The sequence below is a fragment of the Notolabrus celidotus genome, chromosome 2 (genome assembly GCF_009762535.1).
Source record: "Notolabrus celidotus isolate fNotCel1 chromosome 2, fNotCel1.pri, whole genome shotgun sequence".
NCBI lineage: Eukaryota > Metazoa > Chordata > Actinopteri > Labriformes > Labridae > Notolabrus > Notolabrus celidotus.
In genome coordinates, this window is record NC_048273.1 from 24,999,277 (window position 1) to 25,110,020 (window position 110,744).

The 110,744-nt window shown below is 41.0% G+C and overlaps 6 protein-coding genes across 8 annotated transcripts; 3 read left to right on the forward strand and 3 right to left on the reverse strand.

The window, feature by feature from the left end:
- Positions 1-12,615: 12,615 nt before the first annotated feature.
- Positions 12,616-34,586, reverse strand: LOC117808131 (desmoplakin). Of its 2 annotated transcripts, none has more exons than XM_034677671.1 (24): positions 33,994-34,586; positions 31,338-31,428; positions 30,233-30,354; positions 29,690-29,840; positions 28,272-28,397; positions 27,586-27,645; positions 27,330-27,497; positions 26,902-27,006; positions 26,697-26,792; positions 25,726-25,851; positions 25,337-25,489; positions 24,737-24,891; positions 24,517-24,643; positions 24,237-24,423; positions 23,513-23,952; positions 23,233-23,411; positions 22,802-22,940; positions 22,332-22,525; positions 21,944-22,106; positions 21,747-21,830; positions 21,554-21,661; positions 21,289-21,387; positions 20,028-20,525; positions 12,616-17,384 (listed from the first exon to the last, which is right to left on the reverse strand). In XM_034677671.1, exons 1-24 carry the CDS (start codon positions 34,437-34,439, stop codon positions 13,170-13,172), a joined length of 8,232 nt encoding a protein of 2,743 aa, XP_034533562.1. In that variant the 5' UTR covers positions 34,440-34,586; the 3' UTR covers positions 12,616-13,169. The 2 variants fall into 2 exon arrangements, with proteins under 2 accessions (XP_034533562.1, XP_034533557.1); XM_034677666.1 differs by having other exon boundaries at positions 18,699-20,525.
- Positions 34,587-47,813: 13,227 nt separating this feature from the next.
- LOC117807627 (solute carrier family 22 member 23) lies at positions 47,814-74,287 on the forward strand. The gene is made up of 10 exons (XM_034676973.1): positions 47,814-49,249; positions 51,254-51,357; positions 53,312-53,466; positions 65,410-65,596; positions 65,865-65,992; positions 68,505-68,607; positions 68,811-69,037; positions 70,878-70,910; positions 71,104-71,227; positions 72,129-74,287. Exons 1-10 carry the CDS (start codon positions 48,821-48,823, stop codon positions 72,547-72,549), a joined length of 1,911 nt encoding a protein of 636 aa, XP_034532864.1. The 5' UTR covers positions 47,814-48,820; the 3' UTR covers positions 72,550-74,287.
- On the reverse strand, positions 73,984-76,851 carry psmg4 (proteasome (prosome, macropain) assembly chaperone 4). Its single transcript, XM_034676985.1, has 3 exons — positions 76,554-76,851; positions 75,161-75,236; positions 73,984-74,327 (listed from the first exon to the last, which is right to left on the reverse strand). Exons 1-3 carry the CDS (start codon positions 76,728-76,730, stop codon positions 74,206-74,208), a joined length of 375 nt encoding a protein of 124 aa, XP_034532876.1. The 5' UTR covers positions 76,731-76,851; the 3' UTR covers positions 73,984-74,205.
- Positions 76,852-77,995: 1,144 nt separating this feature from the next.
- bphl (biphenyl hydrolase like) lies at positions 77,996-81,598 on the reverse strand. Its single transcript, XM_034677011.1, is given in 8 exon segments — positions 77,996-78,313; positions 78,424-78,547; positions 78,907-79,038; positions 79,208-79,361; positions 79,814-79,980; positions 80,086-80,125; positions 80,127-80,190; positions 81,304-81,598. Coding segments are annotated over 8 exon segments (858 nt in total). The 5' UTR covers positions 81,390-81,598; the 3' UTR covers positions 77,996-78,222.
- A 5,011-nt stretch (positions 81,599-86,609) lies between these two features.
- On the forward strand, positions 86,610-94,994 carry LOC117807667 (dual specificity protein phosphatase 22-B-like). The gene is made up of 7 exons (XM_034677021.1): positions 86,610-86,723; positions 86,836-86,869; positions 88,809-88,891; positions 91,083-91,132; positions 91,759-91,833; positions 92,445-92,616; positions 94,240-94,994. Exons 1-7 carry the CDS (start codon positions 86,703-86,705, stop codon positions 94,381-94,383), a joined length of 579 nt encoding a protein of 192 aa, XP_034532912.1. The 5' UTR covers positions 86,610-86,702; the 3' UTR covers positions 94,384-94,994.
- A 2,073-nt stretch (positions 94,995-97,067) lies between these two features.
- LOC117825478 (interferon regulatory factor 4-like) lies at positions 97,068-107,744 on the forward strand. 2 transcript variants are annotated; one of them, XM_034701347.1, is made up of 9 exons: positions 97,068-97,167; positions 97,334-97,539; positions 98,166-98,352; positions 98,685-98,761; positions 99,697-99,835; positions 99,928-100,029; positions 103,146-103,520; positions 104,483-104,595; positions 106,197-107,744. In XM_034701347.1, exons 2-9 carry the CDS (start codon positions 97,342-97,344, stop codon positions 106,356-106,358), a joined length of 1,353 nt encoding a protein of 450 aa, XP_034557238.1. In that variant the 5' UTR covers positions 97,068-97,167; positions 97,334-97,341; the 3' UTR covers positions 106,359-107,744. The 2 variants fall into 2 exon arrangements, with proteins under 2 accessions (XP_034557238.1, XP_034557245.1); XM_034701354.1 differs by having other exon boundaries at positions 97,137-97,539.
- The last annotated feature ends 3,000 nt before the right edge of the window (positions 107,745-110,744 follow it).

Here is a 110,744-nt window from a genome sequence, read left to right on the forward strand (position 1 = left end):
TTTTGAATTTTCCCTCACCTGAAAAACTTTGTGGCACTGTAAAAAGTACGCAGGCTACAGATAACTTCCATGCAGAACAACTTAACTGTAAAATTTTCCACACAATACTAATTTAAGAATACAGAAAAAAATATTAAAAAGTTAAATAAGAATAAATAGATATGTATATAAAAAATATAAGTACAACTAGAATAAAAAATAGGACAATATAAATTTGTGAATGCAAAATTGTCTACCCCACCTGGCAGCGGCGGAGCTAGAGTTCAAAGGTGGCAGAGCATCCTCAAGGGACCCTTCTGATAGTCAAATTCACAACTGTAATACAGCTGATATATTTTCTCCCCTATTTATGAATAAAAATACACAAATTCTCACTTACTGATCCAAGACAGCCCATAAAAGTCAACAGGTTGCTTGTCGACCTAACCCAATCATAACCCTAACCCTATCCCTAACCCTAATCATAGTCCTAACCCTAATAACAACCCTAAACCTTAACACATCATAACCCTAATCATAACCCCAAACCTAATCACAACTCTAACCCTAATCATAACCCTAATCACAACCCTAACCCTAATCATAACCCTAACCCTAATCACAACCCTAACCCTAACCCTAACCCCAATCGTAACCCTAACCCTAGTAATAACCCCAACCCTAATTACAACCCTAACCCTTACCCTAATCATAACTCTAACCCTAACTTTAATCACAATCCTAACCTTAAACATAACCCTAACCTTAAACGCAACCCTAACCTTAATCACAACCCTAACCCTAATCAAAACCCTAACCCTAATCATAATCCTAACCTTAATCACAACCCTAACCCCAATCAAAACCCTAACCCTAATCAGACCCTTACCTTGATCACAACCCTAACCCTAACCATAAACCTAACCTTAAACATAACCCTAACCAATATCACAACCCTAACCCTAATCATAACCCTAATCATAACCCTAACCATAATCATAACCCTAACCCTAATCCCAACCCTAACCCTAATCATAACCCTAACCCTAATCACAATCCTAACCCTAATCAAAACCCTAACCCTAACCCTAACCTTAATTACAACCCTAACCCTAATCATAACCCTAACCCTAAACACAACCCAAACCCTAATTATAACTCTAACCCTAACCCTAACCCTAATCCTAACCCTAACCCTAACCCTAATCACAACCCTAACCCTAATCATAACCCTAATCCTAACCCTAACCCTAATCACAACCCTAACCCTAATCATAACCCTAACCCTAATCTTAACCCTAACCCTAACCCTAATCCTAACCCTAATCCTAACCCTAATCCTAAACCTAACCCTAATCTTAACCCTAACCCTAATCACAACCCTAACCCTAATCACAACCCTAACCCTAACCCTAACCCTAATCCTAACCCTAACCCTAATCTTAACCCTTACCCTAATCACAACCCTAACCCTAACCCTAACCCTAATCACAACCCTAACCCTAACCCTAACCCTAACCCTAATCCTAACCCTAACCCTAACCCTAATCACAACCCTAACCCTAATCATAACCCTAATCCTAACCCTAACCCTAATCACAACCCTAACCCTAATCATAACCCTAACCCTAATCTTAACCCTAAACCTAACCCTAATCATAACCCTAATCCTAACCCTAATCCTAACCCTAACCCTAATCCTAACCCTAACCCTAACCCTAATCACAACCCTAACCCTAATCATAACCCTAATCCTAACCCTAACCCTAACCCTAATCACAACCCTAACCCTAATCATAACCCTAACCCTAATCTTAACCCTAACCCTAACCCTAACCCTAATCCTAACCCTAATCCTAACCCTAATCCTAAACCTAACCCTAATAACAACCCTAAACCTTAACACATCATAACCCTAATCATAACCCCAAACCTAATCACAACTCTAACCCTAATCATAACCCTAATCACAACCCTAACCCTAATCATAACCCTAACCCTAATCACAACCCTAACCCTAACCCTAATCATAACTCTAACCCTAGTAATAACCCCAACCCTAATTACAACCCTAACCCTTACCCTAATCATAACTCTAACCCTAACTTTAATCACAATCCTAACCTTAAACATAACCCTAACCTTAATCGCAACCCTAACCTTAATCACAACCCTAACCCTAATCATAACTCTAACCCTAACCCTAACCATAAACCTAACCTTAAACATAACCCTAACCAATATCACAACCCTGACCCTAATCATAACCCTAATCATAACCCTAACCATAATCATAACCCTAACCCTAATCCCAACCCTAACCCTAATCATAACCCTAACCCTAATCACAATCCTAACCCTAATCAAAACCCTAACCCTAACCCTAACCTTAATTACAACCCTAACCCTAATCATAACCCTAACCCTAAACACAACCCAAACCCTAATTATAACTCTAACCCTAACCCTAACCCTAATCCTAACCCTAACCCTAACCCTAATCACAACCCTAACCCTAACCCTAACCCTAACCCTAATCCTAACCCTAACCCTAATCACAACCCTAACCCTAATCATAACCCTAACCCTAATCTTAACCCTAACCCTAACCCTAACCCTAACCCTAATCCTAACCCTAATCCTAACCCTAATCCTAACCCTAACCCTAACCCTAATCACAACCCTAACCCTAACCCTAATCCTAACCCTAACCAAAACCCTAATCTTAACCCTAACCCTGACCCTAATCACAACCCTAACCCTAACCCTAACCCTAACCCTAACCAGAACCCTAATCTTAACCCTTACCCTAATCCTAACCCTAATCATAACCCTAATCACAACCCTAACCCTAATCACAACCCTAACCCTAACCCTAACCCTAATCCTAACCCTAACCCTAATCTTAACCCTAACCCTAATCACAACCCTAACCCTAACCCTAACCCTAATCACAACCCTAACCCTAACCCTAACCCTAATCCTAACCCTAACCCTAACCCTAATCACAACCCTAACCCTAATCATAACCCTAATCCTAACCCTAACCCTAATCACAACCCTAACCCTAATCATAACCCTAACCCTAATCTTAACCCTAACCCTAACCCTAATCCTAACCCTAATCATAACCCTAACCCTAATCTTAACCCTAACCCTAACCCTAACCCTAATCACAACCCTAACCCTAATCATAACCCTAACCCTAATCTTAACCCTAACCCTAACCCTAACCCTAATCCTAACCCTAACCCTAACCCTAATCCTAACCCTAACCCTAATCTTAACCCTAATCACAACCCTAACCCTAACCCTAATCCTAACCCTAAACCTAATCACAACCCTAACCCTAATCCTAACCCTAACCCTAATCTTAACCCTAACCCTAATCCTAACCCTAACACTAACCCTAATCCTAACCACAACCCTAATCTTAACCCTAACCCTAACCCTAATCACAACCCTAACCCTAACCCTAACCCTAATCCTAACCCTAACCAGAACCCTAATCTTAACCCTAACCCTAATCCTAACCCTAACCCTAACCCTAATCACAACCCTAACCCTAATCATAACCCTAACCCTAATCTTAACCCTAATCATAACCCTAACCATAATCATAACCCTAACCCTAATCCCAACCCTAACCCTAATCATAACCCTAACCCTAATCACAATCCTAACCCTAATCAAAACCCTAACCCTAACCCTAACCTTAATTACAACCCTAACCCTAATCATAACCCTAACCCTAAACACAACCCAAACCCTAATTATAACTCTAACCCTAACCCTAACCCTAATCCTAACCCTAACCCTAACCCTAATCACAACCCTAACCCTAACCCTAACCCTAACCCTAATCCTAACCCTAACCCTAATCACAACCCTAACCCTAATCATAACCCTAACCCTAATCTTAACCCTAACCCTTACCCTAACCCTAACCCTAATCCTAACCCTAATCCTAACCCTAATCCTAACCCTAACCCTAACCCTAACCCTAATCACAACCCTAACCCTAACCCTAATCCTAACCCTAACCAAAACCCTAATCTTAACCCTTACCCTAATCCTAACCCTAATCATAACCCTAATCACAACCCTAACCCTAATCACAACCCTAACCCTAACCCTAACCCTAATCCTAACCCTAACCCTAATCTTAACCCTAACCCTAATCACAACCCTAACCCTAACCCTAACCCTAATCACAACCCTAACCCTAACCCTAACCCTAATCCTAACCCTAACCCTAACCCTAATCACAACCCTAACCCTAATCATAACCCTAATCCTAACCCTAACCCTAATCACAACCCTAACCCTAATCATAACCCTAACCCTAATCTTAACCCTAACCCTAACCCTAATCCTAACCCTAATCATAACCCTAACCCTAATCTTAACCCTAACCCTAACCCTAACCCTAATCACAACCCTAACCCTAATCATAACCCTAACCCTAATCTTAACCCTAACCCTAACCCTAACCCTAATCCTAACCCTAACCCTAACCCTAATCCTAACCCTAACCCTAATCTTAACCCTAATCACAACCCTAACCCTAACCCTAATCCTAACCCTAAACCTAATCACAACCCTAACCCTAATCCTAACCCTAACCCTAATCTTAACCCTAACCCTAATCCTAACCCTAACCCTAACCCTAATCCTAACCACAACCCTAATCTTAACCCTAACCCTAACCCTAATCACAACCCTAACCCTAACCCTAACCCTAATCCTAACCCTAACCAGAACCCTAATCTTAACCCTAACCCTAATCCTAACCCTAACCCTAACCCTAATCCTAACCCTAACCCTAACCCTAATCACAACCCTAACCCTAACCCTAACCCTAATCACAACCCTAACCCTAATCCTAACCCTAACCCTAATCCTAACCCTAACCCTAATCACAACCCTAACCCTAATCCTAACCCTAACCTTAACCCTAACCCTAATCCTAACCCTAACCCTAATCCTAACCCTAACCCTAACCCTAATCACAACCCTAACCCTAACCCTAATCCTAACCCTAACCAGAACCCTAATCTTAACCCTAACCCTAATCCTAACCCTAACCCTAACCCTAATCCTAACCCTAACCCTGACCCTAATCCTAACCCTAACCCTAACCCTAATCCTAACCCTAACCCTAACCCTAATCACAACCCTAACCCTAACCCTAATCCTAACCCTAACCAGAACCCTAATCTTAACCCTAACCCTAATCCTAACCCTAACCCTAACCCTAATCTTAACCCTAACCCTAATCACAACCCTAACCCTAACCCTAATCACAACCCTTACCCTAATCATAACCCTAACCCTAATCACAACCCTAACCCTAATCACAACCCTAACCCTAATCACAACCCTTACCCTAATCATAACCCTAACCCTAATCACAACCCTTACCCTAATCATAACCCTAACCCTAATCACAACCCTAATCAGAACCCTAACCCTAACCCTAATCACAACCCTAACCCTAATCATAACCCTAACCCTAATCACAACCCTAACCCTAACCCTAATCCTAACCCTAACCCTAATCTTAACCCTAACCCTAACCCTAACCCTAACCCTAACTCTAATCCTAACCCTAACCAGAACCCTAATCTTAACCCTAACCCTAACCCTAATCACAACCCTAACCCTAACCCTAATCCTAACCCTAACCAGAACCCTAATCTTAACCCTAACCCTAACCCTAATCACAACCCTAACCCTAACCCTAATCCTAACCCTAACCAGAACCCTAATCTTAACCCTAACCCTAACCCTAATCACAACCCTAACCCTAACCCTAATCCTAACCCTAACCCTAACCCTAATCCTAACCCTAACCCTAATCTTAACCCTAACCCTAACCCTAACCCTAATCCTAACCCTAACTCTAATCCTAACCCTAACCAGAACCCTAATCTTAACCCTAACCCTAATCACAACCCTAACCCTAACCCTAACCCTAACCAGAACCCTAATCTTAACCCTAACCCTAACCCTAATCACAACCCTAACCCTAACCCTAATCCTAACCCTAACCAGAACCCTAATCTTAACCCTAACCCTAACCCTAATCACAACCCTAACCCTAACCCTAATCATAACCCTAACCCTAATCCTAACCCTAATCCTAACCCTAACCCTAATCTTAACCCTAACCCTAATCACAACCCTAACCCTAACCCTAACCCTAATCCTAACCCTAACCCTAATCACAACCCTAACCCTAATCATAACCCTAACCCTAATCCTAACCCTAACCCTAATCCTAACCAGAACCCTAATCTTAACCCTAACCCTAACCCTAATCACAACCCTAACCCTAACCCTAACCCTAACCAGAACCCTTATCTTAACCCTAACCCTAATCACAACCCTAACCCTAACCCTAATCTTAACCCTAACCCTAATCACAACCCTAACCCTAATCCTAACCCTAACCAGAACCCTAATCTTAACCCTTACCCTAATCCTAACCCTAACCCTAACCCTAATCTTAACCCTAACCCTAATCACAACCCTAACCCTAACCCTAATCCTAACCCTAACCCTAATCACAACCCTTACCCTAATCATAACCCTAACCCTAATCACAACCCTAACCCTAATCACAACCCTAACCCTAATCACAACCCTAACCCTAATCACAACCCTAACCCTAATCACAACCCTAACCCTAATCATAACCCTAACCCTAATCACAACCCTAACCCTAATCACAACCCTAACCCTAATCACAACCCTAACCCTAATCATAACCCTAACCCTAATCACAACCCTAACCCTAATCATAACCCTAACCCTAATCACAACCCTAACCCTAACCCTTATCCTAACCCTAATCTTAACCCTAACCCTAACCCTAACCCTAACCCTAATCCTAACCCTAACCCTAATCCTAACCCTAACCAGAACCCTAATCTTAACCCTAACCCTAATCACAACCCTAACCCTAACCCTAATCCTAACCCTAACCAGAACCCTAATCTTAACCCTAACCCTAACCCTAATCACAACCCTAACCCTAACCCTAATCCTAACCCTAACCAGAACCCTAATCTTAACCCTAACCCTAATCCTAACCCTAATCTTAACCCTAACCCTAATCACAACCCTAACCCTAACCCTAACCCTAATCCTAACCCTAACCCTAATCACAACCCTAACCCTAATCATAACCCTAACCCTAATCTTAACCCTAACCCTAACCCTAACCCTAACCCTAATCCTAACCCTAACCCTAACCCTAACCCTAATCCTAACCAGAACCCTAATCTTAACCCTAACCCTAACCCTAATCACAACCCTAACCCTAATCCTAACCAGAACCCTAATCCTAACCCTAACCAGTACCCTAATCTTAACCCTAATCCTAACCCTAACCCTAATCCTAACCCTAACCCTAATCTTAACCCTAACCCTAACCCTAATCCTAACCCTAACCCTAACCCTAATCACAACCCTAACCCTAACCCTAATCCTAACTTTAACCAGAACCCTAATCTTAACCCTAACCCTAATCATAACCCTATCCCTAACCCTAATCTTAACCCTAACCGTAATCACAACCCTAACCCTAACCCTAATCCTAACCCTAACCCTAATCACAACCCTTACCCTAATCATAACCCTAACCCTAATCACAACCCTTACCCTAATCATAACCCTAACCCTAATCACAACCCTAATCATAACCCTAACCCTAATCACAACCCTAATCATAACCCTAACCCTAATCACAACCCTTACCCTAATCATAACCCTAACCCTAATCACAACCCTAACCCTAACCCTAATCACAACCCTAACCCTAATCACAACCCTAACCCTAACCCTAATCCTAACCCTAATCACAACCCTTACCCTAATCACAACCCTAACCCTAATCACAACCCTAACCCTAACCCTAATCCTAACCCTAACCCTAACCCTAATCACAACCCTAACCCTAATCATAACCCTAACCCTAATCATTACCCTAACCCTAATCACACCTCTAACCCTAATCACAACCCTAACCATAACCATAATCATAACCCTAACCCTAATCACAACCCTAACCCTAATCACAACCCTAACCCTAATCATAACCATAATCATAACCCTAATCATAACCCTAACCCTAATCACAACTCTAACCCTTATCATAACCCCAATCACAACCCTAATCATAACCCTAATCACAACCCTAACCCTAATCATAACCCTAAACCTAATCATAACCCTAACCCTAACCCACACCCTTATCATAACCTTACCCTAACTATACTCAATTAATTGTTAATATCTTTAAAAGGCTCCTGAAAACACATTGCAACCACAGTCAAAAACAAGTCAAAGTCAAAGTCTTCTTTATTGTCTAATAAACTGTAGTATGCACTAGACATACTGAGGATTAGATATAACGTTAGCAACAACAACAACTCCAACAGATAAACATAGGAAAGCTAGAAAAAGATAAGAAGTAAGCTAATAAAACTAATAAAATACAGTTTAAAACAGTGCAAAAACTTGCAATTTTAAAATCAAAGTGAGTGTGTGCGGTTCAGCCATGAAGATGACAGACCTCAGCGTTGATTTGGGGAGGGGCACAAACAATCTTCTCAGCTGTTTTCACGATGCGCTGGAGGGTCATTTGGCAGGCCCCGTATCACACAGTGATGCTGCTGGTGAGAATACTTTCGATGGTGCCTCTGTAGAAGGCGCGCATGATGGGGGCAGGGGCTCTTGCTTTCCTCAGCTTGCGGAGAAAGTAGAGGCGCTGATGTGCCTTCTTGGTCAGGGATGCGGTGTTGGTGGTCCAGGTGAGGTCTTCTGTGATGTGCACACCCAGGAACTTGGTGCTGCCCACCCTCTCCACAGCAGCACCGTTGATGGTCAGACGAGCGTGCTGGGTGAATGTTCTCCTGGAGTCCACAACAATCTCCTTCATCTTCTCCACTTTCAGAGAGAGATTGTTGTGTCGGCACCACAAGACCAGGCGGCTCACCTCAGTCCTTTAGTTTGTCTCATCCCCGTTGTTGATGAGACCTACCACGGTCGTGTCATCAGCAAACTTGGTAAAAAGGTTAGAGCTGTGCAGCGGTGTGCAGTAGTGGGTCAGTAAGGTGAAGAGGACGGGGCTCAGCACACATCCCTGGGGGGCCCCTGTGTTCACTGTGAGGGTGCTGGATCTGTTACTGCCGACTCGTACTGCCTGTGGTCTTCCAGTCAGGAAGTCCAACCGCCAGTTACACAGTGAGGTGCTCAGCCCCAACCGGTGCAGCTTGTGAACTAGCTGTTGGGGAATGATTGAGTTAAATGCTGAGCTGAAGGCTATGAACAACATTCTAACATGTCTTTTGTGTCCAGATGTATGAGAGCTGTGTGGAGGACAGTGGAAATTGCATCATCAGTCGAGCGGTTGGATTGATATGCGAACTGGAAAGGATCTAGGGAGGGGGGGGAGGACAGACTTGATGTGTTCCAAGACTAGCCGTTCAAAACACTTCACTAGGATGGGGGTGAGTGCAACTGGACGGTAGTCATTGGGACAGGAGGGCGACGACTTCTTCGGAACAGGGATGATGGTGGTGGCTTTGAAGCATGTGGGAACAGACTGACTCAGCGAGATGTTGAAGATATCCGTGAAGACATCTATGAGTCCTACCGCACAGTCCCTCAGCACACGACCAGATATGTTGTCAGGACCAGGAGCTTTTCGTTGATCCTGCTGAGTGATCTCATCACGCTGTCCGGGGACAGTGTCAGCACCTGGTCATTGGGAGGGGGCGAGGACTTCAGTGCAGGTGTGTTGTTTTGTGCCTCAAAGCGAGCGAAGAAGGAGTTCAGCTCATTCAGCAGAGAGGTGGTGCTGTCGCAGGTCCGTGGTGGGGGTTTGTAGTCTGTATCCCTCACTGCAGATTTTGTGTCTCTGCTGTCGCTGAAATGTAGGGCTATCTTCCTGGAGTACTGTTTCTTGGCCCCTCTGATGCCTCGGGACAGGTTGGCTCTAGCTGTCCTCAGGGGCTCCTTGTCTCCTGCTGTAAAGGCAGCATTCCAAGCTTTCAGGAGCCTATAGACCTCTCCTGTCAGCCACGGCTTCTGTATTTTGTAACATATGATTCAATAATTATCATGGCGAATGATATAGTTTATGGAACTTGGGCTACCTACAGTGGTAGGATGTAGAAAAAATGCGCAGTCAATTTGTAACCTCCAGGGCGATTATTATTGATTTGTTTGTAAACGTTTGAATTATTTAGCAGTGTACCTTTATGTGGGCATACGTTCAACATGGTTGTGGTTTCCATGCCTAAGCTTAAAGCATTTCATGGGCCCATCTTTAAACATAAGATAAATCATTTTGAATGGTCATGCCATATGTGTTTTCAGGTGTGTTAGTGTATATATGGATTTCTGAGGATCATTAACTGAACAACAACGGGAGGTTGCTTTAAATTGTTGATGTGTGTGTGTGTGTGTGTGTGTGTGTGTGTGTGTGTGTGTGTGTGTTTTTTTTAATTACAACATCGACTGTGGACAGGGACAGACATGGGCTGTTCTGGTCCTGTCAAAAAGTAGCTCAGTAGGGGGGCCCTGCTGAACGTGGGGCGGCCGCACCCTCTGCCCCCACGGTCGCTCCGCCTATGCCACCTGGTGTTTCTACACCTGAACTACTTTACGAATCCACATCAAAACCATGTAAACAATAACAAAGGGTAGACAATAAGTGTGAACAAAAGATTCATGGGGCATGCAGGGGACAGGCAGTGTGGGCAATCTACATATAAAACGGCTCCCAAATGAACGGTTCGCAACTGCGAATCAGTTCTCATCGTTCACTTAAAACCACATTAGTAAAAAGCGTTGTTAAATAAATGTTTTTATGCATTATGTGACATCAATGAAGACTAATTTAATTAGCACAGTTAAATAATCATTCATGTTCATCGACGAACTGGAAATATGAGCATAAGGATTTTGACAAAGCATACGTGAATATTCCAGGTGGCATGATCCAGGCATCAATCATCAAAAATACAAGGATATAAACTGCAAAAAGCATGAATTTAAAACAATATTTTCAATCAACTTAAATGATCACATTACCACTCTTACGCTCAGCTTTGTTTTGGGAATTATAACTTTACGTTCAAATAAGGATATAGTGGTGTATCAGTGTCCTGACTCATACAATACAATTATCATATCCCTAGTGATATCAATGCGTGATTTAGATTTATTTTATGGCTTTTTGCCTTTATTAGATAAAATAATATGTGCTCTAGTCAGATTTCCCATCCAGTTTGACTTATCATACTTTACCTTCTAGGTGCATCTTTTATTCATCACTTTATCATATACAGTGATGGATCATTATATGCCTGTTTTGCTGAATTGTTTTAAAGTGGGCTGTGTATCCGGTCATACCTGGATTTGCCCTACGATTCCCTTATTGTCTTTAACATTTAATTTGACAGTCCCTCCAGGATTTTGCGGGATTTTTGTGTGATTGTTGCGGCCCAAAAAGCCTGATTTTGAGACAGCTTTTTGAAAAAATTGCGGTGGAAGTTGCGAATTTTTTTTTTTGCTTTTTTCCTCCAATAACATCTCAGGGGCAAGTGAATACGCTAAATTACAGTTGTTTTAAGAAAACATTCTTGATGTGACCACTGACTGTATTTTGATTCTCTGGATTCACAGAAAAATGCCATGAAAGGACTGTATTGCACATTTACGACGGTCCCTGAATGCACCTCACAGCGACTGAGGCACAGACAGTTCACAGCACTCTGAAATGAATCTGCATCTTTGATGACTAGGAGTTGATCAAAACTTACTGAAGGTGTCTGATGTTTCACCAAACTGGATTAAATCAAGCTGTAGACGCGGAGCTTTTTATGGTAATGGCGGCAACATCAAACGTCAAATATTAAAGAGACGTCCCCCGGTTGTGTCTTTGTCACTAACGCACACCGGGGGTGAAAATCATCAATGAAGATGAGACAGATGCATTGAGGTGGGGAGAGCTGGTTCATAAAGCACACCTGCTGCAGGTAGAGACCAAGCGAACACTGTGCCACTCAATCTATAAATAACAACATTGTCATGGTCACTTGTCCTGCCTGCTGTCCTTCCTTTTCACCTGTTCTCTGTGCGTGTTTTGTTGTTGAAAAGTGCTGATCAAGTGAGGACTTACGTTTATGTTCCAAGGAAGTCAAATTGATGACAAAACCGATAACGCACAGGGGCTGAGATTAAGGTAATTGGTCAAATTTGCGGGAAAGTTGCGGTGATTGTATAAAATTGCAAGGCCGCGAAAAAATCGTGCTGATTGGTTGAATTTGCTTGATAGATGCGATCGCGAAATCGCAACTTCCTGGAGGGACTGATTTGAGTTGGACTGGACCAAACTGAAACTGTGTATTCTAAGCAGTGTCATGTTTCATTACTAGGGCTTTATAATTATAGTTTTACAAGTTATTTGAACCATTTCACACAAGTAAGGCCAACAATATGTTGTGGGCCCTTACACTATCTATCTCCAAACTGGAGAATATCTTTGATATCTCACATGTAGTCACCATAAGTGTCTCCATTCTCCATTAAACCATGAACAAGAACAGACATGAATCAATATGAGTAAAAGACTCTTTTATTTGGATATATTGGGAAACTGTTACAAAACCTGAAGCATTTATCAGCAAGAAACCATTGATTATGACAGATTCAGTAAAAAAATTATAACAATATTTGTAACCCCACTTTGCATTCCCCTCACTGACAAAGCAGGCATATAAGATGTTAAATGAAACAGTTTTAATACCAAAGCAAAGCTTAAACAGAAATAACATTCAAAGAAGGTAGGACATATGTTACTAGTGCATGCAATAATGTGGCATTTTATGCCTTTTAGAGGCACTAAGGTTTTTAAAAAGAACAACTTAATTTTTTATCCAAATACCTTAACAAAGACACCGTTGATACTTTGGTCCAATTCTACAAAAACAGTCTTGGCAGTGTTAATTGTGATCGTTGCAGCATAACATTTTGAAAAGCGTAGCAACACCAAAGCTTCAATCTAAAACTATGCAAAAAGGTTTAAATGATTATCTTTGAAGGGAATCATACTTGAACTGTTGTTAGTATACAACACACATTTTTCAATGTTGTTATCTGACAAATGATAATACTCATTTGGTAGAGGAGCTGATAGAGGTGAAGGTGTAGCGACTACTTGATGTTACAGGGGAGCCCAAGTCCAGACTGCCCCTGCGGGAGCCTCTTCGAGAGCCACTCCTCGAACCAGTCGTGGATCCAGGTGCAGAGGACATGTTGTAAGGACTGCTGATCCCACTGGAGGACATTGATGATGCGGGAAGCATTCTAACTCCAGTGCTTTCCTCGGACAGGCAGTTATCCAGAGCATCCTTGTATGAGATTTTAAGTTTGGTCTTGGGGCATGTCAGGTTCTTTGTGTGACTTTTGGGGTCTTGGAGTTTTTGGGCAGATCTCTCCTCCAGCCAGCCCATGCTCAAAGCATCTTGAATAGTTCTTCTACAGCCTTTTTCTGGGTCCTGAAACCCCCCTGTTATAAACTGGAACTCCAGGAACCTTTGCCCTGCCTCATATGGCAGCCACTTCTCCTTCATGGCCTCAGCAGCAGACATCTTCCTCTTGGTTTTTAAATCCTCAAAGCCCATGAAAGCTTTCTGGGCAGGCTTGAGCTTGGGGGCCATGTCCTCGTCTATTATGCCCAGACGTGAAGCCTCTTGGATGCCGAGCCTGCGGCCATTGGCGGGGTTGACGATACCTCCAGTGCATGCCTGGGCCTCCAGCAGTCTTTGGGCAGTGATGGTATCAACGAGACCACGATCTAAAGCCTCTGTGATGGAAATCTTCTCTAAAGTCTCTGTGTCAAAAATTGCACCTACAGGTTCCTGTTCACCTATTGTTACAATAGGGGAGCCCAGAGAGATAGATACACTGGATATATTTCTAACAGGATCGGAGGAAAGACTGCTTCCTGTTGAGCTTCGTTCTGAGAAAGAGTTTCGCTCCGTGGTAGAGCTTCGCTCTGTGTAAGTCGTAGTTTTTGTTGTGGTCATCTTGGCGAGGGTTGGTGACAAGGGTCTGGACCGGACTGATGATGATGTCATAGACGATGGACCTGAGGTTCCTGAAGCTTTCAAAGTTGATGATGTTGATGTTGATGTCAAAGACGACGCACTTGGGGCAGCCGAAGTTCTAGAAGAAGAAGACGATGAAAATGTCACCGAAGATGAAGCTGGAGAAGCTGAAGTTCTAGAGGAAGATGATGACGTAGATGTCACTGAAGATTTACCTGTGGCTGCTGATGATCTTGAAGTTGATGATGATCCCTGCTTGGTCTGGTTTGTTAAGATATCTGCAAACTGAGTAATGGTGATGGCTCGCGATTTGTACTTATCTAGATCTGACTGACTGATTAAGCCATTTTCAAGCATCTCAGTGATGTCATACTCTCTTCCTGTCTTCTTGTCAACAATCTTGAAGCTTATGGATCCATCCGGGGCAGTAATAGTGATCTCCTCCCACTCACACTCCTGCTCAGACAGCTCAATGAATGTGTCGTAGTCAATCAGCCCTTTGTCATATGCTTCACGTACTGTCATCTCTCTGTTTGTCTCTGGGTCAACAATGATCACTCTCCTTCTTCTCAGTGTGTTCTTCAGGGTCGACTCTAGTTTGGACTTGTCCGTGACGGGCAGAAGGATGAGGCCAGTTTTTTTGTCTGTGATACAGCGTTTCTTAAGCTCCATATAGGTAAGGTTATCCTCTGTGTTAGGGTCAAAGAAGCCCTTGGTTTCAGCTGTGGGATTACTGAGGATCCTGTTCATTTTCTCATCAAAGTAACCCTTCTTGTAGGCTACGTCCACGTCAATACGATGACTGTGTTCAGGGTCAATTATACCACCACTGGCAATCTGTGCCTCTAGCAGACGAATACCATGACCTTTCTCCACTAGGCCTCTCTCTATGGCCTGGAAGAGGGAGATAGTCTTATCTGTGCCAGGCAGTTTGTAACCAGTCACAGCCCTCTCTGCAGACAGCAGGTTGTCCTTATACTCTGGTCCAAACAGCCTTTTACTGTAGGCATCATCAACGCTCAGGTAATGGTTGTTCACTGGATCCACAATAAAGCCTGAGGCAGCTTGAGCTTCAAGCAGTTCCAGAGTGGTTCCAGGTCGCAACAGCCCTTCTTTCATGGCCTCATAGATGGGCAACACCTTCTCTTCCACCTCCTCGTAAATTCCTGCGATACAGGTAGAACCTCTTAGGTAGGGGCTCAGGCGCTTCTCAATGTCCTGGCTGGTCAATCTTCCCGTTCTCAGTTGATCCATATCAGAACGTTTCAGTAGATTTGCATCTACTAGATCCATGACGGACACCTGGTCCCGAAGCCCCTGGACAGTGACTGGCTTTTTAGGTTCAGGAAGAAGCAAAAGCCCTGTTCTTGGATCTACTTTGCATTTTTTCTTTAGAGATACATAGGAAGTTGCATCTTGGGTGTCTGGGTCCAGGTAACATTCCGGCTTTTTGTTTAGAGCACGGGAGAGGTCATCATCCAAGATGTTGCGCCCTATGGCTGTTTCTTTAGGGAGGAACACACTGAGGTTTGGATCTAGAATGCCACCAGCAGACTCCTGGGCCTGCAGCAGACGCAGCCCGGTCTTCTGATCAACTAATCCCTTCTTCATCGCTTCAAACACTGACAGAGGCTTGGCTGAGCCAGGATGCCTGTAGCCCACAGCTGCAGCCTCTGCTGCTAAGAGTCTATCTAGATCTGTTCTGTCCACCACCCCTCTGGCACATGCTTCATCTACTGTAAGCTTTTCATTGGTTGTTGGGTCAATGATGTGACCTGTGGCTGCCTGGGCATCTAGAAGCAAATCTGCAATATCAGCAGGCATAAGCTTCTGTTTCTTGGCCTCTGTAAAAGACATTTTCCCTGCTGGTCCAGCTGCCACACCAGCAATTGATCCAGTCCCCTTTAGGTACACCTTCTTATCCAAAGACACATCTGGGACAGATTTCTTCCCCTTTTCTAGATCTTTTAATGTTGGCTTGTCGAGCACACCACAATCAACCAGCTGCTTAGCTGTGACAGGTTTACGAACACCTTCAAAGACAAGTTTGGAGGTATCCATCTTCTCAGGGACAGGAAGAAGCAGAAGGCCAGTGTTCAGCTCTACCTTACATCTCCTCTTCATCGACATATAAGTCACACCCTCTTCACTTTCTGGGTCCAGGTAGAGCTCAGGTCTTTGGTTCAGAGCCCGGTAAATGTTGTCATCGATCAGGTTACGCTCAATGGCTATGTCTTTGGGAAGGAACACACTGAGTGCTGGATCTAAGATGCCCCCCGTGGACTCCTGAGCCTGTAGCAGGCGCAGAGTTGTGTTTTTGTCAATGAGTCCTGTCTTCATGGCCTCGTATGCTGAGAGGGGTTTGCTTGTGGTAGGACCACTGAATCCTACAGCTGCTGCTTCTGCTGCTAACAATCTCCCTCTGTCCTTTTCATCGACCACGCCTTGATCACACGCCTCTGCGACTGTGTACTTCTGATTGGTCCTAGGATCGATGATGTGACCCGTGGCAGCCTGAGCATCCAGAAGCAGGTCAACACTATCTGGTGGCAGAAGATTATCTTTCTTGGCTTCTGCGAAAGTCATCTTGAACAGGAGTCCATTTGCAGACCCTGAACCTTTCTGGCCTTCAACCACCACCCCAGCTATTGGGCCTGTGCCCTTCAGGTTTATCTTTTTGTCAGCAGACACCTCAGGGACGGTCTTATGTCCCTTTGCAAGCTGGCTAAATGTTGGTTTGTCCAAAACACCACAGTCGAGCAGCTGGTCTGCTGTGACCTTTTTGCGGACTCCATCAAAAATCACACTTGAGGCATCTAAGGCTGGGGTTTCTTTTGCTTTCCTCAGCTCAGCTTCCATGTTTTGTCTGAGAGCTGTCATGTCTCTCAGTTCTTTCTGGATGGCTGACAACTTACTTTTGTATGTATCCTCAAGTTCCCTGAGCTCTCTCATCAGCCTATCTATTTCACTTTTCAGTGAATTCTTGTCCCTCTCCAGACGGTCCTTATCTGCATCATACTGCTTGATCAGGTCCTGCTTGCTTTCATACTGGTCTTTCCAGTGAGTTACATCCTTCTTCAACCTGTCACTCTCCTCCTGCAGGCGTTGCTTATTGCGAAGCTCAGACTCGAGGGTGAGTTTAAGACGATTAAGTTCATCCTCCAGCCTTTTGAGGCGGTCTTTGTCCGTTTCAGACATTTGCAGTCTCCGCAACAGATCATCCCTCTCAGACACAATATCATTGTACTTGGATTGAATTGATTGCATCGTGGCTGTTATCTGCAGGGAAAGGGAGGGAGAAGAGTAGAGAGAGAGAGAGAGAGAGAGAGAGAGAGAGAGAGAGAGAGAGAGAGCACAGATAAAAAGTTAGTTTACACAAAATTAAGTTGAGAAATGCACTGTATGATAAGAAAGATACATTTCTGCACTGCTCACCATGGTGTACAATTGTTGGGTAAATGAAACGATAATCTAAATCCATTTTCAATAACTATCAGAAATGCTCATGTTATCATCAAGACTTCATCCTAGCTGGTATGCTTTAATCTTAAACTACATGAAAGAGGATTGCACACACACTTGTTCTTCTCCTTCTTACGGACAGCAAATTCTGAATTACAAAAATTTAAGCCTTTGCTTTATAAGGTGCAAAAGTAATGTTGTAGTGAAATATTTCTGCTCTTGATGTAGCTCCTGTCTTTTGTCTTACATTTGTACAGTAACAAAATAGACTACATGAAAAGTAATAGAGTGTAGAATTTCTGTCCAAGAATAAAAAAAAATCTTTGTGCGTTCCTCCAAAATATCCTTTGCTCAAACTACTTTTACCCCCAGAAATACATTATCGAGACAATGCCTTACAAGGTTGGGAAGTAAATAGGTAATGGCAATATAGTGGCTACTGCACATTTAAGTGTTTGTTGTTCTTTACATCAGACAGTTTCAGCCTCTGGATAAAGAATAGTATCCAGAGTACAAGAAAAATCATAAAATTGTCAGAAAGATATTGATTTTCATACTTCCCAATCCTGCAGACAAACCGTGTGGATGCTACATTATCTACAGTAACTACAACTACAAAATTATCCAAACAACTACTTTAATTATTCTTTTGTTGTGACTGAAAAAGTTATTTTTTACATTCTGTAAATATGCAAAGCAGCACAAATAACTGATGCGTATAGATGGGTGTAAATACTGATGGACAGATCTTAAACTGCCACAAATACTTGAATATTTGAGGTGATTTTATCAGTTGTTTTTTTGGATACATTCATGCTGTATTTACAAGTTTGCAAAATGTTTTCTACAAAACACAGGAAAGAACTAAATTAGACAAACAATAATCAAACAGTATTTGAATGACAGCACAGTTTGAACAGTGCAGGCAGGCAGACAGCAAGCAGAAAGGCCTTTGCATGCAAATCTATTTAAACACATATAGGTATGTGTTCAAATCAGAGTTACCAAGTGGTCCAGCATGCAAGCGTGTGTTTGTCTACAGACAGTGATAGCTACTTGATTGATCCACATTAGGACTCTGATTTGGAAAGATGAGACCATTCCAGGACTAAGAGCCAAACTTCCATGTACCTCGTTGGCCTGCTTTTGTATTTTCTCAGCCTCCAGCTTGATTTTCTCCCTCTCCGAGGAGAGCTCTGAGACAAGGTTGCGGTAATCTACGTTGCTGCGCTCACTGGTCTGAAGCTGCAGCTGAAGGGAAGTAATCTGGGAGGAGAGCTCTTCGGCGTGTCCCTGCTTGGATCTTGAGAGTTCTTCTTTTTCATGTCGAGCTGTCCTTAGCTCCTCCTCCAGCCTCAGCCTCTCTTTGGTCTGGCTCTCCGTCATCTCCTTCAGACGTTGGAGCTCAACAGAGCTCTCATTCAGCACCTTGTTCCTCTCCTCTATCGTTTTGTAAAGACTCTCATTCTTGAGGTTTGCCTCTTTGACTCTGGCCTGCTCCTGGAGGAGTTGTTGCTGCAGGGCCTTCAGCTCTGCACTAAGCTGTGTCATGCGCTCAGCAGAGATCTTGTTCTGTCTCAAGCTCTCCTCCAGGTCCCCCTGCAACCTAAGACGATCTCCTTCGGCTTTCCTCTCTGACATGCCGGCGCTTTCCTGGGTCTGACGTAGTGTGGTAATGGTGCGGTTGTACTCTGTTATTGTTGTGGTGGCCTTCTCCATCTCTGTTTCTAGCTGCTTTCTTCTGGCCAACTCCTCTTTGTTAGCCTCCCTCAGGTTCTCCACTTGGCTCTCAAGCCCATCCCTCACAGCCTGAAGCTCCTTCATGCGCCCCTGTAACCTGCTCATGTTCTGTTCTACTCTACTCTTCTCTCTGCTCTCCCTCTCTAACTCCAAACGCAACTTCTCAAGCTCGTCCTTGCACTCCCGAAGCTGGGTCATCGTCATTGACGCACTGCTTAGCTTTGACTGCATCTGGGACAAGGACTGTTCAAGAACACCCTGCCCCTCCTCAATAGTCTTCCTCCTGCGGGTCTCTTCCTCTAGACTGTGTGTGACATAAACTAACTCCTCACTCTTATCTTCCAGGCGTTTCATTACATCAGCCAGCTCACTCTCAAACTGGCCGCTGTCCTCGCCTCTCTGCCTGATCAGCCCCTCCACCTTACTCTCCAGCTCTCTCCTCCTGCGTCCTTCCTCGGTAATGACAGTACGCTGACTTGCGGCTTCTTCCTCTGCCCTCTTCCTTTGTTCTTCAACCTGGACCATGGACAACCTGAGCCTCATGAGCTCATCCTCCAGATCCATTCTCTCTGCAACAACCCGGTCGTACTGTAGCCGGAGCTCAGCCGAGTCCTCCTCCCTCCTGGATGACAGCCTCTGCACGTCTGTGCGGCTAACTTGGATTTGGGAGTCGAAGCTGAGTTTTAAGTTATTGATCTCCGAACTGCATTGGCTCCTTACCTTTGAAATCTCCTTCTGCAGCTCCTTCACCCTCGCTGCCTCATCAGCCAGCTGCCGCCGCAGCTGATCAATCTCCTGCTCCTTACTTGCAACACTCTTCTCTAACTCCACCTTGGACCAGCTAACCGTCTCCAGCTCTTTCTGCCTCCTCCTCAGTACAGATTCGTACTCCTCTTGCTGCTGGGTGTAGCGCTCCTCTGCCAGCCTCTTCTTCCTCTTTTCTTCCTCCAGCAGGTATGTGAGACGTGCCACCTGTTCATTGAGGTCTGCCAGCCTGCCCTGGGTACTGTCCAGGCTCTCCTTGGTGGCATTGACCTGAAGCGCTGTGCTTTGCTTCACCACCTCCATCGACAGCAGCTGGTCTTTAGAATTGGACAGCTCCAGCTGAATGCGAGAAACAGAGTCTTCCAAAGATTTGTTCTTGGCGTTTCGATCTTGGATGTCGTCTCTCAACTGGCGAAGCTCTTCTTCCAACAGGTCGATCCTGGTGTTACGAATCTGTAAGGAAGACAAAGCAAAGATCAATACAGAGGGGGACTTTCTCCGAAGGCATCTATATGTATTTTAGTGATGAATACATCACCACATTGCATGATTGGTACAAAAGTGTTCAGCTAATCGTACTAGATCAACGGATGCAACCACCCAGTGCCCTAAAGTCCCTACAAAAGTGTTCCAGTTAGTTGCCATTCAGGCCAGAGATAAAATCTGTTAACACAATTTGGACATAAAAGTAAACATTCTTATTGTGTTACAAATAGGTGATATAGCTATGTTTAATTTAACACATAGCTACCTTGTGACTGACATATGATTCATTTGATGACTTGTAAAATGTCTTGGTTATTATTTGATTGTCCTTCAACACACTCAGATGAGTGGACTGTTCATGTATTTGGTAAGAACATGGTTGAAGGCTTATTTCATAAGCCAAAAAATACCACAGTAAGCCTAAATTATAGATCCTATCAGGATCTGTAATCACTCTAATCTGGCTTTTAAAAAACAACATTAGAATGCAAAACTCAAGGATTCAAAACTGTAGTCCACAAACACAAGTGGTGCCAATGTGGTTATGCACACTTCTTATACACGTTCTATGAATTTAGCTCAGTTTAAAACAAATTTAGTCTGATAAAATTGGTGGTTCTTCCCTGCTGAGGAGTTCCTCTGCTAAATTGTGATAAAAGATATGAACAAACTAAGAATAAAACCTCAGGAGCAAATGCACAATGTCAAAGAACAAAAAAAACATCAGTACCTTGAGCTCCTCCATGTTTTTGAGCAGCTCTCCCAGGAATTTGTAGTAGTCACCAGACTGAGTCAGCAGCTCCATGTAACGAGTTTGGAGTTGTGTAGCCTGAGGGAAAAAAACAGTCAAGGGTTAATTCAGACATCCCGTCATTGATTTACAGAAATTAACTTACAATCCTGTCCTTTAAATTAAAGAATAACAATGTCAGACATTTGTAGACTAAATTGCTTCAGTGTCCTAATTTGTCACATTTTGAAATTTGCGTCTTTACCTCCAGATTCAGATCCATGGATGGAGACTTCAGCATTGTCCTCTTGATCGGGATGTTGAGCAGAGTCTCCAAACCAGAGGTGTAGGAGTTCAGGTCTGTTTCATAGTCCTGTAAAACAAATAACAAATCCATAAAAAGTAATGAATTACTTTCTTTAATTTGAAGTCTGCATCATCAAAGTAAGCCTCCTTACCTTAATAGAAATCACACAGGCGTCATTGTCCTTCAGCACACTGTCCACTGTCCCCCTCTTTGTTTTGATTTCTCCGTTCAGGGCCTAAAGAACACAACAACACAAGAGTTCAGGTGTCTGCTGACTGTGCACACAAGCACACAGACTCCAAACACTCGCAGCAAGTTAACTAAAGCAGTAAAGAGCTGTGATGAGACCTTTGTGTTGTTTATTTGGTCCTGCAGGGCCTGAATGCTTTCTATCTTCGTTGACTGTAGGATATCTTGTTTCCTTCTCGTGGCATCGATCCAGTCACTCAGGGAGGTGCTGGTTTGCTTGTAGTTCTGCAGCTGGGGCTGATACGTCTGCAAATCTTGGACTCTGAGAAAGTGGAAGAAATAGTTCATCATGTAGCATCTAGCTTCAGGATCTTTTTTTGTGGAGTCTCTGAAAAACTTTGGATGAATGTGAGACACAGAGAAAGAGATCTCGCTTTAACACCAAACTGTAATTAGATGAGGGCTGGTTTGAAGGAGTTGCTCTGGGTTTGATTCACCTTTCCTTGCATTTTGTTTTTACAGAATGTTCATAGAAAGAGAAACATACCTGGTGTCAATCTGTCCCAGGATTCGTCTCCAGCGGTCGGACAGCAGGTTCACCTGCTCCGTGTATTTGGAGAGCATCATGTCACACCTGTGGTAGGGTGCGCTCACCTGGCCATTCCAGTGGCTAGCCTTGGCCAGCTCTGACTCCATGGAGGCTAGAACATCTTTCTTCTGATCCAGGTCTAATTTCATTTTCTGTGAATCGGCAACACAAAGAAAGTACAGCTCCAATGTGACATCCAAGAAAACGCGATGGCATGAACTCAAAAGTTAAAACAGTCGGGTTCACTGTAACTTCCTCAGCTAACCAGGAATGAAGCAGAGGTGCAGGGAACCTTTACATTTTGCAGAATCATGTGATTCTTTTTACTATAACAATGCATGTAAACTACTCACTGAAAGTCCAGTCAGGCTGAGAAAAAAGCAGCATTTTGAACACGAAACATATTGCAAGAAAATGTTTCAAAATACCTTCAGAGCCAAAACATACTCCTCCACTTCACCAGGAGTTAGGGAGGTGGTCTCTTTCTCTGTCAGTCTTGCCTCATAAACTTTCACAATGTCTTCAGCTCGAGCCACACTCTCCAGCATGTCCCTAAGAGCCCGCAGCCTAACAGAGAGGAAGAAATGATTTAGAAGAAGAGAGAAACATTGCAGAAAAAGAAGACACAACCTTTAATTTGTAGATGTCACTTTATCTGAGCAGTTTCGTTTGTTTTGGTTGGTTTCAGATTCTTTATGACTTATTAACACAAGACTGACATGAAGATGGGGTTCCAGTCTGTTGCACTGTCATATTGGTGTACTTTAGTTTGCAGGTTTAAATAAAACTATGTCTGTTCTGTCTTGATGCTCTGTCTCAACTAAAAATAAACAGTCTGGGTATGTTTTTGGACACTAACCGCTGCAGATAAGCTGATGAGCTGCTCTCCAGACTCCCCAGTCTTTGGTTGATGATTCCAACCTCACTGCGGAGGAACTGGGCTTTATCTGAATCACACATGCCCTCTAGCTCCTTCATGATACGATCCCTTAGGCGTAAGAACTCTGCACGCATGGAGTCCACATCTCCCTGCACAATCTACAAGAAAACACACACATGCATACAGTTATTGCAGTTGATAAAAGAGGTTATGAATATTAAAGTTTTGCGTGTCTGTGTTTCTGAGTTCTTGTGTCTACCTCTAACTGAGAGATCTTGAGGCCACAGTCGTGCACCCCGTCATCTCCGAGGCAGATATGAATGTGCTGACCCAGAGTATCCTCAGCGCCATCCAGCCTCAGTCTGAGCGCGTGCAGCTCAGTTAAGCTGTGGGATGAGGACACCGCCGCCTTCTTCCTTGCTGACTCTGCCTTTGACAGTTTCAATGTTTCCTTCTTAATTTCTTGATCTCTCCTGCACGCCTCTTTCTTTGCTGCCTCCCTCCTCGCCGCCTCTGCTCTCTTCTCTTCCTGTCTTCTCAGCTCTGCTCTCCGTCTTTCTTCCTCCAGCCTCCTGGCCTCCTCCTCCAACCTCCTGGCCTCCGCTTCGGCAGCTGCTTGTTGCTGCTGTTGTAGTAAAATTAGCCCCTGTTGGTGCTGCAGCTCGGCCGCCTGTTGCACTTCTATCTCCCCCTGTACAACTGTGAGTAGACACAAGAGGTGTCATTACTGGGTAAAGAAAAAATGCTTTGTGTAAAAATGAAGAATCTGATTATTTGGCTCTGGAGGTGGAATCTCATATCAAACATGATGTGCTGAATTCCTGAAAACTTAAGCAATAGAAATTCTGTGTTTCAAAATGTTTTAAATTGTTTAAAGGACTTAAAAAAAAACAGATTTAATCCGGAACAAAGTTGTAGTCAGAAGTCAGATTGATCAAACCATAAACTGCAAGCGTTGTGACTGTATTTTCTGTAACACTGACTGTATGTAGGCAGCTGCACCACCAGCGTCTCATAGTGGTCCTGCGCTCCGCTGAACTGGCTCTCGATGGTCCTCTTGTCCTCGTCTGCAAACATCTGGGAGCCCACACAACTCACTTTGAACTCATCAAAGTGAGTCTCCAGATTCTTGATGATTTGGCGGTACTCCTCAGGACGCATCTTGGCCAGCTGAACACACACACACATTTCATGGTTGTGTCAAATAGTTTCTTACTTTCAAAAATTAATTTCGTTCATTTAAATATCAGTCTATATTCTTACCATGGAGATGGTAAGGGAATTGATGTGTTTGATATCTAGGACACAGTACTGCCAGGCGACCAGACTCTTGACGTTGATGTAGAGCTGGTTCCAGATCGACAGGATGGCTTCGTAGTACTGCTCGTTCCTGTAAATAAAACATTCAAATGTTATCTTAAAGCACAAAAAGAAAGGTTTCTTCTAGCGTCTTCTAATCTATGAACTGTTCAAAACATCTTACTTGTTGGCCAGACTGACGCTGATTGGATTTGGAGGTGGTACGATCAGGCACACGGAGGGAATGTCCATTTCCAGTCCTCCGGGGCCGGTGACGTTCCACTTACTGCGCTGACTGTTGTCCCTCAGGATCGCCTCATCGTTCTTGCAGATTATTTTCTATGAAGCCAGATGGAAATGAGTCAAAAAAAAAAAAAGTTAAAAAGTACCTGTAATAACAAGTTCAGACTTAAAGCAAAGCAAAACTTTGCTTCGTGGACTTGAAGGAGTTTGACAACAGGATCAATTTGTCTGCAGAGGTGGAACCCAGAATGATCTGATTTTGAATTGATTTATGTTGACTGTATACCCAAGTTAAACTTTATTTTGCAGGTTCATAAAAAGTGGTGGTGTAATTCTTCTATCTCCCAAAAAGCAAATCATGAAGACAAACTAAAGAAATATGAGGGTCTTAAATATTCAAGTCTTTGCATTGTCTTAAAATGTAATAGCACTTTTCAAATATTTACTTTGCTTTAGGTCCTAGCATATCTTGGGTTTCTGTCACGTAAGAGTCGGGGGTATGAGCATGCAATATGTGTGATAAGATCACTAGAAGTCTGACCTGGTCTTGTTTGAAATCACACAGCGCCTTCACCATGACCGGGCTGCTGCTCTTCTCTTCAGGGTTTCTGGGTTTCAGCCTCACGATGTTCTTTGACCTGTTGACCAGATGTTGAACCTGCCTCTTGTTTTCCATGATCTTCTCCTTCTCCCTCTGGTGTTGAATCAAACAAACAGTAATATTAGTCATTCCGATCAATAATCATTACACAAACCCCTGCTGTTCTGCTGCCTTTTGAAGATAATAGGGGCCAGTCGAACCAACCAAGCAATAATAAAGGCTGAAAATGAATGAACAGATATATGGAACTAACAATGCACAATATCCTTTGGACAACGTTTTTCTAATACGCATAGCTCATGGGTTACTGCTGTAAGAAGCTGGTGTACCTCCAGTCCACGGAGGAGCCCCAGCAGGTCCTCCAGAGATGTGTTCTTGTCACAGACGAAGTTCTTACGGACCGTCTCGTGCTCCTTCTGCAGGGCGCTGTACGTCTCATTGGCCTCTTTGAAGAACTATTTATAGAAATACAAATGTTACATGAGTTTGAAATATATATAAGAGACCAATGGCTGTTTGAGCTATTTGGTTTTCTTACTTTTCCTTGCATTTTTGGTTGAATAAGAAATAAATGAGTGTCTTTCAATGTAAGACAAAAAATATTACACTTCATTTTTAAAGGGCGATGTAACAGTAACAGTGTAGATTTGGACAATGGTCATTTAATTGATTAATTGAGAAGCTGTAAAACATCTAACCTAAGACATTTTGTGTAAGATTACGATTAAACCTGTTATTATTTGATGAGGAGAAGAATTTTTCAATCTTTTTTTGCAGCCTGCCAAACTGTCTTCTTTGATTCTACCACTGAGGGCGCCAAAAATATCAATTAATACTTTCAAATCTTCTGCAAGGTTTTGTTTTTAGCTAGTTAGGGAACAGATACAATATTTGCACTAGTGCCTTTTTATGACCTTTTGATGTGGGTATTGAAAGAACTGCAGATAGGCTACAGGGATTCAATTTCCAGTTTTTAAATAACAATGTTTTTTTTACAATTTAATTTCTACTTATATTTACTTACTTCACAAATTGTTTTGTGTATGTAAAATGATATTTCTTAAACATAGTTGTTCAGAATACTTTTAGCCAATGAAAGAATTTTGCAATACTTTATTTTAGCGTCACGTATAGGTTAGAGTTGTCTGTTAAAAGGTTTGATGGGCCGTAAAGGTTTTAAATTGCCATTTTGTTGTAAAATTTGGGAAAAGCTACCCTGTACTTTAAACATCATTTCAGTACAATGCTTAGAAAAATATCTATAAGAGTAGCTTTAAAGTGTAATGCTTTTTCCTGTTACCTGGCTGTAAGCTGAGTTCTCCTTCAGATGAGTGTCGATGCATTTGGTAATTTGAAGGAGCCAACTCCACTGAGTCTGCAGAGTGTCCTTATAGGCCTAAAATGACACACAAACACACAAAGTTCAAATGCAATGCTCCCACTTTCACCCTTAAAAAAGTACGATGATATTTCTATATTTAAATGATGACTGGATGGGTCCACACCTCGATCTTGTCTGCAGCTGGATGGTTGTTCTTCAGGAGGGTGTCCACTTTGCCCTTCAGTTTGTTCAGGTCCTTCTCTTTCTCCTCCAGGTTGCTCATCAGTTTCTGTTAAATAAGAAGAGGTTCAGAAATCACAGGGGACACAGAACTCATCAGGATGCAGCTGGAGGAGCACTGTAGCTACGCTCTTAGTGGATGACTGCAGCTGCCAAAATCTAATCTATCACAGATGATTACTCCCTCATGAGATGCATATTAACTTGATAAAGAAGCATTACTGTCATTTAGACTCACAGGATTGCCAAGAATGTTAATCAACTAGAATAACGCTCTGAAACATTGTAATTAGATAACATCCATGTAGCATAGAGGTATCAAAATGAACCCGGTCTCTACTCATCCTCTCTGAACGTTTCCCCCTCACTTACCGAGTAGCTCTCCTGTTTCTTTGGGATGTACTGGTCAATGTTTTTGTCTCCCCAGTCGAACACCAGCTCCTCTTCCTCTGTGTCGTTCACCCACATGATCTCTCTGGACATTTCCTGGATGATCTTCTGCAGGTCCTGCAGCTGCTGGGTCCGACCAAATGACAGTTTCTAGCACAGGGGAGAAAAAAAAAGGAAAATCAAGTACATGACAAGTTCAACAGTGGTGAGCTGATGTGTTATTTATCTTTTCTTTTACCTGTAAACTGTCCCATTCCTGTTCCAGAGCGTGAAGATTCCCTTTGTCTCCTTTCTTCCTCTGTGGGAAGAGAATCAAGCAGATCTGGTAAGAGACTTGATGTGTTTTCATGAAAATATAAATAATAAATCAAGTGATCTGAAATAAAATTACTTCAAATGAATCATTTCATACTCAGTTTGTTTCTAAAAGCATAACAAACACCTTCAAGGGTTTGCTTGAGCAGCTGGAGAGCTCTCTTTGTGTCTATAAATCTGAGCGGATACATCCAAACTCCAAAACTAAAAGCACTTTCATTTACCCAAAAAGTCGAGATTAGGATCATCATATGTAAAGTTCTGCATGACGTTCTCTTTAATTGACAAATTGTACAGGTGTTTCCTCTATAATACAATAAAATTAATAAGTACAGGTTCTAAAGTCCAGGGAGGTTTCTTTTGATCATATTCAAAAATACTGGTTCCTTTAACGAGGGTGATGACTGGCAAACAGTTTTTGTAGTGACTTGAATTAAAGTGAACCTGTTATTGTTTCTGCTGCAGATTCAGAGCATGGGAATATTCCCCACCCAACTTAATTACACAATAGATCCAAGTTAATGCTCAGTCATTGACTTCTGCTTATGAAAACAATTGATTTAGCTTTTCATTAGTGCTGTATGTCTACACAGTGTGCCGCGAGCCCACCAGCTCGTCTCTGGCCCTGTCCATCTCGGAGCTCCTCTGGATGGAGCTGTGAAACCTCTGGTGGCTGATCAACTGCTGATCGATGGCTGCAGGATCGTCCCCCCAGGAAGCAGTTTCAATCAGACGCTAGAAAATAAACAGACACAGAGAAGCATATATTAATCAGAAACACACAGCAGGAATACACACTGAGCACGGTAGTAAAGCTAAAAAAGGACAAGGTTCAGTTTGAGAAGCTAAACTCAGAAAAGAAAGACGCAGAGCTTCCTTTGTTTCTCCATGTCTGCTTAATTTGCACCAGCAGGGGGAGGCAGAGCAACAAGTTGGATCAAGAAACTTCTTGTTACTCCCGTTCACTAAAAACATCTCTGGAATCTACCGCAGGAAAATTGGACTGAGGATTAAAGACAAAAGCAAAACCTTTGTTTACTGTCTGTTCCCCTGCAGAACTTTCCCTTAAAACTGTGTCTCCTTGTGTGTTCTCCTTTTGATTCCTCATGAATTCATTGTTCTTAATGTCAGAGATAATTGCTGTGATTGTGGCATTTTCCACCCAGAGTCTGACAACTCACAACAGAGGAATGCTTTCATGTCTGAACTAAAGAGTGAGGGCACAGTGTTCTGGTTTAATGAGATCTGTCAGTCACGTCAGTTAAATTGTTTAATCTGTTCTCTGAATCTGATTCCACTCATTATTCAGCTTTTGGGCATTAATGACCCCAACAAATAGATTTCCATCGTTAATGCATCAAGCTACAATATTCACATCTGTGTTTGAATTTTCTGCACAATATCTGCGGTTTCTTCTTATTTACATTTCTGTGCATGAGTAAAAAACTACTAAATCAAATCATCTGACTGAAAAATCATGTTTAGAGATATTTAGGAGGTGGCTTCAATGTCTTTGAAATACATCTGAGTAAAATGAAGATGCAAAAAACCTGTGATTAAGGATCAAAATTGTCACTCCTTCACCAAAAACCTGGAGGGGGAGTATTAACAAAATGTACATAGCCTTCAATCATCTTTAAGATCATTTAAAGGCCTTAAAACTTGGGAAGTTTATTCCCAAGACTTGAAAACTCAAAGATTTTCCTTAGTAGTTTCTTTATTTAACAACAAATGTAAAGTTTTAGAAGTCAATTTAGCTTCAGACCTTCATTTTTCACTACTCTGTAAAGACATGATGAACACAGGATCCTGTTTGAGGTGAAAGATGGACATGTGAATCAAACTGACACATCTGCCTTATTTTGTCCAGAGCACACAAATTAAACTCCATAGTTATACCAACATTCGACGATGCAAGTCTGCACTGCAGCTCTGCCTGCAGGAAGAAACCGTGCAGGGCTGCATCTCTCTCAGTGTGTGTGCCTTGTTTTGAGGATGTGAAGTTGTGTGTGTGCCTGTGCTCAAACCTTTTGTTGTCCAATCCAACCCATGGCGTCCTGGAAGCTCCTCGGAGGCTCCTCCCAGCCTCCAGAGCTCCCTCTGGTGCTCCTCCTCCTCGTCAGAGTGCCTGAGATGGCCATGTGGACTCCCTTCAGCTGGTCTCTACAGAATTCCACACTGCAGATACGGGGAGAGACAGAAAACAATTTACAAGGCTTGTATATTGCTTCTTAGTTTTACACGAGACTACAGAAGGAGGCATGATGGCTTATGCTTAATCAGGATTCATTCTTCAGTCTGGACCTGAATTCATTTTGCATCCTTGCACACTTTCAAACCCTTATTTCATATTTCTTATGAATTTGTGGATTAAAACTAAGTTTTTAGAGCCTAATCAAAACATGGGTTTGAGAGGGGGCAGGGTTTCTTTGATTTTTGTTTCGCTTTTAATAATCTTTCCAGTTTATTTTAAAGAGCACGAGTGTTCTGCTGCATTTTAACTTATCACAAATCATGACAAGAGAAGAGGACCAGAAGAATATACAAGTGAAGAGAGGTGACTTCCTTACGTCCTGATTACGGTCTCGTTGGGTTGGCCCATTTGTCTCAGGTCCATCGCGCAGCTCTTCAGCTGCTCAATGGTCTCTTTAGCCATCACCATGTAGCGCTCTGCTTCACCCGAGTTACCGCCCTGCAGTATACAAACACAAGATTCAAGTTTACAAAACACACTATGCAGGACAGAAAAAACAGAATGAACATCTAGCAGGCCTTTAAAAAGTGTAAGCCCACTTTAAATAGTTCAAAGTTTTGAACATTTTCATTGGAGGTGGATTTTCTGCTAAATGTTTCTCACTTTTTACAAACTGATTGAATTCCATGAGCAGTTTATTGAGACTGGGCTTCTTCTTAGTTTCTGTTTCAGTTTTTGGTGATGTGCATGTATCCATGTAAACTTTACATTGTGTAAAAAATGTTTTTACATGCTGTTTTTTTAAATCAGAACAGGGAAATACACTTTGCAATGTTTCGTTGAACGAATGCAGTGCTGAATTTAAAAAACATTTTGTGTTGACATGCAGAAGATTTACTAGATCCTATAGGACAAAGGAAGAAGAACTGATATTTAACATTATGAAATTCTCATACAACTGGAGCCAAATAGACATGAGGTTGGTTACTGGTAAACAAACCAATAAATCACATATAGGCATCTTTCCAGCTGTAAAATTGTAGCTTCTGTGCTTGTGTAGAACTTTACAGAAAAATACATAATTCAGAAGAAGTTGCTCAACCTGGGGCTGAGGAGATGTGTGGGCTGTAACCGAATGTTTGCAGAACTCTCTCCAACAACCTTACGCCATCAGTGGATTCATTTAAAGTTGAAATATGTCTCCAAAAACAGATTCAGCAGAGAGATAAACAAAATACTTTCACTGTCAGCCTCGCTCTAATTACACTTCCTCACAGCCGCATTAAAAAACACCCAAACTCTTTCTCAATTTTCACCAAACATTCCTGTCATTTGCTCTGCATTTCTTTCTTCGGCAGTGAAGCTTCAGCAGGATCAGTTGTTTCGCAAACTGAGCTCTGACACAGGAAGTCTTTTTATTTGCACACCTGAAGGAAAAAGAGGCACTAAGAAGAGCAACCAAACAGATCATGACTCCTTACCTGGAGGGCGTGATCAGCTCTCTTCAGGTAGTCCTGGCACTGGCCCTGCAGGATCATAGCTCTTTGGTGGATGGAACCGAGGTTGGAGGAACTGCAGGGGGCAGCAGAGTAAACTGATCACCTTTGAGCTCTTTGTGATAATGACAAACATCATCTGCAACATTTTAAAAAGCAAGCCCAGCTCAATATGACAGGATGATGGTGTTTTTTCCCAACTTTTTTATCAACTTCTCTGCTAACATGAACCTTTGTATGTGTGTAACAATTCCTACACATCAAATATATTTAGACTTTGTTTGCAGTTTTACCATTCAATCATTATCAGTGATCAGTGATTCATTTAAACACTTTGCAGCAAGGAGCTCTATTGATCCTGTTTATCATCTCTAATGCTTAGAAATTGCTTGGACTGAGAAAGCACGGTTAAGCTAAGTCTCAAGTTCTGTGAAACATTTGAGTTTCAGACTTTAGACTCTCATTGCTCATGATTCCCTCAAAGCCTTTTTTTGTAACGGAATACTTCTTGTCAGTTTGTCTGCAAAGGGAGGCTCCAAAACTGACAAAAATGAGGATGACGGCGGTGATTATTCATCTATATGGAGTCAACATCATGTTTATATACAATCTAATAATTACTTTTAACCCTTGAAAACTTAACCATACAAATGTAAAAGAAGAAGGCAGAAACTTTTGAAATCTTATGTAAATTACAACTATGCATTACGCTCTCTGAGGATTGGATGGATTTTGTTGCAGACAGGACAGTCAGAGAAATGTCATTGGGTACAATACATCAAGCGGTATTACTTTTGCTTATACTCTTTGGGCGCTGCTGTAAATTGAAGTCTCTGTGTCTCATAGATCAAGAGAGGCTGCAGCAGTAATTCTTCTAAATAATAAAAGCCTTCATCTTGATCATCATCGTGATGTGCAGCAGAAGTGAAAAACAGAACACGTTCATGTTCTCGGAAACAGCTCTAACAAAGGGATCATTGAGGGGTAGCGTTTTGCATCCTGAACCAATCAGAATGTGAGAACAGGGCGGTGAGGTTCAGCGGTCAGAGATGTGTTTTGTACGAGTTTATAAAGAGCCCATTTTGACAGACGATGCCTTGAACGTCTGCTCTTTGCAGTCACGAAAACACAACAGAGTCAGACAGCATCTATGGACACTTTCACATGGATTTACATGCAGAGAAAGTAAAAGTGCTAACAACCTGCCAGCCCATGATCATTTCTTTAAATAAACATCACATCTTTGATGAATGGTTTCTGCTTGACAACCATACAAAAGAGACACAGTTTCTCTTGTCACTAATGACTTAACATACAGTATGTACAGAATGTCTATTATAACAACCTTCCCCAGAAAAAACATGCCCTAACAGAGAGCAAAAAGGCTCTGGGAGCACAAAAAAAGGAGAAAACATGCACGGGTTATTCCTCTGCACCAATTTTATGATCAAAGCTTTTGACCACAGATGTCATAGTCAAGGCGGAAGTTTTACTTTGTCAACCCATACTTTTGTGGATGAGCATTTCCAAAATATGCTGAAGACAATGCTGAGAAAAGTATTTACGATTTAATTTTGAGCAACCTCTGCTGGACATATTCAAGATGACACTATTTCACATTCCAGGTATTGTTTTCTGCATTATATGCTCTGTCAAAAAAACAAGGGTCTCACACCAGAGAACATGTATGCTGAAACGTATTCAACTGTGAGAGGTCACATTAACCAGATGTAATCTGTTGCCGCAATTCAAAGGTTTTACATCAGACTGACAAAACTCAAAACTGCAAATCAACACCAGAACTTTCCGGATTTAAAGCTTTTTGTGAAAATGTGTGGATCCAGAGATTAATCATTGTCTTTAATCTCTTATGGAACAGTTCATGTCTGCCAGATGCCCTCTCTGCCCTGTTCTGAAAGCATCACAGTGACATGTTTAATCTGTAAGTGATGATGTGGAAGGTCTAAAACTGGCACTCGTGTTTCTGGGATGAGCGTGTGTTAAACTGTTGCAGCAGAGGGAACTTGGCAGTTCAGTGTGAGATATAAATCACACTCAGCATTTCTCTCCAGGGAGGGAAGCTGCTGTGCACACAAGAAGCAGAGTTATAATTCTAAAAATGTGCACAGCAGCAGCTTTAATTCAGCACCAAGACATATATTACAGTGCAGCTTTTTTCTGTTGTCACTGTGCATCCTTTATTGTGTATACAGTAAAGCCAGATAAATGTAGAAACTCCTTTGACAAACATACCACCAATACACACTATCTCACTTCTAAGTAGGCCTACACTTTGTTGTGAAGCACATTTAACTACAATGCATCTGAGAAACAGATGTCAGGTTATGTCCAACTTCAAATAAGCTTTAGACTTTGCAGAAGAGCTCTGCTGTGTGAAATAAGATCAAGCATTTGTTTTGGCAAACTTGCTGTTTGAGCAGCAGTTGCCAGATCTCTTTGGCTCAATACCTGTGTACTAAAGGTGTGCAGGGTGAAATGAATACTGAGCTATAATCAGCTGACAGGATTAATATTTAATTGCAAGAAGCTTTTTGGACTGACTGCAGAAAGGCAGTGAAGGGTAACAGGTGACAGCAAGGAGGTTACAGGTCAAATAGATAAAACGTTCATGCACTCATACCTCATTTGACTTGATATCATTCCACCACCGCCGCCGCCGCTGCTCATCATCATTCCTCCACCTCCTCCGCCGCCGCCGCTCATAAGCATTCCGCCACCTCCGCCGCCGCCGCCTCCCATCATCATCCCGCTACCTCCGCCGCCTCCCATCATCATCCCGCTACCTCCGCCGCCGCCCATCATCATTCCGCCGCCGCCGCCACTGCTGCTCATCACCATTCCACCGGCTCCGCCGCCGCCGCCGCCGCCGCCCATCATTCCGCCTCCCATACCGCCCATGGAGGACTTTGAGAAGGTGTAGGAGTTGTATCCTTCCAGGTAGGGCTCGTATCCATTACCGCTTCCGCGTATCACCTCGCTCCTCGCGTATTGCTGGGTCATCCCTCCAGTTAGGTCTCCTCTGGAGCCAGTCCTATCCAGGGCCCTCTGAGACCCATACAAACTCATCCTGACGCGTGAACAGCAGCCACAGCAACACCGTGGGAAACTACTGGGGGGAACTCAGCGGCGCGGAAGAGAGGCGCAGCAGCTTGCAAGTCGTCCCTCTGTCTCCACCTGATCGCTCACACCCTCCAACCCTCTGCTGCAGACTGCAACCAAACTGCAGGGGAGGATCGCTTTTGGAGGCTGATGACCACACCTCTCTGTCACTCCCTTAACCTGCTGAGCCAAAAAGTTTTTTTCTATCTGTGACACTCCCCTCCAAACTCAGCTGGAGGCAGTGAGAGTGTGTGAGAGTGTGTTTGTTCTCTCGTAGTTCTATCTTTGCGAGAACCACTCTGACTCCCAAGAACACTAGAATCTGAGGACACCATGCAATTTGAGGGAAGCTAATAAAATTGGGACAAAAGTGAAAACAAAGTGAGGACTACCTAACATGTTGCAATTTCAGGACGTCGTGGTTATGTTTTTATACAATGAAAACCCTTGTGAGGTATAGGACAATGTTTAGTAAAGCAGGAGATTTTCACAGTTTAATACTATAGAAAGTGGACATGTTTGATTTTGTACTGCTTTTAGGATCTGTTTGAGGTTTAAGAACTGTTTTTAAGCTAAAATCTGGAAGCAGGCATGCATGGATCCAACTTAAATTTCATATAGATAAACACATAACAGCACAATCATATCCTGAAAACCAAAAGTGTACTTTCAAAAGGGTTTTGTAAACAAACTATGCAGTTTTTTTTGCATTTGCAAAATATTTAGATACATATTTTGATTTTTAACCCCTTGTAACCTGCATCGGCTAACTATCTTTAATAAGAGTGGAAGATTTGAAGCTGAAAGCGCTCAGAGGAAAACTGCTGATGACGGGTAATGACACAGCCACCTGACCAGCTGATGCACCCAATGGAAGAATTACTACAAAAAACTGGCCGAGGTGTATCTTTCAAATTCTAACATTGACCCAACATGCCCTTCCTATTCACTGTCTCTTTTATTAAGAAAAAAACCCACTCACACTGCTTAAACACTCGCCTCTGGCCAAAAGGCGTGACTCACAGGAAAAGCAGGTTTGACTGGAGTCCTTCAGTGACAGGAACCTTGAAATTGAACAGTCTAAGTGTCCTCACAGTCTGAGGACACTTCAGATAGGATTACTGAAAAAAAATCAACTCATAAAAACAGCACTGACTAATAACTGATGGATGTTTTATACAGACACACCCAGTTTTGTTTGCACTTAATGTTTATTACATGCAGCATTTTCTGTTTTATTACAAGTGTGGCACAGAAGTAACAGGTGTGTTCTGAATGTTCGCTGTCACTTCTCGTGATATAAGTTTGCCAAACATTATTTAAAATGTGATTTAACATCCTTAAACAGTGTAAAGAAAATAAAAGTAATTTAAACCCAGAATACTTTACATAAAACATGTCAAAGGTACTTAGGTAAAAATATACCTCTGGGAAATATAACATTACAAATAAACAACACTACTCCTGGACGAAAAAACAATTATCAGCAATAAATACACATACAGTGATTTTTTTTTTAAGTTCAAGGGCTCAGATTTGCTCAAATCCAAAATGATAAAGTATATTGAAGTGATAGTAAATAATATTTTTGGATAAGATAGACTTGGTTGTCTCCTTGTCAACATTTTCTGGACTCTGAATGCAGTAAGGAATAAGAAATAGAGCCAATCACTGAGCAGTTCCACAGGAATCACATGCACACATATTACGTGTACACATGCACACATACTCACACATGTAGACGTTGTAATGTATTATCCTTATGAAAGCTTGTATTGCACAGATAGCTTTGTGTTATAGAAGAGTTTGATGGACATCAGCAGAAATGAGTATTTGTGGTTCGTCCTCTTAGGGAGCCTAAAGCTCCTGCCAGTAGATAAAGGCTGGAGATCTTGGTGTATGATGTGAGTTGGGTCTGATAGAATTTGTTGTGCCTTTCTGACAACAGACTACTCATATAGTATCTGGGGACAGTACGTTTTTGACTCCATAATCTTCATCGCGATCTGCACATGGCAGGTAATCTGAGACCTCAGCTGCACTGTCGAGTTACCACACCATGCTGTTGTGTCATATCTTACAATACTTTCTGTGGGACAGCCGGTAAAAAAGTAATATGATTTTCTGCTCCTCTCCAAAGAACCTGATTCTGTGTAGAAAATACAGCTGCAGCTGGAGTTTGAAGCAGAGATGTCAGAGATGTGCCCTTAAGCTGAGTGTGTTATCAATGTGGACCCATGGATACGTGTATAAACACATGTGATAGGGCCCTTCTCGATAACCACAACCCTGTGGTCACCCAACATCTTTGTCTCTAGATTTACTAATCAAATGATTTGGTTTATGACCAAATACCTGCCTATACCTGCAAATGGATAATTAGCAAGACATACTCACTAAGATGGCCAACAATGTTAACATTTTCCTTGCATTCCTTAAAGTTGTACTATGAATTATATTACAGCTGTCATTAGGACTACAGACAGTCTACTTTTCATGCATGCTTACAATCGAGAACAACAAATCCATCATAGCATCACTTTGAATTTTGGTTCAACTTCTCATACATCCTTTGTTGTATAAAGTAATATTTTAAAATATCTGCCTTTTGCGAAAACAGCTATATACCAAACTTTTAGAGGAAGAGGTCAATCCAAAAAGTCCTGGAGATGCTACTTTCGCCATGTTGATCAGCGCTCCATTTTTTTCTATTGTATTTATTAAAATGTAGAATTTTATATTTAGTTTTGAACTCACGTCAGTACAATTACACATGCATTTCCTTGACAATCTGCTCCACGGTCTTTTGTGGATTGTAATATAATATAATATAATATAATATAATATAATATAATATAATATAATATAATATAATATAATATAATATAATATAATATAATAGTTTAAAATCACATCATAGTGCATCCAGGTGTTTTCTGCATACATGTATCAGCATAATAAAGCCTTAAATTCACAGGAATTTAAATGTAACATTTTGCAGCTTAACATTAGCGTCTTTACATTTTGATAGTGTATATGTTTTCAGGCTGATGCTAGCCCTAAGCCTAATGTGCTGAAGTGCTGCTTTACAGACCTGCTTGCTCAGCCAAAGACTCTTGCTGTCTTGTATGTTTTGTTTTTTTCTGACAAGGATCTTGTCATAAAGAAGAGATGTAGAATTTTGAAGATAGAAAGGGAAAAAAGGTTCACAGAAATGTTGTATTGGCAGTGTTTGAGTCAAGACTGATCATGTCTTACACTTGACAAGCATGACTTGGCTTAGCAAGGCTCACTAGTCAGCCAGGACTTCATTCTGACTATATTTGTAGAAGCAGCATTAATGATACAGACAAGACTGCAGACATATTAACAGTAATAACATACTGCAAACTCTAACCCTGCTGTGTAAGGTCACTCTCTCTTTCTCTGTCACCCCATAAAGCTCAGCAGCTCCTGAGGAATGTAACGTTCCTTTGCGAGTGTGTGAGATTGTGAGTTATGTGTATGAGCACATAAGACTCGGAGGACAAGATAGAGAAGCAGGGGTGAGAGTGTGAATCAGTGTTTGTTTGCTGTGTGTGATTTATGACAGCATCAACAGCTGTTTTCCATTTAGTATGAGCGTAATTGCAGACTTGGTGTGGATGAGTGGGTGCGAAAGAATTTTTATCCATATTTTGGGATATGATGGGGGACCCAGCAGCCCTCCTCGCTGGTTCTGCCATTTTAGTATCGAGTTAGTCTAGGAGCTATGAATGAGGGAGTGATTCATAACGATAATAAACTGCTCAAAGATTTTTTCTCAAGGAATAAAAGTCTCACCTTGCCATCACGTTATTCCCTGTGGCAATTGACATTCAAGAACACGCCTTTGCCTGCACATAAACTCAGGATAAAACACCTATGGCCAAAACAGCATTCCAGCGCCGCTCTTCCCTTTTTGAAAGCTACAATTTGTGTCCCAGTTTGCAACTCTGACAGCTGGTGTTAAATAATAAAGCACTGAACTTGAACTCGGACTTGAACTCTGTGTGAGCATGTTTCAAGGTCAAATGTGTTTTTAAAAAACAAACAGGAATCTTTAAACTAAGACAGAAGACAGAGGTTGTCCTCACTTTGTGCATATTTAGTCTGTTGCACAAAGAACTCCAAACTGTGCGATTATTTATGACTGAATTCAACACATTTACCGAAACGGAAATTTATGCCTTCTTTGTCCTCTGTCTGAATGAGTTGGATAATTTTAGGGTGTGTGTATGAGAGGCGTAGTCCCAGAGTTCCTACCCTTTCCCACCTACTTTCATTCCTGATACTCCAAACAGGATAAGACTTGCACATTTTAATGGGTTTTGAAGTTTAACACATCACAAGGAGTGTAACAGCTTGTATGTGCAGAAGCTGGGTTCTTTTTTTTTTGAATGCTTAGAAAATGGCTGTGCATGCAATCCAAAGATCTTCCAGTGATGATGTTTTTGGCTTTAAAATACACAGAAACAGCAAATGAGGTTGTTCAAATATGAATGATTATTTAGGCACTCCCCTGAGAAAGAGATAAAGTCATTCATGCCTTCTTTTCATTTTGAGTTAAACTTTTTTTTTGACTGGTAGAACCCCACAGACTCCATGCTAACTCCTGTCAGGTGTGGCGGCTAGCAGCTTCAAGATACAGTTTTGGGGTGCTGGTTCAGCTCAGTTGGTTGGGGAGAAGCCCCATGTACAGAGACTACAGTCCTCGTCTCATTGGTCAATTCCCAATCCTGATATGATTTAGTGTATCACCTCCCTTTCTCTCCCCACATTTCTTTATTCTTTCAAGCTATGTGGTCAAATAAAAGTAAAAAGCTCCTGTGAGGAACTTTTGATTTGTATTGACTTTGGCGCCCCCGTGTACAAAGCTGTCTTTGCCGAGTTTGTCCTGCATGTGCATAATAAGTGTTTGTTGACAAAAAAATACTGCTCTCTTTTGAAGGTCAAACATTTCCCTTATGGAGAGTCTTTGCCGTAGCCATGTGTAAAAGGTTGTATCAGCAGTATGCTGTCAATCTTGGTCTGACACCAACCCACCACCAGCTGATTCAGACATAAAAAAAAACCAACTTAACAGGAATGGTCACTTTTCATTTTAATGGTCTAGTTTGCTTTTGTAGATCATAAAAATATATCATTGTTAATTTTAGTTTGTTTCATAACCACTTAAAAACATCTCACAGGAGCTTTTAAAAAAAAGTCTGACAAAGTACCGTCAAATCCATGACCTGTGACAATTTTCACAGCTGATTGTGTGTATATTAAAAACAACATAATTAATGCATGCCAGTCGCTTTAGCTCATGTCATATTGTTAACACCCAGGAGGGAAAAGCCATGAAAAAGGAATGTAGGTTAACGTAACGGGAGGGATTTTACTCTGTATGTCAGCAGTGATGATTTTTCAGACTAAACATGGTGCATATGGCACAGTTTTAATCCTCAGTGTACCCTGGACCCAAATCATTTAAATGTAGATGATACTTTTTGTTTCATTGTAGTATTGCTATATCCTTTCTGGTAAATGAGCTTGGGTATTTTGCTGTTATTATTTCAGCATACAGTTATATACTGAAATACAGCAAACAAGGCCTAGGGCAGGGCAGGGCAGGGCATCCTGGTACATGTAGGCAGTCCTTCAGGGGGTGTGGCACTCAACTTTTCTGTCAATACAGAAAGCACTGAGGAGATCAGACTTTACTTGATTGCACTGTAAATCAAAAATTGTTGGAAATCCAGACGAATCAAAGGATCTGCATTAAGGGGTACAAAATGTAACATGTACTCAACTTGAAGCCGTTATATCACTTGAGATTTTAACATACTCAACGCCCTGCAGTCACCTGGCTCTGTCCCACAGGTGAGCTCAGAGAACCTCCTTGGCGAGCACTTGCTCCACACCCATGAACACACCTAACGTTTGCTGGAATGAAGGGAGGAGTGCTTTTTTATTATTAATCCTACTATCACGTGAAACCCCCTCTTCCAACACACACATACATTCACACTCACACTCACACACACACACATACACACACACACACACACACAGAGAGACAACAATATAACAGTTCTGCGCTGACTCAGACCTGCACAAGCATGTATAGACAGCTCATCTGTCTTCTCTCTGACAGTGAGGGAAGGAGGAGGAGCATTTTAATTGTTTTGTTTTGTTTTTTCCTTGTCTGAGGGGATGTCTCATCTTGTCAGATCTTTGGCATCTTCAGTCTTAATACAGGTGTGCGTTTGCATGTGTGCCCGTGTGATTCAAGGGAAAGTTTTCAGTCATTAATCGAAAGGATTAAATGTGATTAATGTGAGATGATAGTTACTGTTAATCAGGGAGTGGCTGTCTGCTCTATTGTTCTCAGGATTCAAAGTTATCACAGAAAGCCAAGCATGAAGAAGATATCTCCATGAATACATTTCATTGTTGATGATTTTTCTTTGGCTGAATCTTTGGAGTGGTGTGAAAATATCGAGTATGACTCCTGCAGCGAAGGAGACAAAAACACAGACATAGTTTTTGTAGTTCACACGCTTACACTAACTATCTGTCAAGCTTATTACTACAACCTTGATGGAAGAGTTCACACAGTAAAGGAAGAGCAGAGCCGGTTATGCACTTACCCATGGGCGCGGCCCCTGGGGTGTCATCTCTGCACTCAGAGCCCTCAGGACTATTGGCATGTGGATGAAACATCCATGCCTGTGCCTGTAAAAGCAGGTGGTGCAGAGAGCATGACTGAAATGTCAAAGTAATTATGTCCACAAATAAGAAAAATCAACGGTTAATTTACTTTGAAGCATAGTTGTGCTTAATGCATGTTTAAAAAGATAAAATAATGAATCAAACAAAAACTAGAAGTGACATTGAGAGCACAGATCTCAGCTACAGCCAATACTTGACTATAGTTGTACCTGCACATATAATTAGTTCCCCTGTAGTTAATGGTACATCCTTTAAATGAGTGTCATGTCAGGAGGCCAATCAGTTTCTCTTTTAGCCTTATCTTGTTGGCAGAAAATCACATGCACCAACTAACAATGATTTGGCAATCAAGGACATGAATCCGTAGGATCCGGTGAATCCCAGACTCACAGGTTTGGAGGTAAGTCAGAAGTGGGAGAAAGTAACTCATTCAACAATGTTAAATACAGACGGTATGTCACACCCCTTTGGCATCTTATTGACATGCACGTTAGCACCTGTTGTCTTCCAGGGGTGTAATAAAACAATGGCTCAATATTATTTTCACAAGGGACTCCAGCTCTAGGCGCGTATTGTTTAGTAAAACATTTTGAATCAATCCTGAGCGAGGGGAGTTCTTATCTGAAAGGTTGGTGAAATCCAAATGCAGTTTAACGAAAGATTTTTCTCTTCAAATAAACTTGAAACTTTCAGTAGATTATCGTCTTTTCTGGTCCTACATCAGATTTAATCAGGTTCTACTTTAACTTTTTATATTCATTTTTATTTGAAAGTATATTTAATTGTTTTGCACTATATTAACACTCCTAAAAAGAAAGGATAGCTGAATTCACATATGCACAAAGTATCACCCTTCCACTTATCTGCAATGAATAATTATGACTTTCCTCTGTTGCGTTGTCACATCAGCTCACCTCATCTTCTTGCATATGTTTTACCACAGGATTAGCAAGTAAAAGTACAAGCAACCTATGAGGGGGAAATTTGGCCATTTGTATTTACACATACAGCTCACAATAGACATTTTCAGGAGATAAATGCATGTGTAAGTACAGCATAGAAACGTATGTTTTTGACTTAGTGTGTTTGATTGTTACTCAGATCTGGGTTTAAAATCATCCATGGATACTCAGACGGAGATGATCTTTCACAGGGCTTTATACTGAACTGACATAAATTTCTGATTCACTTTTAACAAATAAGAAAAGAGAGAAAACACCAAATAAACACATTTCCTTACAGCATGAAAGACAGTGGGTATCGTCCGCTAAGCATCTTTGTCCAGGGGTGATTAAAAGTGACTCATCTATGTTATTTCGAAACTTATATAAGAGCTGATAAATTTTGAGCTTAACCACGTCATTTGGATTTGTTTTGTATACTCAGACACTATTTGCACAAACTTTAAATGTTCTGATACTGACTGTGGTGGAGGTTTGGGTGGAGTCCCTTGCAAAGCAACCAGATACCAAAACACACACACATACACATACACACACACACACACACACACACACACACACACACACACACACACACACACACACACACACACACACACACACACACACACACACACACACACACAGCCAGACAGTCATGCAGAGGGAAGGGTCAGGACTTTAATCCAAGCAGGTTCGACGGCTGTAAATTTTGAAGAGTAAACGGTGAATCATAGTGAAGGAGGGACAGAAGAGATGAGTTGTGTTTTCACTTGTGCAGGTGTGTGTGTGTGAGAAAGAGCGACAGACTGAGCATATAAGGGAGGATAAGAGACTCACAAGGCTCATTCATTGCCTGAGGGACTTTGCATCAAAGGTGAAAGAGGTGACTGTGCAGGAACAGTGAGAACCCAGAGGAGTGCTGTGCTCACTTTCAACATGGCAGCTTACCGCTCCATGTTCTGTTTATCTTATATCATTTTTGCAAAGGTTGCCCCTTAACAGTACATATCAGGATGTGTGTTTTTATAGGAGCTGTTAGAAAACAGACTGCAGTGCTATCAGAGCTGTAAGAGCGTAGAGCAGGCTGCTGCAGCTCACTGATCCTGTGACAGAGGTGTACCTGTGCAGCACGGCGACATGGATATGCCTCCAGGGGGGTAGGGAGACAGAGCCAGGAAGGGGAGGAGGGGTGAATGGGAGGGAGGGGCTGCAACAAAACTGTCACATGACACCTGAACAAATGTGGGTCACTGGACTCATGGAGACAAACGACACTGCTCCACCGCCTCCTTTTCAGAGGAAACTCTCACTCCGGGCCTGTCAGTGGAGCAGTCGTGTATCAGGAGTAAAGGAACTGTCTGTGATGCAGTATAACTTAATTTGAAAGTCTCAACAAACCTTAACAGTGTTGCTGTATGTTTTATATGTTGAGTCCATTAACTTCAAATCATTTTTCATCACCTGAAAGTGATGCATCTTACTGAGCTCCAATCTTTTCTTTTATTTCACTGTGTAGAGTTTATTGTCACATAAGATGTCAGACATCGTAGGAATCATGTTCAAGCACAGTTCTCAACTAGATTTATTCCTACTAGGTTACTCTGTTTCTACAACTCATGACACTGAATACGGTGTTCATCAGGGGAGTGTTTTAAGCCCTGTGCTCTTCTCTCTGTATATGCTCCCTCTGGCTAAAATAATTCCTGAATTTCATTGTAATGCTGATGATACTTTACATCACCGTCTCACCTGAGTGCATTAACTTCTCTTTTGAACTGCCTTAATGATATTAATGAGGGAGTTAATGAGTAAACACTTTCTAAGAACAACAGAGTAAAAGCCAATAACAGAACGTCAAAGACACAGAGCTACAGAAGCAGTTTCTGCAAACCTGTCCTTCATATTAGAACTAATCTAACAGACTTTGGAGTGAATTTGGATTGGGATCTTAATTTATTAGCTGTTTTAACATGGTTGCAAAGCATTATTCTCTCATTTTAGGAATATAAAAATAGATTTTTTTCAACCCAGACAGATGCTGAGGCATTAAAACATGCTTTTTTACCAGTCACTTAGATTATTGCAACTATCTCTTTACTAGCCGTAGTGACCATTTGTCATAAAAAAACTCAAAAGAGTAATCAAAATATCAATACTCACATTTTAAATAACATAATCAAAGGGTTACTGATACACTGTGGGGATGTGGTGTACGCAGGCAAAAGTAAGTCCAATGTTCATGCAAGATTTCAGCGGTTCCCAATGGTTTATTTTTGATGGCAAGCAAGCAAACAAAAAAAACAAAGAAAAATCATGGCTCCAGCTGCCTCTTTTACTCTGGAAAATAACCATAGGCCCACCCAGGTGCATGCTGACCTTCTGCCACCTACCTATCCAAATAAACTCAGGTGCCCACATGTCCTAATCACCAAACAAACAAAAGAAATACAAAATATACAAAAAATCTAAATATATTAAAAAATGACAAGCAAAAAATATGTCTCCAAAATCTAATTTAAATTAACCATAAAAGAAAAGTGTATATAAACAAACAACTAATACTACTAATCAATTCTAAACTAAATAAACAACTAAATACAGAAAAAAATAGCCCCTACACTAGCCTTCCCAAAAAGTCTTAAGAAAATTATAGTTAGCACATAATGCTGCAGCCAGGATTTTCACCAACACAAAGAAAAGAGATCACATCGCTCCTCTGCTCACACTGGCTACCTGTTTCTTTAAGAATTGATTTTAAAGCCCTTTAATCCATTTACAATGCATGTCACATTCTGCATCTTCTTATATCACTGCCTGCCTCTCTCTGTATGTCCCCACGTGAACTCATAGAGCTTCCACTCCTCTTCTTTTAGAAGTTCATCAGGTGTTGCGCAAGAATTCAGGTGAGACAGCTTTAAGTTTTTATGGCCCTAATTAGTTGAGCAGCCTCTCTCCCAGCGTCTCAGAACAGCAGACTCTCTCAGAGTTTTTTAGATATATTAAAGAGATTTATTTTTTAATTTTGCTGTTCAATGGGATTAACTTTTTTGGTTTTTGCTTTTTCTTAACCTAATTTCTGCTAGATTTTTGTTGGTCTGTTTTATCATCAACATCTTTGTGTGTTTTCTTGTTTTAGTTTTTTTTGTAAAATAACTTTGGCTGCATAATTGCATTTAAAAAATATATAATAATAATAATAATAATAATAATAATAATAATAATTATTATTATTATTATTATTATTATTATTATTATTATTATTATTACATTTTATAACTATATTTGAAGGTAATGTTGGAGTTTGTGGCTGAATGAATGCAAAATAAAAACAGACAAAGGTTTATTGATGTAAGCTGCTCTGAAGTTGTTGTTATTTTTGCCTTCTTTGCTGTGTTTTCAGTAAACAATGGTTTATATTTATTCAAATTGCAGGCACTGGATGCCATTATATCACACAAGACATCACATGCCATGATGGTTCATTGAACTAGTGATTCATTTGAACCTGAGAGGTCCCAGTGGGTCATCCATCCTATTCAAGGTCTCTGCCCATTGTCCTGCAAAACATTCATATGATTGTCTTTTCTACAAATCTTATTTCGCTTTTCTTAAAGAGTCAGTGAAGGACTGTTTAGAGACATGATAACTCTGTGCTTTAAAGATTTAAAACAAATACAGTTTGATTAATCCTTCATAGAATAACCATGTTTTTAAGAGGGAATTCTAAACTGGAGCAACAGACAACAGATGATTCAGTGCTCTGAAAATCCGGTTGCATCAGTTAGTATAAGCAACACATTTTAGAAGCTACTGTCACAGTTGTTGTACTTTTAGAGTTTAATTTGATATCAATCCACCTCTACTAAGTAATGTTGAGCAGAGTGTGTGTGTCAGTGGAAAAACATGTCCGGTGACATATAATGAGGGCAGGGAGGCGGTCAGTGTGGAAGAGCAGGTCGCACTAACACAGGACCTTCACTCCAGTGACCACTGTCTAAGTGGGGTCATTTTTTTTAGGTTACGTTGTGAACATACTTATTTTAACTCTCAGCCTAAACATCACCAATCAAACAGTTTAACTGCTCTTACACTGTGTTTTAAGAGTTAGCTCAACACTGAAGGCCACCTGAATCTAAAGACAAAAGTCACCTTACTGCCTCCTCTCCTGCACCTCAAAAACTCAACATCAACAAATGACATAAAAACGCTTCAAATGTCAGGACGTGACACTAGAAGTGACACCCTTTTTTTTATACATCGTCACACAAACCTATACGGCCCTGTGGTGGCCCAGCTGTCTGTGTCTTCAAAGATAAAGTTACTGCATGTGCTTGAAACTGTTACTGTAAAAAAAATCTGAACTTTAACTTAACAATTCGCTGCACACAAGCAAAGGGAGAGAAATGGAAAGGGGCATGCACAGCATGGACTACCCTCTTAACTGAATGACCTATACTAGTCTGAAATGAATGCTGCTTGCTGCACTTTGCTTTTAAAAATGTCAAACACATGGCATTCAAACACAACCTGCATGTTACAAACAGAATGCAATGCACTAAAATAAATGCACAAGTTAAAAAAGGAGGAAGGACAAGATACTGAATGCTCTTTGAGGGGGTGGATGAGTATTAGTGAACTTAAGATCAAGACAGGTTAACTGTATACCACTATTTCTGGACATTATGCTAAGCTAGGCTAATTTTCTTTCAGGAGTAATTGACATTTTGCATTCATAAAACAGTTGGTCAAAGACCGTACAGTTCTGGGAGGCGATTATGCGCAGCAACTGATATATTCAGCCGTGTTTAAATTGTACATTTTTCAACTATACCGTGTCCAAGATGTTCGGATATAACTGTGCATTTGTGTTTGTGTGTGTGTGTGTGTGTGTGTGTGTGTGTGTGTTGTGTGTGTGTGTGTGTGTGTGTGTGTGTGTGTGTGTGGTGGTGGTGGTGGTGGTGGGGTATTCTTTGCCTCAGCTAGCTCTGGTATGTCTTATAACGAGGGTGTGGTTGGCAGTCTGTAACAGATGACACAGAGACGCACGCAGCCTCCTCCCTGATGCTAAACCTTAATAAGTCTCTGTAGGAGGAGCAGGGTGGGGTAAAGAAGAAGGTGAGACATGAGCACAAGTTGTCACCTCCCTGTTACACCATCAGCCGCACCCTGAATACCAGCCCCATGCCATTCAGAGGCATCTGGAGTAAACTGTTTGGCTGATATCAGGTTCACACACAGAAGAAGACATGCACATACATCACACTTACATACATACGACCACGCATTCGCCTTGTCACATTCTTTTGGCTGCAGGCCTCTACGCTGCTTAGGGAAAATCTGTCACTCACTTGAATCTCAAGGTCACTCACACTCTGGGAGCAGCAGCACACACATCAACACCTCCTATGTGTGTGCGTTTATATTAATCTTCCCCTGTCTGCTTCGCTGCACCGCTGACCGTGCAGCATGTGAGTAAATATTTGTTTGTGATCTGAGCTGTCATTGTGGTGATAATGTATTTAAATATGTCAAACTCCTCCAAGGACGTGGAATATGATCGTTTGACGCCCCCGTGTGGCTGACAGGCTGCACATCATCCCAAATCCCTGACATCCTTCTATTGTCTCCTCAGACCAGCGGTAACTAATACTGCCTATTTATATGACGGCTATGAAAAAAAATCGTATGACGCAAAACCTCCGTGGGACGTTCAAGCAGACGCACTATTGCGTTGAAAAAAAAAACGCAGCAGCATCTCCTCTTTATCTCTTCATCATTAATCATCTTAAATCAATGAAAACGTGAATGACAGAATAATAACAAGCTATACTTTCAGTGGAGAGGGCAGAGGCTGCACAAAGGGGATCATTGTTGCCTGCAGATGCCCGTCAGTGGTGCAGTCGTCCTTTGAAGGATCTCCAATCGCAGCGCATAGCGCGACCGATGGAGGGCGGGGCTTGGTCTCCCCCATCTCTGCTCCAAGCCCCGCTTTGGCACCGTGTCCCATTGACTAGACGGTGACACACCGAGCAGCATTTCCTACCACGTCTCTGAACCCGACAACACCAAAGTGGACCGGGGATGACTGGGAGCTCAGGGGTTGTGTGTTTGAGAGGATAAGTGATGCGCACCTCAGGGAGGTCACAGTCTGGACAGGTATGAGACCTGTGGCGCTCGTGGATGAAGGACCTGCAGATGTTTAGTGGATCCTTGTGTGGATGTAGCTTTATATTCTACTAATACACTACCAGCAGGCCTGGCCCAGTTCAGCTCCACATGGATGGATCCCGCTCTAGGAGCTGAACTCATGGAATACAAACCTCATGTTGGTGAGCATGTCTGCCTGTCCGAGTCCACCCGCCTCCGGGAGCCTCTCCGCAGCCCTCTCCTCCTGACACAGCCCCCTTACTCGGACATCCCCTGGTCGCTTCGAGCCCCCTCACTATGAGGACGTCTGCTCGGTGATTTGGTGCCTCTGCACGCTTGCACGGATTGGAGACCGCTTATTTTTGGTTTGTGCTTTTGTTGGGTACACACAGGATTTATCTGCGCCGTGGGCTTTCTTTGTGTCAAAGGGCTTAACGCAGAGTGCGCGGACGGCAACAGAGCGGGAGCTTTGCTACGCCCGCTGTTGCGCCCAGCTGCTCTCTTTGTGGCCGGGCCGTGATGGCAGGCGGCCGGCCGGAGGCGCAGGACCACCCGCCTGAGAACGGCTTCAACCCGCTAGAGCACCCGGTGCCCCGGCTGCTGCCGCACATCGACGGCTCGGTTCTGCCGTCTCTGGGGGGCTTTGGGAAGCATCAGAAGCAGCTCGTGGTTCTGACCTGGATACCAGCATTGTTTATTGGCTTTAGCCAGTTTTCGGATTATTTCCTCCTGGCGCAGCCAAATGGCACGTGCGTGCAACCCCTGTCAAATCACAGTAACTGGACCTCTTCATCCCTGCCGGTCACCGTCACAAGCGCAGCGGCCGCGCTGCAGCTCACCGACAACAGCACCGGGGAGGGATACGGCGACGGCAGCGCTCTGCTGTGCGCCTGTAAGGAGTGGAGGCTGGAGCTGCAGACGGGACTTAGTCAGAATGTGGTTACCAAGGTAACGAGTGAGCACCAGATAGACCCACAGTGTTATCTCTCTGTCTGTTCATCACCATCCTCCTCCTCACCACCCTGCATCTTCATCATCACTGCCAGCATCAGTTTAGAGCCGCATACTCCAACACAGCTGATTGACAAGTTACCCACTGACCTCAATATAAGAGGATGTGTGTGTTTGAGTGAGCAAGGATCAGAGAAAACTGCAGCAGATGACTAAACTCTGCTGTACAGTCTCAGTATATGTATATACGTGTGTGTGTGTGTGTGTGTGTGTTTGTGTTTGTGTTTGTGTAAGTAAGTGTGTTTGTGTGTGTGTGTGTGTGTGTGTGTGTGTGTGTTAGCATATTTAAAGACTATATTTTAAATATATATGCAGAAAATCACATATGATGTACCAGATCACATATTTAAAATTAAATTGATGTCCAGTTCAGTGAACTGCATGTTTACCTCTCTCCCGATTAACACTGAATGAAACAGTCTATCTGTGCAAGGCTAGATTAGCAATTTGTCAACAACGACAAAAGTCCCAGAGAACCATCTGGGATGCCCTGATACACCATTTGATACTCAGTGAATCTGCTGTCGAGTCCAGCACCATAAATTGTTTCACCTCTCTTGACCTATTCATATTTTAGATACTGTCTGCACCAGCATATTTTGACCCATATATGAATGTTAAGTGACAACTTAAAGTGGCTGTGGTAATTGCTGCAGAAGAAAAGGTGAAAGTCAGGGGGGTGTTTAAGAGCTGTACAGTCCATTTTGGGGTAAGGGTTAGGGTGCATGGATAGGGACCAACCAAAACCCAACTTTAAACCAGAGAGACTTCAATTCAAGTCTTGTGTGAAACCAATAGTTACCTAACATCACTTACAACACGTACGGACTGTAGCCCACATATTTAGGGTTTCAAGTTTAACCCAAACCACCATCTTTCTCTTAACCTCATCAAACAAAAACAACAAATAAACAAATAAAACAACAAATAAACAGTGGTCCTGTGGATTAAACAAACTGTTTGGTTTAAGAGATGCAGGAAGAGTGATATTGAGACATCAATGTTTATTTTCACCCGACCTTGGTCATACTAATATTTTGCTATTCCCTGAAACCTTCTTGTCTTCCTTTTGTTCAGTTTTGTGCTTGAATGTTTCATATTACCAAACTAATATATTCAAATCACAGCAGTGCCAATTCTGAACCTGATCTAGCCGTTATCTTTCAGATGAATCCTGATGTGCAGCTGTGAAAAAAGCTACTTTGATGAACTATTTGGTCAGAAATCTTATCAGACAAAGAATTTGTAAAATATTAAAACTACATGCTTTTACAGAGTTTCACAGAAAAACTTATGTGCATGAATGATGTCAGTTTTCTCAGTGCTAACAGCCTATACATAATAAACGCACACTGACCGAGTTCTCCAACCATTTAACAACCAAAACCATCTTTCATACCCGATAATCAGCTCCTCTATTCTTTCCTCTCTGCTCCTCTGCACGGTCTGAGGCTCAGCGGGGAGTTCTGTAAATCACAGTTAAACACAACACTTCTATAAATCTCATCCTAAATTGTTCTGCTGATCTTGTGTGGACACATTTCAGGGTTGTGCGCGAGTGTAGAGTACACACTGCCTCCACATGTGTCCTTGGCTTACTTTCAGAAGCTGAGAGCTGCGGCGGTATGTTCACTGACCCATGTGCACAGAGGAAAGAGTGCAGAGCTATTGATTTCTGTTATTATAGACACGCGCCCACATTCACACACATGCTGCTCTGCCCCCCACACACACAGAAAGCTGCACATTTGAATTTTTCAGTAGAGTTGGTGGCATGTTTGCACACTCATCAACCTTCATGAATTATCAAAACCCTGAGTCAGAGTGGAAGAGTTTGACAGACTTGTTTCTGCAAAGCTGATGTTTATTTCCCTTTATATCTCACTGTGGTGGTTTTCTGTGAAATGTGTTAAACATCTGTCTGCCTTTGTTCCTTTTCAGTGGAACCTGGTGTGTGATTCAGCCTGGAAGGTGCACATTGCCAAGTTTTCTCTGCTGGTGGGCTCCATATTTGGATACCTAGTGATGGGTGTCATGGCTGACTGGTAAGCTGCCTCTTTTGTGTCTCTCTGTTAGTTAGCTCTCAATAAAAGAGACATCTTAATGCTAGAAATGCATCATATGTTCTCTCTTACATATCAGTGCAGATGTTTTGTTGTGTAGGTTTTGGGAACTGTGTCTCCAGTAATAAACGTTAAAGACAACTTGTGTTTTGCTTATTCTCTTTTTAAACTGTGAAAAGTTATTTTTAAACGAAGAGTTCAGGACAATGTTAGTGGGTCAGTTAGTCTCTACTTTGGTTAGTGGTGTGTACAGCAAAATGCAAACATCAGCATGCTTACAGGCTTTTCCAAGTGTTATATTCACCATTTTAATGATCCTAGTCGAGTGCCTTAGTATGCCAGTATTTCTTAATGAATGTTGTTAGTTAACCCGATGACCAAAAATTAAAGTTATTCAAAGTTTATTTTGTTGCAATTTAATGGAAATTCAGCCAATAACTGCAAAGACATTTCACTCAGAATCAAAGAATGTTATTCAAATTATCTCTCATTCAGCTGTCCAAAAGTCCAGAAAATAGTCTTCACAAGTTTTCCTCTGGGGACTATGAATACCTGAATTTGACATTTGTAGATATAACTCAGTCTGGAGCAATTAGTCAACTCACACTGCGCCTCTATACGCCATGCTACAATGCTACAACAACTCTGACCAAAAACTATGACTTAATGCAAAAACATGACTGCTATTTTGTAAACAGAACATTTTCCCACCATGGAGCTGAAAGTGTTGTTGTGGGAAATCAAAAAGACAACAAGTTAGATGAAGCAAAACTTTAAGAAACTATAAATAGCACCACTGTCAACGGCACACCATCAGAGCAGAGCTTTTCTGTGACGGGTATGAAGAGGGAACAGATTTATATAAGATTTGATGCTAAAAGCTGTCCAAACGTAATATGAGAAGAGGTCAAGGGTATCTGAAAGTCTCAGAGATAAAGAATGATTTTAAAGCTAATAGATCTTCTAACACTGACTAAACTGTATATATATATATATATATATATATATATATATAAAATACTGCTAGAAAAACTAGACGTAGGAATCCTCTTCATACATACACAAGCCATTATTGGGATATGTTAAACTGTACTTCATTGAGAAGTTTTTATTTTAGGTTCTATTTTGAAGAGACAATAAATGTGGGGAGTAGAGAGTTGGGGACAACATGCAGCAAATGGTCATGGCCAGGAATCAAACCAGTGACCGCTGCAAGGAGGACTACAGCCCCTGTAAACGGGGCAGACGCTTAAACCACCAGGCCAATGGGTACTATATTGAACTAGTTATTACAAATATTGTAAATATTTTGATTGTATACAGGAGATGGTTGCAATTGGCAAATCATGCAAAAATTTAAACAATGCAAATGCATGAGACTCAATGTCTGAATTGGTCTGGTTTATCCACAAACTTCACAGCAAGCATTGACCTCTTCCTCCACGGTTCAATAAGTGGTGTCCATCAGTTTCCAGGACATCATCCTCAGACAAAAAAGTATCTACTCAATCAATCAAGTCACACTTTTGATATCTCACAACACGGACAGTTCAAACCAAATCTAATCGATTGACTGAGTAAGATAACATTAGGTCATTGGGTGAACTGACCCTTTAAAGCATGCTGTTGACCGTCACATGCACAGTGGTCACGCCTGCAGCCTGTCAGCTACCTGAGCAGCAGCGTGGGAAAATAGTCCCTGCATTGTGTTAAGGATCAGTAACCATGGCAGCAATGTAAAGAAATTCATGGGCCGAGCATGCTTCAGCTCTGACCTGACCTACTGACCCACAAACACCCCCTCTTCTTAGACCAGGACGTCCACAGAGTCAGGGGGACACAAAGACTGGATCGTCCTTTCACCCGCCTGCCCATCAACAGCTTCACTCCTCAGTTTGTGACAGTTTCTCTCTCTCTGCTTGTCTCTGCCTCGAAGGTTTGGCCGGCACCCGGTGTTGATTCTGTCGGTTCTTTTCATGCTGGTGTTTGGTCTGAGTGTTGCCTTCTCTGTAAACGTCACCATGTTCAGCACCTTGCGCTTCTTTGAGGGTTTCTGCTTGGCGGGCCTCGCTCTCTCCCTCTTCGTGCTCAGTAAGTACATGCTTTCACCTCTTCATGCATGTCTGCTTTTTTAGTTCTTCCTTTCCTGCTGATGTGTTTCCTCACACTTTATTCCTCTCCTCTGTTGTGTTTATTTAAACCATTCATAACTGCTGAAGTAGATTCATGGAGTCCAGGACTGTCCTGGCTCTAAGCTCTAAAACACTAAAATCTCCTGGTTTCTCCCAAATTAAAATAATAGTTGTCCATCAAAGTTTAAGTTTAAGTTGTAGCCTTTGATTCATATCATAGGCAAGTGTATAAATCTGTCTGTGTGCTAACGAATAGCTTTCATGGCTAACGAAAGAAATTCAGCAGCTCTTTTCCTTCCATCATGGTAACAACGATGCTGCCTTACTGGTTTTCATCAGTGTAAACATCACCTTGTTATGGCAAAGTGCTCAGCACTAAAATAATTACCCCCCTCCTGATGAAGACGCCTTCGCTATTTGTGTGAAACTGCATAAATGTGCGCCTGCATGATTGTGTAAGGGTGCTGGTTTGAGGGGGTTTGAAAATATGGTCACGCTATTGACCTACTTTTCAAATCTCTCCCTAAACTTCAGAGAAATATTTCTGTCTGTGTCCCGACGAAGGCAAACATGTAGCTCTGCATACCGACTTGATTTCCTGATAGCTCAAAATGTATCCTCACTTAACGATGAGGAGGATACTCTGTTTCATCTAAAAGACTTTTAGACAAATGTTGGAAATAAAAAGCTAACGTGAATCTTTTCTTTTTATTAGCTTTTTAATGCTTTTATCAAGAGGAAGGGATAGTGGATTGATGCGAAACTGGGCAGAGAGCAGGGAATGACATACAGCTAAAGGCCACTGGTCAGATGTGAACCCTCCCGCTTTGAAGACTAAAGTCTCTGTTCATGGAGAGCCTGATTTAACCACTGAGACAAACTGTCACTCTTTGTGAATCTGGTAGTTATTTCATGAAATCGACACCAACATTTTCAACAGAGCTGTACATTTTCAAAATAAATCTGATACTTCTGCAGGTCAAATGTTTGCACACAGATTAAGGAGAGTTAAGTGCAAGTAACCTGCTAGTGTGTTACTGATTCAGGAGCCTGGCCACCTTTTCTACCAGCAGAACAACCATAGAGAGCAAGTGTTGGGGATATTATGAAGAATGTACTGCTCACACTGTCATGCTGGTAAAACCTTTGGGATCTGTTTGGTTTGCAGATTTAAGAATGGTGTTTGGATCACTTATGGGAAGTGCTTATCCAGACGATCATATCGTGTGCTGCGTAGAAAGCACTGCTTGTGTTTCTTTAGGTGTTTTCAAGCGGTGGATGGATGAGACGTTCAAAGGTTTGTTGTGACACGGTAAACCTTTTTAAAGATAGAGCTAAAGGTTTGTTTTGGTGCTGCTCCTCATGTGAAAATGTTCCTCCATGTCTCCTCTGTAAATCTTTAAAACAGCCTGCAGCTAAGGTGTTTTTAATAACACTTAACTGGCAGACACTGCCTGACATTTTTTCCCAAGCACCCTCACCGTCTCCTGCATTCCTGTCTGTCCCCTCTCCTGCCACTGTCCCCGTCTCCCTCACCCTTTGCAGGCCTCCTCTCTTTCAGCAGATTAGTCATAACATTAAGCGTGAAGCCAGGGCAGACTTAGATGGGGCGAGTTTTTGTCCCTCTCAGCAGGGGTTCCAGATAAATCTCAGCTGAACTGCTTCTAAAAACAAACAAACAAAATGGACGCCTCTGAGCCGTCTGCCGAGAGGCTCCCGAGGAAGGATTTAATCTGTGATTTATGCAAGGGCAAATACAGCACAGATAGAGATGTGATTTGTGGCTATTTAAATCATTGGAGGGTGTAAATGTGAGAGTGGGAAGGGATTTATAACCATCCTATATCCTGAGCATGGAGTGAAGACAACGCTGTTAACAGAAAAATGGATTCATAACAGGATACAGGGATTAACGTGACTAACAGCTAAAAAAATGGGTCAACACATAGAATAAAACGTGAAGTACTTTCAACATCTGCTTTTGCACCCCTTATTTGAACAATCTGATTGGACGTCTATAAAGTATATCATAAAATATTCAGATAGCTGAGCTGTAAAAATGCCTTTCAGTCTGTTTTTTCTGATTTACAGTTGTCTCCTCAGGGCTCAAATTAACATTTTGTCTCACAGTGCTGCCTGAATCCTGAAATATCTTTATTTGTTGGCCTGAATCCAGTGACAGGTCAGCAAGTTTAGCCCCAATAATACCTCTGTGTGCTTTTATGATAATCTGTATTTTTAATCGTGGATTGTAAACTGTCTACAGTCTTCTCTATCTTCCTAATTTGCATTTTACAGCTTATGTGAATTACCCCCAACTCTATTCATCATATTAAAGATGTGCTACATTAGGCTTTTGTTTTAATCCCGAAGCAGACCCAACGTGGCATCAATAAATACAAAAAAAACTATCGCAAATAGGTCTGTCAAACAAAATATTTTTATTTGCGATTCATCTCTGAATTTCAATACTTGAGCATAATGGATTTTAAAATTCCATTATTTTGCATTTCACAACAGTTTTTAGGTCCATATGATCAACACTCAGCAATTCTTACACATGCATTGATTCAGCGATCCAGTGCATGCAATGAAATGTCCTTTATGATCGTATGATCTTTGTAACTTTTAGACTAAATATTCAAATAAATTCTGCTCTGCTACACCACCATGGTCTGAAACTATGGTTATGTCTCACTTCTCTAAAATTGCATCGATGCATCCCTCAAATAAGCCTGGTTTATTCTTCTACGTCGACTCTACGTTGTAGGTCTGTGTAGCCCTGTTCTTGCGCAGAGGCTCACGTGGTGTGCATCCCCTGAACAATGTAACTACACTGTCTTAAAGACCCAAACTGCAAACCCATTACACATTTAAGCTTCCCTAATAACAACAGAAACATAAATGCTTGCTAGAATTTGCAGCTCCAGTAGCAGTATGACCAGAGCGTCACTACCTCACCAAGTAATCATCCACTAACAAATACAAATAGAAAGTCAGATAGTTATCATATTGTTCACCTTATGGTATTTTTAGCAGTTTCTTTACACTACTGTAAGTCTAGACCACATTCCCTCCTCTGTCTCTTTGTCTCTATAGTTTGTTCATTCCCGTCACCCACAGGAACCCTCTCACCCTCACACATTTACTGTCATTACCGGCTGTTTGCCAAACAAAAATACCTGTAATGGGAGCCCATTTTATATATTTCACTTGTTTGTGTGCTCAGTGTTTTGGCAGTGATGGGATAAGTCGATCTGTGTGTTGTGTGTTTTGCCGGTAGTGTGAGAGAACAGATTGTATGCCTGCACTTTGAAGTACGACAAAAAGGTGTTGGTGTGAGTCTGTGTGAGGTGCACATGAATACAGTAGGAGGAACAGGCGGCTCGCTGCCACAGAATGACTCGCTTTGAACCAAACTCACGTTATTACTGCAGATAATAGACATCCTATTCACAGTAATAAAACACCAATATGAACACCGCACAGTGAATTGGGAAGAGATGTGGCGCTTCCTATATATACTACCTCAAAAGCCGGATACATGAGCTGTGTAGAAATGCAGCCTAGTTTGCAGAGATTGGACTGAATATGAAACTTTCACCACTGTACCTGCTTTCTTCTTTGTTGTTTGCCAAAAGGTGGACAACAGACACCCTGCAGGACAGAAGGAGCACAGTATAGTGTTTTGGCAGAGACACATTGTTGCCTTTTGTTACCTCTGTGCATGCACGGTGGATTCAAAATGAAAATATGGATATGAGAAGAAGTACCGACCTGCAGATTTAATTTGATGGTCTTCGCATCCATGTTGTGTGGAAGTTGGACGTGCGCCTCTTTTTTATGCAGACCTCCAATATTAAAAACAAAGTAGCAGGATAGCAGTCCTAAGGGAACAAGAGAGGCAACACAAAATGAAAAAATAAGGATTTCCATTTGGATATCTTCATGCACAGTCTAAATATCTCTTGGAAAATTGTTTGGATATGACCAAATTCAAGAGAACATCATCAAAAAGTGCTGCATTTGCTAATTGAGATATGACAGATCAGCTATTCCTGATGGTTGAGATGAAACTGTGTTACCCACAACAGAACCTGGTTATCCAGATTTCAAACAAACAAAACGTTCCTGCGCTCTAGTTAAAATGATAAGCACTCAGTGAAATTACCCATCCTGTTACACCCCCTTATTTATGCTCTACTGATACGTTACATAATGTACAACATGGCTCCTTAATGTCCCCCACGACCTGATTGTACAGACAGATGGGGACAGATGGGCAGCGAGAGCCAGCACATCTCTGGGGTTATTAAGTGGGCACCTCCCCTCCACCTCAGGAGGCCTGACAGTTAGCTCTGGTGTCTGGAACCATTCCCCTTCATGAGAGAAGGATAGATAGGATTCACCCTCGCTGGGTTAGGCTGTACTTTCTACCTACCCTATATCTGATCCAAAAGTCTAATCTAAGACCCATCCATTGCCGTGACCTTTACTAGCCTCTGAGGGCTTGTATGGCTGTAAGATCAGGGCTGAGATACATGAAACTGACGATTTCACCCCAACAGAAAAGGTTCAGGCAGTCAAGAGATTGCGCAGTTAGAAGCCTTCAGTGTAGCCAGAATCTTATTTAAAAAATGATAATAATGACGTGGAACAGATCAAGCTTCTTTGTTTGTATGCTAAGACAGGTATCTTGTCCATTCAGGGATTACCAGGTGTGTACCTTGCTGGCTTGTTTACGTGTTTTTCTGGTCTTAATGTCGTCTTCAGCAGGCAAAACACATGCTCCTCCTTTTCTGTTTGAAAAATCCTCATTTGCTTCCCATTGTCCTGCTGTGCTGCACAAAAATCAGACATCAGTGTTTAAAAAAGGACAGATGTTTACACCTCACATGAAAGCACTGTAACATCAGGGTCAGTGTTGCATTCAGCACTAATATGCAGAAAACTAAAATGATCACAACACTGTCATAAAGCTGTACTGTGCAGTGATGTTTAAACACAGCAGAGGCATCATTATTGTAGAGTCTGTTGCCGCTGAGGCAGCAGCAGGGAGCAGATCAGATAGAGGAGCACAAAATATGCATGTATCATGAATATATAATGTATTATGGATGATTGCACAGTTAGTATTTATGTATATGTGCTATGGTTGTGCTGTAGTATCGTGCTTATCCCCTCACAGAAACACTCTTTCTGCATGCCCTCTCTTTCTCTCCTTCCACCCTCTGTCACTTTAAATGTGCTGCTGAATTTCTGTTTCTAAATCCAGAAGCTCTCTGGCCTTTTCCATTTTCTCTCTATCCTTCCCTTGACTCTCCTCTGCCCCATTCATCCCCTCTTCCTCCCCCTCCTCTTCAACTCCCTCTCTTTCTCACACTACCATTTTATTACTACCCTGACTGTCTAATTTTCTTGAGGCTCATTTAAAATCTCTCATCATTTGGTTATCTCTCCGCAGCACGCAGCGCATAATAAACTCCACTGGAGATGTCAGCTAATTTAAATGTCTTTATATGTGTGTTTGTGTGTGTTGTGTACATATTTGGTTGTTACAGCAATTCTGCACAGGCTTATTAGTTTGGAATGTAGCACCCACCTCAGGGCCTTCCTCTGGGAGCTGTAAGGAAACAGCTTCTCTTTCTTTGCAGCTTCTTCCTCATTGCTCTCTGCAATCCAGGAAAATATACAGTCAGTAACACCATCTCCATCATAGAAAATGTTATCATGTCGACATAATTGTTGTGTGGCCATAAAGTACTGAAAGTTGAACCTTTTGAGTTCTCATCCTCCCCCTCCTGATGGTATGAAAACCTGCTCCTTCACAGTAAATGTAGTCAGCTTAGATTTACTGCAGTCAAAGTTAATGAATTCCAATGACAACTCAAAGTCGTAGCAAAAAAGAAACATCAGAGGTCCACTGAAACTTCTTAAACCACTGCTGCAGCATGATCCAGTTATCTGCTATTGATCCATGAGCTCAAGCCTTCCCCAACAACAAGCACTTCGCCAACAAATTACCAACTATGCAGCCTCCTGTGGAGCTCCAGAGCCGCATTCATCTATGGAGAGTGTTAGGAGCCCAGTTATTGACTTGAAACTTGCAGCTATAAACATTAAAACTTGGACTCAGGGGCAGAGAAATTGGATTTTTGGACCGAAAATAGCCTCGGGTTAAGGGAATACAAAAATATATTGTTGTTTGAGTTACCTATGACACTACTAGAGGAGGAAATACAGTTTTAGTTGTAGTATTAGGTGCATGAGGGCTTATCAGGGCAACAAAAGATTTTAATATTTTAAAAGTCCTATGACCATGAAGTGATAAAAACCTGGAACATTGCCTGATGTTGTCATCACAGCCAACAATCAGAGACTTGTCAGACTTCAAAGTAACTTCTAGTCTGAGGCGCTGATTCCTCCAGTGGTTTAGGGTGCGCCCAATGTACTGTATCTGTTGTCCTCATCATAGCAGCCCCTGGTTTATCTCCCGGTCAGGACTCTTTAGTGCATGTCTTCTACCGCTCTCTACTTCCAACATTCTCTTTCTCTCTTCAGTTGTCCTGTCCAAAAAAAGACAAAATAACTTTTAAAATGCACTTTTCTGTTGACTTGAAATTTCTCTCAAAACATACACACCGAGTACTACTTGAACACAGTTGAAAGGACAGGCCTGAGAGAAGTTCTCAGTTGTAAAAACACTGCATTGATGAACTAGTGAACTTGACAGTGATCTTAAGTAAGATCGGACCCGGGACTTCAAAGCAAAAACATTCAAGCCTGGAGTTTGTCCTGGTACTATAGTTTAGAGAAAAAATGCCAAATGCAAGCATAGTTGTTTAACATTGTTCTGTAAATTTTTCAAAAGACTTGTCAAGAGATTTGAAGTACTAGACGCTTCCTCAGAAACAATTTTAACTTGAACTTTCCACGAAACGACAAACTTGAGATAATTTCTTGGATAGAAAAGCTTATGTGATCCTAATAGTGACCCTACTCCTGACTCAAATGCCAATTACATGACTTGAAACTATAAGAGAAAACATTCAAGTTTCACGTTGACTCATTTAGGTTGTGGGACAGTAGAGACGCAGGCCTTTCTGAATGCTGTCACAATTATCACGATTCAGAAACCTCTAAGACGTTGACTGTACTCACAGTTTTCTCATGAAATCATGCCAGTCAGCTCATATTTCCCTCTAAGGGGACTTGAGACTCGTTCTTGCACATATTTTACTTGATTCTGACAGAGAAGACAAACTCAACAGCAGTTTTGAGTTGGAACAAACAACAGCGGGGGAACATATTATGCTGCAGGAGTTTTTTAAAAAGTTAATACAGAACTTTTTGTATTTCAGTTCTCACAAATTGTGTCAACATTTGGATCCATTGTGCACGGCGTGAATCCCAGCTGACTGGAGCTTGTGTAGAAAGCTCAAATATTTCAGAGACACTTTTTAAGGCCTTCAGGGAATATGCAGTTGATACTCAAACAATACATCTTTTGAGAATGAAGTTAGCATGGAACCTTAGGGGCTAAGCTACAGTTATTTTACACCAAGGAGACAAGGTTAATATCAGTACCTTTTCCACTCTATCACTGCTCCTCAGAGGCTTGGTGATAAAGAAGTGTATGTGTGTTTGTGTGTTTGAGTTTATATGAGCTGAGGGGATGACGACTGCTGACTCAGCTGGGGGAAAAGTACTGCCCTGTCACGCTGTGCCCTTGTCAGGCACTGTATCTGTTTTCCTCCCCTGCCTCTCTGTGAAGTCACCCACCTAAAGCCGTCCAAAACTCAAAGGTATTCAGGTTACAGTATGAATCGTAGAGAGGCAGAACATCCTCACATTTTCCATCACTTGCACCCACTCCATGTGGGGGTGAAATACTGTATCTGTGCAGGGCTGTGAGAAGAGCCAGGGCTTGAGCTCCTCTTTCTTTTTGACACTATTGTGTTATTAGTTTAACTTGTGAGTGCGAGACGATGAATATCAAAAGTGACTGTAATAATAGGAGCTGTTATGACTGTATGTAAATTATACTCGTCTCCTCTTTCCATATGATCGACACCTTTCTCGCCCTGCACCTTTGAGCTTTAAAGAAAACTGCTGCTTCCAGACCTTGTTGGACAGCACAACACAAAAAGAAAACAGCTCTAATGAAGCAAAACAGCCCTCAGCTTTGTGACTATGTAAATGATCAAAATTGCCTCCAGTTAATTTACTGAAGGTCAACTTATTGATGCTCATTAATATTCCTGTGCTTCACTTCCTCCTCTCTGAAAGTCTGGCTCTATTGTCTGTGCCACCACCTGCAGCCCTCCTGTACATGCACAGACTGTAGTTCTGCAGTTCTCACTCTGAACTCACGCTGTTAGTGAGACAAATGTCTCTCCACTCTGCTCTCATGCCTCAGGCAAGGTTAGCAGGGGAGCAGCAGACAACAGAGAGAGTGTGTAAGTGGTGGTGGTGTCAGCCGTCTGTCATCAAAGATTACTCTGGTCATCAGATCAGCTGCTGTTTGTTGCCTTCTCTTTGTTTCTACACTCCCTTTCTTCCATTATACTTTTTGTTTTCCTCAGACTCTGCAACTGTCTGCTTTCAAGCTGTAAAGGCAGCGGAGGGGCTGCTCTGTGAAAGGAAGAGGAGGAGGAGGAGGAGAGAGGGAGGGAGGGGTAAAGATGGTGGGTGGAGATGGGGGATGGTGGCTTTACAAAGGTTGAGGGAGCCACTTCAGCCCTGATGAGCAAGAGGGAAGAGTGGGCAGGAGGGAGGGGGGGATCAGCTCACGGGGGAGGCAGGGGGGCAGTGAGATAATCAGCACAAGGAGAACCATTCTCCCACTCAGCTGGAACAAAAGGTCCTTGCCAGTGTGTGTGTGTGTGCGTGCGTGCGTGCGTGCGTGCGTGCGTGCGTGCGTGCGTGCGTGCGTGCGTGCGTGCGTGCGTGCGTGCGTGCGTGCGTGCATGTGTGTGTGTGTGTGTGTGTGTGTGTGTGTGTTTGATATCCCAGTAGAGTCAGCGGGATCAGAAACCTCCCATGAGAGTCGGGGAGTGGTTTTTGTTTTGTGAGGTAGGTTTAGAGATGCATTATCATTGCCAAGGTACAGTTGATGTCTCCAGACTGTGTGTGTGTGCTCACCGCATCTAATCCATGCTTATTGACTGCTGCATTGGATGGAGTCCCAAAGACACACACGGCTGCGTCTCCAGATCAGGCACACAGGGAGCCAGTAACACATGCAATAAAGCAGAATACTTGAATATGTTATACTACATGGATAAAAAGTATATGTATCATGTTTCAGTGTGCTTCAGCTACAATACAGGTAGTTACTCTAAAGATATAAACATATTCGGTTGCAAATGGCTCTCTAATTCAGATGCAATCCTCATATTCTTCAATTCCTGGGGTGTACAATTTATTAAATCCACATCATTATGGGAATCAACAATTTCCAAGCTAGCAGCCATAACACAGAACGAACGATTTTTGAAGAAGATGTGGATCAGAGCATGGGGGTGGATCTCTCAGGGAATTATTTCTGATTAAATGCTCATTAGATTATCTTAAAAGGTTTGAGCGCTTCCTTATCTCCCACTCAAATTTCACTCTGGCACCTTTCTCACTTTGAGAAGCAAAAGAGGAAACCAGACAAACTTACTTCTCAAAAGCACTGCTGTGATGTTGGATGTAACAGGATCTGTGATTAATTAAAATGCACTGCCAGCAGTATTTTTTTTGATGAAGATTGTGATCATATGATGGCTGAAATACAAATATTTTCTCGCTAACAGGATCCCAATATATCTTGAAATATTGACTGCTAATTCCTAGTACATGAATCATTCCGTGTGGCAGGATTCTTGCTGATAGGCGGTCCTACTGGCTACAATGCACCAAACTCTTGAAAGGCCCCTTGACTTGGCGCAGACCTATTCTTGCTGGCCCTGCCAGTAAATTTCAAGCCGATGTGAAAACTCAGCAGGGTTAGGGTCAGCAAATTTAACTGGGAGTGAGTAGAGCTTTGACATGTATATCCTGCAACGGTTGCACTATGATCTTTATGCATGTAATGAAGCTGCTTCATGCCCCCCAGCATGTTACTCCAACTCAATTGTTGGTACTGCGTATAAGTCCAATTACATGCATTGATATATAGGCAAAAAACACCTTTGAGGCATGTTCCCAGTAACCATGTGAGTCATTAGAACAGCCCCCACAGTCATATCATCAAGTACATGAGTCCACTGATGTGGACTTTACATCTTCTGACTGTCGCTAGTTCCCTCAAATACATATTCTGCATGTAAGACATAAACTCATGCTGGAGATTTTTGATCTGATTTCATGACTTCATGACATGTTCTAATCTTGTTTCCAGGCAACATGTAATGTCATAAAAATGTGACCCATTCCTCAACTGTACCATCTCAAGCCCTCAGGGTCCCATGCTCTCATGAACTGCACGCCTGATGCCATTAGAGGCCATGAGGCTCCAGTGCTCAGGCTTTAGAATTGACATAAGTGTCACATTCTGCTTCAACCCCCATCTTGGACATCTAGTAAATAAATACTACGCTGTGATCTCCTCAGTACCTGCCCCCCTCCCATCTGACACAGAGAAAATCACTCTGTGAGAGATGTGCGTGAATAAGCAACTTTAGAGAATTTCACAGGCAGGCAGGCCCATGTGCAAAGGGCTAACGTGCCATGTTGTCTCATCACTCTTTTCCTGTCAGATTGTCACAAAAAACAGACCTCTGTTTTCTCTTTGTGCTATTATCACTGTTACTGTTAGTCAGCTCAAGGTCTAAATAAGTTTTACCCCACTATGTGGCTGGCTGACAGGCTGAGATGCACGAAGACAGGGTGCAGAGAGAGGCAGACAGGCAAGTTGAGGATTACGGGTCAGCGCAATTTCCTTTATCTGTATTGGTTCCTGCAGGGAAGGTTTTAGGAGACATTAACTGTGAAACTGTCCGACTGGTGCTGAAGGAAGCAGAGATGAAGGGATTTCCAGTAATACCTTCATTTTGTCTTTCTCAGCCTCCCTGCCGTGTGTACAAACCAAATCATTCTTATCTTTGTCATCTCTCTCTCTCTCTCTCTCTCTCTCTCTCTCTCTCTCTCTCTCTCTCTCTCTCTCTCTGCTTTTAGTTCCCTCCTACCGCCTTCCTCCATCTGCTTTTCTCTCTCTGCCTCCCATTTGCTACTCTTTATTATCTTTCCTCCAGTGATACCACTACTGAATGGAGGGGCTATTTTGTGTCCTTTGAGGGGAAAAGTAATTTGTATTCTGCCCATCTCTTCTTACTTTCCCCGCTCCCTCTTCTCCCCCTCTCTCTCTCCTCTTCTCCACAATAAGAAGTGATGCCACATGAGGCCAGGTTAGTGAGCCCCCCCCCCCTCCTTCCTGCTCTGTCTCCTTCTCACTCCTCATCCCCCAACAATGGTCACCTTCAAAAAGACCTTGCCATATGGGCCAGGCCATCTGGACTGTACCATGTTACAGGCAGTAGGGGAGAGAACAGAAAGCCCAGAAACTCTCACTGAGCAGCTGAACCGTCTCAAAAGCCTCAACGTGCAGTCCATCCTAACCTCACAAAGACGTCTGTTGGTGTTAAACTCCTGAAATCTCAGGGGACACATCAGTAATATTCCTCTCAATAATTCAGAGAGAGAATTCAATACTGGCTCCACCATTAAACAAACACACACACCACACTCTTCCAGGCCATTAGGGCTGCTGTTAACTGTATGATGGTAATCACATCCATGGACACCACACACAATCCAGCTAATACATAATTCACTCGTCTCCTGGTAGAGTACAAGAATCCATTTTTTATGTGCGACTAAATCGTCCTCTCCCTCTCCTCTCTGTGTCTTTATTTAGGGATCGAGCTTTGTTTGCCAGCCTGGCGTTTCTCCATGACCATGGTGGCCAGTTTTCTGATGGTGGGCGGGCAGCTTCTGATGCCAGGGGTGGCCGCTCTGTGCCGCAATTGGCCCGACCGGGATGACTGGCAGGTCCTGCAGATCGTCATAATCAGCCCTTTCGTTCTGATGCTTCCCTACGTCTGGTGAGTCCCACCCTCAGAGGAATTCCACAGCAGGGAGAGGGGGGCTAGATTCTTCCCGCGCTGAGCCAGGCGATGGCTTGTACTGTACACACTGGACCACACAGAGCTGAGCTTCAACTTCCGAACAATACTGTCTTTCTTCTTTTGTTCTTCTTCTTCTTCCCTCTTCTGTCTGTTTTTTCTTCTTGCTTTGACTAATCTTTTCCAATCCTTCTTTGTCTTCTGTCCACACATCCTTCCCTTCTTCTATTTCTCTCACTCTCTGCAGGATTTTTCCCGAGTCGTTGCGCTGGTTGCTGGCCACCCAGCACTACAGGAGGTCGAAAGCCATGATGCTCCGCATCGCAAAAAAGAACCAGGTTGACATGACAACAGAGCCGAGTGGAGTCCTCACAGGTGAAGATTTCTGAAGGAACACTTAAACTGTAAAATCACTAAAATGTATTTCCCTTTGAATATATTTCTTCTTTTGTTTTATTCACAGTCATTCTAACTCAACATCTATGTTTGAGCATGTTCAAATTACCAAGGTGTCAAATAGTGACCCTCATACTGATGCAAAGGGTTGCATGAGACACAAATACCTTTAAACTGGCTACAATCTTTGAACCTGTTCACCACAGTCCAACAACAACAATATTATTTTTAGGAGTAATGACTAACTGTTGATGCCAATGTAGCCATGAGTTAGCAAGAAGGGACTTCCTGTAATGACTTCTTCTACTTCTTCTCAGTTGTTGTAATTAGCTTCTTACAAATTGCAATCCTGTAGCAGTGCTGCGACACAGTTCTGCCATCACAACCCATTTGTACTTGCAGAGTGAACCCCCAAACAGCATAATACTGGTTCCAGTATGTGATTTAACATTGCATTACAGCGCTGTGGGAGCGCAAGAGGCACTGCTTGTAAACACACATTGGGAGCACTACATACACACACACACACACTCAGGCATGCACAAACACACAGCGCTGCTTTACCCTGTCCACCTCACTCTGCCTCTGTTACTACCTTCTGGGGAGGAGAACGGCTTTGTATGCATTACACATTGAGGATGAGATGTGGTGTAAATATACCAGCTTGAAATGTCAGTGTGTAAGAGCCTTTTGTTTACAGCCTGAATAAAAACTTGAAAAGTGAAGGAGGAGTTGAAATTCAAAGGTGACATCTAAGAGCAGATTATTAGTTGCACCTGCTTGCAAATATTTGTTAAAAGAGTTTCATAAAAGCTGCCTCTTCATCAGAGGAGTGCTCCTCCGCCTCTTTTGCTCTCAACTCAGAATGATTTCGTGCATGCAAACAAAGTTCACTAAACTTATGTATGACATCACTGGGACTATATAAAGGGATACCAGAACACTTGCAGAACCAGAAATGTTGTGAGATGTAAATATAAACTCTCATAAGACTGAGAAAGTCAATTTGGGATGAAGTTTTGGAAGATGTTTGGTCAAATAACACGTTCCCCAACAAACAGCTAACATGCTGCTATCTGTGGAGCTTCAGAGCTCCATGGTGATCGTGAATCATGCAACCCAAGTGTATTTGGCGCTGTTGCAAAGAAAAACAGTGTTTGGAGGAATGTTTTTTAACATGCATTCAAACTAGGAACATCAGCACTCAGATTAAAGTCAATGTTTGGATCAAAAACAAATCTGTGTTTATGGAAATGAAAGTGCTGCGTTTGGGTTGTTCTTGTTTACCACTTCAACTGCAACAAAGGATTCTTAACTAACCTGCTAACTATCACTTTACCATCTTATCATCTGTAGTGATGATGATCAGACAGCTACTGACTTCATATAACAAGTAATCACTGATCCAAACTGCCTCACCAAACCTCCAACCTAAGGCCACTAAGGCCAAAGAGCACTTGTTTGAATCCCTGAATCCGATGTTTCAGTGTTGCGTTTACAGACCCCTCGTTCATTTCCTTATCGTTAACCATGGCTTGTATGTGCCTAAACCTAACCACAAAGACTGTTTGAAACTAACTGCTATACAGACAGAAAATAAAGCTAACACATGCATCTGTATAACACACAACAAGCACTATCTTGTTCGTCTGAAAGGGTGCGACAAAGCGCAGGTATGAGGCGACATGGGAGGAGAATAAGTTGCTTTGTTATGTTGCATCTGCTTCTCGCTGTATGATGAAATGGTCATGCAATGAACATGAAGACACTGATTCGCACACAAAGAATCAAAGATTTCGTTTCATATGCGCAAATATGCTGTAGGTTTTCAACCAGCCTCTCTACACTCTTTACATGATGTAATTGCAATCAGACAAACGTTTACATACTCCAGATCTCTCCCTGGAAGATCGATACACTCAGACTTCTGTGTTGGGCTGCAACTAATGGTGATTATTATCTGTGTTTAATCTGTCACTTACTTTTCAGACTCATAGTTTCATGTGAAAATGTCTAAAAATGATGCAAACTATCAATCAGAGCATCATGGAGCGCAATGTCATCTCTATCTGTTGCTTGTTTTTCCAATATATCCAAAGACATTACATTTACATATAAAAGGAAGGAACGATCACATTTGAGAAGCTGAATCTAGCGTGAATAATGACTTAAAACATTCAGTGATTTATCAAAAAAAGTTATAAAGATTTGTCTTGCAGAGTGCAGTCTTTAGAGAAGTGACATGTTTGTGATTTGCGTCACTTAGATTGCTCTCATTTTTCCTCCTGTGCGTTTGTGATTGATTCAGTGTGTCTCCCTCGGTGGACAAACGGACAGATAGATGATGAGAGAGGACAAATGAATGTCCTATATCTATCTAAAGGCCCCATGGCACATTAGCTTGTCAGTGCTAAAGGTCCCTCAGCGGCATGCCTCTCATTACCTCCTGAAAGGAAAGGTCTGAAGGTGTGCGTTTCATGTTTCCTCACAGAGCTGGAGCAGGAGCTGCACAAGAAACCCCAGAGGACCTGCATCGTGAAAATGATGAGCACCAGGAACCTGTGGAAAAACATTGTGGTGCTGTGTGTCAACTCGTAAGTGTGTCAAGGTGGTGTGTGGGCTCATGAAGATATTTTGCAATGCATTGAGGGAATATGAATAAGACATTAAGTCGCCCCAAGAGAGAAATAAAGACATGTACAGTATGTAAGTGTAAAACCAGCTCGCTCCAGATGCACACACAGGTACTGTAAATCTCTGTCTCCTCCCTCATTATTTCTCTCTGTGTTGTTCGTAGGCTGACCGGTTATGGGATCCACCACTGCTTCGCCCGCAGTATGATGGACCCAGAGGCCCAGCCCACCGCTCTGTGCCACGCTGATTACTACACCATGGCTGGCATTGCTGTAGCAACCTGCCTGGCTCTTTGTCCCGCTGTGGGGTTGATGGGCCGGCGTGGAGGGCTACTCACCTTCATGATTATAACAGCGCTGGCTTCACTGCTACAGCTGGGTCTGCTCAACTGTGAGTAATCAAAGGAAAATCGTCGGCAAGATAAATGTGTTGTTTTTCACTCTGAGCACTATTGATGACGCCAGTCTGACTTTAGACTCTGGAGTTGAACATACAGGTGAACAGCTACAGTGATAGAAACTGGGAATTGGTTTCAACTTATGAATCAATGGGTCTGGATTTAAGATTGTTGTTTTGAGTGGTGATCGTTTACTTGGGTACCTATAGTTTGATCTTTTGATGTTTCTTGGTGTGTTTTCAGTCCTTCATGGGACTCAATGGTTGCATTGATTATATTATACTAGCTTAGTGCTGTAATGATGTAAAATCAGCTTTGGCTTTGGTTTACAAGTTCTGGGTAGCTTTTAGACATTTAGACTAAGAAAAAATAATAGTAATTTAGGTTATTTTGCAAATTCAAGCTTTTTAGCCCAAGTATGATTCTTTGGCACTGAAAGGGAAAACGTGTAGTATCAGATTGTCAGTTCTTACTGATTAGTGAAGAGAATTCTGGCTCTTTTCAGTGGTCCTTATCATGTGGCTCAGAAATGAGTCGGCTCTTTCCACTCCCAAATGGCTCTTCAGGGTACTATTTTGGCTTTTGCAAAATCAGCCATTTACAGCGATGTTTTGATCTATGACTGATATGTGTGCATGTATTTTACTTTAGATATTAATTATGACTATCATTAACGACATCATTCCCTGGAAAAACACTATTTTACATGATGTTTGGTGTAAAAACATCAGTACTATACTATCAAGCACATGCCCTCTGAGCACCGTCATCACCTCCCCCCCGCATCTGGTTGGTAGAACAGCACACACATTCACACAGCAGTCAGTCAGTGCATGGTGTGCCTGTGACCAAGCAGTGTGGAGAGAAGATCGTCACTTTATTCTTTACTAACTACAAAAAGGAGAATAAAGGAAACCAGCTCTCAAACGGAGCTGGCTCATAACGTGTACATACAAGAGCCAGCTCTTAGAAACAATTCATTCACGACCGACACATCACTGTTACTGGTGTTGTGTGATGATAACACATTAAAAACACACTTTGGCACTGACTGTTATAAGTTGTGTTTTCATATAAATATGTGGCTACAGAAAAATTTAAACATGAGAAGTAATGACATAATTCAACAAATCTGTCTCAAGCCAGTAGCAGGACAGTTACACTTACCTAATGTTAAGAGTTATGTCATCCCTTCTTTTGGGATCGAAGCTTAGTTACAAACATAGGCATCAAAATAGTTGGCCGAGGATCTTACATAAGAGCTCTAAAAACCCCACTGTGGCTGACACACTGCTTTTGTACACTTGCAGATGTGCAGGTGCATTTTGAGGAAGTCCATTTTTTGTTATGAAATGCAAGAAGGAAAAAAAAATACTCGGATGACTGATTTTTTATACAAGCACTCAGCTTATGTAATCTGCATGTTAAGAATGACTCGACAGACCAGCTGTGCAGAGCTGTGATTGGAGAGATACTTTGGTTGAAAAGTTATTCAGAAGATTATGAAATACTTGTCCTTGCATTTCAAAACAGAAAGTTGAAATCCGACAGTGAATTGAGTTTCACTTGCACATTTTTCATGCCGTCTCGGGTTCATTAAAAACGGCACAGACTGCAAGTCTCAGTCGAATAGCAGCTTCCCCCTTTCTCCCAGTTTTGACCTACATATGCAGCACAGAAGTCATTATTTCAGGCTTCACTGATAAACTGCTCTGAGTTCTCCTGAAGGCTGTTTCTCATTCTGCCTGTCTTGAGTCAGCACTGTGCCGCCCTTTGTGCTTACTAATGACATGTTCTCCTCTTTATCCTCTCATGCTCGCTGATGGGATCCAGTGATTGGGAAGTACAGCCTTCGTCATGACGCAGGTAGAGATTCTTAGACATAAAATGATTCACTTGAATAAGAAATGATACATTGAGCAGAGGGGAAAGCTATATTGTTGTGTGATTTTTGGATATTTCTTTTTCGCCCTGAGGTTTTTTGTTAAATTAGCCGTTTGTGCTTCATGGTCAGGGTTTTTGGTACACTTACCTTCTCTCCTCCTCCTCCTCTGCACAGTTCTGCGAGACAGTCTGAACAGGAAATTCTCAGTGGCTTTCTCCATCATCGGCATGTTCTCCTCTCATGCAGTGAGCCAACTCAGCATCTTCTTTTGTGCTGAAATCACTCCGACAGTTATCAGGTGAGCCTGGATGGTCATAAACACACAATACAACACTTAGGGGAGCTGTCTTACTTTTCATTACACCCACACATAGAGTCGCTGATGAAGCACAGATGGGGGAGAATCACTTTCCCTTTGCTGAATAAAATGGACTCTATATGTGTGTCTGTCGTATATGTGCCTCTATACTCTAAGTCTAAAAATGAGCTCCATAGTGTCTACAAAACATATAGTTTTTGACTTCATAATGCTGGCTCTGAAGTTTATTTTTCCCTCTGTACTTCAAAAAGATGTAAGTACACTGATCGTGTGCGAAAACTAAAAACATGCATGTTTGCAAAATAGTCCTTACTGCATATTATTACAGCTCTTGTTCTCATAACCTTTTGGCACCACCTTGTGGTGAAGTTTTGACTGACACATGAGTACAGATTTAATCCCTGCTAAGGTCACAGTTGGCTTCAAATAAAAACCTTTACATCAAGTGTTGTTCAAAGGTGTGTAAAAGTACTCATCTTTGAACCAGTTAGCTTTACAGGGAAGAAAGCATGAAAAAAGGGTGCGAGGATGAATTGACAAATAGAAATCCACCTTCTCATTTTCAGACTCATGTTCTTCATAGGTATTCACACAAAAGTAACATTGGAATCCATAAGGGGGTTGTAAAAGGATGTCTTGACAGATAAATAGACAGCCGGTCAATGACTTAGTACAACAGACATTTGTCAGAGTCTTGGTTGAGAAAAGTTGAGAATTTGCCAGACACAGACTCCTTATGCTGAAGTTTAAGAGGTGTAAATAATGTTTTAGAAACTTGATCTAAAGCATTCTGATGCCTAAGGAGCCTGTTTGTGGTTTCAGTCATACCAGACAGCCTTGGTAATGGATCTTCTACACTTCTTTCCTCTTACCTTTGCAGGGGTGGAGGGCTGGGCCTGGTCCTGGCCAGTGCTGGCTTCGGCATGCTCACTGCACCCATCATGGAGCTCCACAACCAGAAGGGCTACTTCCTGCATCACGTGATCTTCGCCTGCTGCACCCTGCTGTGCATCATCTGCCTGCTGCTGCTGCCTGAGCCCAGGGGCCAGCCTCTGCCTGAGAGCCTGGCTGACGGGGAGACCTTCACCCGTCAGACCCTGCTCCATCCAGGAGAGCAGCACCTCCTTCTTGCCAAGACTGACGGGGACTACTCCAGAGTCCACGACACACCGTTACACCTCACAGCCACTGGGGGCGCTACAGTTGCAGCAGCCACCGCTCTGGCAGCGGTACCTGCCTCGTATGCCCTTGCCACTGGAGGGGAGATAATTGGAAATCGTGCCATAGCCAACGGGGTTTGAGCATCTTAGCAATAGTCTACTATTGTGCTGTTAATTGCTCAAGCATTAACATGACTGAATGGGCTTTGAACCTTTGAAAAAAAAAAAAAACCTTTAAAAGGGAAAATGAAATTGTTCGGATGAACCAAATGAACTCTTTAAAGTTTGAGTTGGTGACGAAAGTAAATTTGTGTAGTTTTTAGTGACTATGATTCATTCAGGAGTTGCCAAAAATATTGTACTGGACTTTGTTTGTCTGAAGTCAGTGTACATTCAATAATATGAAAGTGTTGAGTGGTGTTTTCCTTGCACTGCAGTCCGCTCTGTCGAGAATGATTCCCAGGAAAAAGCAGCAGAAGCGAGAAGTGAAGATGCAAAGTAGAGCTGCTCTGAGCTGAGAGTTTTCTGTTTGTAGTTTTGACTCGTTGAGGGAGGATTCCACTGCATCTTATAACTCTTTATAAGTTACTTTGCACTAAATGTCAGAGACACAATCAAGTGTTTGTGATTTTCAGCCAACACATTGGAGATGCAGGGACTGGCTAAACCACTACCACTCTTTTTTGCATGAAAGGGCACAAACAGTTTTACATGTTTTTCTTGTTACTTGTGTTCCCTCTACTAGAAGTCCAATGTGGCACTTTATCCTCAGAGGTGAAGTCAGTGAAGACACTGATTTTTAAAGGAAGCATTACTGCTGATGGTGTGGGTGTATGATGGTTGTCTGATGTTGCTGAACAGCCGGAGACCTTGGCAGACCTTATGTGTAGCCTATAGAGACTGTGAGTAATGCAAAGTAAATCTGAGAGTTGAACAGACATTAGAGTGTACTGCTGTATGTCTTATGAAGCATCTCAGCATTTCAAAGGCTTTATCATGATGGCTCTGTTCTTTTAACAAACAGAGAATGTAATTTAAGAAAACCAGTATTTATTTTGTCATGCCGCCAAGGGCAATTTTGTTGCTTGAAATACCTCCTCAATTAGCAAATATTTCCACTTCCAACTTCTCACTCCTCGTCCTCTGTACTGTGGTAATGTTGTAATCCTTCTCCTAGGATGTGTTAACTCTAGACAGAAAGCACAATATTTTACAGTTTTTTGAAATAAACGTTTGTGAAGATTAGCATAGAGCAGCGACGTCTGCGTAGCCCTGGCCTAGTTGTGGTTGGTGTACATTTATACACTTTACAATGTAAGTATCCTTTAGGACTGCAAAAAATATGTAAGGTGCGTATACATGTGCCATTCATTCATAATGTATGGGCCATACTTTTATAGGATATAAGCACACTGAATAGATCAACCATCCCATAAACCATGACATGAACCTGAATCCAGATTCAAACATCCTCCATATTTAGTACACAGCACGTATTTCAAACACCCTGTATGGTTTGCTAGTTTGTATGTTTTCAACAGTTAATCACTGAGAGAAAAAACTCAACCACTAATGCTGTTTTCTAAGTGTTATTTTTTTAATATGATGCATTTGTACAAAAAGCCATAGGCCTACATGTTTTGATAATAAACCACTTAATTTATTATGTCAATAAAAGAACACTTGATGTGACTGAGTGTGGTTATTGTGTTGGAGTGAGGTTACAGTATTTGGAAGGGGACTACAAGTCAAAGTTCTTTCTTAGAAAAATAAACTAAATAAACAAATCGTATGTGCTCAGAAGTGCTCCGGGTGAAGCTCCAGCTCCTTTTTGATTCTGTTCTCCACCAGAAGGCTGAAGTTGGAGTCCGTCAATGGAATACTGTAACTCACAAAGACTTGCTTTTTGGTCTTCTTTGCTAAAACAGAGAAAGAAAGAGAAAATTCATTTGGAGTTTGGACAAGAATTAGAATAAAACAAACCATTTTATAGCATTTAATCACACTAGACTTATAAGTCTTGTAAGTTTAGGGAGATCCAAGAAAAGTCTCTGTCACAGCTATGTTACTTTAGGTTAAAGGGCGATGACAGCGTTTGCATTAAAAATATATAAATATTTAACCAGAAAATAGACTGTCTTAGCATCATCATAAATCTATATCATTATACAAATAATATGTATGTTTGTATTTTCATGTGTCTATCAAGAGTCTGGAAACATGTAGCAGTTCTGTGAAAAATATTTTGCATGATTTATTCATTTAGCAGTGTCCACATGTTTTCTTACAGTGTAAAGACACCACTGGTTGTCATTAAATATGAGGTATAAAGTTGCGAACACAACTAGCTGACCTAATTGACAAACTGAGAACGATCAAAGCTTCTTATTCTGTGCAGCTTGCGTTTTCTCTTTGCTGTTAGTAAGTAGAGACTTCAAATCAATCTGCTGCTGCAAACTCTGACAAAACAAAAATAGAAACATGCATCGTTCTTTGGAGGATATTACTAAAGCAAGCTTCGATATGCACATTCTGTATTGAAATTAATGTAGAACAGTGAAAGGTAAGATACACTACAAAAAAGCTGGGGAGGTTATTTGAGCTAATTTCTTGCTAGAACAGGCAAAACATACCAGATAAAATGAATAAAAGCTGCCAAGATCTCTTCATCTTTTAATGACTTATTGTACATTTCTACAATATCAGGAATAATAGGCCACATCATTTCTTGCACACATTCAAACATCATTACCTAATCTCTGTGCCAGGGAATTTGAAGCAGTGTTGGACGGGTCTCCCAAGACTAATGTGGATAAAGGCATGGAATCCTGCAGACAAAAGGAATTAAATAGAACAGTTTAAGTCCCTCTGCAAGGAATGAAAACATGAGCTCTGAGATCCGGAATAATTCCACTCTGTCTTTATTTAAAGACTGAATTCATTCGACTTTGTGGGACGTGTTTATTGCAAATGCTTATGAAACTGTTAAGAAGAATTGCAGTTGATTGCACAGCCCTACGATAAAGTATACTGCCTTGAAATGTAACCTATTCTAAACTTGCTTATTTCAAATTATATTGCTTAACATTGCTTAATATGTTGTAGGAGTGCAGTCTCCACCTGGAGTACCAACCCTTACTGCCTGGATAAGAGGGCCTACTAGCGCCTCTACTTCCTCAAAAGGCTGAGGTGCACTGGACTCAGGAACTCAGTCCTGAACTCTTTTAAAGATGCGTGGTGGAGAGCATCCTGTGCTCCTGCTCTGCTGCTCTGCTGCAGAGAAGTAGGCCTTGTAGAGGGTGGTGGAGGCTCAACAGAGTATTGTAGGAGGCAGCCTACCCATCACCACAGACATTTACACCAGCAGATACAGTGAAAGGGCCTCCTGCATCATGAAAGCCACCTGGCCTCACACTTTTGCAAATTTAACCGCACAGCATCTCTATCAACCACAAACTCCTAACTCCCTGACTATGTATGTATTATTCACACCACTTATATACAACCCCAATGTCAATGAAGTTGGGACGTTGTGGAAAACGTCAATAAAAACAGAATACAATGATTTGCAAATCCATTTCAACCTACATTGAATTGACTACACTACAAAGACAATATATGTAATGCTCAAACTGATAAACTATTTTTCTTGTTGACTTCTCGTTTACTTATTTTGCAAGACTAATAAATAAAAAACCCTTTTTTTTAAATGCAGGGGTGAAGAATATAAATTTAAAGGGGCAACTGAGAACGCACTTATTATATTATTTTTTACATTTTATCCACTAGAAGAGGGCGCTTGATCATGTATTCACTCAGAGGCAATCTACAAGGCCCTTTTTCATGCGTTTTCCACTTAAAGGGTTCCAAAGAGGCTATTTTATCAGGATTTATCTATTGCAGGCATTCAAGTGGGCACTTCTGCAGCATATAATACAACATGAGGCACCAAGGGGTATGATTGACCTGTTTTTATCAACCTTTTTTCTGGTCTTGTAACAAAACTGGATTTAATTACGGTACCATTGTTTAAGCCCAGAGCTAGAAACTTGAATGCAAACTCTACTATCCGTCTTTATCGTTACATTTCTGCACAGTTATAAGAAAATGAAACCACTCAGGTAGGTTTCCGCGAGTTAACTCACGAATTTGCTGCTCATGGAGACCGCCAGGTTGGACAGGACCGGACTCGAACCGACCCACAGGAAGAACCCTCCGCTGAGCTTCATGACGTGGAAATGAATGAGTTGCTCCAAAATCTTCTCCGAAAAATTGTGCACCGTCACAGCGTCAAACGCAGCTCCGTTTAATGTTTCTGTCATTTTGTTCAACTCTAACTGCAACCTAAAACCATATGAACTCGTGCTAGCTCACTGTAAACAGAATGAGACACTTCCTGGTTTCAAAAGACAGAAGCAATCGATCATCGATATTCAGACGTGGCTGCAGCACAAGCACAACTGACAGATCACGTTTTTTATTGAAAGTCAGAAACATTTGATCACAAGTTTTTTTTTTACCCTTTTGGACTATGGAGACCTGCTCCTGATCAGTTTTTAAAGAAACTACTAATACTGTATATCACTGTGCTTTGCGTTTTATTTCCGGTTGCAGTACATCTCTGATCCTATACGCTGTCGCACTGTCCATCTTTGTAGGGTCAATAACTCTCTCACTCATTCTTGGTCTTCTCCCTACATATTTGTGTGTACACGTGTAGAAACCTCAGCCGATATGGCCTGTGCTCTCAGGACATCATACAGTTGCAGGTCCCGAGCATAGACAGTAAATCCCGAGTCAGAACTGAACTGGGCAAAAAAGCGTTTAAATTTTCAGCCCCGTTTACCTGGAATGATGTGCAGAAGGACTTGAAACTGACACATCTTGTAACTCTGGGGAAATTCAAGTCAATCATAAAAGACAGAGAAATAAGCTCAGCTGGATCTTGTGATTGCACTGTGTAATCATGTAACCATGTGAAACTGTGACCGTATTTCATAGTTGTGTTGTTTTGTGTGCTTGTTGTGTGTTGTAACCTGTTTTGTGCTGCCATCTTGGCCAGTTCACTCTTGAAAAAGAGAAAAATCTCAATGAGTATTTTATTTGGTTAAAGAAAGAAAGAAAGAAAGAAAGAAAGAAAGAAAGAAAGAAAGAAAGCTTACGACTGATCCAGAACGCCAGAAACGTTATCTTATTCACTATCCAAGATTAATAATAGCTCAAAATTAGAAAGTCTGAGAGGCACCCGATACATTTACATAATTATCTATTATTCATTATCATTACTTTATTATTAATTCTAAAATATTTATAAGAAAAAGTACAAAAACTGTCATGCTATCTAAGAGAATACCAAAAGTAGAGTGGCACATGACACAAAATTGGAAAATTCTGAATTTTTCAAATTATTTTTTCTTGTTTTAATAACACTTTTATGATGCTGCTGATAGTGCGGAGCTATTGTCAAATTTGTACACTCTTTGCTTTTGTTTTTTGGCGTTCATAATCAGTATCAGTATAGTAGAATTTTAATACAAAAATATATAATTTAGTTACTTACTCTCCATCCCCATAAAAAGTCACCAACTACCTTTGTATCAAATTTATTAAAATAAATCAACATTTGATGGAAAACATTGAAAGTATTATACATGTTTAACTTTAACTTGTTAAGTATTAAGCTTTGCATGGATAGAAGTTGAATAACTGACAAAATTACTTCCTTTAGTGTTTATATTTCCTCAGACCTACTAGCCACCTGCTTCTTCTTCTTCTACAAGATGATCAGTCGTTATTTCAGTGTTAATCGATCGCTCAGTCTTCTAGAAAGTCTTCCACCAGCTTGTTGAATTCATCAGCATACCTCAGGTGGATGTTGTGTTTACCCTCTGGCATCATGTGCAGTCTAGATTTGGGGTAACAAAAAGTAGGGATACACATGTGACATGTTATTTCATAATTTAGGTTCATTCAAATGTTATTGATATTTAAAAATGCTGTTGTGTGTTGTCTTACCGTGACCCTTTAACATGTTTGGAGAGGAATTGTGCGTGAAAGGTTGGCACCACGGGGTCCTTCTCTCCGTGGATGATGAGGGTCGGACAGCTGATTAGAGGCAGTAGCTCAATGCAGATACTCCCTGACCACAAGAAATTCAAGTAATGGTTAAACTCATTCTGCATATACTCTATTTAAGAAATCATGGGTAATTGTATTGATCTTCAATGCAGATCTCCCAAATCTCATCTTTAAAGACAGAATGTCTTTTTTTCCTTATAACATATGCTCTTCTATTCTACAGAGGCCCAAAGCAAACATGCATCCATACATCTCATCACTACGATAATGGGCTGATTTAAGTTGTTTTCTCGAGATCTGCACTAAATTCATATTTTCATAGTTGCAAAAGCACAAAACATGCATTTCAACTAGAAAGCATTTCTGCTGCATCCCTCTCTTTAACTCAATTAGTGTTTGAGTCAAAGATTGTTCACGTACCTTCTGGTCTCGCTGCAAACTGTGTAATCCCATCAACCCAGGCATCCCAGTTTTTTGCAAACTTTTCTGTTCCGTACACCTCTTCCAACGGCTGTCTCATCCTTGCACTCCACTTGGAGACATCACGCACCGCTTTGCAAACACAAGACCACACAGTTATTCAGAACGTCATAATGTCATCTTTTTTATGTATCTGAGTGATACAAATGGCAAAATGAATTTTGAAGATGAAACTGTGCAAAATCACACAGTACAAGGATTTACTGTAAGAAATCCATGACAACAAGTGGAGTGGGAGTACCCTCGTAAAGCTCAAGGTCCTGCTGGGTGATGAAGGCATTTGCTCCCCAAACAACCATCCTGTTTATCAGGTTGGGGTTTTTTGCAGCTGCTATCAGAGCCGTGATTCCGCCGTCGCTCCAGCCCAGCAGAGAGAACTTATGGAAGCCTAATGCCTGTGGATAAAAATTAAAATACTGGGCATCATTTTAAAATGAAGACAACAGAGTTTATCAGTTATTGAGAACCTGAAATGAGGGAATTTTTAAAAAGTCTGTTTCTGCAGCACACAGTTACTAACATTGTCTGACACCTATACCCCCAGCAGTGACTTTCAGCATTGACAATTACAATAAAGAATAAATCTATTCTGTTACGTTTGCTTTTTCAGCTCAAAAAGAGGCATCACTATTATTTTCGGCTGCTTTCACAACGTAGCTAAAAACACATTTTTAATGCAACTATAATCTCCCACTGTTGTTCTGCAGCATTATTCATTTGTCTAAGCTCATCTTGAAACGTTTCACTCAATGCTCGAAGATTTTTACATCCATTTTTCTTCCTTTGATTAAGTCACCAACAAGATGGATATATTATCAACCTCAGTGAAATAACAGACATATTAGACCTTCATCAGATCCACGGCATCCTTTGCATCTCTCTCAAAGAAGTCCAAAGGGAAGTCTCTATCTGGGGGACGGGATTGCCCATAACCACGAGGATCCCAGCCAACCACAGTGAAGCGTTCTTTATTCAGAGACTTCAGCTGAGGGCCAAAATCAGTCCGAGTACTTCCTGTGACAAAGAGACAGAAACAGTTAACAAAATCAAAAGATAAAGGCAGAGATACTGTCAGTGTGTGAGAGCTCTTAAGGAGAGGTGTGTTTTTGTTGTGTTTACCAATAGCACCAGGGAGCAGCAGGAGAGCGTGTTTTCCCTCCACCTGTCTGCTCATAGTACAGATCCACTCCATTAACATGCTGCCGGCCTGAGGTCACTAAGGAGCTGCAGAGACGGACAGACAGGTGGACTGTGTTATAAAAGGAATAGACCTAAATCTACCTTGTATTTGACAGCCACGGTAAAACCAATGAAACAAAACATCTTGTATCACAGTCAAAATGCTACATTTCTGCAAAAATCAGCCACGTAACTAGATGATACTGTATCTTTTTGTGTCATTGCCCCTAAAATAGACATTTTGAATGTCTTGTAATTTTGATCCATAGCAGAGGCATGATTTTTTTCCCCTCTATGCTAGTTCATGCACAGTTAAAGCTATTCCACCTGGCTCCACTGAGACAATGATTGCATTTTCTTCTTTTGTTTACTTGAACAGCCTCACAGTTTGCCTGCTGTTACACATTGTGTGCTGTGAGGACAGACTCTGACCTGAAACATTTCTGCAGGGACACTGTAACTAAACATGAGTCAACATTTTTCAAACTGGCAAAAACTTACATCAACTTTAATCCCTATGATCTCAAATTATGACCATTATCATGGTTACTCAAAAGGCATGACTATGACCTTGAGAGAAAACAACTCCAGCTTTTGAAACTTAAGATCTTGTATTGTTAAAAAAGAGTGGGAACATATTTGGAAGGTTTACTCCTCATGCTTCATTATTTTCTAGTCGTATGTGATGTCCTTGCACTATATTTGGGAGAAGGTGAATCCAATTTTGAGACGATCATTTCAAAATGACTTTTTTCTTCCCTATAAAAATAACAACTTACATTTTTAGAATGAACTTCAAAGAATAACCATAACAATATTCTCATAATAGCTTCCAACGTAATACGACCACTATATGAATAATAATACTACAAAGGCCAACCATTATACATTTGGTAAACCTTGACAGCATGCACATTAACGTTTTAAAGGCATTCATTTACGACCATGTGCACATAGATTGTGCACTGCCAGCGCCATCTTGTGGATTTAAGTGGAATAAACCTTTAGAAAATTAAATCAAATCATATCCCCAACGTGTCACTAAAAGTGGGGCGGGCAAGTGTTTCCTGTTTTTCTCATGCAGCATTAATCAGTTACAGTCAATATTCGTGCATGCAACTAGGACCCAGCTCAAATAAACACTGTTAACACATTTACCTGTACGACTGGCTCGCTGTCATGGTGGCTGTTCTTAAATTACTCCTGCATTTCAGGAAACGTCCACCGAGGAAACACACCGCCATGTCTCATACGTCCACACAGTCTAAGCACTGCTCTGCAGCAGGGTTTATTTAGTTGGTTAAAGATTAAAAGGGTCTCATGTAATCCTCTACGTTTCTTACGGAAATCCAGGCAGCTGCGGCCAGTTTGATACTTCCCATGTGGTCTCGTAAAATTTAAAGCGAAAGTGCGAAAATGGACCTCAAAGTTGTCTGACCAACACCTACAACCATAGACTGTATAAAAGATGCCATGATGTAAGCCTCTTATCTTATACGTTTATTTTTTAGTTATTTATTGTACTGTAAATAATTCATCTGTACATCCTTCCATTCATCTTCAATTCATCCATCCAGCCACATGTAAGCCTGATTAAAATTAAAATAGATCATGATCCACGTGTTTAAACGTGGACACCAGATAGAGGTTCAGTGGTCCAGCATTTACTACACCATACATTAATCTGTTGATAGATCTTTTCACTTGATCTTTGTTTTATTTCAACAGATCTTCCATCAGAGCTTTACAATCCTGCACAGGGAAAATAAAGATACAGTTGTGTGCTAAGCAGGATTTACTTTACACAGAGTAACTCCAGAGATAAAATTCCATATAGATTTCTTTTCCAGATTCCCTAAGCATAATGTAGTCCTTAAGTATAAAAACAAACAAACAATGTAATGAGAGTTGTTTTTTTAATTACCAGTTTACAGATGTGTTTGGCTGCTGTGAATCTTCAGCTCCTAAGTGCATCAAAAAACTCTTGGTTGCGTTGGCACTGCCAGTAAACCTAAAGGGATAACAACAGAAACCCTGTACACTTTTTTTTGTGTGACTCAGCTCAGGTGGTGTTTGCGGGTATCTACTCTGCTATCTCCTCTGTTCACAAATGTCACATTTTTATGTTCACCAAACTTTCAGTTCAGCGACTATAAAAGATCTGGGCTGCACTTACAAATGCAAAGTAAAATGAAAAGGTTATCTAAAATGCACAAACAAGAGTCTGCCTCTTAATACACATTGATTCATTCTATCAAAAAATAGGCAAACTTTTCTATTAAACTTTTTAGGTAAAGCTACAGGACAGTTTTATATCCTTTCTATGAAATTAAAGGAAAAATGTAAGACTTGTTAAATTTCGTTTTACTTCATACAGGCTTACACAGGTGTATTTCTTGTTTAAGAAAATCATCTTGACAAACAAATAAATGTTTCATGTACTATCATGACTCAAGTTTAAGGTCAAATAGGTTCACCAAGTTTGGGATCATTTTTAGAAATCATATGGGTCTTGTATTTTGTGAATTGTTTATGTGTTTTGTACAGTTCTGTGTCCTCCCCTGTTGAATATGGGTGCGTGTCTGTTGATGCAGGTGTTGCGCCTGATTGGTCCATTTGAACAGAACTGCTCTGACAGGATTGGATGAAAAGTGACACACCACTACTTTTATTTATTTCATTTCATTTTACTTTGATGCTCAGACCATGATCACATCACATGATGTCATTTTATCCAGTTCACCTTGCCACTTTTGCAGAAAATGATCTCTAAGCCTCTGTTCAACAGTGAGTCAGTTAAGCTAGTTAATGTTGTTACACTGCTGTGTGATCCAGAGGTAAGACAAGCCACAGTCATCCAGTGTCTGTTTAACCTTTAAAACCCATGGTGCCACATACGCACATGTGTTGTGCAGGTTAAGCAGATAGTTATACATTGTTCGGTTTAACTTACTTTCTTTACCTGTGATCAACCTCTTCGCAGCTCCCCATACACCATGTTATTGCAGGTTGTCATTTTAACTTTTAGGGTATACTTCAGAAATTTAAGGTGTAATTTTTCCAGCAAATCTATATTTTCAAACCCCCACACTTCACATGCATAACAAGTCAAATAAATCTAGTGTGGTATCTACAGGTAGGTCAAACTTTCTACACTTACTATCTCAGCTGCTGTAACCTACTCTGCTCTGTACTGCCCCTGATCAGACTGTGATTATCAAAAGAGATCTGGATGGACTGAGTTGGCTTGATTTTCAAATAGGTTTAGGTTTTGATTGATTGATTGATTGATTGATTGATTATTAATTCTTAAACTCTTGTAAATTAACACACTCTTCCTTCTGTTTTTGTACAGAGCCCCTTGATCTGAGGACATTTCAGTAGCAACAATAATTTGTGAACACAAGACAATTAAATCATGTGAACGGGTTACTATTTTGTGGCCACAAATAGTTTTCTTCTAAAATGTCACCATAGGACTATTATTTACAAAATTGTATAAACGAACAATCAATCAATCAATCAATCAATCAATCAATCAATCAATCAATCAATCAATCCAAAATCTAAACATTAAATCAGATTTTTAGTATTTCATGACAACAAAATAGTAATCCATTCCCACAATTTATTTATCTTGTGGCAAATTTTTTTAAAATTTTTTTCGAACATGTCACGGTAGGGGCGCCATAGTTCATATGTTAGGATCTCAGGTAAGATATTTGTCATTTGTTTCAGTTTTGTTTTCTGGTATGGAACATAACGGTTCATATATTCAATTTTTGTATTTTGTTTTGGGCTTTGCTAGTCCCCAAAGTGAATTAAAACCGCTGCTGTAACTCCAAATTGACTTGTGCTGCTGGTTTTCTTGGGAGTAGGGAAAGGTGGGCTCACACTATGATTTGTTTAGGTTTCCAACTAGGCCAGGAAAGACCAATTTTAAAAAATGAATGACAGGAATCCACATACACTTATTTGGGATTGAGGAGGGGTAGCATATAGAGCAGACCGAAACAAAATGCTGTACCAATTAAAAAAAGTTGTGACATTCTGGGCTAAGGTAGTAAATGGAAATTGACAAGTTCTTTGGCCCCAGCTTCTGGATTTTAGGATCAGTTGCTATTTTTCATTTCAAATCATCGTTATTGACAGTAAATTTGGGGGTTTCTGACTTTTAGTCAAACAAAACAAGAAACAAAAGACATCCGCTTATTGCAGTGAGCATTGTCTTTATTTTTCAGTCATTTAAAAGACAAACAACTTAATAAATCGATCAAAAAGTAAGTTGATCAACCATGAAAATGAGGAGTCTTAATGTTTTGTTGTAACAGACCAAACACCCACCAAAGTGCCTGTTCAGCAAACTGCAACATAAAAAAATTGCCTGATATTTTCAGGTGACACAAATTGATAAAGGGAAAATCACCGATCGACATGTCACATCTTTTAATATCAACACACAGCCCGACCTAATCCTCCCACACACTCTATTATACACCTACACTGTAAAGCTCTGACAGAGGTGTTTTTCTGAACCTGCAAACCCCAAAGGTTCTTGTTTTTTAATGTGTGATGTGTCTATTTATGAATGGGTTTCACTCAGTGTTTGTGATGTGCTGTTCAGACCTAGTTCTCAGAGACACGCAGCTTTTTTGTAAACGCCTCCACTCTCTTCTGCCTGTCAGAGCGTCTGAGCTGTGCCACACTCTAAACCACACAGAGGAACACAAAACAAGAAAACAAAGCTGAGCTAAAAATATCTCAGGCGCCTCACAGCGATTTGTTAGAGATGAAGCAGAATTTACTGGAAATGCAGTGACTAAAGGGGATTAGAGTGGATGTCCACCGAGACAACACATCATTTAAAATAAACGGGCTGATTTTTATTTCTTAGAGAAGAGCACGTTGTGAGAAATGTTCATTAAATCAAGCCTCTGCTGAAGTGAGCTCTAAAAAAAACATTAATGTGAGATTTGCTTCTTTCCTCTAATTTATCAAATGGTTAGACTGAACAACTCGGTTGCCAGTGTTGATATTTCAAGCAGCTGATCCACTTCTTCAGTCCAGACAGACTTGAATATACTTTTGATAGCATTTAAATCTGGTTCAGATTCTCATGGTCCCCAGATGATAACTCCTACTTGTTTTGGTGATCGCCTCATGATTATTTATATTTATTTTAAAGTGAGACTGTGTGACAACTAAAAGGTTCATTCTCTTGAAATGTTGTAAAGACTTTCTCCGTTCCCAGAGGATAGATATTTCTGACTTCAGTGATGGAATAACTTTTCCTTTAATGGTCAGTAGCAAATTGAAATTATAGTTATGAGAAAAAGTATCTTGAATATGAATTCTGTTGATTGTCATAACATTTGGGTCAGTCATTTATGGTTCCAAGAGGATACATCTGTTGGAATGTGTGATTTTCTGACTTTTCTTTGAGTTCCATAAATGGGTTGATTTTCTAATTCTGAAATTTGATATCTACACCTTTACTTTTTTGGATTACCGTGGTATTTGATTTACATGTTCATGGTTCCCAGGAATAAATCCTACTTACTTCAATGATCTCTGTCATTTCCTTTGACTGCTCCAGCAGGTTCTGGTTCCCAGAGAATAAATACTATATTCTATATTTCTCTTAACTGTAGCAGCATGCTGAAATTTATGTTGCAGAGTTTAACACTGATGATGTTCTGATTGCTCTGAAATTTGGGTATAACATTCATGGCTCCCAGAGGATACATCATACTGAATATAGTGATTGTTTGACTTTTCTTTAAGCACCACGAACACTCAAAGACGTGCTTGTAGGATTGTATCTCCTATTGAAAAAATCTTTATTGAAAAAATGTTAGACATCACCTTTTTAAACCTCTTCCCATGCAGGAAAAGCAACAAGATCAATGTAAAAAAGGGACACACTCTCTTCTATTAACATACTAAGGTTCTGATTTGAATAAATAGATAAATAAATAACAAATCCTAGGGCCTTAAAGGTTTATGCCTCAACTCCTCAGACACCTATACCTCCAGACTATGTTATATAATCAAATTTATTGTCGCTGGTCTGTAGTGTCAGCCTCATTCAGAAGTGCTCCTTGTAAGGTATAATCCCCACAAACAGTGATAGCATGGCGTGGCCCACTGCTGGATGTGTTCTCCTCTGCCCTCTGCCCCCTCAACCATCTTTGTCTGGTTGGTATGTGCCTATCCACAGTCCCATGACCCACTCAGGGTCTAAATATAAATACCCAAGGAGGGTGTTCCACTGTTAAGGTCACATTACGTCATCCCAAGCAGTCTATTCTCAATCAAGCAGCACACGGAGCATGTGTTGTGAACGCGCCGATGGCTTTATGATATCCTGAGGGTCACATGAAAAAAGATTTGACGAGCTGTTTGAAAACGATGTGTCGCAGTTACAGCTAGTGTTTGCTTGTTTCTCTGAGGAGAGGGCTCGACTGAAGCGTAACACCTCTGGGGCACTGGATAATACACTAAGTGGGCTCTGACATCCAACTTGTGTCAAAATATGCTGTGATTTTTTGTCAAACATGGGTAACGGAATAAACAAGGTAAAGTATTAAATGTCTCCCCTCAAAGATGTGGTAAACAAACCTTTATCACCCTTACATCCATGTCATGCTGATATCTGCATCCTGACTCAGTCATGTTTACTCTTTTAAGGTCCTGCCTGATCTGTATCTTGGAAATCTCAAAGGTAAGATCTCATGTCACTTGTAATTTCATTAAAGAGTTATTCAATTTTCAGGATAATGCAGATAATGTTTCAGTTCCTCATACAGAGTGTGCATGTGGTGAGATGCTACACTGAGCTCAGTTTCTATAGAGTAGAGAGGTCACTGCACAGAGAAAAACGATTGAAGTACTGTTTTCTGATTTAAAAAAAACCACTCTGTATTTTTTGATGTCTTGTGAGATTATAAAGGTTCGTGTGTCAGTTTCAGCAGCTGGAGGAAAGTTGCTGGGAGTACGTGTGGGTTGGTGTGGGAGGGGATGCCCCGAAATGTGGGGGTGTCCCCAGCATGAACACCTATATTCCACATTGTTCTGCTGCAAATGCAAGTGCTTGCTGCTTTGAAATCAATGTGCGTGCACGAAATTACGTAAGCACAGGAAATAGCTGAAAAAATATGGATTAATTTATGTCAACATGGCATGTTTCGTGAACCACCGTCAGGAAATCTAACACCTTTCATTTTGACAAGGCCTTTCGATCTTTCCATCCTGTATGCGCTAATGTTTTTGAAAAATCTAAAATTGTTATGCAAAAGCTAATGTATGAGGAGGCATATGAAAAAAATGAAACTACAAAAGAACTTAAGCCTATAGAAAGATGAGATACATTTTTAGGAATATCTTACAGAGCTGTCTTAATACCAAGAAAGATGTAAGTCCACAGGGAGAATAAGGGTTAATGCATCATTCAAAAAAAGTCTCAGCTTTCCATAAATTTGAATAACTTTGCTCTTGAAGATGTTTGTAGAAATTACACTTATACTAATTTCTAATTGATTCAATTGTATCATTCGCACACAAAGCTCATTAGCAACAAAGATGAGACACATGCTATGCTACTCTTTTTACAGAGATACAGTTGCTTGAACAGAAATAGCAATGAAAGGTTTTTTAATTCTGCTAATCGGATATATTTGTCAAACAAATCATTATGATATTCAAATAAATCTGATTTAAAACCAAGATTTATTTTAACTGATATTTTTTATACAACCCAGAGACAAGTTATTAAAGTAAATTTTGTTAAGAGCTCTCTCACTAGCTGGCATTGTGTGCAGTTATGGTTGTATGTTTTTTAATTGTAATTTTATTTACTGTTTTCACAGAAAGTGGTCATTTTTTCCACATTACACTTTTACAAAGTTAAGATTTTCTCTAAAGCCTGTCTCTGGACTCAGTTTTGTCACAACATACAACAACAGAGCAGTGCCTCTTGTTTGTGCTCAGGAGAAGGACAACCTGCTACCAGCTCTAATGTCACATCAGCACCTTGACACCCAATAAAAATACTTGTTTCATGACCAACAGTCTGAGCCTCTTCAGATTTCTTGACCTTCAAGTCACCGGGTTAAATTTATAGTTACAGAATCAGATTGAGTTCCTTCTGAAACAACCTTTATGATTTATGATGTGTACTTATTCAGGGTATTTATTTATTATTTTTAATTGTCAGCAGTTTTTTTTTTTTTTGCATGTTAAGGATTTAGAATGCTGACTTAAGGGTTCAGTAGCCTGAAGACTCATCTTGGTCTTACAGGGGGCATCAGCATCCTGCAGACTTGCAAATCATGAGAAAAAAAGTGCACAAGACACATCTGTCCAGGGTAGAAAACGTTTGGCTTCCTTTTACAGACTAAAATTTGATTAGAACAATTACAGTTTCTTGCTTTTGGGCAAGCTGTTGGACTGTTTTAGAAACATTGGTTTTCCGGTTTTTCTTTCAGTTCAAAACAGGAGTAAAAGCTTTGAGGCTTTAAGTCCACATTTGCTTTGGAGACCTTAGAGGAGGGGTGTTGTTGTAGGGCAGAAAATGCTTTATTTAGATTTGACTTTACATGGGGACATTTGTGATTGGATGGAGGGAATTTCTAAGATTTGTTCATTTTCTTTGCGGTACGCAGATGCACGAGACAGGGAGCTGCTGGCAAAGCACAACATCACCCACATTCTGTCCATCCATGACACAGCCGCACCCATCCTGGAGGTGAGCTCTCTCCTGTGTGTCTTGTATCGACACGTGGGACCTCTTACACTGACTGTCCGGCCATGAAGTGAACAACCTCTCCTCAACCTACCACTGCCAATTTCTCCTCCCTACTCATACTGAAAGTGCACAATGTGTGCACCAAATGCTCTTTTTGCTGACTACAATATCTTCATTGGAGGTTCTTACATATACTTCAATCAGTGCTTCATCGGTGAATTACATTCCTCATGCACTGATTGATTGCTTATTGTCTTGACTACCAAACTGCAAGATTGCTTAATGCATTAGAGAAGGCAGAGCATTTCATATCCGAAAACTGACATTAGAAATGGTTAGAATATCAGAATTGTTATTTTCTAATGATTATTTTTTACCTGTTACTTTCACTGTAAACTTGCACTCTTTCAGGATATCTTCTTCAGCAATTTATAATGAGGCATCTTTGGTTGTGTTTACAAAGATGAGGTAAACTGAAGAGAAGTTCTGAAGTGATTTCTTTTACACAAAGGTCATTTTTATGGGATGTTTATGAAACAGAGCTCTTCAAATAGTGTGAAAGTCAGATGGTCATGGTAAGTCCTCCAGTCTTGCATCAGTCGAGACCTGAAATTCACCTGATCCTCTTGTGACTTTGATTATTTTAATCTGTGCCGCAGCTGTGATGCAAGTCATGACACTGGGAAACATATATATATACTTTTAGCTCTGCAGCTTGTGTTCTATAAAGTCTTGAAAGTGGAACTACACTTAAAAGTTTCTGCTGTTTCATGGCTGAATTTAGACAAGCCGATTTTAGTGTGAAAATATGTTTTTCTTGTGTGTGCGTGTGAGAGAGTGAGAACCAGATAGCTTGAAAGTAGTAATTTACCTCCACTGATTTCCATTTGGTGACAGATGTAAGACCACACTGTACAACGCAAAATCTATGCTTCATTTAGCTGAAACTTTAGTGTTTCTAAAAGTTAGCAACAATCCTTTAAAATTGAATTAGATTGTTACTGAATAACTTCAGTGAAATTGTTTCCTCTAACTGTATTCAGCTGTTTTTTGAAATCTTGATCTTATGTGTCCGCTTTCACAACTTTCATCTTTTCTTGTTGAAAGCGAGCATGAGAAGTGCTCAGAGATTTCTGTACACTTTCTCATCCATTGCTAGCATGTTTCATTGAATGTAGAAGAGAAACAGCAACTCGTATTAGAGTATCACTACTCAAACTGGTCAACCAGCAAACTTGTGAAAGGCTTTTGGCTCCAAACTAAGCCTCCAGCCTGATTTCACTGCCCTATACACATCTCTTATCCTAATCGTAGGATTGTTCTCACATGAATTTGGATGACGCAGCTTTCTGAGTTCTGTGGTGTAAGGATGACTCAGGTCTGTCGGCCCAAATGGCCAGATGGGACAGTTTTATTTGCATACCTAACAGTCAAACTGCTGACTGATTGATTTCTTGGAAGCTTGATGGTTCCTGAGAGAGGAAGGTCAAATTTGCAACCACCAAATCTCTAAGGTCCGATGGGCTGTTTACTGTACACTATGTGGTTTCTAATTACCATACTGCAAAAAGTAAATTTGCTGAGTCAGTTTACTTTAATAATAGGAGCCTCAAACCGCTTCTTTTGCAGGTAAAGACAATTCATTTCTACATGTGTTTGTCTGTGCAAAGAAATTTTGAGTTTTACAGGATTTGTTTGCATAATAACAATTTTACTGATGTCAATGCATCATTCTCCTTCAGCATGATAGTGATTATTTGTATGTGTTCAAGACTATATGTCGGTAGTTTTGTGTGCGTGCAAGCCAACTTATAGGAGGAGTCCTTCCAGAGCTCGTTTGGTCCCAGAGGGTTCAGGGGTTTTTACAGCAGTGCAGTCATAACGGGACAAGTCAGTTTCTGTCCACTGTTTATACCATCAGCTGCCAGGTGCACTGTACAGAAGCACACGAATGTACACAAACAGTAACACACAGGCAAACATCTTTAAGTCATGACCTACCACAGCAGCAAGGTCAGAGGGGCAAGGTTTCAGGGGCAGTAACCATCCAGCCAGAAAGAGGAAGAGGGCTGGAGCTGGTGTTCAAACAGATGACCTGACAGGATCGAAACTCTCGTTACAATCTTGTTACATAAACAGGGTTACCTGATTGTGTTGTTGAAGTCTAAATTACTCCCTTTTTTCACTTTAGGACATGACGTACCTGTGTATATCTGCTGCTGACCACTCCAAGCAAAACCTGTGAGTACATACATGAAGTTTATACTAAATATTTATATACTGTATATGTACATTTTTTATATCAGAGGTCTATTGTGTTTTTTTTTTAGTATTTGATTTGATGTTTGTATTTTCTGTACATTTAGAATTGAAAAAAGTCAACAACTCTCTGTTTACTTCAGTATAAAAGTAACTTTTCTGTCAACTATCAACAAATCTTATCTATTTTACATTTAAAAAATATTCACTCTCAGAATGTCCTATCTGTATCTTTATAATAAAAATGAACTTTCTGTGATGCAAGACCAATTTCAGTCTTTTTCTGACAATGAAGTCCAACCAATCAACCAATCAACCAATCAACCAATCAACCAATCAACCCATCAACAGACCAACCAAACAACCGACCAACCAACAAACAAACCAATCAATTAATCAGATTTAACAGTGTCTCCTGGTTGAAGGAGAGGCTCGGGAGATAAAACTGTCATGGAATATTGACCATTAAACAGTACATAACCCAACAAAACATGAAATAATTTCTTGAAATTTCACTAATAAACCTGGTGTTTTACGTTTTTTTTTGCAAATCATGGTGTTCAAAACCATTTTTATTCAGTTTTTTTTTAATTGATCTATTTTTCCAGGATTCAGTTCTTCAGAGACAGCATCATGTTTATCCACGAGTCTCGACTGAAAGGAGAGGGCTGCCTCGTCCACTGGTGAGAAAATAATTGCTGCTTGGTTTGTTGCATATATCTAAAAAAAAAAAAAGCTTTATTATTATATTATCATACATAGAAATTAAAGTTGTTATATAAAGGAATCCAAAAAGAATAACTTGAGTGAAAAGGCATTTTGATCCCATTTCTGTACACACTTTTTATATGCATGTTCTAATTTATACGCCCTGTTGTTCTACCTGCTCCATCTCATTTACTGCACAGTCTATTCAATGATTTACTTTAAAATTAGGTGACATTAGAAATAAACACTGGCATCATAGTAAAGGGCAGGAGACTGGTGTCATTTGCAGATGAGGATGTTGTGAGAAAGAAGACTGAATATTCACTCAGGGTGATGTATTTGCCTCACTGTGATTAGTGACTAGAAATCCTCAAATTCAATTAACTCAGTTCTCATTTTCAACCACATCAATGCACCAAACAGACAAACATAATAAATCACATCACCTTTCATCCTTCCTGATATCAAAAAAGAAAAACCACAGATCTTTAAATATGAGGTTTCACTTCTTTCTACAACAAAGCAGAGACCCTGAATATGTCATAATTGGTGTTAGAAACTCTGCTGTGAATCTGTGTGCTCTCAGTGTTGCAGGAGTGTCCCGCAGTGTGACTCTGGTGGTGGCTTACATCATGACGCTGACGGGGCGAGGCTGGGTTGATTCTCTGGCGGCGGTGAGGGCAGCTCGGCCATGTGCGGGACCAAACCTGGGCTTCCTCCGTCAGCTGGAGGAGTTTGAAAACACAGAGCTGACAGATGTGAGTGACACTTAGGATTAATGAGAGGTCACAATGAGTGAAATAGTCATTCAATGCATCTCTGAAGTTTCTTCTTTGCGTTTAAGTTTTCAATATTAATAGTAGGCCTGTCATTCCTGTAGGGGATTCAAATCATGTATCTGTGCCTGAGAGAAACAATACAATCAAATGTGCATGTGGAATTAAGTGCATGAAGACAGCATCTGATAAGAAGTTAAAGCTCCTGTAAGGAGTTTTTAACTGGCTATTATACAGACTAATATAAACAGTGATGCCTCTACAAGATGTTCAAAAGTAAACAAAACCATCATTAACAAGATTCACAAATTCTATATTGTAATTTCTAATGTCTGTAACCACTGTGAGGGGGTAGGAGTTATAGAGCAGACCTTTGACAGCATGCTGAAAAAACAACTTTCTTAATATTTTCAACAGCAAATATTCACAGAGTGTCATGTCTGAGTGTTAAAACAGCAGCAGGAGCAGATTTTTGTGTCAGAAAACATTACTTACACATGTACAGGACATGATTAGCACAGAGAGGAACCACTTTGTCCACAGTCAACACAAACAGAAAGTTCCTCACAGGAGCTTTAAAAATGATTGGGCTCTGTAACAACCTTGTTGACTCTCAGTGTCTGGAAACAGATATTTCTCTTGTTTTGTTGAAACCCTAACAGGGTGGCTAGCCTGCAGGAGTACATGTTTTTTCCAAATGCTCATTTCATTCCAGCACTCGTAAACTGAGCTCACATACAGCTCTTAAAAGTAGATTTTAACAGAAGTCCCACCTCTGATAAACCAAATAGCTAATGACAGACTAAGATCTTGTTTCAAGGGGGGGCACAGCCAACACTGGTCACCTCCCGTACCTGCTCCTGCTTTGAACAGCCTATAGGGGATGTAACTGTGATGTCTTTGTTACGACTGGCTGCCTGTGAGAGGTACGGAGGTGTAGTGGTGGGGTAAAGTTGTTCTGAGGCTGAATGGAGGTAACAGAGTAAAGAGAGCATCTGTTTGGATTAGCCTGCAAGATGATGTGTGTCTGGGAGTGTGAATGGGGAGCTCACACTGCTTGTTCACATTTTGAAGCTATGGTTTTAACAACAGCGGAGCTTAACTGTAGAGCTGTAGAGCAAACTTTGCGGTAAGAGGGCTTATGTTGGGGTGCATGAAAGCTGCATTCTTTCTTTTGGCCAGCAGGTGGAAACTGCACTGGTTGCAAAAGAATTCAAACTGTATGAAACCAGATGGGAAAAGCTTACTTGTAACTTGATTTAATACCTCAGTAAATAATTTTCTGACAGGTTCATGGTTTCAGTTACTTGTCACAAGTCTTCTTCACTACAGCATAGTGTATATTTTGTACGTTATGGTCCCATTTATAATAAATTTGACTATAAGATAGGGTATACTTGAAGGCGTGGCTTCTTGTTTTTAACTGTGGATAGAGGAATAGCAGCTTGATTCCACAGATGATCACTCCTTGTTCCAAATAAAACAAACAGAGATGGTAAAAATGTCAAAGTCATTGCTTCAAATGGGGTTAAATAGGTGGCTACATGCACTGCACACAGAAATGGCTATCATTAATTTGACCCTCCCTTTGTTTGCCCTCCTTAGTATCGGACCTGGTGGAAGGAGCGATACGGGAAGAACTCACTCAATGATGAGGAGGAGGTGGAAAACCTTTTAACTCAGAAATCTGAAAACAGCAGCACAACGACAACCAACATCACTCATGATCTGAGCACAAGAAGCACCTGAGGAAAAAAAGACAAATCTGTCAGTGTTTTTTTTATGAACTCTTAACACCTGAGGAGAGTTGGCTTCTGCTTGGACTACAAAACCCACTAATCTCTGCAGATTTCTGCCCCTATCACTGATCCTGCAGATATTTTTTTTTGTATTGATATGATTTACTTCCTCTCATATCCTGCAGAACAGTCATGTGAGTGAGGGGGTTTTTTATTTCATTGCCACAGTCCCCCTCATCATGTCTTGTCTTTGCTTCTAACTGTCAAAACAACATGCAAGGGCAGTCAAGCCTGACAACAAGGAAATATGAACATACGGTCCACAATGTGAACTCACATTTAGCAGAGTACACTCCCCCACTTAGTTCTGTTATGCTGTGTCTTCTACTTGGACTATGAGTATGACTCTCTGTAGACAGCTTACTATATTTTCCAGTCAAACAGAACCAGCAGCCGTTTGTGTTAATTTGTTTGAAGCTGTGTTTGAATTATAGTTTGAATGATCAAAACAAGATTATAAAAAGGAAAAACTTTGAAAACATGCGTTTATCTTGTGGATGTAACAATTCATTAACGATGTGCCTTTCTGTACAGAAAATTTAGTATAATAAACTCCTGAATTAGCATTTTTTAAAATTCATTTTGATTAAAAATTGATGAAAATCTTCAATTTAATAAACTTTATAGAGCAGTTATTCCTCACATGCTTGGACACCAAAAATGACTGGGGAGACTTACTGTATGTTTGAAGTCAGGGTATTTTAAAAAAAATATTCAAACAAAACAAGAGGGGTATTAAATCAAGTTAAAGTAACAATGCCAGAATGAACACTATACTCCCTTACAATCAAATGTTCGGATGCATTCATTCAGAGTTATCATGTTGTAGTTGGTTCAGTGGAATTTGAGCCACTTCATATCTTATTTTTTAGATTAATCTCAAACAACTCATCGTCTCTTTTGAGCTCACATTTATGTTACTGATTAGTTTAGAAATAATTTGAACCCTCTTGAATAAAAACATTTAATATTTCTCCTTTTGACATTTTATTGTGAAAGATTTTTTTTGTATTCATTTGTAAGTACACATGAATGAATGAAAAGCATGTATTAACCCTTTCTATATCAACTGATAACACCAATATGACTTCTAATGTAGATGTAACCAAAAACTGATAATTTCCTGTTTGTCTTTTTAATTATAAAAGTAACATAACCATATGAGCTTAATTTAAAGTATTAACAAAAGAATATGAGCCAGACTGAAATGCATTGCAATACAGCCCCAAATAGTTGATTTTAACATAAGCAACACCTCTGATAAAGCAAGTAGCCAATCATAGTTTAGGATTTTTGGGTGGCCACCCCCCAGCTTTGTCCCTGAATATACTTAGTGCTTATACTGAAACTTCTACCAACGTGTTCAAGAGTTCATGTAGGCTACTTTCTATTCCATTCAGTGTGTCTAAAAATAAAGGTGTACTTCACAGCTTAAGTTTTACAAATACAGATATTCAAATGTTCATAAAATAGGATGCATTATCACAGATTTAACCACAACAGCACATTATTTTAAATGATTGTTGTTTTTCTTGACATGCTGAAACACTACAATATTTCCATAATGCCCCAGAAAGTATGTTAAGATGTTATTTATCAATCTTTATAAAGTATTCACAAATGAGCCGCTTCTGCAGAATGAGTAAATTCTGCTGTTGTAATTATATTTTATTAAGCTTTTAATCACAGCACTTCTTTTTACATGTTTCAGAGTGAATAAAGGATCCAGAGTATTTATGGACCCTGCTTGTAAAAGTTAGAGTTCTCAATGGGAACCATGTTAAGAACCTGAAGAACAGGTTTAACATTTTTGACTTAACTTTAATATTTCTCTTTTGTTCTACTCACCACTTCTTCTACACATCAAAGAGAACAAAATACACCTTTTAATCTATTACATCTGTAAAACAAATATTTTACAGGTATAATTCAAATTCAAACATACTGATTTATCCAAGCTGATCGTAGCTTGCCATGTTAGAAAAAGATCATTTATCCCTTTTTTTCTTTACCATGACTGTAATGCACTTTTTCATTCAACTTCTGTAACTGGACGCTTCTCAAACACTGATAACTGTCAGGATTCAATTTTATGATTTTACATTTTAAAGCTCCTCATGTTGTTGGAAATCGACAGACTGTAGATACTGTACTCAGTAAACAGCACAGGCCCATTCTATGCTGTATTGTAGTTTCTCGTTAATTGGCTGTTTATAATAATCTGATATGGTAAAGTTCGGAGTTATTGATCACTTCGGTTCCATATAATCTTCCAATAACAGGGAGAAACGACGCGCATCACAACAGGACTACTCTGAAGATTCTTTTCGTAAAACGTTATCATTTCAAAGAATTGTTTTCGTCTTCGTCTCATGATCTTTCCACGTGTGCGGGTGTGTGGCACTTGTGTGTGACTGACGCCGACAGGGTTTCCCCCGGTGTCTTACTGGAGATCTACCGCTGTGCGCGCTGATAAGCTTCACAGGAGAGAGAGTGTGAGAGAGAGAGAGAGAGAGAGAGAGAGAGAGAGAGACAGAGAGAGGAGAGAGAGAGAGAGACAGAGAGAGGAGAGAGAGAGAGAGAGACAGAGAGAGAGCAGGTGCGTCTTCCTCCTCAGCATCCACTGCTCTCTGACCCCGCCCCCCCCGCTGCGCGCTGGTGGATTTAAGCGCTCCCGCCGTAAAGATGAGGGCTTTCTGAGTGATTGATTTCAAAAGTGGCTCCAGTTTCACAGGTAAGAGCTGCTCCACGCGCTTTCACGGCGTACAAGCAAGTCTGCGTGGGTGATCAGTGGGTTTAGAGAGTTTTCTAAACGTGGATAGCTTCGGCAAAAAACTTTCACAACATACACATCATCAGCTCAGTGAAACTTTGACAGGACTTAACTGGACGTGTTGCAGGCGCAGAGATGAACGCAGATCTGGATTACGTGGGCTCCGGGAGCAGCGGGAACGGAAAGCTTCGTCAGTGGCTGATCGACCAGGTGGACTGCGGTAAATACCCCGGTCTGGTGTGGGAGAACGACGAGAAGAGCATCTTCAGGATCCCATGGAAACACGCCGGGAAACAGGACTACAACCGGGATGAGGATGCCGCGCTTTTCAAGGTAAAACAGCCTCCAGTGTTCATTCAGGAGCGTCAAATATGGGACTGACAGATGTACAGACAGTATTCTATCTGAAACAAAGAGAGAATGAGACTCTATATTTTTTATTATTAAATTCTAGTCTCTTTAAGATTAGGATTAGTTTTCTCTATACAAACATTGGCCAAAGTTTGTCATGCATGAGGTGTATTTTGCACGTCCAAAATGTATTACTTGCAAGAAATCTGCAACTTAAATCGGGCTGTAACATGTTTTCACTTGCCAACCAAATTATATTATCGATACTGGTCACTTTTTTGTTGGTTAACGTTCATGGGGATTTTTTTTCTTACGTTTTTGTGTCCAAACAGAACTAGGAGCACTGCAAAATTAAAATCCTGTTATAAAAGACAAAAAAAAAAAAAAGTATTCACGTTTAGCTTACACAATTTGTTGCAAATAATTGACCTATCTCTCAGTTTATCGATCACTACCTGTTGACATAGTCATTTTCTATGTTGAGAGCATGCCTGCGATGCTGGGAAGTGGAAACTTCTTCAAACTATATAAAATTCACATTCTGGACTGTGCAGATTATTTTAGTCACGAAGCACATGGGTTACATCGTCCCCGTGTTTTGCCTACAGGCCTGGGCGCTGTTTAAAGGCAAGTTCAGGGAGGGCATCGACAAGCCGGACCCGCCAACCTGGAAGACCCGCCTCCGCTGCGCCCTCAACAAGAGCAACGACTTCGAGGAGCTGGTGGAGAGGAGCCAGCTGGACATCTCAGACCCTTACAAAGTGTACCGTATCATCCCTGAGGGCGCCAAGAAAAGTAGGTCCAACCCCAGATACTCCCTTATCACACCATAATGCTTTTTTAAACGGATGTTTAGGTTAAAATATGAATGCATTAAGAAGTGAATCATACAGATTTAACTCTTGAAGTTTGTGGGTGAACTTTTTTTTCTATGGTTTCACCTGAATAAGTTGGAAACTCTGTGTAAATGCCTCCAATGATTGCTAAAAGGTCACTGACTCCTCACTCCTGCAGTGAAAAACCACCATTGAAGGTCACACTGCATGATGTCAACAGATGTGGACTTCTCTGTGCAGAGTTGAGTGTGCGTGTCTGATTTGTTTTTTTTTTGTGTGTGTTGCATTCAGGACCACGGCAGGAGGACAGTCCTCTGAGCCCAATGAGCTACCAGGTGCACCCCTCCTATCCCACCCCGCAGCCTCAGGTGATTTCCATACACAGGAAAATGAAAGGGGGGGCTTGAGTGTGTGTGTGTGTGTGTGTGTGTGTGTATGGTGTATGTGTGTGTGTGTATGGTGTATGTGTGTGTGTGTGTGTGAGAGAGAGAGAGAGAGAGAGAGAGAGAGAGGCTGAATGTGAAACAGAGACATTGGATGAGAAAGCATGCATAAGCTTTGCATGCATGAAAGATCTCACATACACATACCGCATACGTCACCATGGTGACACACAGGTTATGAAGATAAACTGTATTAATACCTGATGGGAAATTCAGTGTTTTCCCTCAGGTGTTGAACATGTTACACACACACACACACACACACACACACGCACGCGCACGCGCACACACACACTCACACACACACAGGATCTGGTGGACATACACTAATAGAGAGATGTCAGAGGAGCTGTGCACCTCTCCAGCCACCAACCCAATTTCCAAATCTTGGTCCAGAGCAGGACATAAGCTGGCGACTGTATGGTTAATAAGACAAGTCAGTCCCTAAGGATTGGGCTACTAGTGCCTCAATTATTAAGATTCATCCTCAGATTCCTCTAGATGTTTCCTTAAAGACTTGGAAACTCTTGCAGGAAAATGATCACACGTCTGTGGACCTTGTTGTACATGCATATGATGTATGGAGTATATTTATTGTTCTACTATTGTATGTGTGTATATATATATATATATATATATATATATATATATATATATATATATATATATATATACAAGAAAGAAAGGCAAAAGCTGTACAATTTAGAAATCACTACAAACTCTGAGCAGCACGTCAGTTTCATGTTCTTCACTGGAGCCAAGTTGAATCACATCATTATGTTTTTAAAATGTATAATTCTATTAACTCTGCAGCATAAATGTATCATGGTGAACTGAATTGTGTGTGTCTGTGTCTGCAGATACCTCAGTACATCCCCACAACAGAGTGTAGCTGGAGGGATTACTGTCAGGAGCTGCCCTCCCTCCCTGAGCTGCCCTACACCCAGTGTCCCTGTCCCCCCCGCAGCCTGCCCTGGCAGAGCACGTCTATGGACAATGGTAGGGTATTCAACATCCATGCACAACTGTTAGCCTCCTTAGTTTGTAGGTGTGTTTGTGTTCTTGTGTTGAGCTTTAGTCTATGTGTGCAGGATACCAGCTCAGAGCCTCCATCTACTCGTACAATCCTGCAGACAGCCAGCCGTCACCTTTCACTCTGGACTCCAGCATCAGATCTGCAGAGGCGTTCTCAGGTTAATACTTTCACTTCACTTTCGATTTTTTTAACAGCACATCCTGAAATCAAGAAGAGAAAGGTTAATGTTTTTCCAAGAAACACCTTAAAGTAAGACCCAATATGGCTGCAGAGTGAAAGTTAGCCCTCAAACTGTAGAACGAAAAATATAGCAAATATTTTTCATAATGAAAATATTATATCAGAAAAAGCAAACAGGGCTTTTTAAACACTTTCAAAGCACCAATAGATTCAAAGCCGTGGAGTTAATTGGATGACACTGCTGTGATCATTCAGGACGGTTAATGGGGTTAATGTCTCCCAAGCTGAAAAAGTACACATTCTGACCTCATGAGGGCGCTGTAATTAAAGTATAAAAAACAATAGCAAATAATTTGTTTCTTACGATCGCTGTTTGAAACTTTACCACCGTTCACACCAGCTAAACAGGCTGTTTATTTGCGCAGTCTGTGCCCCACCTGCTGTAAGCGTAGTTTAACTGTCCCCAGATTTAGTTGTTTAAGAAATGAATTACAGCAGCTTTAAAAGAACTTGGAGGAATGGCTCCAGGGATACTTAATACATGGCTGGTCTACTTTCAAGTACATATGAAGGGAAGAGATATTTGAGAAGTACTTTTTAGCAATTAAAGACTGGACTGATGGATGTACTTTAATGCAAAACCTTGAAACACAGGTCCTCCAATCCTGAAAGCTCTGAACAAGGAATGAAATGGCCATAACTTACAAATACCAACTCTATAACCTCCAGTTCCATTTACAGTTTAAACTACATTTTCAAATGAGAGTAGCTTAAGCAACAAACAGGGCAATCGAGGAGCGCAGGCCTATATCGAGTCAAGTGAACAGTCTTAGCTTAGAGATATAAGACTTCTCTAACAGACCTGTTTAGTACGTTTCTAAACTGATGTTCATTGTTTGAGAGTCAAATCTGCTGTTCAAGTACTTTTTCATGAGTCAGATCAGCGTCTATTTCAACATTTGAATGGCTCATCCAGGTCTCATGCTGAGACAGATTGTTAGTTCTGAATAGTCGTCCTTGCATCAAAGGAACGTCAGAAATGAACAGAACTTACTTGTCAAATTGAGGCTCGAATAACTTAATATGAACTTGTGCTTGAGCAGTAACTGAGCTAGAAGTAAACAGGTTATATCAGCACAGCTGCTTGGGTCCAAAATATTTGTCAATGACGTCTTCACGTGGGCCCTCAATCATGTCGGATCTAGCACCCTCAAGACCCTTAAACTGACAAACATTTGGCTTCTTACCTCGATGAATGAGCAATAATCAAAACATTGGTCCATAGATTTTTACGGATCAAACAGTCATTGTATTCCAATATGTCTGCCCCTGCTCAAGGTTTCTGACTGTTAAAGGAAGATTGTTTTTGCTATTGTTACCAAGTGCTTGCATGTTGGTAAATACATTTAGATTCAAACACTAGTCTTAAAGGTGACATATCATGCAAAATGGACTTTTTAATGGTTCTCTACCTGAAATATGTGTCCCTGGCATGTCTACAAACCCCCCGAGAATGAAAAAAATCCATTCTGCCCCTGTTTTGATTTCTTCACCTTTCTGTAAATGTGTCTGAAACGAGCCATTTCAGACTTCCGTGTTTTTGTTACGTAACAACAATATCCGGTCTGTCACGGAGTCAGAGCTCGGAGCTTGTTCAGCCCATAGACTGTATAAAATAATACTGAATCCCCCCTCCGTTTTTCATTACCTGCACAAATGTGTGCTAACAAGGAGCTTAGGAGGGAGGCATGCTAGTTGTAGGCTGTCTTAATAAACACAAAGGTCAGTTTTACTCCCCACGTCTGCAGATTTGAAGATCTAGTGGAGGATTTTTATTTATCATGGATAAGTGCTAGCGCTAGTTAGCATAGCTACATAGCTACATGTCGTAGCTGTAGCTGTGTACCAAGACACACGTCGACATACTGACAAATAAAACAACAAGAAACACTAAATCTGTGACCAATCCTTCAGAAAAGGTCCCGCTGCCTTTCTGGCAAAGGTCGGTTTACTCCCCACGTCTGCAGATTTGAAGATCTAGTGGATGATTTTTATTTGTCATGGATAAGTGCTAGCGCTAATTAGCATAGCCACATAGCTACATGTTCATAGCTGTAGCTGTAGCTGTAGCTGTGTACCAAGACACACGTCGACATACTGACAAATAAAACAACAAGAAACACAGAATCTGTGACCAATCCTTCAGAAAGGTCCTGCTGCCTTTCTGGTAGAGGTCGGTTTTACTCCCCACGTCTGCAGATTTGAAGATCTAGTGGATGATTTTTATTTATCATGGATAAGTGTTAGCGCTAGTTAGCATAGCCACATAGCTACATGTTCGTAGCTGTGTACCAAGACACACGTCAACATACTGATAAATAAAACAACAAGAAACACTAAATCTGTGACAAATCGTTCAGAAAGGTCCTGCTACAGGCGCCTCTCCGTCAGGATCAGATTCTGGATCAGATTCAGAGGGTTGAAGTAGCGTGATCTGTGAGCAGCCGTGTATATTCAGCCAACATGTAAACATTAGATCAACGTGCCGGAGAGCCGAGGCACATCCACTTCCTGAGGGGGCGTGGTCAGAGAGAAAACAGAGTGTTCTGAGGAGGACTGAAGAAGAGGGTTTTTCAGGCAGACCAAAATCTGATTTCAAAGTGTTTTTTTGAGTATAAACTTTAAAGACATGTTTTGGGGACCTCTTAGACCAATATATATTGATGAAAAAAGTGTGATATGTCACCTTTAAGATGTGTTACTGGTCATGGTTAATGGCTGTCCATCAATGAATCTGGTTCTGCTCAAAGTTTCTGCCAGTTTTGGAGCCATTTTTCCTTTACACTGTTGCTAGGAGCTTGTGACATTGGTCAAAAAAGTGTGGTTTTGTTATTAAAGGTATTCAGTCCAATTTAGATCTGCTCTTTGTTGTAGCTTTTGTTGATTTGGGCTGTATAAATAAAACTGAGTAAATAGAAATGGATGATATTGCACATAAATCAAACACTTTTCAGCCCTGATTGTAGTTTTTGCATCAAAATGTGACAAAAACATGTCACTGACCTGCTTCCTTGTCCTCTTCTCCTCCTCCAGACCTTCGCCTGCATGTCTCCGTATTCCTTCGCGACACTCTGGTGAGGGAGGTGACTGTCTCTAGTCCAGAGGGGTGCCACGTTGCTCCATGTTCCCCCGAGAAACCCTTCCTGCAGTCTGGCGGTAGTGAGGTGGTCCCCCTGCCCGTGGACACTTTGTCAGCCCAGAGGAGAGCAGACGATTGTCCCCCGAGTCCCCCGTCTAGTCTGGAGAAGGGGGTGTTACTGTGGATGGGCTCAGACGGACTCTACGCTCGCAGGCTGTGTCAGAGCAGAGTGTACTGGCAGGGAGGACTGTCCCAGTACGGAGACAAACCCAATAAGCTGGAGAGAGAAGTGACCTGTAGACTCCTACACACACAGGACTACCTGACAGGTGAGACAACACCAAACAGATGCAACTAAGTTTAATTTCCTAACTTTCCTCCAAGGTTTTGTTTTGTGTCATTGTGCATGATTTGTTAGTCTTCAAAATGTAGTGAGTTATAGAACCAAAAGTACGAGTGAATCGTCAACTCAACAAATTCACCTTTCAGAAGTTAAAGCATGAAGAAAGACTCAAATAAATGTGTTTTCTGAAAACATGATACCTGAGTATTGGTGCTATTCCAGTATGATCCTTTGTTACTTTAACAACATGTTACTGTTTACAAAGCCCTTTATTATTAAAAAGAAGAGGTGGTGAATATTGTTTAAGAACAAAAGCCAAGCTTTGCAGGAAAAGCAGTCTCAAATTTAGTTTTTGATAAATATATCTTGTTAGACGATGAAAAATTCTGACGCTGGCGTTTGATGTATGAAGTTTATTTTTAGAGCAGCCATCTTCATATTTTTTTGTCCAGATGGTTCAAAGTTTTTCAAAGTTTTTTTATTACTAAAGAGGCATAAACTGGAGTCTATAGCTAACAGTAAGGCAGCATATCTGAACTTACAGCTTGTGTGTGTGAGTCTGAACTCTCTGAGGAAATCTACTGCTCATTTACTGTAAGCCCCTTTGAGATAAATGTCATCTAAGACCAAAACTTGAGAAAACGAAGCCCCTCAGAAGTGTACAGAAGATAAAAACTGTGGTAGACAAACTCTTTCAAGTAGTATTTCACGATGAGGCAACAGTCACATGACTTCTTCACAGCCACCTCATCCTCGCCCACATGCTAAGACAGAGCCAGCTGTGTAAAAGTCTGACAGCTAATTGTATTTGCATACGTGGTTTGAGCAGGACTTTCCATTCAACCTCCCCAAAGGTCACACTTCTTCAACTGAAATTCTTCTGAAATCATTTGAATCTACCAGTTTACGTTATTAACTGTTCCATCTTGTCTCCTTCCTGACGATCAGAGATCCAGAGCTATGGGCTCCATGGTCGGCCGCCCCCTCGTTTCCAAGTCATGCTGAGCTTTGGAAACGAGTGTCTGGACCCGCAGAGACAAAGACGCACCCTCACAGTCCAGGTGATCATCCTGTCCTATTTCATCCTCTCATTAGTAAAATACACACTTTTTTTTTTGCACTTCATTGAAACATAGTACCCACTGAGAAGGTCAGAGGTCATATCTTCAGAATCATCTTAAGATTTGGAAAGGATGAAAGTTTGAAGTGAGGTTCAAAAAGTGAAAAGTAAGATTTTAAAGTCTGTGAACTTTTTCAGAGTCATAATGTTTAAGTTCAGTTTCTGAACGAGTGTCAGAGACATGCTGGCTACAGCTTATATCCCCCTAACTTTCATTTTGAAAGAACCAAATATGCAAACTCAGCTTTGGATGATGGGAGTTTTTCTTTTTTTTAAGTTTCTATTTTTAGGCTTTTACACCTTTATTCAGAGAGGGTAAGACAGAAGATAGAGCAGGAAACTGTGAAAGAATGAAGAATGAAATGGGGTAAAGGGCTTCAGTTTGAGACCTGGGCTGCCCGCTTCCAGGACAAAAGCCTTTGTACATGAGCCAAGTGATATGACTACAAGGCCCAAGGATAATGGGATTCTTTAGCAACATTTTCAATACAGTAGATCTATAACCGGGACACATAAAGACGCAGCCAAAACAAACCAAGAGGCTTTCTTGGTTAGTAGTAAATCGCATAGGGTCTAATAGGGTTTGTTTTCACCCAAAGATCCTAGGAACTACTTCTCCTGAAGAAAAAGTTTCCTCCACTCTTGTACTGTCTGAGTTTTAATCAACATTTCAAGATCTACAAATATTTTTCAAATGAGCCACCCACATATCTTCCATTTCTCCTTTTCATGACTGACTACAGAACAGCTAGGACTCCCCGTAAAGCCATGGAGTTATTTTTATGTAATGAAACAACGATAAACATGCAAGGGATTCAAATTGAACTGCTGTTGATTGTGAGAATAGGTCATTAAGTCATGGCTATGAGTCCTAAACCTCTCAGACATGTTCAGTGTTGCAAGCCACACATCTGATTTTTGTTCTTTTGCATGGTACTACTCTCCAGCTGAGAACTGTGCAATTTAATTCAGGCTGCATGCACTGCATCCTGGTACATGTAGGCAAAATCAGCATATACCCAGTCAACACAGCACTGACAGGATTGAAATGGGAATTAAAACATCTTCCAATTCTTAGCTTTGCAAACAGTCTTTGACAAAAAACACCAAAGTCCACCTACCAGCAGTTTTTCTCAGAACCTTTGACCATCGATCGTGTGACCAACATTTTCTAATGTCATACTGTCTCCACGACAAATGAAGAAACTCAATGCAGAAAGAGACCACGAGTAGCAGCTGGTGAAAGCTAGATTTTGAACGTTTAAGTGAAGATTTAAAGATATCCGACCATAATGAAATTACATGAACACATTGTTTCTACAAACTAACAGCCTTTCAAGTGTCATGTTTATACTTTTAAATCCTCTTTTTACTTTTCTAACTGTATTGTTTAAACCAAACATAGACCCTTTTATACTTAAGAATAACAGTTTTGATAATCTGAGACTGATTTGAGCTTTTAAAAGGCTTTAACATCTGACAGATGAATGTTGACAGTTTAAAAGGCTTCCACTCACCCGTCCGACCCTCCTCGTGTTTCAGGTGGAGCCACTGGTCGGCCGGCAGCTCCTGTACTACGCCCAGCAGATGGGTGGACACTTCTACCGCAGCTTTGAGCACCCAGGAGTCACAGAGCACATAAACCCCTCTGAGGACTACCAGAGAGCCATCCAGCACCACCACAGCAGCAGCCTGCAGGAGTGACCTCAGGAGGGTCAAGAGACTGTAAAAACTTTGAGACCAATTTCAATCTGAAGAACCAGAAACTAAGACGAGAAACAGGACAAACTTGGACATTGTTGTACGAAACCTGGAGGACATTTAGAGTTTTGCAGTGTGTGTTCTTGAAACCAAAGTTGTAGTGTTATGTTTATTTTATTTTTGTATTTAGGATATTTTGTGTGTACTAGGATTATATTTCATACTGACTATGCAAACTGACAGCTCAGGTGATTGTACTGTAAAAAATGTGGTGAATTTTTGTGCCTTAAGAGGGATAGTTAAACAGTTTGGTAACTAACCTTATTCGCTGTCTTTCTTGAACTTAGATTAGAAGATCCTTAACACTCTCACAAGTTTATACACAGCAAACATGAAGCATGATAGCCTAGCTTAAGCCAAAGACTGGGGACTAAGGTTGAAAGGCTTATTCCAAAGGTGACACAATCTGCCTGATAGCACCTCTAAAATACTCACAGCTCAACACGTTAAATCCACACAAAACCTACGGGACCAGAGCAACAATTTGTTCTTTCATTAGGATTTTTTAAACATGAATATTTGTATGGCCCAAAGAGTTAAATTCTGCAGAGTCTGCTGGTGGCCTGGACACAACTCAGAGCCAGGAACAGTAACAAAGAAAACAAACCATGCACAGAGAAAACTGAAGTCTTGTGCTGCATGGGTTTACTGTGTTACTGTAACGAGTGTTTAATCTTTTAGTCTTTAAATTAATGAAAGAGTAAAACGAAAAAGACACTGGGAATTTGTAATCAGAGTTTTCTAAATCCACACAGACTCATCCCTATAGATTGATTGTATTTCCCCATTAGCTGTGAACCTCAGACCGAATATTAGCATTTGAGCTATGTTGCTAAGGTCCGGTGTAAAGCCTGGCACCTAGCACAGTTTGAAAGAACAACAAGCCATGTGCCGAATCTGCGCAAGATCTGATCACTAACATTGTAAATGCAGATTTCTTTGCCTTTAGAGTAAGCTAGGTTGGTTGTAAGCTCAGCAAACTTAATGCTAAAGGTCTAACAGCAGCTTCATATTTGCAGTGAACATGTAAGGGTGGGGAGGATTTTCTAGCTTCTACTCCTCTTTTGAATACGTTCAAATCAGTTGCTGTTGGGAGACACTATCCTCACCTGTGAATAAGTGATGAACAACGTTTGGTGCCTGGCTGTGTTTGTCTGAGAAACTCTCAGGAAGCTGATTTTAGATAAGCTTGTACCAAATATATGAGTTACAACGTGTTTTTGAATGTGTCAAACATTTACCCTGAGAAAAAGTGAAGTGAATGAAGTTTTTCCTGTACAGAAGAGCACATGTCTTTTGTAAATAAACAATAAAAGGCTTTAAAGTGAAGACTGGCCACCCCTCTGTCTTACAGTGTGAGCTCTCTGGTGAGCGTTCAGCACACAGGTTGTGTCTGTGTGTGTTTGAACAGGAAGTGTTGTTCAGATGCAGGATGGGGCTGGTTAATCAGACTCGTCACTATCACAAACAATGTGATGACATCACGAGAGGAGGGGAAAAAGAGAGGAAGAGGTCGGCCACGCTTTCCGCAGCGTACAGAAGAGAAAGCCTTCCTGCATTCTGCTCACAGATTTCTGTCTGTTTCCACTTCCATGGAAAACAGTCACCAAAAACCCACAAAAACATTTATCACCGCCGCCAGACGATTTACAAGAAGAGCAGGGAAGATATCATCACACGATAAAGACTACTGGTGAAAAAAATCAGTCATTGTTCTTTGAAATCCAACATCTAATGCCCTCTGAGCAGGAGGACAGACTGTAAACACAACGTCAGAGCTGCAACTCATCATTATGTAATGAATCAATGCGTCAATGAAATGCTTTTGATTGCTGGATTAATTGTTCAGTTCATTAAATTGGAAAAATGATTAGATATATAGACTTTTACAACCTCACGGTGCTCTGGATAACATCTTCAAAGAGCTTGATTCAAATTTACTAAACAATATTGAAATGTTTTCATCTCATACGGAGTCATACAAAATACAATGTGAAGTGAATTCTGTCACCTGATCAGCCAAGGGCACAATTATTTTAAAAAATGAAAACAAGAACTTGCAACAGTATGACAATAAGTATGAAAAAGTCATCGAGGGAAACCATGAATGTCCTGCACTCACTGTCCTCATTCATGACATATTCTATCATTTTCTTTCTCAGTGGACGGCAGCACTGCAGGTGATGGAGAAAGGGAAAATAAAAAATTGAGAAACAATGGTCAGTAGTAAAAAAAAAAAACAACCCTTGTAAATATGAATAACCAGAAAAATAGACTAAAAATAAAAATGTTTGGCTGTGTCACTGACTTGTTTTTTCTTCTTCTCACTTGTTGCCATCAGGAAGGAGATTACGCAGTCCAGAACCATGAAAAAGTTTTATCCACTAGGCAGTCAGGATGCTGAACTCTCTCCCTGTTTTGCCCCCTCTTAAAACTACTGTTCAGGGTGCCATAACCACCCTGAACAGTTTAAAATAAGCACCGCAGCCTGTTACTATTTATGAATATGGATGCTTGTCTTTAGTATGTGTTTCAACTATATGTTTTGTTTCTGTTTTTGTCTTTATTGTGAAGTATATGTGCCTGTTTGAGCCTTGTCAAAGAAGAATTTCTGCCACCATCTGGGGCAGACAATAAAGCTTTATCTTATCTTATCTCTTCCAATAGTGCCCCCTTCACAGACTTCACCCGGTCACTGACACCCCCCCAAATCAATGCTGAGGTCGGCCATCCTCAGGACTGAAACGCACAAACTGTATTTTATTATTTTTATTAGCTTAATAATTTCTTAATAATAGTTCAATAATAATTTTAGCTTATCTTTTTCTAGCTTTTCCCTATGTTTATCTGTTGTTGTCGTTGCTGGGGTCTGAGAGAGAAAGGTAATATTAAATCCTCTGTATGTCTGGTGCATACTGCAGTTTTTGACAATAAAGAAGACTTTGACTTTGAATTTTGAACCCCCGGAGCTGCCCCTGATGTTGAATGTGGGTCAAAAAGGTGAGTATCAGCTTCTGACATGTAAACAAAGTGATTGTTGATTCTGTGATTTCCACTCTCCTACGGTATGGACAAGCTGCGCAAACCCTCACATCTGTATGATATCGAGGCTGCTTGAGGCTGGCTCCAGAAGTACATGAAACCACATACACACAAATTAAACAAAAGACGATCTTTACAGCAGAAATAAACATGTTTACAGCCTGGTACAAAAGACGAGTGTAGTCTGGATAGCTAATTTCTCGATCGGCACGCACTGTACGAGGGGGGGTGAATCTTTTTCTAACTCGGCAATTTCGAGATATTGAGAATACGAGTCTTCCAATGAGAGGCACAGCTGACTTGATTGACAGGCGGAACACTGTAGCTGTTTGCTAGGAGGCTCAAAGCCCGCCTCTTTACGTCACAATCGCTCAACAGAAGCAATATGGCTGCCACCGACAGTTGGCTTTAAAACAGCGCTTCAGAAACAGATGGGTGACGTCACGGATACTATGTCCATATTTTATACAGCCTGTGGTTTATCCTGATACGGTAACGGGCCCTATTAGTTAACGCATGCGCGTTCTCTCTTAAGTTCCATCGTCTCCATGGTGACAATTAAAAGGATTTTCAGCATTTTTTCGAAACATAGCTCAGTCGACATCATTTTTAACAAAATTTTACTTTAAATTTTGGAAATTGTATGTCTTTAAACAAAAATAACATTGTTTCAAATCTCTACCAAACTAGTAAGATATTCCACATGTCCCGGGACATTCAGCTCAGTCTTATCGGCTTTATTATTATTTTACAGAGAAAACATCAAGCATCGACAAATGACAGTTTTTCTTTCACAACGATCAATATAAATATAATTAACAATCTATTATGTAAGAATGTGCAAACATTTAACATTATTCAGCAATATTTGTTATGAACACAAGTTTTAGTATTTTATAGACAAAAATATAAAAATGTCTCACTAGCAAAGTTTCTGCAGGTTCTCCTCACTGGGGTCTAGCAGAAAACGTCCTTATGACAGGATGGTTTCTAGGAGAATCTCTTTTCCAGGTGTTTCTTCGTTCCGACTCTTTCCTCTCCAGGTGAAATGAAAGGTTTTCTAAACTATCTACCTTTTAGCAGCAAGGTTTTGCACAGAGGCCAACTTCGGTCCAAGTCCAAGAGCAAATGAGAAATTCTGAAAAATCTGAGGCCCTTACATGACCTCGGGTCAAACGTCACCTCATGAGGAAATAAGATTTTATACATTTAGAAGGTCTAATGCTCACATTACATTAATCAACATTTTTATATTTGAATATGTATTATGTTACCCTCTATCATTCC

Coding starts and splice junctions, on each gene's coding strand:
- LOC117808131 (XM_034677666.1), bottom strand. CDS start 34,439: ATGAGTTTGTATGGGTCTCAGAGGGCCCTGGATAGGACTGGCTCCAGA. Junction 23,953..24,236: donor GGTGCAGCTGCCTACATACA/GTCAGTGTTACA, acceptor GTCTACTCACAG/TTGTACAGGGGGAGATAGAA. Junction 22,526..22,801: donor AGTATGTTTTGGCTCTGAAG/GTATTTTGAAAC, acceptor GCCGATTCACAG/AAAATGAAATTAGACCTGGA.
- LOC117807627 (XM_034676973.1), top strand. CDS start 48,821: ATGGCAGGCGGCCGGCCGGAGGCGCAGGACCACCCGCCTGAGAACGGC. Junction 49,250..51,253: donor GTCAGAATGTGGTTACCAAG/GTAACGAGTGAG, acceptor GTTCCTTTTCAG/TGGAACCTGGTGTGTGATTC. Junction 65,597..65,864: donor CTGATGCTTCCCTACGTCTG/GTGAGTCCCACC, acceptor CACTCTCTGCAG/GATTTTTCCCGAGTCGTTGC.
- psmg4 (XM_034676985.1), bottom strand. CDS start 76,730: ATGACAGAAACATTAAACGGAGCTGCGTTTGACGCTGTGACGGTGCAC. Junction 75,237..76,553: donor TCTCCATGAGCAGCAAATTC/GTGAGTTAACTC, acceptor TTTTGTCTGCAG/GATTCCATGCCTTTATCCAC. Junction 74,328..75,160: donor TTCCCTGGCACAGAGATTAG/GTAATGATGTTT, acceptor TCTCTGTTTTAG/CAAAGAAGACCAAAAAGCAA.
- LOC117807667 (XM_034677021.1), top strand. CDS start 86,703: ATGGGTAACGGAATAAACAAG. Junction 88,892..91,082: donor CAGCCGCACCCATCCTGGAG/GTGAGCTCTCTC, acceptor TTTTCACTTTAG/GACATGACGTACCTGTGTAT. Junction 91,133..91,758: donor GACCACTCCAAGCAAAACCT/GTGAGTACATAC, acceptor CTATTTTTCCAG/GATTCAGTTCTTCAGAGACA.
- LOC117825478 (XM_034701347.1), top strand. CDS start 97,342: ATGAACGCAGATCTGGATTACGTGGGCTCCGGGAGCAGCGGGAACGGA. Junction 98,353..98,684: donor CCCTGAGGGCGCCAAGAAAA/GTAGGTCCAACC, acceptor TGTTGCATTCAG/GACCACGGCAGGAGGACAGT. Junction 104,596..106,196: donor GACGCACCCTCACAGTCCAG/GTGATCATCCTG, acceptor CTCGTGTTTCAG/GTGGAGCCACTGGTCGGCCG.